Here is a 112,500-nt window from a genome sequence, read left to right as displayed (position 1 = left end):
AATCTACACCAGAATTTATAGATCAAAGGGCTATAAGTTCTATAGTCCTAATCATGGCACCAAAATTATTGAGTTCATTATGGAGAAATTTCTTTCTTGTACTTGGTACTAGTGGGAGTTCTGTATTAAAGAAAACTTTTACAGAACCGAGTCAAGTTGTGGTTTCAATTTTCGTTGTACAAGAAAGAGTTATTTTTCAGCTGATTGCCACAGTTCATGAAGAACGTAAGCATCAAGAAGAGCCTCACGTTCCTCCTCAAACAGTGGTTGAGTTAGTTTTTTGAACCACAGGTTAGGAGACCACAAAAAAAAAAAAAAGAAAGAATGTCTGCCCTGCCTAATGACTATATTTTCTATTTACTAGCGAGTGATTTTAATATTGGGCGTAACATTAATTCCGTCCCTTTTAAAGAAGCATTAACAAGACCTGACTCAAATAAATAGCTGAATGCCATAGAAGATGAAATATTTTCTATGAAGAGAAATAGAGTTTGGAAACTTGTTGGGCTTCTACCACATGTTAACACCATAGGTTGCAAATAGGTTTACAAATTCAAGTTAGACTTAAAAGGAAAATTTGGTGTGTAAGTTGAACAAATCTATATATGGGCTCAAGCAAACATTCCGACAATGATATTTGAAATTTGATGAAGTTGTGACTTCTTTTGGTTTTATTGAAAATACAGTGGACCAATGCATTTATCTCAAGATCAGTGGGAGAAAATTCATTTTTTCTCGTTTTGTATGTGGATGATATTTTACTTGCTAGTAGTGACTTAGGGTTACTTCATGAGACAAGGAAAATATCATTGCTAATTTTGAAAAGAAAGATCTTGGGGAAGCTTCTTTTGTACTATAAATTGAGATACATCGTGATAGAGATCATGGCTTGTTGGGACTTTCGCAAAAGATATACATACGACGCATCCTAGAGAGGTTCAATATGCAAAACTGTGCACCTGGTGATGTACCTATAGTAAAAGGGGATAAGTTCAGCAAAGCCCAGTGTCCAAGAAATAAACTTGAAAGAGAATCTTTGAAGAACATACTCTATGCAAGAGCTGTAGGGAGCCTGATGTATGCTCAAGTTTGCACTAGAGCAGACATAGCCTATGCAGTGAGTGTCTTTTGTAGATTTTAATCGAATCCAGGACAAGAGCATTAGAAAGCAACTAAGAAAGTTTTGAGATTATTGAAAACGACTGAAGGTTATATGCTTACCTTTCAGCGTACAGATCATCTTGAGGTGGTAGGCTACTCAGATTTTGATTTTGTAGGATGTCAAGATAATCTGAAGTCAACTTCAGGTTATATTTTTATAATGACTAGTGGTGCTATTTTTGGGAAAGGTATTAAGCAAACTCTAGTGGCTTCTTCTAACATGCAGGCTGAATTTGTGGCATGTTATGGAGCTACAGTCCAAGCCATTTGGTTGAGAAATTTTATTTCAGGACGAAAAGTTGTTGATTCCATCTCGAGACCAATTACCATCTATTGTGATAATAGTGTAGCGGTATTCTTTTCAAAGAATAACAAGAGTTCTGGTGGCTCTAAGCATATAGACATCAAGTACTTGGTGGTCAAAGATAAAGTTAAAGAAGGGCAGACAAAAAAAAATAGAGCATATAAATACAAAAGCAATGATTGCAGATCCATTAACTAAGGGACTCGCAACGAAAGTCTTTAAGACACATATTGCTAATATGGGCATTGTGGAAACCTTTGATGTTTTTGGTTAGTGGGAGTTATTTATGTAAGAGAACTATATTTTGGCTTGATCCTTTTTACAGGGTATGTAGGCAACCCATATGCTTCGGGTACAGCCTCTTCCAATTATAAAAAAAAAAAAAAAATTTATCTTCCTATTTATAATTCTGTATTTTGTGCACAGAAATTATAATTATGTTTGAGCATGCATTGCACATATGTCTTTTATTATGATATCATTTTGATCTCGAGATATAATGCATAAAGACATGATGTGAGTCTCTTTTGAGACATGTGGCTTCTTTTGAAGCATTTATGAGGACCAATATGAATTAGCACACCTTTGATCACATTTTGGTGCTAAGTTCATACTACATACTACCACATTGGTTGGAGGATGGGGATCCATGTCGATAAGGATGTTAGCATTTGTAGCTGTGGAGTGGTCTTACATCGATTAAATGGTGTAACGACTTCCATGTTCAATGTTGATGTTCTTGTTGGACCGGATCATGTATCCAAGGTGATTATCATTTGAGCTATATGTGTGGCCACTTTTGTAGTCTAACCCGAGAGTCGTTTTCAAAACAAAGTTTTTAAATTAATATGACAATCCGTGTTCGCCCAAGTGGGAGAATGTTAGAATAATTTCAAAATATGGGCTTACACTGATTGCGTATTTTTGTTTTATAAAATGGGTTAGACGTATGGCTCAGAATGGTACTATGATTAAGCCCAATATGATGTGTGATCATTTTGTTTTATGGGCTTTGGTGCACCTTGGATGTATAGGATTGAGTCCTATTTATTGTGGTACTTTTGGTATGTAGGCCAGGAAACCCAATTAGGGTTTTGGAGCCTTTAATGGGAAGGCTCCTCTATGTTTCCTATATATAGGCTAGGTCCCCCTCTCCTCTCCATATGGTTGATAGCTTGCCCCATTGACGGCTATCTTTTGTGAGGAGCAAGGAAGGGAAGATCCAGCCGCTATTATTCCAGGTGATTGAGGAACGTATTCAATATGTCTTCCGCAGGTATATCTCTTAAACTTGAATACGGTATTATTTGTGATTCTAAATCTTAGCATGTTATAATTTATTACTAACATTGTAAAGTTGAGGGAGAGAGTAGATGTATGCATGCATGCATGCAGAGGCGTACAGAATTATATGCACTACCATATGTAAACCTATTTAATTAGTGATGGCTTTCATTGTCCTCCCGCGTTATCTTGGATAATCAAATCTATATCCATTTTAAATTATATAGTACAGTGCAAATCCGAGGCAAACTAGTTTCGTATTTAATTCGGAACACCTCTTATTTTTTTCTCCTTGGTGCAAACCAGTAGTGGCACTAAATGCTGCAATATGATCAACCGGGGCCTTCTCGTCTCCAAATGAGCGCAATTCACAAGAGTGTGTTAATACAATTCTAGTTCAATTGCATATATGACCAAAAAGAAAACATAGAAAGGTTCACGAGCGTAGGGTAATTTCGCGGAAAGCTTTACATATTCTAAAACAGTTTCAATTCATAGACATGACTGCTTTTTTTTTCAAAAAAAAGTAAAAATAAAAAAGTAAGAAAAGAAAAATGAAGCCTCTGAAAGGAATATATATCTAACTTACCACATCCGGAGTAAGGTACTTAAGAAACAAGAGCATGGACTCAAGTTTAGTGCAATGGTGTTTGCTTTCTTGGTTAATTTGCATCAGTCCATGAAAGATTGGTTGCATGCATGACATGCTGGGGGTCACAATTTGAGACTTTTTCAAATAAGTTAACCAAAGCACACTTTGTAGCTGGGAGTAGTAGAAACTGGGCAATGAAAGAAAAGTAGAGGTGGGACATAAGAGTCTGTGATTTGTTTGCTCCAGGAGAGCAGAGGTGGCATGAGACCCTCGTTAGGCGGATGTTTGGGGAGTAGCTCGCTGAGCGGATCCTATCTTTGCAGATCCCTGTAGGAGAGATAGTGGACAGGAGAGTCTGGAGTATGACCGGAAGGTCTGTGGTACGAGCCCGAGATTTATGTCAAGGACCTCCGCAAGCGGCGCCGCCAGGACGCCAAGCCGTGAGAGGACCATGCGCCAATCGGAGGCCAAAGTGCCAATTGATGTGCCTTGTGGCCGGCTGACCCTTAGCCGACCAAGAGGATCATCGACGACATCAGCATCGCGTGCGATCAGCCCGCACGCCAGACCTCCCCAACCCAACAGGCGCTCGACCGAGAGGATCAAGCCGCACGGATAGCCGCGCACATAGGACCGCGCGCATGGCACTGCCAAGGCGGGTGCAACACCAGCGCACCCGCCCAGCAGCATGCCCACACACGCGCGGGCTGCAGGCGGGCGGCCTGCGTGCCCACACACGCGCGGGCTGCAGGCGGGCGGCCTGCGTGCCCACACACACCCGCGCGCGCAGGGCCGTGTGTGCCCGGCGGACCGCGCACGCCCATGCGCACAGGCAACTGGCGGGCACCCGCGCCCAGCCCAGTCCCACCCGGATTGGGACTCTTCCAGCCAGGTCGCACGACCCGATCAACCGGGACACGCATCCCGTGCATTCGGGATGCGCGTCCTATGCAGACGCGAGAGGAAGACTTGGAGGTATTCTAGGACTCCTCCAAGCCGTTGATCTCATACAAATCAAGGGTGGAGAAGCCTTGCACACGGCTACATCAACAAGGATCTATGGGGAGGTTTTTTTTCATGTTTATCTTAGCCTTTTGTTTAGGAATTCAAGTTTATCTTGGTCTTTCATTGTAACTAGAAGTCCTAGGGTTTTGAGTCTATAAAAGGGGTTGTAGGGAGCCATTGTGGGCATCCCAGATTTGAGTTGATTTTAGTTCTCTTGTGAAGGAGTCGACCGAAAGGCTTGGCAGTATTGTGCCGATTTTGGTTCTTAGATCTTGTATTCTAGGACTTGGGCTAGTGGTTGATATATCAATCTTCACTAGATTGGGCTAGGAAGAAATTCTCTCGATCCTTTGCTAGATTTCTTTTGTTTGCTTATGATTATTCTTGTTTGTTCTTCAATTAGAGTGGAATAAAATTCAGTTTAGTTTTATTGTTGATCTTTATATTAAGTTGTTCTACCGGCGTTACCTACAATCGGTCTATAATCAACGGCTTCTTCAAGGGCGCATGCTAAGGAGCAAGGCTAAGGGGCTTGGTGCAGGGCTTTGGACCGTGAGCCCCCATCACGGTCCTATCTTTGCAGCTCGCTGAGCGGGTCCCGTCTTTGCAGATCCCCGTAGGAGAGACAATGGATATGAGAGTTTGGAGTATGATCAGGAGGTCTGTGGTGCAAGCCTGGAACTTATCTGTGATGGTCGGAAGGCCTCTGGCTTGGCAAATTAATGGAGGATGGATTTGGAGGATGCACATCCATCCCCGTGTAGCCCTGTTCCTCTGAAAGGTGGCTTTGGGGTGTTTGCTTACTAGAAGTGTATTGGTGCGGCGGGGAGTGAGGATCCCTTTAGTCTGTGCAGTCTACACGGATGTGGAGGAGTCTATCTACCATGTTCTCATCGAGTGTCCGTGGGTCAGTCAAATTTGGAGGTGTGCCTTGGCCCACCTCGACCCGCGGCAGGAGTGGACGTCCATTGAGGACTCCTTGTGCTTCCTGGGGACCTCGGTGTGGGAGCTCGGGCTTGAGAAGGGGGGGACACATACTGCCTACCTGGCCTACCACTGTTGGTTGGATAGGAATGCCCAGGTCTTCGAAGATGGTAGCTCTCATCTGAGGTGTGGTGGCGGATAGTGCTTTACTGCATGCAACGAAGATTCTCGGTATTACTGAGACATCGCTTGTTGGGTTGGTTAGAAAAATCTAGGGCTCTCATTCTGCTCTTGCAGCGTTCAAAATTGTGCTTGTTTCCTAGGTGCCCCCACCTCCTGGCTTTCTCAAGGTGAACTTTGACGATAGTGTGGGCGAGGGAGAGAACTGCGGAGGTGTGAGATTCGTTATCAAAGACCACGACACCAAACTGATGGCGGTGGGGGGTCGGTAGATCTTCGACACGTCTATTGTTTGCGCTGAGCTTAGAGCTACATAGAAGGGTATTATCTATGTGAGGCTAGTGCTGGGCGCGGATCGCATCCTCCTCGAAGGGGACTCGGCCATGGTGATCAAGTGAATTCGGAATTGGGGATACGCTGCTGGGGGAGGCTACTGCTCCACGACATTCGCAGACTTCTGAAAGAGTGCGGCTCTCATCAGGCTACATATATATACAGGAAGGTAAACGGTGCCATAGACGGGTTGCCTCCTTTGTAGCTCACCACTTTGGAGGTTTTATTTGGGCAAACCACACATCATTGCCTAAGCCTTTATGTAGTCTTTTGTTCTTTGATTGCATGTAAGCCGTTGTACCAAAAAAAATTTTTAAAGAAAACAACAAGAGAAATAAGGGAAAAAAGTATAGGATTAGACGAAAAGGAATCTCTCAAGGAGATGACGAGGAATAAAGAAAGAAAGTATACTTTCCACATTCCTCAAAAAAAAAAAAAGGTATACCTTCCACATATGTTATATTCCTGACTTCTAGCCAGTTCACTAATTTTAGCTTCGTACCTGCTCCTTTCTAGCCATACCTCCATATATTCTTCTAAGAGAAAGTTGGGCAACGTCGACATGGTGCATAGTAAAATACCTAGAAATATACCCCTCGATCGTCATTGGTCATGTCCGGGATAAAAATCATATGGCCGGTGGATTTCAGAATTTTTGCACAGGATTTCACGAGCATGTTTCCACAACTTGAAGAATCATTTTTCACTCACATTTCTTTTTTAAAAGGAATGAAATGGTCCCACGACCGTGGTGTATGGAGAACATACTAAATCTCATCCACCATCTCAATTCATCAGAGTAGGGGAAGAGAGTGAGAGTGAGAGTGAGAAGGAGAGGGACAAGGAGGGAGGGGGTGTTCTACTTGTACAGAATTCTCCGGTCACCATCCGAATACATGTCAATGTCAGGTATTAATGAATTTCATTACTGATATATTCTCCAAAAATAACCTAAAAAACCTAATAGCTAATATATGTAGTTTTTACCGACTTATGGTGGAGAGTGCCCATGTGCAGGCGACAGAGCTCAGTCACATCTTATCTGTCGAAGAGACCTTGATAGCTAAGGACGTCTAGGGTTCTCATTCTGCTTCGACAGCATCCCGTATGGTATTTTTCACCTGAGAGTCCCCTCCTCCGAATTTCCTTAAAGTCAACTTTGATGAGTCTGTCTGGAACGGAGGTATGAAAGGCGGCGCGAATTTTGTTATTGGGGACCTGTCGGCCAAGGTCGTGGCTGCAGGAGGCAGTCAACTCTTCGACATATCGGTTCCGGAAGCAGAGCTGAGGGCCGCTTGGGCGGGCCTTTGTCATGCCCGGTATGTTTTACGGGCCAGTTCCATTATCCTGGAAGGGGATTCGGCCACGATTATCAGTTGGGTCCGTGGAAGCCTAAGAGGTAATGGTTGCGTCCATCCTTTGCTCCGAGATATCTGGACAATGGTGGGGGCTGGAGGGGCCTTCCAGGCCAAGCATGTTTTCCGTGAAGCTAATGGGGCTGCGGACTGGGTGACTGCTTATGTAGCCAGTCACTCTGGTAGTACCCTATGGGCTGAAGATGGGGAGTTGCCTCTGGCACTTCTAGTATTTTGTTTTTCGATTTTATTAGATGTATCCGTATTTGTCAGATACGATCCATCCGCCTTAAAAAAAAAAAGAAAAAACATATGTAGTTTTTTTGTTATTTATATCTACATCAGTTTTGTTGCGCATGAGTAAAAAATAGCAATCGAGTTTCCTAAGGATTATGTAGAAAATGATCTAATGATGGATTGTAGTTAGCATAAAATTTTTTATAGGAGGCTAGGAGTGGCAATCGACTAGACATAGCCATTCAAGGCATTGACATAGCCATTCAAGGAATCGACTCGTCCATATTAGATAAAGGATTAAGAATAGGGTAGTATGTTCACATAGGGTGAGTGTTATCTTTTCTTGTATACTCAATCGGATGGTTTGGACTCGAGGATTAAAAAAGTTGTACCCCAGGCATCACGTAGGTTATAAGCTTGTTATTGTCTGAAACACATGTACTAGCCCATGCCCATGCAAGGGATGCAAGTAATTACGACTTTAATTTTTTCTTTTCTTTTTCAAAATAATTTCTTAATGCCAATACTAACCAAGATCCAAGATGAAAACCTTGCTTTGGAAGTAGGATATTTATTCTAACAAGTAGTTACATTGTCTAAGTAATGCTAGCAAGGAGTATCGATTATACATTAGTTCATATTGTTTTTCTTATCAAAGTTATAATTGTAATACAAAAATAAATTTCTTGCTTAGTTTTAATATAATATACATGGGCAAGGGGTGAAACATGTAAAAATCAGGGGAAAGAGCAGGGAAGCTAAAAAATCTTGGGCAAATCTTGCAGTATAACTTACCACCCTTAAATTAATGGATCTAATTGCCAAATCAGCTACAAATATTTTGAATTAATGACTTTTAATGTAAGATTTTTTTTTTTTATCTAAATTGAATTTAAGCATTGACAGGAGAGTACACTAGCATTTCACAAGTGGAGATGAATTTTGGGAAAGCCAAGCAATTATGAATTTTGGGAAAGCCAAGCAATTAAAGAGTCATATTCCTTCTTTCTAACATATCTTTGTTTGATAATCCTGAATTAGGATGGAGATAAGATTTAACTATTTATTCTTGTTATTCCTTCTTTCTAATAAATACCTTCTAATTACTTTGTTGAATTGTGGATTTAATCAGACTTCAGAATTCTAGGATCGACTGATATTTAAAAGTATAGTCTTGTAAGCTTATAAAGAGTAACTTTTATTCAATATCACTAAAATACACATAAAAAATTCATATAATATATGGTAAAATATTTTCTTCAATGTGACAAAGTAATAAGACTAGATTTTTCATCATTTCAATTTAGATAGTTATATTTATTATACATATTATGCCCTCCTCCCTCCTCCATCCCAACAAAATATCTTTGCTCCACCCCAGTGGATGGGCTTCATAAATTAGAAGAAATTATTTTGTTACTAAAAAATATTTGTAACATCATCACCTACCTACGTGACATCTGTTCTACTACATAACACGACTTTCATGGTGTACATGGAGCATGTCTGTTCTTCTACATTTCTTTTTCATGCTTTTTCTTGCCTCATACATTCCCTCGCCTCTTCCCTACTTTACATTCTATCCACAAGAATAAAGAAAAGAATCCTTCATCTAATATTTATTTATGTATTTTTTATTAAAAACAAAATTTTAAAAAAATCAATGTTTCAAAATCCTTGTTTTAGTATTTATTTAATTATTCATTTGTATCAAATTTATTTTAATCAAAAATAAAATAATAACTGCATATGCCATATTCTAGTAATAATACTCAAACTCCAAAGGGCTCCTTGCAGCATGGGTTGACGAGAGGGATACTGATCTTGGTGCTCTATCCAAGCTATTTATACAAATTCAAACATGAAGGTCTAGAACTATCTTGGTAAATTAGTAAGATAATTGAATAAAAAGTCAATTTTTCCTAATCCTAAGGCCAAAAGCAGATGAGATACCAATATATCCATATATGTACTTATTTTATTTGATGAATACAAATATAGATATAGATGTTAATCAGATACAAAATTTATATTGATATTTATTTTAAACGAATATGGATACATATCTGATCCTAGAAGTATTGACAAAAATATAGATATAAGTTGTATAATTAAACTTTGTGATCACATAATCAAAAAAATTACTAAATAGCAGATAAATCATGCTAATAGCATGTTCATATGATCATTTATTGTTCTTGAAAATTTATGAGTGCTATATAAAATTAAATAGGATTATAAATAAAATCGGATATTCGAATATGTAGTTGTCTATCGTTATCCATATCTATATTTTTTTGCTGAATATGGATACAAATATGGATATTAATCGAATACTTAAAGTTTTATCCATATCCGGATAGATTCGAATGCAAAAATAGATTTTAATGGATATTATCTGGTCCATTTTCATTCTTACTGGATACCCTGCTATGCATAGAAGATATGAAGGTATAAAGTGTAGAAGACAAAATATTGTCCTTCTCAAATAAAGTCTGATAGATAAGCAAGACGCGATAATATGCAAATCCTTAGAACATGTTTGGATAGCGTGAACAGAAGAGGAAAGTGTGGTTAATAGAAAAATGAATAAATGTCACGTGAATAAAGAAGAAAGATGAGAAAGTAACTTTTTTATAGGAATAAGATCTGATAAGGAAAAAATCAATTGCCACCCACTAGGAGTAACTTTTTTTTAAAAATATTCTTAAGCTTTTAGATAGAATATATTTTTTATTATTAAGAACATAATAAATATTTTATATATTTTTTTAAAAAATAAATACCTAATCAAATATAAACTAAAATGTGCCTCTCTTTTTTTCAATCAACCATGCAAAAATTATTATTTTATATATCATGTTTTCAAATATCAATTTTATATATATATATATATATATATATATATATATATATATATATAAATAAAAAAAATTCACAAACCAAAGGAGCCCTCGTTCTTTGTATTGATAATTTGAAAACCTATCCATATGCCCTAAAAAAGTTCTGAACCATCTGCTGTGAAATTCTCTTGGGTAAAGACAATAGTTTAATAGTAATACAATATCTTTAGCTACGGAAGAAGCCTCCTTTTAAGGCCGGCAACTAATTAATAAGGATAGCCAAAGGTTAAGCAGTAAACAAATAATAAAAAATTAAGGAAGCAGCGCCTTCCCCAAACCTCGGCTACGATCTTGTAGTCTCCGTGGCGACGACGCACGCCTTCTCCACCGTCTTCATCTCGTTGGAGGTCTTGGTTCTCTGAGAGACTGAGAGCGAGCCCAGCTCTTCGAGATCCGAGGAGAAGGAAGAGGAGGCGGAGGAGAGCCTCGAGATCTGAGGAAGGATGTCGTACGCTTACCTCTTTAAGTACATCATAATCGGAGATACGGGTATTCTTTTGATTCTGATCTCTAGGTTTCGCTTTGCGATTTGACGGGTTGTGGGTGTTGGGCACCGAATTATGATTAAATTGAATGGAATGGAGGTTTCTAGGGTTGATCTGTTTGGAGTTTGGGAAAGGGGATTGGATTTTAAGTAGGGATTGATTGCTCTGATTTATTTATATGTTGAATTATTTGCAGTTTACTCATCTTTTTGATTTTTAGGGAATTGCTTTGTCACGTTTCTTTATGAGTTAATTGGAAAACGATGAGAATCTGGATGTGTTGGATGATTTTTTTTTTTATTTGTTTCTTTTGATTCTTAATGAAACTTGGAATGCATCTGATTTCCATTAATCACTTGTTAACTCGAAAAAAGATTTCTATTAATCATATGACCTTGGACCCGTTTTCTTGGGGAGATCTTGATTGGATTCCTGGGTTTGGGCTTTTACGAGAATAATCAGTGTTTGTTCTTTTGCTGCATTGGTGATTACTGATATAGCGTGGATAATAAAAAAATTATTATTATTTGGATCTGTACAAGTTCTTGTTCTGGTTCATGTTCCTGTTGCTTCTCCGTCTGATGTTCTTTGCTTCTCCCTCTGATGTTATTTTATTCTCCTTCTTGTCCTTTCCATTTTATTCTCCTTCTTGTCCTTTCCGTCTGTTTTCTTTTGATTTCTAAGTAATTAAACACGCTGTTTTGTATTTTCTTTGTCTTTTTGCACTTCAAATTTTGGTGATTGATGTGCTAAATATGGTCTTCATTTACAAATCTTTAAGTAATGCCATGTTTTTCTTACTTTCTTCTTGTCTTCTTTTGGAATTTGGCAAGTTTAATTTGGAAGTAATTAGTTAGGCATCGTTATTAACAGCATGATAACAATAAAAGGACCTGGAGGCAATTAAAAGAAACAGAAAAGAAGTAAAAGGGTGTCTGAAATAGTATGCCACCACAGACAAGACCCGGATTGATGTGTCTGCACCCATTCTTCATCCAGTTGCCTTTTGTTGAAGATGTTTCTCTTTTCCTAAATTTCCCACCCATTGGCAATGCCTGGGTCCCAGGATATTGTCACTGAACCTACACCATAAAATTCAAAAGATAGCACATTGGAGCAGCAGATGTGGGACTCTTCCTCCACACAGCACAAAGCGGCTTTTCTATAGAACTTGCAACCCCTATGGGGATGGTTCTCCCTAGTTGGACCGGACAGTAGACAATTATCCCAAAAAAAGCTTCTTTGTCCATAAAGAATTACATTAAATATATTAAGCTCTTTCAGATTATGAAATACTTAAATATTAATTGGACTTATATACAAGAACCCGATTGCTTTAAGTTGCCTGAAAATAGAAGCCTTCTTCCATCTGTTCTTATCCATGCCAAAGAGTTCGTACAAAAATTTACCTTTAACCATAATATATTTTCAAAACAGATAAGGGGGAAATTGGATTTCACTAGTTATAATAACTGTGACAAACTAGGACGAATTGTCATAAATTTGATGTGGATCTGATTTCACATCTCTGAAATCCTTCAACTCATTCTCTTCCTCTTCTTAGACCTTTTTGTCTGAAAATCTCTAGCAATTAAAAAGAAGGGGTGAACTGGGGCATCTTCACTGAAAATCTTTGGAATTTAAAAATATTTAAGAGTTCCATTATCTCACGATGAAAAACCTCGTTATCAATGTCAGTTAGAGACTCAAAGATAAAGGAGAAGAAATTTAATTTACCAGATTACAAAGATTATTTTCAGAAAACAGCAAAATACCATTGAACATTTTGCAGAAGTATTTTATTGATTCCTGATTTACATAAGATCTGAATCTTCATTTGAGCCTCCCTCATTTCTTGTCTTAACATGGCGAATATCTTCACCCTAAGTAAACATAAGGCTGATATGGGGTTTGCTTGGAGAAGACTTTGGATGAATCAGAAGTCATTTATTAGGTCAATGGACTAAGACGAAGAAATTCACTATCTTGATACGGCAGTTTTGTATCAAAATAATCCTTTTTTTTGCACTATATATTATAGAAGATGTAGTTCAAATTGCTCCATCCTTTGCCTCTTCAATGTCTGCTTCATACAAGTTACAAGTACTTCCTGTACCATTTATGATTCTTACTCTGGCACCTTCACACCTTATGTTGTTTTTGTAACATTGGGATCTCCTTGATAGAAAAGTCTTGGATTGAGGCGATGATCTGCACTATTGAGGTTGTTTGATTGCCTGGACTTTATGAATGGTTTCAAGTTTTACTAAAAGGCAGGATTCTATATTTCACAGACTTTTCCAAATTGATTATATGGAACCACTTTGTAGTATTCTTGTGAATCCTATTTATTGTTATGTTTTGCCATTTGCTATATTAATTTCTTGTCCTATAACATTGAGTTCTCTAGAGTATTCTTTTTGTTATTTTTTATAGCAAATTTATGTTTATTGATCTTTATGATGTGCTTTTGCTATGTTTGCACTTTGCTTTTCATGCAGGGGTTGGAAAATCATGCCTGCTATTGCAGTTCACTGACAAGCGCTTCCAACCTGTGCACGACTTGACGATTGGTGTTGAGTTTGGAGCCAGGATGATTACAATTGACAACAAGCCCATAAAGTTGCAGATATGGGATACGGTTGGTTTTTATGTTCTTGCTGTGCTCAAGTGCCTTTATTAGGGATATGGATTAAATTTTTTTATAGTATTAACTGTTTTAGTATAGTTATTGTTTATGAATGACTGTTTATTTAATTGTCTTTTCTTGATATGTTTGATAGGAAATTTTTAGTAGAAATGCTGTTTATTTCAGAAAAATTATTTAAAGCAACCTTTTTTTTCTTTCCCGCATGTTACCCAACTTATGCTGACTTGCCATGGACTCTGGTGCTTTATTATGCTTCTGTGCTTCCATCGTTTTAATATAATAGTACAATAACTTAAATAACCTAAATGATATGTAGAATTGGTGAAACTAATATCTTAGCTTTCAAGATGTGCGAAATATCAAATATAGTCTGATAACAGCCAAGATCAAATGGAATATGATGTTTAAATAAAAGACTAGGTTTATATAACTAGGCTTGCAATAGCTTCAATTTCAGTTATGTATTCTATAATCCTCTTCTCTTTCTTCATCTTCTTCTCCTTGTATGTTGTTACACTATTGTTTCAAATACTCAATTTCAACCATTGCTCATGAATCTCATAACAAAAATCTATCATGTTACAGGCAGGCCAAGAATCCTTCAGATCAATTACAAGGTCCTACTATAGGGGGGCTGCTGGTGCACTGCTAGTTTATGACATTACCAGGTGTTTCTGCTGTTCAAGTTTCTCTAAAATGGGTGACTTTGGTGCAAATCGAATATTTCTTTCTTGTTCTTTTTTTTTTCTTTCCTGATTTAAGGAGTTCAAGTAGGTCCTTAACTTTTTCCCAATATTAATTTCAGGAGGGAAACATTTAATCATCTTGCAAACTGGCTGGAAGATGCAAGGCAACATGCAAATGCTAATATGACAATAATGCTTATTGGGAACAAATGTGATCTGTCTCACAGAAGAGCTGTCAGCACGGAGGAAGGGGAGCAGTTTGCCAAGGAGCATGGATTGGTCTTTATGGAAGCCTCTGCAAAAACTGCACAAAATGTTGAGGAGGTTTGGCACATTGTTACAAATTTTATGCCAAATCATGTGCAGTATTATTATCTTGTTTTGACTTTCTAACCCTTCTGATACCTAAAACCATCCAGGCATTTATTAGCACAGCAGCAACAATCTACAAGAAAATCCAGGATGGGGTCTTTGATGTATCAAATGAGGTTGGCTTTCTTCCTTCTATCTTTTGAATTTTCTGCTTGAACTGGATCATCATATCATAAGTCATGACAACAATTTTTTGAACTTATATGAACGAGAAAGGAAATAAACTTATTTTACAGACAGTTTTGTTTTTTGAAATGTTATACATATGGTAGTATTACCACGTGAAACTAACTGGATCCAAGAAAAGAAATGATTGCACGTATTGCCAACAAAAAGACCTTGTCTTCCTATGTGGTCATTGGCTTGAGAATCGCCAAACATCGACATTTTTCCTAAGTACATGGTTAATGAAAGTTGGACCACCTAAAACAACACGGTGAATCCTTAAAAAATGGAGCCTAGCCTTTTGCAGACCAAGTTTCCAAGGAGGCGTTCAACATTTCTTGTCGCATGTTTGTTGTGGACCTTAGGAGTTCGGCATTCAATTGTCAGCCACATCCTCTATCAGAATAATTACCCAAGTCCTCTTTTAACCATGATATTTATTCAGCCTCCATGTTACAGAGTCAAAAAAAAAAAAGAGTTTCATGTTATAAGCTATACACAATCATATAGATTAACTAAATATATGGTTCCCAGTTCCAATATTATTATGCTTATAAAGCATTGACTTCATATGTATTTTATCTTACTTTAAATATATTTCTTTTTTCAATTTTAATAAAGATCTGTATGCCCCTCCTCCAAAAAAAAAACAAAAAACAAAAAACAAACTAACTCCCCAATAGTTTTGTTGGTATGTCAGAGAAGACATCCTTGGTACAATGTCATTTATTTTCCATTAATTTTTTGAGAAATTTTGCATGTACCTGATGGTCATGGTTTTCTGTGGTTTATACATCTAGAATTTTACATTTCTCCTCCGTGAAGCATGTTCATTTAATTTACTGCTTCTTTGTGTAACCATTGACCTTTTTGTCATACTTATTCCAGTCCTATGGTATCAAAGTTGGATATGGTGGAATTCCTGGCCCATCAGGAGGGAGAGATGGCACCTCTTCTCAAGCTGGTGGCTGCTGCAGTTGAACACCTGCCCCAGAATAAGATCCCATTACTAAAAAGGATCCTCTTCTGTGGCTGTCTGGATTCAGTCTCTTTGTGGTCTCCTGCTGTTCCATTTACATTTGTAACCTGGACTTCTGTAATGTGCATGAGCAAAATGAAAAATGTTGTATAGTCTCCTCTCTCCTATCACTTTTGTACATCCATTTGCAACTGTTCAAATATCATTCAGTCATCCATATGTAATTGAGAGGCATTTTGATTAGATTTGACCGGCATAGCTTGTGTTTTGTCTACCGTTCTCTTTCTCCTATCTTCAAGACAGATGTCTGCTTCGGATGATCGATTAATTTTTCATGGCAGATTGTAGGAAGGCGACTTACGACACTAGCATGCTATAATATGCATGGAAAGTGGAATTGCCAAGGGTCCTCCTGAAAGTCTTGCAGAAGAACAGGTTTGGCAGAAGAATGGAGTTTGTAGCTCGATCAACGCCACCTATATTTTTAGCGGGTTGACCCTAGCAGCAAAGGAACGAGATTGGGACCTAAAGTCTCTTCCTCACCAGAATAGAGATTGGGATCTAAAATATTTGGCTCAGATTAAAACTGGGTGTAGTTTGGGCCGGTGCTTCGTGACCCCTTTTGCTCGATATTCTTTACTACGTATGCATATCAGATATTTGTATTTCCTTACATTTCTATTCTATCTGCATTTTAGTATTCATTATTGTCCTCCTTAAAAACTTGTCATCGCGCTTTGCAGGATTTAGGTCGTCATCATTAGAAAAAATTTACGTTGTTGTCTCTAAAATTTTTGCATCATTGGCTATCAAATTGATAAGAGAAAGCACATTATAATCTCTCAAATGGAAGAGAGAGACAGCAAATCCTATTCCATTGCTCCTAACCTGAAGCCATTCCAATCTCGGGCCATCCAGAAGGGTTTCTCATATAACTTTCTTCCCTTTTTATCCCAAATCTTTCCCTTAAAGTCGTTCTGGAGGGATTCTTTGTTTTCTCCGGTTGGAAATTGGTTGCCTGTTGATTTCGTGCGACCAATGACCAACTTCGGAATGGCTGCAACAGAAAGTTCAGAGAGGGAGAGAGAGAGAGAGGGAGCGAGGGAACACAGAAAAATTAAAGGTTTATTCTCTTATCCTACGTCTCCTTGTCGATTCCGTGCAAGATCTTGCTCCATAACCAACAGATTTACGCATTTCATATTGTCAAACTAAATCATATCATGCCATATAGCACAAAATTTCTCAACATGCCCCCCCCCCTTTTTTTTTGGAACAGCATGATCAGAAAGTAATTCAGAGATGAGTATATCATATGCTTTTGATGTTCTGTTAACTGTAATATCCGCATAGATGGGGTCTGAATAATTTGCTCCGCTGCATACTTTTGATGTTCTGTTAACTGTATCCTCTCGTCGCCAAGTAGCTGATTGATTTTAGGCCTTTCTAAGCTGTTTTATTTCGGGGGTGTGTGCTGATCTATCTTGGAATTCATTATGTCATTTAGTAGATTATTTGGAATTCATTATGTCATTTGGTAGATTATTTGGTAAGAAGCTGCCATCTTCGTATTGAATATTACGATGACCTCGGTTTCGATCTTGTGGTCTCCGTGGCGACGACGCACGTCTTCTCCACCGTCTTCGTCTTGTTGGAGGTCTGGGTCTCTGAGAGCGAGCCCAGCTCTTCGAGATCCGAGCACGAGGGAGAGGAGGTGGAGGAGAGCCACGAGATCTGAAGAAGGATGTCGTACGCTTACCTCTTTAAGTACATCATAATCGGAGATACGGGTTTTCTTTTGATTCTGCTCTCTAGGTTTCTCTTTACGATTTGACTGGTTGTGGGTGTTGGGCACCGAAATTATGATTGAATTGAAGGGAATGAAGGTTTCTAGGGTCGATCTGTTTGGAGTTTGGGAAAGGGGGTAGGATTTTAAGTAGGGATTGATTGCTCTGATTTATTTATATGCTGAATTATTTGCAGTTTACTCATCTTTTTGATTTTTAGGGAATTGCTTTGTCATGCTTTTTTATGTGTTAATTGGAAAAAGATGAGAATCTGGATGAGAACTGGTAGCTACTTTTTTTCTCATGAATTCATTGGATTTGGGGTTTGACATAATCTCAATGGATGCCTATACTTCTAATGGTAATGCGAAAAACGAACACTTCTTACATTTTTTTCTATAAAAAAAAACAGAAGAAGGTATATAATTGGACTTTGTTTCAAGACCTTGGTTCTATTTATCAGAAGGCATTTCCTTCACGACCCAAGCAGACTGTACGCATGCTTGTATGGTCCAAGTACAAGTACATTGACATTTTCTTGTTTTGATTCATTGATGTGATCGTGCAAATGTTTTTTGTTGTTTGATATGCTGCATCTTTTTCTTTTTTCTTGTTTTTTTATGGTCCGGAAGTGAACTTATAATGCTGATCATGGTGGGCAAGATGATATTTCTCAAAAATTGTGGTTAAGATGATGGTAGAGCATCGTTGGCAACAATCATGAGTGAATTGTTTACAAAGAACTGTGAAAGTGATCAAGCCGTTCCCTTCACGAGGTTCATTTAATATGCTCTTATCATGGATTCTTAAGTCTGCCTATTTTATATTCAAATATATCTTTTTTGAAGATTTTGTTTGGGTTTGATGTAAAATGTCAAGTGAGCTATGGCCTCCGAGCCCTGACAATGATCCTATGCGAGTTTCTTACCACCTTAACTCTATTTTCTTCTTTTTTTTTTCAATAAAGATCTTGCTGTCAGATATGTCGAGTCCTCCATGTTATGCACCCCACAAAAATATAGCAAAATTCATTTAAACATGATATGCCCAGCTCATTCAGTAAACTTGTCACGATCTCACAAGAATATTGTGCTTGCATGTCTATTTTGCTTATAAATCTGATGCTTCATTTATATGTTTTTAATAGTGAACAAACCCAGAATTGTCTAATGGACTGCGATATGGAGGAAATGAGTGCAGATAATGTGAAAACTTCACCTGCAGACCACCTCCAACAATGGAGCCAGTGGCAACTACTAGATTCCATTCTTCCTACAGGCGGTTTTGCTCATTCTTCTGGTCTTGAGGCTGCTGTCCAAGCTCGCTTTGTAGTGGGCCCTGAAGATTTGAAGTTCTACATTATCCAAGTCTTGGAGAACACCGGCAGCCTACTTCTTCCATATGTATATTGTGCAAGCAAGTTTCCTGACGTTGAATCCTGGTTTAAACTAGATAGATTGCTTGAGGCAACACTGACTAATGAAGTTAGTAGAAAAGCATCAGCATCTCAAGGATCAGCACTTTTGAGAGTGGCTGCATCTATATATGTGGAGATTCCATCTCTTAAACAGATGCGGGATACTTACCTGGGTTCAGGGGCGGCTTCTTTCCACCATGCACCGATTTTTGGGCTCATATGTGGTCTTCTTGGTTTTGATAGCAGTACTTCGCAGCGGGCCTACATGTTCATAACAATGAGAGATGTTGTTTCTGCTGCAACAAGGTTGAATCTGATAGGGCCCCTTGGTGCATCAGTATTGCAGCACCAAATTGCTCATGTTGCGGAACAGATGACGAAGAAATGGATGGATCGCCCGGTTGAGGAAGCAAGCCAGACTTCTCCTTTGGTTGATATTGTGCAGGGCTGCCATGGATACCTGTTTTCAAGATTATTCTGCTCTTGATAAGTTGGCACGGTTGTCTATTTGTGTTTTGTTCATTCATAAAGGCTTTCCCTGCTTTCTTTTTATTACCTTACTTTTCTTCTAAGGTGGGAAGTTTTCATGTAAGCCCAGCTAGGGTTGTGTGTTTTCTGGAACATGGTAAATTTTATTAGTTTCCATAAGGCATATTAAGATGCATTCATCTTGCTGAGGGAGCAAATCTGATACTTGGCTCCATCCAAATGTTCTAGGCTAAACAAAGATGACTTGATTCATATGCTTATCATATTTGAATACCTTAAAGTGGGTCAATGCAAAACCACATATAATTCTAAAGACAATGATTTAGTTAATGCATTTATTTCTCATCAAAATTTGGCCTCCTAAGTTGCACTTATTGCATTATTTTGCTTGTTCCGTATCATGCAATGACAGATGATTCTTTTCCTTGGAAAATTAATAGAATTTATTTGCAAATGCTGACAACGAGAGTTATTTGCTAACTTTTAAGTACGAGGACACAGGCTTTAGTACCATATCAATGCATATGAAGTCTTGAGATAAACTTGTCCTATGATAGATATGGATGAATTTGCTAGATATGGAAGAAAACAACACACGTGTGTTAAGGAGGCATTCCTAGATATTTTGGTGGCTTCAGTGTCTATTCATCTTGTATCTACGGTCCTCTTGAATTCTATGATGACTTTCGTGCCGGAAATCTCTTTAATGACTGTTAAAAAGCTGACTTGCTGTGAAATTTCCTAACTGCTGCACTTTGTGTTTTGTCAAGAATACATTATAATCTAATGGTGACATGAATTTTTGTTATGTTTGTCCTAGCTATGGTTTAAAGTTCGTGTCTGCCGATATAACTAATGCACAAACACATTGTTTTTGAAGCTCTCTCCTTTGCAGGTTACTAAGCATCATGGAGTATTTGGTCAAGAAGAGAGATGATTTGGTAAGTTGTTTCACATTTAAGTGCAATGCTAAACAGCTCTACCAACAGATTGTAATTGTACATTTTATCCCTTTTAGTGCTTACTTTCAGATGCTGGAAGGGTCACTTTGCTGCCGGTTACACATTGGCTTCTTTGAAGCCCAAAAGAAATGTTTTACTATGCTGTTGGAAATAGTAATTGAAATTTGAATTCGGATGTTTAAGTGTTAGTTTTGTGTTTGTTTGAGTTCAGCGAGTAATGGACGGTAGACTCTTGTAATGGGTACCGGATGAGCAGCATAAGAATGAATTATAGCCAGTAAATTGGTCCACTTGGAAGTCTCTGGAAGAGCTCGAACTTGAGAGGGGAAAAAAAAGAACTCAACTATAAGGCAGCGAGTTGATACCTGTGGTAGAGACTGGTGAGAGGTATATCTGGCCACTACGGTAGAGACTGATGAGAGGTTGTATATCTTATCCACTACAACATTATGAGAAATAGGGTTGGTATGATTATAATCTATAAGTATGAACGAGCCAGGCTCGCTATCAGTGGCGCCGGAAGAATATAGGCTAATTTTTTTTAGGTAGAAGTACCGTCCAAGACTCGTGAAAATGCCATTGTACACACCTAGCTGTCAAGTGTCATGAGAATAGAAAATTAAGGTTGTAAACATATAGATTTTTTAAAAAATATGATGCAGATGTTGCCCACATCAAAGTTTGATTTCTCCAATGCAGAAAAAAATGCCAATAAATTGATCTTAGGTTGGTTGATCAGATTTCAAATATACAGCTTCAAAATTCTAGGCAACACATTTATTGTCTAATATATATCAAAAATATGCGATGGCTGTTTAAATGCCTAGATTTCTTATCTCCAGATAACATGTGCATGCACATCAAACAAACCTGAAATATTAGGATTCTCTATCACTTCTAAAATATGATTTTTACTATCTTCCTTTAGGTAAGTGCTCTTGAGCCCTCTTATATTCTTATGCTGCCATTTGATACTTTCATAATATCTCCGTTGTTTTTTGGGAGTATGTCTGATCTAGATATTGAAGGATCTTTTGTTGAATCCTCTTCGACAAGAGACTTTCTTATCTTTATTATTTCAAGTCGGATTGTGAGCACATCTCTTCTTTTTAGCATCATCTTAAGAGCAACTAAAATTGGAGCCATCGCCGCCCGAGCATAGTGACTACCATATCATCAGCCCGGTCTTAGCAATCGATTGTTCGAGCATTTTAATAGCTAGGTGAACTCAACATTTTGATTTGGGCTAATTCCCAAAGGTAACATAAATGATTTTTAAGATATAGCAATTTGAGAGATGGAAGGTCTCCCAATCAAGAAAAAAACACTCTCAACCCTGCTTAACTATTGTATCTAATACATGCAAAAGGCCTATTTGGAAGTGCGGATAAATTACTCAAAATAAACGTCTCATGAAGGGCAGCGTCAAATGAGAAAAGTCTTAAATAACCAAGGGAGAAGCATTCCATTATGGTTAAAATATATCTTATTGACCGATAATATTCTCCGGCATCCGAACAGAGGGCTTGGCATGCTTTATGCATGACTTGTGGGTCCAGCTCATTTACGGCATGGAAGCGTATTCCGGAGTCGAGGTTTAAAACCCGCGCCCAGGGATCCAAGGTCAAGCCCTTATTCTTGCCCTATCTTTCGTCGGAATCGTTCGCCTTCTCGTCTTTCTTAGCCTGTTTCTTGGGAAGAGATGGCCTGGAGATCGCTCCATCTCTTTCGAGATCTTTATAGGAGCCGTGATGCCTTCCCTAAACCCTTCCTCCAAAGCCCTATCGCTACCCTTCTCCACCCAGCGCTCTCTTCAGCTCTTCTTCAGAGGAGATCTCACGCGGATGCGGCTCCTCCACCGTCTGCGGTTCAAAACCCCAAGGCGAGCAACGCCAGTGGAGACGAAAACAAATCGCCTCCCTTCCGTTCCTCCTTGAATGAAGCCGAGGTTGCTAAGTTTGCCGCCATTGCTGAAACCTGGTCATCTCTCTTTCTCTCTCTCGTCTTTCAGTTGGAAAATACATGTGGTTTTCGATTAGTTTGAGAAATTTGAAGATTTCTTGAAACATGTAATTTGAAATCGGATCAAGATTGTCTCTGTCATGCCTTTGGCTAAGTTTGCAGCACGTTTTCTTGATTAAAGATTGATTTCAGTTCCAGTAATGCCAAAAAGAAGACTTATAATGAAAAAACAAAGACAGTCAGGCTGCTGGATGTGGAGATTACAAGAATTCGTTAAAAGAAACTCCAAATCACATCTTTACTTTCCTTTTTCTTCCAAGAATCTCCCTTGATAAAGTATACGATGCAAAGGGAGATTTTTAATTCTTTTTTAGGCTAGTTCTGCGTCATCTCATGTTTATATTAGTGTAACAAATGAAATTAAGCGTAGGCAAGTTTACAGGTTTTTATGTTGGAACCATCCTATTGAACTATGAAGGAAATTTGACGTATTTGCACTCATTAATGAAGGACATTGTAGATTCCATGAAGCTGTATTGGATGATTATTGTAGAAAAACTAATTAATTCTATGAAAGTACCAAAAGAACATTGCTAGTTCAACTGGGTTTTGCCAGTGTAGGAAAGGAAGGTGGATAATACTCTACGAGAGATGAGAAAACCATGATTACCACTTGGTCAAAGGACTGAAAGGCCATTTCAAAGAAAAAAAATGTTAAGAGGTTTCTTTAAGTAAATACCTCTTTTATCTTCACTGCTGCTACCTTTTTTTTTTTAAAAAAAATCTTTCTGTGCTACTTAATTACACGGTCCTACTCTCCTGCCTGTACAAGATGGAGAACTATTTCTATAGCATTACCATCTTTTAAGTTGCAAATAGACAGACAGTTCCTTTTGTTGTTTCAGAATGATTGTCACATATGCATGCTACTCAAAAGGTACCTATTAAATTTCACTGAATATTGAATAATCATTTACAACTTGCTAATAGAATAAAGAAATAAACACTCTTTTCATCTAGACATAGTACAGTGATTGTATGACATTTTATTGTTTTGTGTATGCAATTGCACAATGACTTATGTGTTGTTATTGTAACTGCTATTCAAATTTGTTAAGTTCATGTGCCTAGTTTTTCAATAAAAGGTTCTTTGATGAAATTTCTTCAACTTTGGCCTGGGTTTTTAAATTGTAATTCCATTGCCCAATGAACCCTCTTCTTTATCTTGTATTGCTGACTTTCATTCTGGACATTAGTATACTCCAAATCTGAATCTGCTTTAAATTCTCACTGTCAAACATTTCAGTTTTAAATATCAAGAAGCACTAGACATTTGAGGAAGTCACAGGAAGTCATTGTCACTAGGATTTGATAATAAGAGAATTTAGAGTGGGCATGCTACATGCATGCACAATACATGATCATAGATACAATTACTGCGTGCATTTTACAATATCACTTGCCTCACACTCTCTAAATTTTGTGCATGATAAGAATTCTTTGTCTATATAAAAATGTGCATGTGTACGTACATTTGTGCATATGTGCATGTCTGTGCATATACACTCATTTATAATTAGAAAGTTAAACATCTCATGTTTTACTGAATGTTGTTTGTCACTCTTGCATATTATTTTTCTAAATGATTCTTATTTACATCTTAAGCATCCTTTTGTCTATAAGATCATGTTATATTGACCTCCCTTTTCTCAATGATTTTGTGCAAATGGATAACTCAAACATCTTTTTCTTGCTTTTTATTCATTTTTAACTGCTTTCTTGCTTCCACATTTGAAATTGCTACCACTTATATACCTAGTTGTGCAGCTGAGCTTTGTGATCCATACCAGCTAATTAGCTTATGGTTAAATCTTCTTTCAGTCATTATCTTGTCTTCTTTTTTTCTCTGGATTTTTTTTCTTTGTAGTCATACTTATAGTAATCAGAGAACCAACTAAAAGGTTCTCTGATAACATAGAATTTAACTATAGGGTTGGGGTCAGGTTTCAGAGCATAGCATGTGAGTATTTCAATGCGCTCATAGCATGTGTATATTTCAATGCACTACCTCTCTACTGTATGCTAATGAAAGATCAGTCACTCGCAACTTTGTGATGTTTTTCTTAATCTGCTTTTCTTTAATATGCATGTTGAAACCTGTCTTAGAGATGTCTGACATTGTTAATTTAAATGTAAGCAAGCCTAGTTGTGTTGCTGACTCAGACTATTTTGTGTTATATGTTATAGGAAACTTGATTTTTTGGTGATGGATATTAGATTCAAGAGTTTATGATAAAGCTTCATATATCATGCTTTTAGATGCATACTGACTGGAATTTATGCACATGGAATATGCAGGTGGGACTTTGAAGGTCCCTTCAAACCATTGCATTTGATGAATCCTACTCGAGTATCATTCATTCGCTCCACACTTTGCCGACATTTTAAGTATGTTGCATACATACTTTTATTTCCAAATGTTACTATATAAGTTTTAGCATTTGAAAATGCTTATGCCTTGGATAAGATCTTTATTACTTCTTGTCTAAACAAATTACCTATGATGTGTTTTATGAATTTTAACTAGAGTTTCATACTTTGGTAATATCTGTCAATTAGAAACCTGTGTTATTGAAAGAGTCTTTACTTCTTATTGTTGTGAATGCTAATGGAGAATTTATATCTTAATTCATAGGCAAAATAACCGTGTAACATTATTAACTATGATGAATTAGAATAAAACTTATTTCTAATTCTACTAACATTTTACCTCTTTTCTCATAGCTGTGACTCCATGCTACTTCATTGGGTCTGTCATCTGTGTCACCATCTTTGTCATGGATTATTGAGTGTTATTGTTGGAGATGTGAAAAGGGATTTAAGCTATGTGATGCTGCTGACTAAAGAACTCATGCTATCAGACATTATAATTTTATCGAGTTTAACATGCGGCCTTTCATTGTAAATCACATTAGAAAATATTAATTCAAATAGGATATGGGGACTGGGATGATACTGTGACTCAACTCAACTAAGACTTAATCCCAAACTAGTTGGGTTTGGCGTGGGGGAGATGGAGGCAATAAATAAATTCGATTATTTGCTATTTGCTATCATATAGGATGAGTTTAATATAATTGTGGTCTACATCAATGAACTCGGGATGTGTTATCATTGCAAAGTAAGCAGATGATTTTGGAGCACCAGCTTACATGGTGTTTTTTCTTACACTAAATTGAGTATACCAGGATTCTGTAGGTACTAAACTAAATTTGGGGCTTGCTCAAATTTATTTTGAGTTCTAAAGAATTTATAGTTTCTTGTTGACAATTTTTATAAATGTGATTAGTCTCCTTTTGCTCTCCAACTATCTTAGCTAGTAACTCTTCTGTACATCAAATGTCTTAGTTTAGTTTTTTTAGCTCAAGCTTCTCATTGGTATATATTGCTTGTATAACACTCTATTGCATCTCTACCTTATCAGCCATATTAAATGACACCAGATTTCTTAACTTTTCGATATTTGTGGTCTAACTGTTCTCTTGTTTTCTTTGGTACTTACTGATCATCTAGCAGTGCATATGATATTTACATATTTAGCTCTGCAAAGGCATTTAATGGCATTATAAATCTCTCTGCTTCTTCTATAGTAACAGTTCCAATATCTGAAAACAAAGATGGAGGTTGATATTTGACCAACAACTAATTGTAGAAAAGAGGTCAAATCCTAAAATTAATTTCAATTCATTTTTTGGACATGAAGAAAACCAATGAAAAAAAATGTAACTAATATTTAGAGCTAAAAGTTGAATTACTATAGACCAGAAACTATACTAATTAAAAGATTTTGCTCCTACATTTGTCTCATACAATATCTTTTTTGAGTTTGTGCTTCATTGTGTTGATTGTCCATGCTTGCCAACTTCAGCAATATTTTAAATCTCAATACATGTCTATGATATATGAGTGATGAATGGATGTATGTGTGCATGTGTGCATGTGTGCGGAATCTCAGAGAGAACACAATAGGCTTCTTAGTTTTGCATACTAGGACCAAATCTAGGGACTTCAAATGTGGCATTCAAGAATGTGGCATGTAGGCCTGGTCGGGCCTGACCAACACCTTTCCTGAGCCTAGCCCAAAATCGTTTTCATGGAGTCCAGCCTGAAGCCCAAATGGACCCAAATCCATCCTAGCCTGATCTAGCCTGAATGGATTAAGGGCTTTCCTTTTCATTTTTGATGGCCAAAGCCCCTTAGGTCAGCCCAAGCTCATTTCCAGCCCTAGCAGTAGGTAAATATATGACTTCAGTTCTAGTAGATACTAGTTTCACTAACTGGGAAGAATTCATGTAGATGGCTTATTGCATGCACGGTGCAAGAAACAAACCTTTTCTTGTAAGACTCTTTATAGCTAGGCACAGCTCTAAAGCCACAAATATCAACTGCATTAGAGGAGCCTCATTGAAGTAGTCACTTACGAGATCAGCAGGTGAAAAGGCAAAAAGCCCCTAGGCTCCATGAATGCACACATTGGATTAACTTATACTCCCTAGGAGGAGAAAAGGCAAAAAAATTATTGTGGCATGTTCATAGATTGTTGGCTAAAGCCTAGACACATTGAGGAGCATATGAATGCAGCTTCGGCAAAAAGAAAAACTCGAAGAAAAAGAGAATGTGCTTATTGGGTAGATCTAGGTATTTGCTGTGAGAGATAGGGAAAAGTAGGCAAAGGAGAAGGATGGGGGTGTATGCTAGTCTTTATCGTGAAAACTGAAAGTAATAGTGCCTTATGCTTGGACATCTTTTAAACAAACCAACAACCTTCTCAACCTTGTTCATTATTTGCTTCTTGTTTTGGTAAGGATGTGTATCCCTCGACTCAGATGAAGAATTTACCAAGTTGCAAAGAGTGCTGGTCCACTTAGACCTTGTTGCTTGCTTAAGAGCAAAAACCCCTGCATTGCTTGATGGATCTAGTTCTTCGAAAACATTTTAGTGCTTAGACTTTACAGGATACATCAACAATTTCAGTTCGTAAGTCTGGATCCAATTTCAAATACATACAGCCAGTGTTAGTCAGTCACTTATTATATAGCTATCAAATTGTCTATTTACTGACTTTGCCTGCAAAATGTGTCTGGTGGGGGCTGTCGAAAATTCCTCAGATACAGAAGGATCATGCTTAAAGATAATTACCTTATATTTATGTCGTGCAGAACAGTTCCCATCCATATTGTTGGCAAAAGCTGTAGTTTGATAGTGTTTCTCTTCCAAAATTGCAGAAATGCAGACAATATTGTGGACCTTAGTTTTTTGGAATCATGTGCTGCATGTCTTTCCTTCTGTCTGCTCTTTACGTACTTTGCCTTTTGTGTTTCTTTTCCTTTTCTTTTCCCTTCCGTAGATGTTGCATAATGCTCCTACTCACCTCACACCACGCTTTTCCGCCCCACCTGACCTCACCTCAAAGAATGGTAAATATTTATCAGTGTGGGAGAATAAGGGTGCTGAAGGTCCAAGATTACAGGAGCATGTTTATCAGATGGATGTGATGAAAAACAAAGGGATAGTTCTGTTGAAGATCCCATCAATTTGGGCAATCAATAGGAAAGCATGATAGTCAAAGATCCTCAAATGGAAATTCCTTGGTTTTGGACTGTTGAGGGGCATTTAACTTTATCATTCAAGTTGGCCTTTCTTGCTTGGAGTTGCATAAACAACTTTTTTGAGGATAGTTGCATAAACAACTTTACTTTCTGATTTATGCAATTAGAATTTCATAAGCATGCATGTTATTCAGGTGATGATAATTTACTGTTATTTGAGATTAGGGGTTGGTTGGTCAAAGCTATTGACATGCTCATGATGTTGTTTTTATTTTTTGCATGCTACCATTCTTTGTAGGAAAGATCCATATTGCGCTAGGCCTTTTCAAGGATTACAAATTATTGACGTTGGATGTGGAGGTGGCATTCTCTCGGAGGTATTATCTGATTGAAACAGGACAAACTTCTTAATTTTTATTTGTGAAGTAAAACCCTATCTTTCTTTGCTGCATAGTGTCGAAAATTTCTTTGTCATATTTGATAGAAGGTACAAACAGCTGGAGTCATTTAATTCAACAGGGTCATGGACCTCTGAAGTGTCTTCTAGTTTCTTGCAATGATGTTCCTTTTTAGATGCGCTTTCTTGTCATTTTATTTATTTATATTTGTAGTTTCTTCTACTAATTAGGTCTCTTTTCTAGAAGTGTTTCCATGTCACTTGACTTAGATCACCTCTAACTTGCATTGTCTTAGGATCATGGAGTGCCTCTTCACTATAGAGTGGATCAACTTGTTGTATGAATGGTTATGCATTACTTAAAAAAAAGTTATCGGTGCCAGCCAAACAAAAAAAAGTTAAGCACTTCATGAAGATTGATGGTTTCCTTAGGGGCAGTAAAGAGCAGCCACGAGCATTCACAAATAAAATAGTATTATTGATTTAAGCCAATGTGAACTTTTAATCATATTGCTGCATGTCATGTTGGACAATCAATTTTCCTTCTGTTAGAAAGAGGCCTAGGCAGCAGGCTAAAACATGGGTAGCCTTACCCAGATACTCCTGACCTCAAAAACCCTAGTGAAGGCGGAATCTAACTACAGCTCTTTGTACAACCACAAGAGACTTTAACAGCAAAGTTAGTTGGCAACCTGTGTCCTATTAGAAAATTCTGTTAGGTCACCAATTGAGAGTTAGGTAACAACAGTCAGGAACATCCTCGTCCTAAGAGGCTTGCCTTTTGACATGATATTCAGAATGAGAATATTTGTGTAATAATTTCAACCAAGGTATGCCGGACTAGTATTGGGCTCATACCGGCTGGTGACTGATTCGGTATTATACGGGTTCGTGTCATGCTATGCAGGGGTGTACTAAAACAGGGAGAGGGAGGGGGAGAGGGAAGGCGGGAGGGAGTGGGAGAGAGAGAGAGAGAGAGGGAGGGGGAGAGAAAGGGGGAGGTTTATTGGTGACAACGTCATGATGCTGAAGGGGGGGCAGTGTGCGGCATTCGGTGGAGAGAGAAAGTGGGATGGGGAGAGAGGGGGGAGGCTTAGTGGTGACGGCTTCGTGGCGACGGCTTCGCAACATCGAAGAGGGGGGAGAGAGTGAGCATTTGACGGAGAGAGAGAGGGGGGAGGCTTACTGGCGATGACCTTACAACATTGAAGAGAGGGAGTGAGCAATGTCCCACAGAGTGGGAGAGTGGAGGAGAGAGCCCCCGAAGGCTCTTGAATCATCAAACTAGGAAGGAGGAGGGATTTTATAACTGAACTAACCTGATCTACCGAATTGTCTCAATTTGGCATTGATTCGATTCAATACGGGCCGAATTGGCAGTTCAGATGGATTGGGCAATCGTTGATTTCAACTACCTCTATTATTCTGAAGTTGCTTCTTAAAAATGCTTAAATCAACTTACTATTCCCCTCAAATCCCAGGTGAAAAATAAAGCTTTTTCTAGCTAGTTATGCAAAAGCACTTTCTATCAGACAAAAATTTCACCAATATCTAAACATAATAAAAAAAGACTGACATGGATGTAGAGATGGGCCGTTCCCTACCATTTCCGGTGTCGTGAAAGGCAAAAGGATATGTGCGTGTGGGAATGGTAGGGAGTATACTATGGTGCCTTTTGATTTCTAGAGTTCTTGCGCATATACAGGAATTGTTTCCAAGTACAAGCTTAGAAGTCAAGGCTAGAACTATGTAGGGATTTCCTAAGAGGACTTACCATTTGGTTGATATCCAAAGTCAGTTGTTTTTCTAAAAAATTTCTTAACCTAGGAGGAAGCACCAATATGCTTTCTTGATTTATCCTTCTATGATTCAAATGATGAAACTTAACACTAGCATATCATCTTTAATCCAACTTTTAAACAACCTCATACTCATACTTTAAAATAATATTGTGTTTTCTATGGACAAAATCTTCTTATCCATTGTATAGTCATTATGTGGTATTTTTTTTCCATTCTGCATCTTCAAGTTTTATATATTGATGATGTTGTTGGTGATGAATTTTTATTTCTTGTTGATCAATTTGTTTGATAACAAGCTGCTGTTATAGTGAGGAAGCATGTAGCCTGCATTTTCTTGAGTCTCATGTGGAGCCTGCATTTTCTTGAGTCTCATGTGACTGTCTATCTTCAAATTCTCTCCAAGAAGCCCATAATATAGAGGAAAAGTGTATTGGCTATATTGTAAGTATTGCTAATGGGTTTTGTTGCTGGAAATTGGACCCGGGGGCCACCGTGAAGCCGGGGAAGGAGGAGCTCCGCTGCTGCAGGGGCGGACGGCGGTGCGCCGGCTGGCTGCGTCCTCCGCTGCGGGGGGGTGTGCAAGTCCTGCAAAGAAAACCGGTGGCCGGGCTCCCCGGCGCCGGCCCTCCGATGCCTAAGTCAGAGGGGGCAAGTATGTGGAGAGAGCAGGGGAGAGAGTATGTGGAGAAGACAAAGAGAATCTCGTGTTCAATTGTGTCTGTGCTGTTTTCTTCCTTTTTTCCCCGGTCTAGGAGGGTTCTCTCCAGCTCCGGATTTTTTCTCTGGTTTTTGGTCCTCTCTCCCTTTTCCCTCCAGGTTTCCTTTTATAGGAGGATTTTTATTACCTGGGAGGTGACAGGAGGTTTGTCCTGTTTTGTAATAATTGGGCACGATTCGGCCCATTAATGGCGTAATGGAGAACGGGACCGGATCAGACCGGAATCAGGGAGTTGTCACGGTCGATCGGACCTGTTGGAGTGGTTGAACCGCCGGCTGTGGTGGGCCTGGGGTCCGTGGATGGTAAGTGCATTTATTACCGAATGAACCGGCGGTCAGGGAGAGCCATACGTTCTGATGGTTCAGTGATCCGGAGATCGTCTTGGGCCGTGTTCATTAAATGCCTGAGTGCATCGGAGACTTGAGGGAGTCTCATGCATTAATGGCAGGTCGTGCCGAACGCCTGAGGAGATCTTATGCCTTGATGGCTTGGAGATAGTGGCAGGTCGCAAGCCGTAGGAGTTGTCAAGTCCCTTGGACTTTAGGCGGAGGTTGAACATTTGGTTAAGGCATCGGCTCGGCAAGGGTGCCGAGCCGAGCTAATCGCCCAATGGGGCGCCCTGTGGCGGGGCTGCTTTGAGTACTCCTGGTCGGCGCCCTTTAGGCGAGCACCTTCTAGCAGAGCGCCTCGGCGCTGTCTTTGGTCGGCACTTTCTAACCGAGCAGCTTATTTTGGTTGGGCACCTCTTGGCGCGCACTCTGGTCGGCGCCTTCTAGTCGAGCGCCTTCCTGGTCGGCGCCTTCTAGCCGAGCAGCTTTCTGGTCGGCGATCTTTGGCCGAGCAGCTCTCCGTTCGACACTCTTTGGCCGAGCAACTTTCCGGCTGGCGCTCTTCGGCCGAGCAGCTCTCTGGTCGGCACTCTCTGACCGAGCAGCTTTCCGGTCGGCGCTCTTTGGCTGAGCGCCTCCGTGGATGTATGACTTGGGGTTTTTCCCCCAACAGGTTTAAACTTGGGAAGGAAAGACTGTGCATGTAGATTGCCAACTTGCACTCTTTCATGTTATCATTGGCTGATGAGAAAGGACATATTCTGGCACAGACCCTTTGGTCAACGGGAAAAATCTGAGGTATTACATATAAAATTATGAAGAAACTTGTCTGCTGTAAATGAAACAATTAGGTGTGTTTTTCTTTTGATGACTCCTGAGATTTAAATGAATTATCGATAGGTTTCTGATTAGGTCTTTTTGATTCATTGATGCAAGTGTAGTATTTCATTTTATGGTAGAATACAGTGATTCATGTCAGTTCATGTCTCTTATTATAAGAGATTTTACTTGAGCAGAAAATTTTTATGCATCATTTCTTATATACCATGTGCAATGCATCATGCTCATGTTTTCTTTTCTTTATCAACAGCCGCTTGCTCGGATGGGAGCTACTGTTACAGGCATTGATGCTGTGGAAAAGAATATCAAGATTGCTCGCATTCATGCTGTATGGTCAATCTCGCCTTACAACAAAAATGTATTTTGTATTTATAAATCAACCATTCAAGCCATATCTTTAGTCAAATTATCATTTGTGACATCTTCTGTTGGTAATAAGTTCAAGGAATTTCTATCAAGCATTTGAAAATTTTGTGCCTGTATACATTTTTTGTATGGGCATTATTCAAACTTTATACACATTATACTTTCTGATTTCTACTTATGTGAATCATAATAATAAATATTCATGTTTAGCGAACTCAGAACAAACATGAGATGCAACAAATAATGTTTGCAAAACTTTTGCAATCCTGTATCTGCTGCATACACTAGGGCTTGGACAAATCCAAGGTTGTGTGAACCTGATTTCTTGACATCATAGCCAGCCTGTCAGTTTGAGTAACATAGTCCTGTAAAATATCAAGACATCACATACTTTTGATGTCCAAATTGGAAAATAAGCACAGATATATTTCTCAACCCCAGGTTTAGTAAAGCAATCAGCTAGTTGATCCTTGTCTAACCTTGTGAGGTTATGAGAGCAGTGTAAAGAATTGTGTAAACAAGATAGAGACAGTAGTGGCCTTGTAAAAGAGATTTATAAATTGACACCATGGTTCTCATAGGCAGCCACCTAAGCACCTAGGGCGACCTTCCTTGGTGCTTGGACAACCCAAATGCCTAGGCACTTGGAACTTTCAAGCCTTTAGGCGAGGAGGCCATCAATCACCTAGGTAGGCACTTGGCTGCCCAGGAGCTGCCTTTGTCTTAGGTAGGCACCTAGTTTGTTGATTTATTGAAGGTTTTTTTTTTTTTAACTAATCCTTTCTTCAACTAAAAAATATTTACTTCAAGAGAAAACTCTATGTTTAGTCCATTTATGATTTCTCTTAGAAATTAATTGATGCTTGAACATCAAAACATCTTATGTTTCTTAGAAGCTTTAATCAATCAATTAATTAATTAATAAATAAAAAATATGAAATAAAACTAAAATAATTAAATCAAAGATTTTAATATTGCATAACTTATGTAGTTGGCAACCTTATTGTTTATCAGTATGATGGCCTTTGATGTGCTTTTTATGAACTGTAATGATTCCATATATGAAAACATACAATTTCGTTGTTTTCTAGGATGGGAGAGTCTCTTTAGGGCTTGCTGATTTCTTTTAGGTATATGGTCAAATTGAGGGTTGGATACATGCTGTAGAAGAGATAAAGGATGAGGAAGTAAAAAAAATAGAAAAATGTACTGCGTCCAAGATCAGAACGAGCTTGCCGGCGGACCACTGCCGTCCCATTCTTTAGTGAGCTGGAGCGCAGCCATCTCCCTTCGCATGCTTCTAAGGCCCATCTCTTCGATTGCTTTCTAGCTTGCTTGACTCTCCATCCCCTCTTTGCTTTCTGGCATATTCTACTGAGCTACCCCTTTCCACTCTGGATAAGGAAAGGCTTTCGGGTCAGCACATTTAGTGTACTTAGTCTTTCACCTCACGGAATTTCATCAAGCTATTCGCCTGCCCCTCTGACTTCTGGTGCCGTCAGCAGATACAGACCTAGCCTATAGCGGACACCAACGCCTTCTAGCTCGTAGCAGCAATAATGCTCCTATTTATTCCTCTTCTGCTTTAGAAAGAGGGTTAGCCCTGGCTAAAGCTTAGCGGAATTGACTTCTCACTGAAAAAAAAGGATAATCATCAACTTCTAATACCCCAAGAAAATGAAAGAGGCAGATAGAAAGGAAAAAGAAGAGGAGAGATAGTAAGAACAGATAGAGGGAAGGACAAAAGGTTTGTATTAAACTTATATTTATCTTCCAACTGAGCTTTTGTATTCCAATAACCACCGACCTTTCCCATTAATTCTTAGAAGAAAGTCATAATTTCAATGCTGGATTCCCAATAATAATTCTAAAGATATTTCAGAAGAAAGACTTCTGTTGGAAGTATGCCCGTATTTTGAACTTGCAGCATTCTTATTATCTACAAAGAGAGAAGTTTCAGTGGCCAGCTAGTGGTTGTTGCTATATAATCTCATTAAACTAACCCAATCCACATCATGTGACATTGTTCCTTGTAGTCACAAATGATATGAACCTTGTAGTCACAAACATGTCCAAGACTGATCAAATGAATCCCGTCTTATTGTAAACTTTTGCACTAGTTGCATCATTTGCTTCTGTTTTGCATAGCTGATACCTGAATTGAATAACACGATCGTTCTGTTTTCACTCATCCTTGATATGGTCCTGTAATTTCTTCTTGATGGGAATTTGTCTTCATGAAAGTCAAAGATGAAGATTAAAATACTAGGTGCTGCACTTATATCAATCATGCGCTAGCATGGTATGGAACTGTACCATGCCATGTTATGCCTGTCATGTGCATGGTCTTGTGCCAAGGCACATAGTGCAAAAAAAGGAGATATGTGCAGGTTCACATCGACAGATCGAGACGTGTGATATTAGGGCAGATGCCTCATACTCATACATTACAAGCACTCTACAATCTACATACTATTCCATATCGCAGCATGGACCAGCATGTTGTAGCACTAAGTCATCAGATGAAAGTAGCTGAAGGAGTACAAGTTTTAAATCAAAAGTTTGCACTTGGCATGCTTGAGTTGACTTCTCTCTATGCTTCATCAGATGAATCATATGATCTCTGACTTACATGGTGTGTCTCTTTCTTGAATTTATTCTATTGCTTTATGATTGCGTATCCTTCTAAATAAACTAATTGCAACCTGGGGTAGCATCACATTCTAACAAGCACCTTTGTGTGAGCCTTGCATTGCTGTCTTATCTAGCCATTTGACTAAATATTTGGTTCATATTTTATCTAAAGTAAATTTCGATGAGATGATATTTAGTGAACTATTACATCGAAATAATGATATTCCTCTGCATGGGTAACAGTGGCATTGATTATGTTCAGGAACTCAATCGATTACATTTGAAAATTCAGTGTTTCTCCCTTTGTAACACTCTGTAACAATGTTTTTGATTTTTTGATCTTTTCAAATATGCGACTGTTTTATGCAATATTGATATTGTCATCCTCATAAGGCATTCTAGTAAAGCAGGCATTGACATATAGCTACATGTTCTTATTTTGGGGCTTTCTTCTATTTTTTTTTGTATATGTTGAGTTATCTTGCTCCCCTATTATCACCCATGTATCATCAAAACAGGAGTAACTAGAAAATACCTTTTATGTATAAGTTTTGTATTATTTGATCAGATAAAGGATTCTAAATATTATGTTTGTTGTTTGTTTTCATCAATATTTTTGTGGAACACTTGATAAGCTAAGAAGTCGTCTAAAGTGTAAAGGATACATGATTTGTTTTGACTTATTTCATTGATTGCATTTTTGCTTGCACAGGCATCGGATCCTGTAACTTCATCTATTGAATATTGTTGCACGACAGCTGGTAAATTCTCTTTCTTTGATCATACTCATTAACTATATTATCAGTCATAATGTGCCATTTCAAGAGTCTTTTCTGAGCCATGTTTGAGTTGTCACATCTATCCACTGTGGATATTGTCAATCCCTCTTGTTCACTTCACTGTAAAATTATGATGTTTGTGGAGGTGGTAAAGAAATTTTGCTGCACTATATTTTATAAGATTGACATTTTCTGTTGCTGATTGAAGATCTGTGATTTGGGAAACTTGTTGGCTTATTACTTATCATTTCCCTTAATCTTATCTAGGGTAAATCATGTTCTATGCTTACTTCTAGAATTGATTGTGTTGATGTCTCAATCCATGTCATGTCAAGCAAGTATTATCATTCTTGCTTTGAATTGCTAGTCTGTGTTCCATAAATTTCATGCTAGCTAGATCCCTGTGTATAAAGGGCATTATGCAGGCTGTCAAGTCTCTGCCTGATTCATTTTTGTATAATTATATTCCTACCATAGCTGGATACCAACAAGTACATGGTCAGGGTACATAGCTGGATACCAGCAAGTACATGCTCTCTAATATTATATAGATAAAAAATATCCACTCCCCAAAAAAGTACTTTGTTATAGTTGTATTATGAATCATGTTGAATCTTATTATTTTGCACTCATAAATTACAAAAAGTATGTAAAATTTAAGAACTTCCTGATATTAAATTTCTAACTTCACATGCCTTAGACTTTTACCTGCAGCCTCAATCAACCTATTAGTCTCCTTACAATATATTTTACACATTTCTGAAAGTGGTGTTGACAAAAATAGAAAATAGAAGTTATGCTTTTTTTTGGGTCAAACCATTGAGAATTTAGTATTTTGTCCATTTTTTGTTTTCTAATTTGAGTCTATCTGATTACATACTGAATTTCATCATCCAATCTCAGCCCATTGTTTATTCAAGATCATATTTTTTTCAATATAATTTACACTAAATTCTATCATTCCAATATGAGCTTAGTTTGATGTTTTCATGAGTAGATTTGCTTAGCTTTGATCAAACCGCATTGTTTTAATAATTATTGAACTATTTCATTTTCAAGATGTAGATTGCTGCAATTTTTGTTGTATTTCATGCATATGATACAAAAGGTTACATGAATACTTAATGTGTCTCAGAGGAACTGGTTAAAGTGAATAAGAAGTTTGATGCTGTGATTGCCCTTGAGGTATGTTGTTGGTAGGGTAAGCAACTTATCTTGAGTCTTTAAGTTCATAAGCAAGACCTTAACTTTGATCAATTTCCATAAAGTCTGTACATCTTTTGTTTCTGTTAAAGCATATCGAGTAAATATGTTGTCACTGTACGAGTAATTAGTGAGTGTAACTTGAAGAGCAAGTGCTGGAAAGCTACAGTAGTCTAATGAAATTACTATACCACTTACAGTAATGCAGCTTTTTTTCCTAAATCAAACTGTTGAATCAGGTCAGCATGATACCAATGGGGGAAGGTAGGGTGCACCAGATGTCAGAGTACAAGCGATCTGGTCATAGTTTAGTTAAAAATACTAATCTGTTCATTAGGAAAACTATTTCTTTAGGAAGGTTTAGTATCAGCAATCTTTTTTTTTTTTGGTTTGAAGGTTCCCAGGGGTAATTTTTTTTGGTTCTTTCCTACAATTTCTCTTTTTCCATTTTTATAATGTCATGTGAAGTGGAAACAGGGAAGCATGCAAACCTAGCTGGTTGGTGCATGTTGTCCTTTTCAAACTAGAAGTCATTCCAGTGAACTTTTAGTTAATAGACATTTTGGGGGCTTCTCCTAAAATAATTTAGGAGTCCTGCTCAATAGGTGTTTTATGTTTTATCAATGACTAGAGTCCCATTTTAATCAAATCGATGTTAAAATTCCAGACCTTTTCATATTTGGGGCTGTATAGGTTAGGCTGAGTCATTGACCTATACAGGTTAGTCATAAAAATAAAAGATAAAAAATCAAAAAAATCCCTATGCCTCGGTCCTTTTTTTCCCCATCTCTCCTTTATGTCTTGCTTGCTTAGGGAAGATATTATTTGCCATCTGCAAGACACGTAAGTTTTGATGAATCTCGGACAAGCTGTCATAGGAGGTGACTTGTAGCCAAAAGAGGTGATTCATGGGTGAGCCTATAAGGGAGGCAATCTAAAAGATTCCACAGGAGGTATGATGGCGAGTCCTTTGGTGGATGCAATCCACAAGGTTTGATAGAGACTGGAGGCTGCTGTCGTTACATAAGGAGATCCTCATGTTTGGCAAGGTGAAGCAAGGTTAATGGTGAAAAGGAAGTCATACTGCTACCAATGGAGAGAAAAAGCAAAATCGAGGTTGTTGAACATGGGATGGTAAAACTTGAGTCGTACTCAAGGCAAATAAGTTGTATCACAACCATCAAGGATTTAAATCACGTGGGATGGGGCCATCCTGATTTTTCCGTGGAACAGGATGTGCTGTCATCCTGCTCATACTGAACTAAGCCCCTCTCGATATGAGGGTACACAATGATATTAGACAATTGAGACCCCATTGATTAATGTAAATTGATTTTATATAGTAGAATAGCTAGAACAATTTTAAAATGAACACAACAAGCCATCTTTAATAGTTGCATCATTATCAATAATAAGATAATAGTCTATCATTTGCCACTGATTATTGTAAATTACAAAGTTTCTCTCTTTGTTCATTGTTCAAATGATTAGTGCTATTTCTAGACTTCTGTCAGATACATTAATCCACTAGTATTAATTGTTGGTAGCGCTTCGTATACTGAATCTATGATTTTTAGAAACCTAATTGCTTTTCAAATGGTGATCTTAACATCTGTATGTTTTACATGCATTTTAAAGTCGAAGTTCTATGACTTAGGTTAAATATGTATGTTTCTTATTGCAGCATGCACAAGAAACTATGGCTATACTTGCACTTGCGAAAGCATAACACTAAGGAAAAAACATGATCAAGGATATGAAACCAGAATTTGGAAGCCCCAAAATGACGTTCTAGGGTGTTCGCGGTGTATTTATGCATACATATTGATACCTTTGTCAACACAATTATTGATATGCCATGTGCTATGTCCACAGTCTCTATAGGGGTTCGATCTCTGGTATTTTGAACTTTGCCATCAAGCCATGACCGTAGCACCGTAGTAAGTTTCAAGAAATTACAGCAAAGAGATTTAAATTATGTTTAAGTTTATTGACTATCCAAATTTTGGGTTTAAGTCTATTTATATGCCTATCTTTTAGTTTGTTAATTGTTGGTTATTTCCAAAGTTTGAAATATTGAGGATCAAACCCGTATTGGCCAATGGTGGGTATGACACATGTCGTATCCAGAATCATGCCCTGACACCCATTCGTAAGGCATTTTTGGGTTTCCAAATTTCGGTTTTACATGGTTTATCATGTTTTTTTGCTATGCTTTTGCAAGAGAGAAGATAGGTATATTGAGTAACTCCCCTAGTCATGGTTTCCTATGCATGTTGAAATTAGAAATATGCATATTCAATATAAATCACAACTTGGAATCTAATATGCATGTAAAGTATGTAGATGTTAAGATTAGCTTATAAAAAGCAGTCAGGTTACTGAAATTCATAGATTAAGTATACAAGGGGCTAAGACATTTACAACTAGTGGATTGATATATTTTAAAGAAGTCTATAAGTAGCACAAATCATTTGACTAGCACGAACAAAGAAAGAAACGGATTAACTTACAATAAGCAGTGGTAAAGGATATGACTTTTTGACATTGTTGCTGATGTTGGTGTTACTGTTAAGGTGATAACTTTATTCAGTTTAAAGTTCTAGTTGTTCCACTATAAAGAATCAGTTTACAATTATTAATGGGGTCTCAATTGTCTAGTATCATTTTGCTATTTAAAATACCAACATTGACAAGGTTTTAGGACAATACTATCATTACTAAATTTTTGCTTCTTGACTAACAAGAATATACAAACTATTGTTACTTATATTTTGCTTTTATCCAATCATGGAAGATGTTACTTGTATCATGCTTTAGTCAAATGATTGGAGATGTCTATCTTGTTTCAAAGTGTGAATAAATTCTTTTATTCTGAAATTATACTAGGAACTGAAACTTTAACACATCACTTGTTTAAGGGTTTTTTATCTTTTTACATGTGCTGAACTCATTGTTGGAATATGCGAACCTTACTGATTTGTGACATTCTTTACCAGTCTCATTCTCTGTGATATTGAATCTTGCCTTCTAGGTCTTGGTTTTATCTCTCTCTCCCCCCAACTCTTGGCAACAAATTGATTTCAAGATTTTTTATAATATTAATTTAATTTCTAGATTTTTTCCTTTTTCTTAATCTTCAAGAAAACTTGTATCTATTACTACAATATCATTCAACTAACAGTAATAATATCTTTGATTTGATTCTTCGTTTTAAATGTTTGACTAATTGAGCATTTCAATGGATTTAAGACCGTTTCGAAGTCTTTATAATCAATGTATTGACATTTACCTTCCTCCTCTTGTTTCCACCTTCAAATAGTGGACAATGAGTAAGAAACATGGTAAAAAGGGCAAATCCTAAATGGCACCTAAGTGTGCTGCTCTACTTGAGAGCAATTTGAGTATAATCAAGGAAAAATTATGCACCTGAACCACTCAATCCAGGTCGGTTTGAGTGGTTTAGGTGTGGTTCAGGTGGTTGATGCCTGTATCAAGCCTCATTGTACTAAGAGGGGCTTGGTTATGTATGAACCAAGGGGTACGCTGTAACGAACTGAGCAGTTCGTTAATCCTTGGTTATTTCTTTCAAATACGCATGTACCATGTATCCCATTACATATAATGCTTTGCCTATATCAAGCTTGTCCAACGTGTCTTGTCTATGTTAGGTCAGCTTAGTGGATCAAGGTTTGATCCATAAAGTTTGAGAATGTTCCATTGTGAGCTATGAACCTAACATGAAACCCTAAACTGTTGCCATGATCCTGATTAATGAAACTTTGGCAACAGGTGGGCCTATTATAAACTTAGAAGACCAACCGGTGAGTTGGATGCTTGCTGTACTAGTTACATAATATATGTTTATTCAACTAGGGAGCCACTCTTCAAGCTTCTCTAGGCTTGGAAAGTCTCTAAGGTAGGAAAGAAGGAAAGTTAGATAGAAGGAATTGCTTTAGTCTAGAGGACACACATTATAAGTCAGGGCATAGGATTGAAATCCGTTAATAGAACTTTCTTGTAAACACACCTTAATGGTATATAAATGCACAAAAAATTATAGGAAGTCAAAACAAGAAACCTTTATATGCAATCTTATATTGATACCTTGGGGTACCATGCTTCTGAAACAAATTTCATTTTCATATTTATTGCAAATCAATAATGTTTATGGAACTTAATTATTATTGTTTGCTCAAATTTGAGTCAAAAAAATGTTTGCTGGTGTATGGTTGTGTCATGAGGGGGCATAGATAAGCAACATAATTGTCTTCATTGTTTTGCCTATATTGAAAATGGATTCAGATTAGTACTGAGGAAGAGCAAATAAGCTCCGGAATTTTTTAGTTTTGCCCTCAATTCTGATTTTTGGCACTGCAAAAATTATATAAGGCAATGACAAGGTGGTAGATAAATTTGCCTTGAATGACCTCACTGCATGTTGATGTTGAAATCAGAATCTCACCACTCACACTTTATTAATCGAGTCTCAGCTTCCACCAAAGTTTGGGCATCCGATCCGACATCGTTATACTTATGCAGAAACACCTGCCTTATCATTAAAATTCTGTAAGAAGCTTTTTAGAATACTTGCAGACAAACGTTTATGATCTCCGAAGTTGGTACAAAGTACTAACCTATATAGAGTCTTTTCTAGTATTGCAGCATGAATTTTGTGTGTGTGTGTGTGTGTGAGAGAGAGAGAGAGAGAGAGAGAGCCTAATGCAAACCTTTCTTAGTTTATAGATGAGAAATAACTAGCAGAGAGGTCACTTACAGGAGCCTCGTACTATGTGTCAAAACTTATTTCCAAAGGAAAGCTGATCTAATGCATTGATTATAGAATATACCATTGTCCAATCCCATGGACGCCCACACTGACCTGATTGAGGTGACACATATTGGCTCATGTTTAAGTGTTATTAGCAAGATCTGGAAAACAGACAGGATAAATATTTTCTAGGTGTCCCCCTAATTGAGGGATGAGAAGAAAATAACAGGGTGATCTACATGCTTGGTAGGTGGCACACCTATGTAGCAGAACCTCTTAAAGGAAATAAAGTATCATGCAGGACAGTGGGTGTGGGGGATGGGAGGCATTGGTTGGATTCAGAGAGACAGCTGATAAGTTGAGACCTCTTGTGCCACCTCATCCTTTATCTCTTTTGACGATGCTCTAGTACTCTTTGGGCTGAAAATGTAGTTCGTCACCGATAGAATTCTGGTGCTCCAGGGTGATCCTGAAGCACTGTAAGATACAAAATAGGGCCTTATGCCCCCCTTTAACTATTATACATCTCTTTAGTAAACCCCTTCTTGCAAATTCTTTCATTTAGTCACTTCAGTGCGAGAGCATTGAAGATGAAGTGGGTCCAAGGGTGAGATTCCAAAGTATGGGCATCCCAGGTAGATAATTCCAGCTTCTACAATGTTGTGCTCCAGCCACGAATGTTCTTGTACGGTCAGCTTTCTTGGCTTTACCAATAGTTTCTAGGAAGTCCCTTTGTGTGCTCACTGACAAACCACTGATTCGAACTAGGTACAGCTATGCATTCTAGTATGGTTTGATAGGAGAGCAGACTTCAATGAGTGAGGGGTTCTTCCAAATGATGGTGCCACATGCTGGCTTGCCTGGTTGATTCTTTCATCTTCGGATCAGAGTTGATATCAATTCATTATGAAGTTACTTTCTGTTTTTCTTCTGATATCTTCTGTGAAATATCATTTTTTGATAGGTCATCTACTGTGATTCAGAAATAAGGATAATATTTTAGAGAAATAACTGAACTGCATGCTTGATGAATCTATAATATATAGGTTGTTTTACACGTAAGTTTTGATTAACAGGTAATCGAGCATGTTGCAGATCCCTTGGAGTTCTGCAAATCCCTGGCAGCATTAACGGCTCCTGCTGGTGCTACTGTGATCTCTACCATTAACCGCTCTGTGAGATCATATGCTACTGCCATAATTGCTGCCGAATACCTTCTCAACTGGGTATGTTGCTACTGTGACAATGTTGCTAAATTTTACTAAACTTTTCTTAAACAACAAATTTGAGAGATAAATGACATTTTCCCCCAATTTTATATATCTGTTGTGAAGATTTGTTGTGCACATTATTTCCACTCGTGTTATCCTGAGGAGCTCATGTTATTCACGCATTAGTTTTTCGAATGAAGTGCAGATGTTGTGAACATAATGTTGGAAAATGTTTGAATTTTAAAGTCTGGATTAATTATAGTGTGCTGGATATATTTTTGCACAAACAGAAGCATGCAAAAAGTTCTCTCCACACTTTGCATGTGGTCTGTGTCGTTCAAATGAATGATCACATGTTTGACATTCAAAAAGGGCTTTTATGACTTTTAAAGCAAGAAAACACTTTCTAAAAAAGATTAGTGCTTGGTAACATCATCTGAAAAGTGCTTCTACAGGCAGAAAAGTCAAAAAAGTGCTTTTAGGAGAAGCTACAAAACCTAGCTTCTGCCTTTTTCTTCTTATAAAGCAGAAGTAACAGCAAATATGCACTAGAAATCTTTCCACAAACAGAAGCATGCAAAAAGTTCTCTCCACACTTGCATCTGGTCTGTGTCGTTCAAATGAATGATCACATGTTTGACATTAAAAAAGGGCTTTTATGACTTTTAAAGAAAACACTTTCTAAAAAAGATTAGTGCTTGGTAACATCATCTGAAAAGTGCTTCTACAGGCAGAAAATATAGAAAAGTGCTTTTAGGAGAAGCTACAAAACCTAGCTTCTGCCTTTTTCTTCTTATAAGGCAGAAGTAACAGCAAATATGCACTAGAAATCTTTCAGAATAAACCGTCTAGAAATTTATTGTGCAGTAGTCCATGAAGTACACGCTGTAGAACGAAGGTGCTCCACATGCGGTACAAAGAAAGGTGCAATAATTTATTAAGTTATATTGAAGAAAGCTAAGGTTCATAATACTGTCAGAATTTATCCTTCTGAAAATTATGTGCATGTGCTAGTATATGTATATTTTTAGAAGGGACTAATTAGGATCTCGCCCCTTTTAGTCGCACCATGCTTGGAGCATGCATTAGAAAGGAATGGAATAGGGTCAGCAATTTCTGTTAACCTGCATGATTTCTGGTGTATAAAGTTTGGATAGTTTCTGAACATGTTTATGTAGTGGAGAGCCATGAGAGAGTCCATTTTGGTGAGGATTTGTTTTATATAATTGTACAGATTTAAGCATCTTGTTATAATTCTGATCCACTGAATATCTGAGGGGCTCCTGCACAAAGGGGTAATTTAATCTTTGTGGAACAGTTTGGGAAGAGGTTGACCAAAAAAAAAAGAAAAAGAAAGAGGGCTATTGGATAAGGGGGGGAAGGATTTATTAGTACACTTGAAAGATAACCTAGAAAATAGAAAGAACAGTTTGATAATTGGTTTATATGGATCCTGTACGGTTGAGACCAAAAGTGAAAATAATATTGCCAAAAATTGACAAGGTAACATTTCCAAGCTAACATGTATGGAATGTGAGAAAAGACAAGAAAGCTTGAAGTAGCAGACTAAATAAGAAGGCACATAGCTGGTAGTAAGCTTGATAATTATGATTATGGTTATGGTAGCTTCATTCAAAGTGGAAAATCATTCCATATTCCATTGATTGTACGACATACTCTGCCTTGTATTTTGCAGCTACCAAAAGGTACCCATCAGTGGTCAAGATTTCTCACTTCCGAGGAACTAGTGTTGATCTTGCAAAGGGCTTCGATCTCTGTAATTTTTTACTCCCCTTCATCAGCCAGGAATGCACCAATATTTTATTGCATGTATTATACTCCAGGTGGGCCTGAAGCTTGTTAATTTTATGGACTTTTTTATGGTCAGGTACAGGAAATGGCAGGGTTCGTTTACAATCCATTGACCGGAGAGTGGTCTCTATCAGATGATACAAGTGTAAACTTCATTGCATTTGGTACCAAGGGGAGTGAGTGTGACTCGTGAAGTATGTATCTCTTCAAATTACAGCCAACCGCTGGTCCATCTCCACTAGTCCTGCTAGAGAGCATGGGTTTTGTTCAATGTTTGTCAAAGGAGCATTACTGAACAGCAGCTGGTTTAGATTTTTTTTCCCCCGTCTAATCTGGTATGTCATTCCTGCAGAATTGAAGTAACAAGGGTCTATCAGCCTCAGGATGGCTGCTTCATCTGATCAATGGAACAAAGCAGCTTACAGATAAACCCTTGTAGTATGAACTTCATGGTCTCTTGACTCAAGGCATCTAGGGATCTTCTTCTTTTATTTTGTTTTCCAAATATTTATAGCTTTTTCTCACCTGTAGGCAATTGGTGTAGATGGTTGATTCATTTAAAAAAGTATTTTAAAAGCTACAACTTTTGTCAAGATTTACGCTAGGAGGGTCAATTTCAGATAATAAATGATACTGTATATTTCTTAATCAGTATCAAGACATGATTGGTTATATGTGTACCTTTTATATTGAGAAGTAACATTGTTACATGAGAACTAGTGGTTTATTTTTTCAGGAATGCCTTGATATGAATACGTTGTGGGCAACTTAGCAGGGACATAAAATTCAGTTGTAAAGAACCCTAAAAAATGCTACAAGCTGCTTGCATCTCTAGGACAGAGCGCGTTCAAGTCACCTCAGCTATACGCACGTCAGTGAGAGGTGGAATATGTGGTACTACTGTTGCTTATTTAAGAGCGTTCTTGCAAGTGGCTTGTGAGGTGAGCAGTCAATGTTCCAGCCATGCTTCTCAACTGGTTCATTATTGGATGCGAGTGCCGATTCGTGACAAGATTTAAGTTGCATTTACCATCAGTTTCACCCTTTTCCTATTTATAAAAATAAAAAATAAAAAAAATATTTTTTCTTTGACATTTCAAAGGTTTTTTTTTAAAAAAACAAAAAACAAAGAAAGCCGACCTCTTATCTGATCTCTACGGCTGCGGCAACGGTGCTGAGCGCCGCTGCCAAGAATCGTGGTGAAGTTGGTTTGATATATATATATATATATTGAGGGTATGCCGTGCTATATAGTAGCAGCATCACATTTTTCTTGGATTTTATTTTTTTAAAAAAAATATAACGGCGAAAAGAAAATATGATGCCGATTATACAATGATGATTACAATGAATGGCACATGTCCTCCAAAGCATATACTGATAATTATTAATTAATTTTTATGAATCTAGATGGATGCATGTCGACAACTGAATTTAGGATAGCATCCTCAAAACACGACCTGGATGGCGTGGAACGCATGCCCATGGTTCTCTTACGCTAGAGCAATTCAACATAAAAAAAGTTTATCCTTCACCCTTAAAATCATCAATATGTTCGGTGAACACTCGTGACATCGCGGAGCGACCGTTGCGATGCACGTGCATAAGCCATCTCAACAGAGCAGACCCTCAATCAGCAGTTACTTGCATCACATTCTTGCATTCTATTATTAAACAATCACCCGAGGACATTTCACGCGTTCATACAACTCAGAACAAAACCGAGCAGATCTTCAAGCAGTAGTTATATCGCATCCTGGCATTCCACTATGAAACAAGCACCAGAGAACAATTCACTCATTCATACAGCTGCAATATCCTTGCACTCGTACTTTCAAGAGCCACAAAAAACGAGTTGCAAGTTTTTGATTAAAATGTTCCAGGAATATCAGATGCTATGGTCAGAGTAGCTTTTACCCACTTCACTCACCCATTTCATATTCGCTAACTAGGCAGCATCATCTTCAAGGTTGTTGACACGTTCGCATTCATCTATCCATTCACTATATCTGTGACAGAGATTTTTTTTAGTCAGAAGAATCCCCTTTCATAGCCATTAAACAACTATCAGAAGAACTAATATATCACAGGATAATCAGTTTACATGTCAATTGGCTAGTCAGTGCCGCGAAGAGGAAAGAGGGGAAAATAAAGAAAAAAAGAATTAGTGGCCATATTCCGCTAACCATCTCTAGCATCGAATAACCTTTTGAGATTGAATTTGTTCCATCTAAATAGTCTTGGGCTTGTTCAATACTGAATATATATGGTTAACAAAGTGATGGCACCAGTTTTATATCCATCAAAGTTACCAACTACTTTTGCTCCTCGTTTCTTCTTTTAATGAGGAGAAAATGATTTTTTGGTTCCCCCACGCGGAGAGGCGGAGGAGGAAACAAGTCCCGGAGTGTAACAACTCAAATTTTGGGCTCGTAGGCAGGCTTAGAGTGGCCAGGCCTAGCTCGACCCATAGCAGCTCAGTCCCGTGGGCTTGTGGGCCGATTCGAAAAGGCCAGGCTCAAGCCCGACCGTTCCTTGTAGCACGATGCAAGTAGAGAAGAAGACTCCTATGCCCTGTGGCACGATGCAGGTGGAAATCGGAGTTATTTGGGGCAATCTGAGTTCGATTCGAACTCTAGGATTACACCTATTTAACTCTCCTCCTCTAATTTCCACTACCAGAATCACCGGGAATTGCTTCTTCAAATCTCCTCCTTTGATTCCTTGCCAGAACGTCGCCGAATTTTTGCTGGACCGAGGTAAGAGTCCTTTTTCTTCTTCTAACCATGTTTTGGTATTCATTTGCTTCAATTTGAGCCGGCATTCGCCAAAGTTGCATCCGAAATAGAGTACCCCGGTTTCGGTCTTCTTTCACTGAACTTTGCCACCACCGGTCACTGGTTCGGCCAGAGCTGCATGGCCCTGCCACCCCTTGGCCCTGCACGGGAAGGGGGGAAGGAAAAGGAAAAAGAGAGGACGAGCCTCCTCATTCGTGAAGAGAGGAGAGAGAGGGGGTTTCTCTCTCTTCTCTCCCTCTTTCTCTCACCTCTCTTTAGTTTCTCTCGCTTTCTTATTTCTCTTTCTCTCTTGGTGTCTTTCTCTCTCTAGTTGAACCGGGTAGGTGGTGACGGGGACTCTCGAGACCAGGTGATGGACCCTTGGTAGATGCCAATAGGCGGTTCAGGATACTAGTCTACTGTTTGATTTTCTTTTGATAATTGAGTTTGATTATGTAGAGGAAGAATCATTTGCGCAAAAAGGTGCTGATCGGAGTACTCTGTACTTCAGCTCGTAGGCTGTGAAGCAGGATAGCTATCATTGTGTTTAGTCAATCTTCGGTAGAGATAAGAATATTTGTATTTGAATCACCATATATATATATATATATATATATATGTTTATTGGTTTGTATCGCTGAATTTGCATCATGAGATTTATATCGATTTGGCATGTGACGATATGCTTTTATATAATTTTCGGTACAAATATATTTATATGGTTATTATACATATCAGATGCTGAGAATATGATCATGTAAATAAAGATACCTTGAAGTTGAGATAAATTCATTGTATATGTGATAATTGATTTGATAATAATAACAGATAAATCAGACGAATATGATATGATTTGGACTGACCTTGTTATAGCGCCCATAGGGCGGACACATGAAAAGCCTCCATGAGCTTATGTGTGGGAAGCCCCCACGGCTATAACGTGGGCCGAAGAACCGCCACGGGTTTCATTGGTGGAAGTCTGTTAAGAAAGGGGGTCATCTTAACTACTGATGGATTTGTGCATAATAGAAGGTGTACAATGCTTTTAAGATAATTTTTTTTTGTGACTCAGAAATAGAACCTTTTGAAACTTATAGAATAGTACCTGCTGATAGATGTATAAGATGTGGTCATAGAAGTAAAATAATGAAATTTTATGACTGTTATGTATTTCAGATGACACCAAGGGAAGGAAGTTCTGGAGCTGTGGCATGATGCTTTCAACAGAGGGACCATAATCAAAATGAAGCTTGATGTTCATAAGAATAGCTACTATTGATCACAAATTAGATAGATTTCTCATTTTCTGATTTAAAATGAAAATAGATAGGTGCGAAATTAGTGTTGCTTGGGAAATTTGTGCTGCACATCATTTGATACGTAGCCTTCTACATTTGTTTTGTAGACAAATATTTGATAGAAAATCTAGAATCAAATTAAGATAGGTGGCTTTTTATTCTTTAAGACTGGGTACTTTATAGAGAGATGCATTAATTCATACTGGTGGAAAATGCATTTGTTTATGGTTCAGTCGGAGGACTAATCTTGACCACCTTTTCGAAGGGAAAACTGATATTTTGGTGGTGCAGTTAATAACATGGAAACATTTTAGCATGCTATCATGTTAAAAAGTTGCTTACTGTCTGCAATAAGATAGTAGTGCTGGCAATTATTGACTTAAAGCACAATATGATAGTTGCTGGAATGATAATGTGAAACTATATTGTTTCTTTTAAAGTTCTCAACTCTAAGTCCCTTTTCATCTCATGTCACCTCACCTCATCTCCCTGCCTCGGTGGGGGTGGGTTTTTATTTTATTTTATTTTATTTTTTGGGAGGGTGGGGTCTTGATGTTATATTTTGTTAACCATTCCTGATTAGTTCTAATCATAGACCACATAACACGAAAACCACTAAATTAAATGCACCAACAACATATTGCTATATGAAAATGAAACTATCTGATGGTGGTTGTTTCTGCTTTTATTGCAGTCATATTGCACATATGATGACTTTCATATCGTTATAGTGACCATGCTATTTGGTTGTATACATGTTATAGCAATAGCAACTGTTGTAACAATCAAAAAGACCATGGATGCAGCATGCACCAGTTTCATGTCTTCCACCTTCATCTTGAATTTTCAGAAATTTTCAATTAAATTCGTTATGTAACTACGGACCTCCTCTCTCAAAAAACACCTGTCAGTGAAACCATCTTGAATATCATGACAAATTTATGCATAGTTATTAGGACATTCAAGATGCTTCACTGATTTTTTGACTGGAAACATGTTATAACATAGAGACCATTATAATGGCCATTATGATGTTATACTGGTTGTTATAAAAAAAAGCATTGGTTGCCCTGCTGAAGTGATGGGGACCAGCTAAGCTTCAATTTTCAGTGCCTATCTCGAATATGAGAGAAGCCCAAAGCTCATGCTTGTCATTATCCGTTTGCATCTCTCCCCGGATGCTTTCATCTTCTATCTTTGGTGGGAACCCTGTAAACAGATAAGCACTTGTTCTTTGGTAAATGAATTACTTTGATATATCAAATGAATGCACTTTGTCTCTAATATCTTGCCTCTTCGCACCTTGGTTTTTACTGGTGTATGGATCCGGCATTATACACCGGCCTGTCAGAGAGCGATTGGCGTCAAATGAGGCTGACAGGCCCGGTCAGGTGGCAGTTTCAAATGCAACAAGGCGGCAGTTGGCAGGATCTGGTGTCTAATTAACTTGGCCTAGACCGATTGCAAATGCTTTAATGAGGCGAACAAGCAACCTTCTCGCTGTAGTAGCTTAATAATGCCAGGACTGAAGCTCAAAAATGTTTTAGCCTGAATAACCGAGCAATTATTGTTCTTGGTCACCAGGAGGCCAGGATAATGTGAGCAAAATGAATATTAATAAAAATTTAGAGTTTTTGCAATGTTACAGATGCAAACTGTTCTCTCTTCCTCAACCCTTTTCGAATTCCTTTTTCTGACGTGCATTTGTTACATACATGCATACATATATACATACATACATACATACGTGCATGCATACTGACATACATACATAGATATTCAACATGTGGTATGATGTGTGATGTATCATACGGTGTTTGGAATTTGATAGATATATACAGCATTTGCATACCTTCTGTGGCGTGGTGTCAGGCATGCTGCTGCCATTGGCCTCTTGAGTGGAGGGTGCTCGTGTTAACCCGTGTGCTATGCATGGCTGCTTGCAACCCCATGCAAAGCCCCTCTAGGCCAATGGCTGCGTGCGCAGAGAGCGGACTCATGCTTGAAGATGGCAATCTTTTTTCGTGCTAGGGTTGAAATTGGATATTAATATTTCATATCGATATTTATTTTGTTTGATAAATATAGAGACATATGTTAGTCCGATGAAAAAATTTATATATTTATTTGTTTTAAATGGATATGAATATAAATCGGATGCTAAAAGTATAAATATAAATATGAATATAAATTAGATAATAAATTTTATAGTCATAGATATTAGTAAGTTGATGATAAATCAAGCTAATACCAAATTAATATGGTCATTTATTTTTTACAAAAAATATAAGTGCCATATAAAATTAAAATATAGTTATAAATGAAATCGAATACTCAGATAGCAGACCCAACGGATCATTTGGATCGGGTTGGATCCCTCGCCTCAGTCCTTTTTCCTTGCCACCCTCTCCAAAGCCCGGTCCGACCGCCGCTGCCGCCGGGGCTAGAGTCGGGAAGGGTTGACGATGCTGTACTTGCTGATGGCCATAGCGTGGAGCTTGATGTCCTCGAAGATACACTTGGGTTTGCCCGATTGGAGGTCGAAGCAGAGGGATCGGGTGGGCGAGGCGAAAAGAGAGGCCAACGCCACACGGAGACCCATCGATCCTCCTCCTCTAATTTCTGGCCCTATCTCATCCTGATTCACAGAAGGACAAAAAGAAAAAGATTGGACGCTTTCCTTTCTTTTCTTTTCTCATTCTCCACTCCTATGGTCGGATGGGATAAGGAGGTGGTGGGTATTGGGGCAGAGGAGATCGGAGAGGAGATGTGAAAACCGGTTGAAGATTGCGACGCCGCTGAAAACATGAGCTCTGGACGCCAGCGGAAAATAAATATGCCGCTGGCTCCTGCGACGCGAACCCATAGCCATAAATGCTCTGGCTGATCTACGTGATGAAATGAAATGGGCATTTAATGTAATATTATGTGGCTGGTTGATCTACCTCACTAGTCAAATGGGAATTTAATGTAACATTACGTGTGGAAAACCAGCATAGAGTCTCAAACGGATTTTTGGCCAAATTATTTATTATTTATGTTAATTTTTAATTATTTTATATATGGGTCGCTCGGGTCTGAATTTGGTAAATAGAACGGTCCAATTTTAAGACCCGATCCGACTCCGCAGGTCTTCCAATTCAGATCCGAGTTGGGTCTAACCGGGGCGGGGCGGGTTGGGTCATGGGTAAACCCGACCCATTTGCAGCCTTAGATACAATTGAGAATCAGACATCAAAGCAATGGTCGACAATTTCAACTCACTATGGGACTCATCAGTAATTTTTCTCATATAATGACCTCACATGGTTCTACACCTCTACGGCTGTGATTGGAGAACTTTTGCGTAATCAAGGATTTTGTAAGAATCTTAAAAGCAATTTAGCTTCAACTTTATTATTATATTGAATAAAATTGGCTCCTCCGTCCTTGATTTACCTTTCGTTGAAACCAACCCAACCCTCTGGTTTGCCAACCCAACCCTTTTCCCCCTCCCTATTCTTATTTTCACTTGTTTTAAACAGGATTCCTCCCATCTTTATAGATAAAAAAACTGTTTAAGTTGAGCAAGACCTTTCCTTGATTTGAAATATTCCCCGATACTTCATAACAATATGGGTCGCAAGGGATCTGAGAATTGTTCCAAATTCCACTACCAGAGCTCTATTCATAGAAAGCGAGAGACGTTTAAGAAAGCATATAGTTACAAATAGTCTCCTTCCATGGGGAAACTTGCATCACACGCTATTGCAGAGAGAGTCTCTTTCTGTATACATTGATAGGAGGAGGAAAAGGAAATGGCTACAATAGTGTTTCTTTGCCTAGAACTAGACGTTTTAGTTGGAGTTGCTCCTGCCGAAGCTTTTAAGGAATGAGGTGCTCTTGGTGATCTCGCGCAGGGGCTTGTTGGTGAAGCGGATGAGGTTGTAGGCCCATGCTCCTGCAACTGCGCCACAGATAGGCCCAACTATGTACAACCAAATACCCCGGTACCGGTTACCCACAATTGCTGGGCCTAGGCTCCTCGCTGGGTTCATCGATGCTCCTGATATTGGGCTGTCACCCAAAAAAAAAAAGAAAAGGGAAACTAGATTCGTGCAACTTTCGAACAAGAGAAAAGGTTTCCAAACAAGAATTGTGACCCAAACATGCTACATCATGCACCAAAAAACCTTAAAAAAGAAAAAGAATAAGTTTTTTCATTATAGATTTGAATGGCTGGTTATGTTTGAATACCCGGCAATTAGCACATTTAGTAGGACGGTAGCTCCAACTGCTATCCCTGCCAATTCTCCAATCTGGACAATAGAAACGGGCAAATAAAATAAGATCGCCATTATGAACAAGAGAAAGCTAAGAAGTTTAATCAACTCCCGTGCAGTTCAAAATGGGACCAGAGTACGTTTCGAGCATATAAAAATTTGGATGAAACTTCTCCAAGAAAGTAGTTTTGCATTTCATCCTTATCCTGCATCTCATCCTCATCCCACAATTGATGTATATATATAGCCTTGTAACATATGGTGTAATATACGAAAAAAAAAAATCTTTCTTTTCTTCCTCAAATATTCTACTTGTTTGATATGTTATCAGAGCAGAGGTCTTGAGTTCGAACCTGCACTCTTTAACTTTATTATTAAAAATTTTACATGTTGGATTCACTTATTAAAAAAATAATATAAAATATATAAATAAATCTATCTCATCCTACCGGCTTTAACGCTTACCGCTCTGTTGTCGGTGGCCACACCAGATATCACAAACATGAGTAAGAAGGAGATGATGAACTCGAGCACCAGGGACTGCACATCCGAGCCAGTCGGAATTGTTCCTGCAAAGAGCTCACGTTTCCCTCCAAACAGCAGCCGCAGCGTACCGCTTGCAAGGATGGCTCCCAACAACTGAGCTGATACGTATACCGGCACCTGCGCGTAGGCAATATATATAGGTGGAAACAAGAACTTGAGATAACAATGGTCGTATCGAAAGCATAGAATTCTCGAACATGGAAGCAATGAAGCTCCGAACCTGCTTCCATGGAAACCTCCGGCATGTAGCGAAGGCAATGGTGACGGCAGGATTGAAATGAGCACCGGAGATGTGACCGACGGAGTACACCATGACCATGACCACCAGCCCCCACACAATGCATACGCCAGGGAATGTAACACTGCCCTTGCTTAGATTCACCGTCACTGAGCCACAGCCGGCGAATATCACGAAGTAGGTCGAAAACACTTCAGCCATGATCTAAAGATAAATTGGGGTGGGGGAGGAGAAAAACAGTCATCATCTCTATTGAGTAATCAGGGTGTTGGCCAACTACTTACAGCCGCAGCTTTAAAAGGCCGACCCCTTGCATCAGAAAAGGAACTGGATTTTATCTATATGTTTGGAAACCCCCTTATTTACTTCTTTTTGAGAGAACATGCCAGTAAAAGTCGTACCTAACAAATTGGTAACAATTTATATATGTATATATATATAAAGAATATTGATCTTGGTGGGTCTTGCTTTCTTTTACGTTTAATAAAAATGATGTTGGGGTTTAGAATCAAATCCAATTAACTGATCAAAGATTGAAAGTAAGAATGGTCGAACTGCCCAACGCTCTCCAAGCACGATGTATTTTTATTGAAACAAAGACAGAAATCGCAACAATATATATAGATGTATTGGAGAACTGCAACTAAATTTGATTCCTTCTCGGAGAAAAACGAAAAATTCCGAACACAGACTTCGATCCATTGGAAATACAAATCTCGAACAAACTCAGGCTAAGATAGAAAAACTATATTGAAGTATTCGTTTAATCCACCTCCGAAAAATGCGGACAGGAGAATAAGAAAGAAAGAACAAGGAATGGGATTATAAGATATGGGAGGAGGAAGTTTGACCTTTTGGAAGAAAGGAACAGAGAGACCAAAGGCACAGCCTTCGTCAGAATTTCCACAGCCGGGGTGTGGAATAGAACGCTCCTCGTCTCTCGGAAACCCAGTGTTTCCCTCCTCCATAGATCTCCCCTGCATCCCATCAGCAGTCGAATTCTCTCCACTCCCTCCCATCTCTCTCTCTCTCTCTCTCTCTCTCTCTCTCCAACCCCAAGAGAGGCACTGAGAGCAACTCCAAGGACAAGGGAGAAACCTTCGACTTGGGCTTCTATTTATCGTCAGTTGGAGGCCCGGAAAGGGGGGAGTAGGAGAATACCTAGTTGACCGGTAGAACTCGTATTCTTGGCCGAAGTCACGGGTATGAGCGGTGGAGTGAAGGAATGATGGGAAAGAGGTCTAACCGGGGAATGGTTTGGAAGGTGTGAAGGCCTGACTCTGGCTTCGGACACAGGCGGAAAAAACCAGGATGGGGAAGGGTGAGAGCATTAAAAGCTGCCCCATCGACCCGCCCCCCTTCAATGCGTTTAAACAAAATGTCAAATTTCTACAAGGTGATTTTTATTTACCTTGCTTTCCTGCAAACAGTGTTTGGGAGGAGGTGGGGACACTCATGAAAGCTACAAACACAAAATACAATAAATTATAAGCCCTAGTATTGTTTCTGCCTAAAATCTGATCAGACCGAGTTAGGTAATTTGGCAATAGGTGATTGATCGGCTCAGAGGGAATTGGTCCAAGTAGTTTAGGATCCGACCTGTAAATAAAAAAAATCAATCAGGGATTGCCGGAACATATTCAATTGGGATCCTTCTGCTTAGGTCAAGTGGAGTTTTAGTCAAAGAGAAGAGATTTGAGAGTACGAGCAATGAGCTAAAAGCAAGATGAAAGTCCTCTTACTTAGGGTTCCTTGGTCTAATTTATACAGAGAAGAGGGTGAAAGTCCGTTGTGATTTAATTGCATGATTCTCACCCTCTTCCTTATCTGTTGCCTTAGGCGTTGATGCCTTTTTTTATCCGATACCCTGATTTTGCACTAAATTGTAACTACCCCACTATCCCTCCGAAGATTCGCTCGACCGTTGATTGCGTGCGCCATATGTTGCTCAGCCATTGATTAGCCAAGCTGGCAGCCGTAATTTTAGTGGACATCGAGTCCCGGCCGTATCAAGAATGTTATATAATGATAGTGGATATTTAAATCTGTTAATATGATTATCTGAAAATGGTGGTTAATCTCAATTTTATTATCTTGGCTTAGACTTCGAATATATTGATGATAATATAGTGACAAATGTTTTGTGATATTTCAATACTTCTAGATTCCTCTATCCCTCAATCTTGACATATAATTTCATCTCAATAGCACTCTTTCAATTAATATAGTAGATTGGGGTTTTTCTCACTATTGCAGGCCTCTACTTAGCATTGGGAGGTTTGAATCACCCTTTAGATGGTTCATCTCCAACAATTTTGATAGCTCTTTTATCATCATTCGGAAAAAAAATGCATATGTCTTAATATATATATATATATATATATATATATATATATATATATATATATATATATATAGATAGATAGATATAGATATATATACCTCTTAATTTTTTTCTTGAACTTTATATATTTAGTTTGTTTGTAATACTTAAAAATGCTTTAGGGTCCAAACCTGATACCAAATAAAAGTTGTGCTACCATGTCCCACAAGAAGATTTGATGCTTCATACAACAATCCGGCGAACTAATCTCCTTATACCACATGGCATTCTACAAGAGTATTGCCTTTCTTGATACGAAGTTTGGCCCCTGTGGCATCATAGTTAATTTTTAAGCAAAAGAATGTCTATGTAATTAAAAACAAATATTTTTAAGTTGAGAGTAGATCAATTCATAAAAAAATGGTAAATTGCTAGGATCTTACACAAACTCTAGACCAAATACATGCAGCAATCCAAGCACTAGTGTTGCTAATGATAAGAATCTTGATATATATATATATATATATATATATATATATATATTCACTCTCTGGCCTCTAGTTATTTGTAGCAATTCATACTTATTTGTATCATTGTCTTCAGTTCATACTGTGTTGTGTAGGATTCTACACATCTGGAGTCCATCTGCCTAATCCATCATCTAGATGGTTACAAAAACTAAATTCCATCATCTCTTCTTTATTGCTAACTTTTCAATGACTTCTCCTCCTCTTCTCTCTCCTATACACTTGTTTTTGTACATAAACTTCTCATCAATAATTTTGGGGGAATTATTTCATTTCCTACATTACAAGTTTTTTTTTTAAAAAAAAGGCAATGCATTGTTTGTCATGCCATAAAAAGGTGAAAATATAAAATATTAATAATACTGATTGTGGTCCATTGTAATAAATTGTTTTTAAATTTTTTAAAGAATGGTAGCTGGGCAAGCTAGGATTAATTTCTCTATTTATTCGAAATCACGGCATGCTTACGAACTGATGATATAATAAAAAAAGAGAAGGGAAAGTGCATATAATACACGGTCCCATGCCCTCACTTGCATACTTTTTAGCAATCAACGGACTTCCGTCCCATGGAGAATTAATTTTCGCAACCTAACAATACGACATCTTAATGATGCGACGCATTTCCCGTTGGGCAGCTAACTAAATTATAGGCTTTAAATTGTGACCGCGGGGCAGTTGCACTTGATGGTAAACGTACATGAATCATGGACAAGCAACAAAAGCAATACGTATGTCTTAAATTCATTTTGAGATTATTTATATTTTTATAATTTCTAGAATGGTAATTTACTCTACCCTATTCTGTATCCATCTGACCATTCAAGCCTTATGAGGCTGATTTTATCTGACCAATGTGGATCCAAAGTGGATCGAGATAATGGTAAAACCCATCCAAATTGAATCTGAATATATATAAATTTCCATCATATTCTTTATCTTAACGGCCCCATTCGTGATAAAATTAAATATATTAAAAGTTAAATGCCATGATACCTAATTATTTATTTTTTTAGTTGATTGCTTTCTAGTTTAAAAAATATTTGGCTAAAAATATTTTTACTTTTGTTGAAAATTTAATTTTTTATATTTTATATTTTTGACTCTTATTTTATTTAATATTTTATAAATAAATTTTTTTATTTTTATTTGTTTGATTTGTATATGAATTATAGTTTTATTTGATCTAATCTAGGACGGATATGAAGTTGGTATGAGTTGGGTACGGATAACAGTCTTGTATAACTGACTCATTAATATTCATATCTTTTCCATCGCCAAATGGTTTTCGAATTTGGACAGGTACATTGAGTTAAACCTTTGGTTCAGCTTACTTTTCGGCACTTAAACATATATATATTTATATAAGGTATGAAGTGACAACGTGATGTGTTGCTTCATATAATCGCATCACAAAAAAACCAATCAATGCAGCTTATTCCGGCCGGAAGCAATCCAGGTTTTAAGTTAAAAACAAGCCTGTCTTATCAAATTGAAAACTAATCCTAACTCACCTCTTGAATGATGATGCTGAAGTTCCTGCAGTGACTAGATAAGTGGAACCTACCAGTCGTGACATCGTCAAAGCTTCGGCCCTAGTCGTAGATGGACCTGGCGGGATGTTAGATCATGCCATGCCACACTTTATATCGTATAATTTACTGTAGAAATGGGTTAGTTGATGTCATCAAGTCACATTTTTTACCATCTCGTTTACCTTGGAGGTTGATGGGTCTAGTCTTCTAATTTGGTTTATCCTCCTCCTTTGTTTCATGCCATGCTTAACCCCTGATTCAAATGCATGATAAGCCCAAACTTGATTGAATCCCCCCACTCTAATCCACCAGCCTCCACTATGCAGTGAAAGCATTGTCCGTCCTAATTATTATATGTAGCACAAAAATCTTATTGGCAAGTCCACCTACATGCATGTATCTTAACATAATTTTGGTGTCGGACACGGCGAGCAGAATCAAACCTACATTCCTAATGCCTCGCAAAGCCAATAAATTTCCACATCGAGTAATTGTTGTACATGGACTTTTAAACCATCAATTGTATATGTCAAACTTTGGCCTAGTCAATTGTAATTGACAACCTTGTCTTGCATCTGATTACGGAGCATTATTCTTGCGTAATTAACTCATAGCACCAACTTTTCTCCTAGCATTCACACCATATATTTCTCGTCGTGCTCTCCTACTTAATTATTGAATAGCTAACCATGCGACTTAGCCAATTGGAGGACCCCCACTATTTGAGATGGTTGACGAATGATCTCCCACCATTCACGCTCGCCACCCTCCTTTGTCTCGTCGCACCCCTTTTTATCTCCTCTTTTGGACTGTTCTCTCCTCTTTTACTCACTTTGTGATAGGTTTCAAAGACGGAACCTCCCACGTGTCTTCACGGGATTCTGATGCAGTCTTTTGTTCCTTATCTCTCACTCACATGTTGCTACTGAGGCTGACGCAAGGATTACGTTGCCTTCTGCATCACTCATATATATACCGTGAACTATTTGATTGTTTTAGTATTTTTTTTAAAAAAAAGCTATAATGTTATTTTTTTCTTTCTTATATCATTTTTTACTTTTTAAAAAATATTTGTGTTAGAACTAAATATAATGTCTTTTTTTCCTTATCTCTCACTCACATGTTGCTACTGAGGCTGACGAAAGGATTACGTTGCCTTATGAATCACTCATATATACCGTGAACTAGTTGATTGTTTTAGTATTTTTTTTTTATAAAAAAGCTATAATGTTATTTTTTTTTCTTTCTTATATTATTTTTATTTTTTAAAATATATTTGTGTTAAAACTATATATAATATGAGGATTCGTGCGGTTGTGTGTTTATTCTCATATCAGTTATTCGTTGAGTAGATCTTGGGTACTTATACAGAATCAAAAAACTCAAATAATATCTTCCGACTAGTCATTTTAGGTAAGGTCGTAGGTTGTTACAAATGATATCAGAGCGGATCCAGCCCATAATCTATTAAAATTGGAGGACACTGCAGCATGGATCCATTAGGGCTAACCACGGACCGATCGTGGTGTTTGTGATTAGATTTGAATCCTTAGCCTAACGAGGATGTTAGAGCTTGAATGGAAAGAGTATGTAAGGATTCGTGCGGGCGTGTGTTTAGTCCCACATCGATTATTCGTTGGATATATCTTGGGTACTTATATAAGATAAACGAACCCAAATAATACCTTTCGGTTAGTTATTTTGGATGAGATCCTGAGTTATTATATATAAACTATCTACTTTATAAAATAAATAAAAAAACTTTTACTTTTACCTCCCACACGGGCAGTAAATGGAGCACTTCAATCACATGATATTTTTATTCACAGCAAAAAAGTCACCACTTTTCTAGAAGGGGAATGTTCAGCGGTTTACCATGGGGACATGGATTAGTCAAAGCATGAGCTTTCCGATTCTTGTGACCCCTCGGCGTGACAAATCTATGCTTTAGACAACGTCATGGTGTGAAATGGATAAAATTTCAGCTCGATCTGGATAAAGAGAATTGCAATAAAGAAGAATTAGATCTTTTACCAAAAAGAAAAAGGTAGATTTAGATCCAAAACCTTTTCTTTAAAAAATAAGAATAATAAAAGAGCATTGACAAAAACGAAAGTTGAGACGACGTAATCTTGGTCATAGGCGGCCGAAATTAAGCCAAAGAACGTGCAAATTTTTAAACTTTGTCATACCACATAATATGTTGATTGTGTCAAACTGTGTATGCATGTGTATTGCATGGGACCGAGTGTGAACCATAATAAACCATGTTGCTTGAACCAAATTACTAGCTTCAACACTTGGCTTGCTTGGGCCGATTTGCCATGCTAATCCATACTAGCCTAATCCATCCCCCGAAGGAACTAGACATGATAATATTTCATCATCCGGCTCGAGTGGCAGTCTAGTCTGGAACTGAACCCGCTAAAAAATAAGATCCACTGCATAACCTGTACGAACACAGCAAATTGACTCGCAGCTCCGAAAACAGGAAAGTTTCTCTATAGCCTCTTCGTTTTGAGACATTATGGCTTTGGAACTTCTTGGCATTGTGCAAACAAATTAAAACCGCTAACCGATAACGGCGCTGACACGCACGCTTTCAAATTCTCTTAGACCCACTATTTAAATAACTAGAAAAAAAACTTTCTGCGCCTTTTGAATATGAGTAGGCGACTTGCTTGTGTTAAACATGTAGCGGCGGTTGGTTCGCCTCGTTAGGGAAAAAAGATGCGCATGAAGAAGCGGTTCTTTGATAAAGCAGATGCGGATGCGCTAAGGATGGAAGAAAGATGGATATTTTTTTGCTCATTATCAGACAATTACTTATTCACATACCGCTTTTATGAGTTTCCATTGATCTCTCCAACGAAGTTGCGGAAGCTATTTATGAATAAGCATTGATATGAACAAGAGGCTTCGAGAAAACTAGTGTTTTCTAAATTATATGAAGCCTTATAGATTTACAGAATCAAAGGAAACTGGAAGAACGTATCCAACAACTACTTGAAAGAGTTCTAAAAAAGATTTTGGCCATCTGCACCCGATAGTGCTGTAGCGAAACTGATTGCAAAAGAGGGTAAATCGGCCACATTAAGATTACCATCTGGGGATCCAGCACAATATTACCTGTGCATGACCCAGGAAGAGCTCGGAGGGATTCAAAGGCAGCACCTCCTCTACATAACAATCAACGTTGTGACTATCAACAAGCATAGATGGGATATGCTCGGCTGATTAGCTTCCAAGTTCGTAGACCAGCGTGAACTAATAATTTTTTTTTCTTCCAAACTTGTCAAAATTATCTTGAGATGAATGAATAGTGAGATGAAATGAATAATAATTTCTAATGCATCTATTGCACAAATCATTGTTTTAGCATCAATCATACACTTGGGTGGCATCAACATCCAGAGAAGCAAACTCATAATTATCTTTTCTAGCAGGGCTCTCCTCAAAAGAAGGAAGAAAAAGTGCCACATTGGCTATCGTGTATCAGGGTGCAGTTTTGCTAGCACCAGTGGCTTATTCACTTGCGATTCGTTGGATCATAAAGGGGCACGAGTTGACACCTTTGACCACCAGACATAAAGGTTATCACAACGTTCAAATGTACAAAACGGCCAATTCTTCTCTATATTTCCGGAGGCCAGCTTATGCCAGTAAGTAATTTCCAGAAATGCGATAAAATGGGGGGCGTGTTTTCTCCCGACCGTTGCAACCAAGCGAAATTCAAATTTCCGAACCCTCCATGACCGTTGCGTCCATCTCCCCTCAAAACGAGTAATAGTGCCAATCTCCTCCTCTCCCCCCCCCCCCCGGGCACCCCATTTCTCCCTCGAAGAAGAACAAGTTTCGAGAATGGTCTCCAAAACCCCCACGAAATTCTCCGAGTCCACCACCCCCAAATCCGCCCGCCGCCGCCTCCGCAAGAAGCCCTCCCCCCTGAAGTCCCTCATCGCCACCCCCTCGGCCGTGGCCGCGTCGATCGACCGCTCCCTCCGCTCCTGCCGCCGCCGCCTCATCAAGATCTTCTCCTGCTTGGGCATCCTTGGAACCCCCAAATCCCGCAAGCACGGCTTCCGCCGCCTAAAGACCGTCCCCCACGACGACCCGACACCTCCCGCCGCCCCTATACCCCTTCCCCCGCCCTCCTGCCCGGGAAGAAAGACGGTCATTCTGGACCTCGACGAGACCCTGGTCCATGCCAAGACCGACCCCCCTCCCGAGAGGTACGACTTCACCGTCCACCCCGTAATCGATGGCCAGGTCCTCACCTTCTACGTTTTGAAGCGCCCGGGGGTTGACGAGCTGCTCGAAGAGGCCGCCAAGGCCTTCGAGGTCGTCGTCTTCACCGCGGGGCTCAGGGAGTACGCCTCCCTCGTGCTCGACCACCTCGACCCCGGAGGGCAGATCATATCCCACCGCCTGTACAGGGATTCCTGCAAGGAAATGGAGGGGAAGTTTGTGAAGGATCTGTCGGTGATGGGGAGAGATTTGGATCGGGTGGTCATTGTGGATGATAACCCGAATGCCTATGCGTTCCACCCGGAGAATGCAGTCCCGGTGGCCCCTTTCATCAATGATCTTGGGGATAGGGAGCTTCGGAAGGTGATGAAGTTCTTGGAGGTCGCTCCTGTTTTCGAGGATACGCGGGATGCCATCTTACACATCTCTCAGATAGTGGGAATCAGAAATCCCAGATTTGAGTTGGGTCTTCTTCACTTCTGCTTCATGATATTTACGGATTGATTGACTTCAAGATAGCGGGCACCGAGTTATCATCGAAAAGGGGTTCTTGGAGTAGCTGGAAGCCAAGAATTTCCTCCAGAAAAGAGGAGATCGTAGCGGTCTTCAGGATCCTCCTGAATGTCTTGCTCCATCTGAGGTGGAATGCTGATGCAGGCTATGGATTCTCTGTGATGGCAGTAAGGAAAAGTAGTTGCATCTTAGATTCTCTGACATCGTAAATTTTATTGTTATCAAAGTTTAATTCTTTCAATTCTGAAATTTAAGTTGCCTGATAGGCCCGTTCGTGACATTTGTATTGACTATTCTTTGGTCATTCACCACCATTCTATACACCTCTTGGCCAAGCTGATTTGGTGAAATGTTGGGTGCAAAGTGTCCGACTTTTGTTCCTGATCGGGTCCCACTATCCTTCCAAAGTTACAAGGAATTTGAGATCTAATTTTAAGTTTAAAGCTTGTGTCCAGCTATCTGGAGAAATATGCTCGATGAATTTTTTAGAACTCCATTCGGGTCCTACATACCAGTTTTTGTTTCATTTTTCTGGATGATCGCTTTGATCTCGAAATACCTGCAGCTTGCTCGATGAGTCTTGTAAAAATTAGGCGCGTTATTTACTCATTTTGCGCAGCATAAGAAATGGAGAGACCTTTGGCATCCTTTTCATGTCATAGTAATCTTTCACCAGTATTGGCTCAAATTTTTCCAAGAAGGAGAATCAAACAGGTAAGAAAGTAGAGAGCCTTCATTATCATGCCATGATACATCATCCATCGGAATAGGACTGAATAAGTATTCATGATTCTCTTCTTTATTGCAATCCATTCAAATCAGACAGGCTGCAACTGACAAGTTCAGACTGCTTTATTTCTCCTCTGACAGCCAGATAAGTTGATAAACTTGTGTTTCAGTTTCCCCTGCATGCAATAATGCCATTATTGGATGTTGTTGGTGGTTGGAGAAATAATGTTTCCATCTATGCAACGATAGTTACTTCTCATGAGTAAAATTATCGATGATCACTCTCACAGTCTACAATTACAAACTAGCACAACCCAACAAGATGAAGGATAAGCCAAAAGTAATGTATCATATAATTGTTTATTATCAGAACACTCTGAAATTTTTATCTTTACATAGAACTGGATCATCTTCCATACTATTAATCTTTAAAATTCCAAAAATGATGATAATTCTAATATAGTATGGCCACTCGATCTTTACATTAGTCATAACTTATACAAAACCACTCTTATGATTCTTATTAATAGTTGTCTCAAAAGAACAATTTTTATCAGTAACTTAAACTGCACGTTTAATTGCTTAGAAATATTTATGTTTTGTTTCTTTCTAATTGTTTTCTTCTTGGAAATGCGTTGAAGGACTACTTTTTAAGTATTCAAAAGAAATATTCAACAACTTATAAACTATCCAAAAAAATAAGAAACTATTGTAATATAATAACAAAGAGGATATAATTCTGGCATAAAATACTATATCTTCAACTTTTATGGTGATTGTTTCATAAAGTTTATGGTTTATTAGGATTATTGTAATACTCAGGCCTTTTAAGCCTGAAACCAAATCAGGCCAGCTCCATTTGATCGGCCCAGAACTATGTTTCGGCCCCCAAAAAAAAGAAAAAAGAAAGGGGACCATGCGTGCCCAACACATGTGACGAGAGTTTTCTTCCTCCCGACCTCATCAGAAGGAATCCAACTAAGGGCCAGATTCCAGCTTTTCTCCACCTATATTTAGAGCTGCTCCTCCCTCTTTGAGTCCATCCAAGGTTGAGGCTCCGAACCCCAACTCATCTTCAGTTCTTCTTCTTCTTCCTTGACTTGTCGCCGGAGAGAGAGAGAGCTGTCAAAACCTCACCAGACTAAGGTATGGTGCTCCTCTCTTCTCCTTTTCCCTCTCATGATGTGGAAGTTTGTTTGCCTCGCTTTGGGTCGACAAATTGTAGAAATTGCCAAAATAGGGGAGCCCTATTTCGGCCATTTTCGCTCACCGTCAACCCATGTTCACCGCCATAAGATGCCGAGGTTGGTCGAGCCTACCTTGCCACCTCCTGCCGCCATTGGGGTTGGCCGCCGCGGCCGCCCCTGGATCCGATCGACGAGAAGGAGGGGGACGGATCCCCTATTTTGGGGAAAAAGAAGTGAGCAGTCTCTCTCTTCTTTCTCTCTCCTCTCTCTTCTCTCTCCTTCTTTCTTATTTTTTGCCTTTTTTTTCTTTCTACAAAGTTTCTCTCTTTTGATTTATGATTAGACATGTTAATTCATCCAGGTTGATTGTGCATTGACAACCAAACCTAGACCCCTGATTGAACTCGAATTGAGATTCTCTCTCTACTGAATTTTTTCTTCCTACTCTCTCTCTAGGGTAGTTGGATCCAATAGGGACTCTTCACAGTGATTTTGAATTGACCTTGAGGAAGGGTTCTGATCTAAGGTTGTCGGGCAACATGTCAACCCCACCTCGGCCCCTGCCAAATACTGTTAGATTTGCCCCGATTTTTGTTGAACCATCTGTGTCCTAGTCCGAGTATGATTTGATAAATTGCACTTTGATCGAACCGATCAGGATGTCGGTACTCCCGCTTGGTCTGTCCTATAAAGGTGTTGGAATTTAAAGTTTTTATAATTGTGATGAAAATTTAATGAAAAATATAATTTTTGGATATTAGGCTCTAAGAAGGATCTTCGAAATTAATTGGATATGTTAGTCGGATTGCGTTTGCAAGGTAAGTAATGTATCACTTTTTCTAAATTTATTAGTGTTACGGGGGAACTTGGCCGCCATGCCCCACGTGACCGGCACGCGCACCCAGGAAGACTACGGCAGTCCCTAGATCCAGCTGTCCGACCCCGAGTCGGATATCTTCGGCTCCGCAGCCCGACCCCGAGTCGGCTGCCCCTTGATCCAGCAATCCGACCCCGAGTCGGACATCTTCGGCTCCGCAGCCCGACCCCGAGTCGGACATCTCTCGACAACGACAGGCTATTCCCCAGAGGCACGCCGCAGCCTCCTGCTCCACTACTCCCTGCAACGGTTGTATCTGGCGCTGCTCCACGATCCCCTGTAACAGCCGTACAAGGCGGAGCTCCACTACGCCCTGTTATGGCCGTACCCAGCGCTGCCCCACGACGCCCTGTAACGGCCGTGTCAGTGGCAGCTCCATCGTGCCCCACGATGACGAACCCCCCTGAAAGACCCCCCAGCCTGGTATATATGGGCTGGGGGGAGAAGGGGGGGTAAGCAAGAACTTCCAGAGCATTCTCCTACTTGCTACTATTATCTCTCCTTCTCCTCCAATCTCCTCTGACTTGATCGTCGGAGGGCCCCCACTACTCCAGTGGTGGTGCGAGGCTTGCTTGCAGGTTTCCCGGTGGAAGGTGGAGCGCAATCAACACCAACCAAGGCAACTCAGACGGAATTCCGTTCACACCGCTGTGCCAATCGTTCTCGGTTTGGACCACCAGCAACAGTTGGCGCTAGAGGAAGGGACGAATCTCAGAGCGATCGTAATGGCACGGCGAGGTGGTCGTGGAGCTTCCAATGCCTCCGGTCGCGGGGCCTCTCGCGCCTCCGGCCGGGAGGCCGCTGCGTCTCCAACACATTCTCAGCAACACTCCACCGCTCTACCTCCCATTCAGATGGTCGAAGCCGCTCAGTTCGACCAGTTAGCCCAGCAGGTTCGCACCCTCGCGGAGGCAGTGCAGAACCTGCAGGGTGTGATGTCTCGGGCGCCGCAGCGGGCCCAGGAGCCGCTGCTCCCTGAGCGCTCACCTGTCCTCCTCAACCCGCACTCCTTCCTCTCCCATGGGGAGGAGCGCCGGCGCGAGGAAGATTCTCGAGCACGGTCCATTCTGCCGGGACCTTCCCATCGGAGCTGCGCGGGGTACGAGAGGCGGGCCCGGGCGCGTTCCCAGACCCCCCAGTCCTCAAGGAACCCGCGCTCCAGTCGGTCCCCCTCTCGGTGCTCCTTGTCTCCCACCCATCGGTCGCGCTCCCTGGACCGGCGGGTGGACGATCTCCATCGACAACTCCAGGTCCTGAAGGGCCACTCCAAAGATCCCTTCGCCGACTTGGAGATCTCCTCCCAGCCGGCGCTTGCCTCGAGGATCCTGCGGACCCCGAATCCGCCGGGGTTTAAAATGCCGGCGATCGAGCCCTATGACGGGGCGGCGGACCCGCGGGATCACGTCGAGAGTTTCAGGACCCTTATGCTCCTCCACGGAGCATCAGATCCTCTCCTCTGCAAGGCCTTCCCGGCGACCCTCCGTGGCCCGGCAAGGGCGTGGTTCGCCGGCTTGGAGGCTAACTCAATCCAGTCCTTCGACCAGTTTACTCGCCTCTTCATCACCCATTTCGCCGTCAGTAGCCGGCGGCGACTGGTCTCCGACTCCCTCTTTGATGTCCGGCAAAACGAGGGAGAAAGCTTGCGGGATTATCTTACCCGCTTCAACAAGGCTACGCTGGAAGTCCGGAACCTGAGCCAGGAGGTGGCTCTTTCAGCCCTGAAGCGTGGCTTCCGAAAGGGCAGACTCACCTTCTCCCTGGACAAACGCCTGCCGCGGAGCTTCCCGGAGCTGTTGTCCCGGGCGAACCAGTATGCGGACGCCGAGGAGGCGGCCGCCCACCGGAGCAAGGAGGCCGCCGAGATCCCTCCAAAGCTCGGGAAGAAAAGGCGAAAAGAGGCATGCCAGAGGAGGAGCCCGACGCCTCAACGTCGGCGCAGAAGCCTGTCGCCGGCGAGGAACCACGACGCCCTACGCCCTCGTTCTCCGCCCCGACGTTTCAACCGGTACACTCCTCTCCTGACTCCCCGGGCCCAGATCCTCATGGAAATCAAGGGGCGGGAGGACCTCCCGGTCCCGAGACAGATGAAGAAGATTCCTGGGAGGAGGCCCTCTCGGGCGTACTGTGAGTACCACCGAGACCATGGCCACGACACCGAAGACTACTTCCAGCTTCGGAACGAGATCGAGGCTCTCATCCGCCGGGGGCGTCTCGGTCGATATGTGAACGACTGACGTCCCCCGCAGACTCGCGTCCGGCCGACCCGGCCCCTCCGGAGCCTCGGGAGCAGAATCGACCCGTCGCGGGCGTGATCCACACCATCACTGGGGGCTGCCCCCGACCCGAGAGGAATGCAGGGGGCTCGACTGAGGCGTCCGGAGCAACAGTCGTCGCAAAGAGGCAGAGGGTCGGTAATGTAATCACCTTTTCTGATGAGGATGTAAAGGGGGTTCAGACTCCCCACGATGACGCCATGGTGATCTCCCTCACTATGGCAAACTATGATGTAAGGCGTGTTCTTGTTGATAGTGGAAGCTCAGCTGATATTTTGTTTTACGAGGCCCCCCGGTCGTTCCGATGCGGGTGGCTCCAATAAAGGCGGGCGCACCGAATCCGGAGCCGTTCCGGCTCTCGAGGCGTATCCTCCCACGATCTCCTAAGCGTCGTTCTCCTTAATTGCATTCTTTGTGCAGGACACTCCGGGCGCCATGTATCCCTCGGTCCACGTATCTCCGCTCGCGCCCAGGCCGCATCCGCCTCGAAGAACGCGCGTATCGCGGCCGCTTAACTGACACTCCTTGCAAGCAGCAACTGGCGGTCCGATTTCCCAGGTAACGCTTCAATTAGCATTTAATGCCCTTCTGGTGTTCCTCAGGCGACGCTGGGAGAGGAGGAGAAACACGATCGCAGCTGGCCACGGAGAAATCCCGTCGGGCGGCAAGCGACAGGCGCACGACCAGCGAGCGGAATTTTCCGAGGCTCGGCCCTCGGATGCCAGGCTAACCCGATGATCATCCCGGGAGCAGACTAGCCTGAAGCCCCGACCGGTCGCCTCGGCTTGCGCCAGCCTTGGCCGACCAACGAGCGGAATTTCCCGAGGCTCGGCCCTCGGATGCCAGGCTAACCCGATGATCATCCCGGGAGCAGACTAGCCTGAAGCCCCGACCGGTCGCCTCGGCTTGCGCCAGCCTTGGCCGACCAACGAGCGGAATTTTCCGAGGCTCGGCCCTCGGATGCCAGGCTAACCCGATGATCATCCCGGGAGCAGACTAGCCTGAAGCCCCGACCGGTCGCCTCGGCTTGCGCTAGCCTTGGCCGACCAACGAGCGGAATTTCCCGAGGCTCGGCCCTCGGATGCCAGGCTAACCCGATGATCATCCCGGGAGCAGACTAGCCTGAAGCCCCGACCGGTCGCCTCGGCTTGCGCCAGCCTTGGCCGACCAACGAGCGGAATTTCCCGAGGCTCGGCCCTCGGATGCCAGGCTAACCCGATGATCATCCCGGGAGCAGACTAGCCTGAAGCCCCGACCGGTCGCCTCGGCTTGCGCCAGCCTTGGCCGACCAACGAGCGGAATTTCCCGAGGCTCGGTCCTCGGATGCCAGGCTAACCCGATGATCATCCCGGGAGCAGATTAGCCTGAAGCTCCGACCGGTCGCCTCGGCTTGCGCCAGCCTTGGCCGACCAACGAGTGGAATTTCCCGAGGCTCGGCCCTCGGATGCCAGGCTAACCCGATGATCATCCCGGGAGCAGACTAGCCTGAAGCCCCGACCGGTCGCCTCGGCTTGCGCCAGCCTTGGCCGACCAACGAGCGGAATTCCCTGAGGCCTAACAACCCTCAGATGCCAGGCTAACCCGATGATCATCCCGGGAGCAGACTAGCCTGAAGCCCCGACCGGTCGCCTCGGCTTGCGCCAGCCTTGGCCGACCAACGAGCGGAATTTCCCGAGGCTCGGCCCTCGGATGCCAGGCTAACCCGATGATCATCCCGGGAGCAGACTAGCCTGAAGCCCCGACCGGTCGCCTCGGCTTGCGCCAGCCTTGGCTGACCAACGAGCGGAATTTCCTGAGGCCTAACCCTCGGATGCTTGGCTTAGCGCCGGAAGAATTTCCTGAGGCCTAACCCTCGGATGCCTGGCCTAGCGCCGGAAGAATTTCCTGAGGCCTAACCCTCGGATGCCGGGCCTAGCGCCGGAAGAATTTTCTGAGGCCTAACCCTCGGATGCCGGGCCTAGCGCCGGAAGAATTTCCTGAGGCCTAACCCTCGGATGCCGGGCTTAGCGCCGGAAGAATTTCCTGAGGCCTAACCCTCGGATGCCTGGCTTAGCGCCGGAAGAATTTCCTGAGGCCTAACCCTCGGATGCCTGGCTTAGCGCCGGAAGAATTTCCTGAGGCCTAACCCTCGGATGCCTGGCTTAGCGCCGGAAGAATCTCCTGGGGCCTAACCCTCGGATGCCTGGCTTAACGCCGGAAGAATTTCCTGAGGCCTAACCCTCGGATGCCTGGCCTGGCGCCGGAAGAACTTCGAGAGTCAGGAGTCGGCGAGACGTTACCAAGAGTTAAAAAGAGGAAGGATGTCCGCCGAAATCCGCAGACTGCCAGATCAGCGACAACCGCTATATGCCATAAAGGAGGCGGGGAGCTCGAAGCGCGCGCGCCTTTCCGAGGGATGGCGGCAATCTCGAAGCATCACTCCCTTCACCCGTTCCCCTCCTGGTTCCAGGCTCGGAAGTGGGGGGCTACTGTTACGGGGGAACTTAGCCGCCATGCCCCACGTGACCGGCACGCGCACCCAGGAAGACTACGGCAGTCCCTAGATCCAGCTGTCCGACCCCGAGTCGGATATCTTCGGCTCCGCAGCCCGACCCCGAGTCGGCTGCCCCTTGATCCAGCAATCCGACCCCGAGTCGGACATCTTCGGCTCCGCAGCCCGACCCCGAGTCGGACATCTCTCGACAACGACAGGCTATTCCCCAGAGGCACGCCGCAGCCTCCTGCTCCACTACTCCCTGCAACGGTTGTATCTGGCGCTGCTCCACGATCCCCTGTAACAGCCGTACAAGGCGGAGCTCCACTATGCCCTGTTATGGCCGTACCCAGCGCTGCCCCACGACGCCCTGTAACGGCCGTGTCAGTGGCAGCTCCATCGTGCCCCACGATGACGAACCCCCCTGAAAGACCCCCCAGCCTGGTATATATGGGCTGGGGGGAGAAGGAAGGGGGTAAGCAAGAACTTCCAGAGCATTCTCCTACTTGCTACTATTATCTCTCCTTCTCCTCCAATCTCCTCTGACTTGATCGTCGGAGGGCCCCCACTACCCCAGTGGTGGTGCGAGGCTTGCTTGCAGGTTTCCCGGTGGAAGGTGGAGCGCAATCAACACCAACCAAGGCAACTCAGACGGAATCCCGTTCACACCGCTGTGCCAATCGTTCTCGGTTTGGACCACCAGCAACAGTTGGCGCTAGAGGAAGGGCAGCCTCCTCTCTCTATTGACTACCCTCCAGGACTGTGGGGGCCCGTTGGGGTAAAACCTGGCCGGAACCTTCCCGCTGGGGGGGCTATGTTGTGGGAGGGGAGGGGGCCTTGAATTTAGTCCCACATCGGCGAGAGCGGAAAGGTTCCGTGCCTTATAATGAGGAGGGCGAAGCCTTTTCCTCACGAGGGCCCTTTTGTGGGACAAAACCGTGAGGGCAATCCCCCTGTCAGCGCTGGACGCGCGGGCCGGAAACGTCTCCCTCCGTCAGCGCTGGACGCGCGGACCGGAGCGCCCAAAGCGGACAATACCTCGTGGGGGACGCGGTCTCTTTCTGCTCGGCTCGGTTGGGACTAAGGCTGTTGCCGGGGTGAAAATCCCGCAACAATTAGTAATCATTAAATTATTATATTCATGACTTTTGAGTGGTATTATTCATGATGTATGAATTTGATGTATAGTATATTATTATGTAATATATTATTTTGGAAGGTTATGACGATATATAATCTTATTCTGGATTTGATCGATTGATTTTAACACCTCATAATTTTAGAACTGGAATATGAAATCTAGAACTATATGAATTTTGACCTCGCTATGTTGAGGATCCCACCAATGGGGCCTAATGCATTGGCATATGATTTATCCTGAAGGTCATGTTTAAAATGATTAGTGACATACCACCAACAGATCAGCGATCCTAAAAGACTTTGCTGCAAAATGATGCGCAGCTCACGCAAGATGATTAGTCAGTGTTATGACCCTGCAATAGGATGATGTAGTCATAGCTGAGGATTGATAAGATAAATTGAGTATTTAAAACAATATGAATTCATGAACGGATTTTGAGAAAGAGGGTTTGGAAACAGCCTTTGCTGGCTAAAATAAATGAACGACTGATCATTAAAGCAATTTGCTGCTGTCATTTGCTTAATGAAATGCAGGCTTTTCTTTTCTTTCCGTTTCACAGTGAAATCAAATTTGAATACATTTTAAATTGAAATGTTTTAAGCTTCTAAGCTGAAGTGAAAGGTCACATGGCTTGTTCGACAGACATCTGAACAGAACACTGATTTTTGAGAAGTAAATTGGGCAGAACCCAATCACAATTCATTAAGATAATGAAATAAATTACATATAAAGGGGAGAGAGAAGAAAACGTGCTTACCTGAAAGAGGAGCTCAAAAGAGGAAAGAAAGAGCAGAAAACCTCCAGGAAACTTCCAACAAATTAATCCCACAAAGGCTAATATAGAACACTGATTGAGTAAAAGTTTCTATCGGAGGCTACGATGCAGCTCGGCATAATCTTTTGGTTTCTAATTACCTAACAAGATATATTCTGGTTGATCGATGAAGTTTGATTGAAGCTGGAGTTTCTTGCCGAGCCGAGCTCATTTTGATTTTGCTGGGCTATAAAATCTGTTTGAGTGCAGCTCATGTCCTCTCCGAATCTTGGTTTACATCCTTGAGCCAATCTTGTTAGTTCGGCTTTATAAGTCGACGGTCATAAATATAAGATCTCATTGTATTCACAACTTTTCAATTCTGGTTCTTGTATCCAAGAGATCTTATTACACATCATTCAAAAATATCCATGCTAAGAATTTTTCATTTGCTCGACTATGAAAGTGCCAGTGCTGTCCCTAATTAGTGTAGTATTTTTTGGACCGAACTTAATTGAAGTTTTCGGATCGGCTTTAAGCAGTTGCTGTAAATAGTTGGTTCGATTTTAATTTCTGATTCAGTTTTAGAAAACTAATTTAAATAGATTCGGTTTCGGATTTAATTACAAACCGGCTCGGCCCGGCCCGTGCACATCCCCAGCTACCTATTGGTATATCTTAAACAAAGTACACCATCAAACAACATCAAAAAGCTGGAAATCAGTAACACACAACAATGTGGTAAATAACACACCCTAACTTGCCTAAAGTGGTTTTGGTCTACGATTGACCTATTTACTCCATAGGGTCCGGTTCAGGGATTTGGTTGGTTCACCTACCAGAGCTCCAACCTGCAGAAATTTCTAAGGAGTTACTAGGGCTGGCTTGAAGGCCATCAGGCCAGGTCAACTTTAGGTCGGGCCACGGGCTAGACCTGAAAAATTCTAGGCTGAGTTTGGGTTTAATTACGAAGCCCATTTATTTTTCGGGCCGAGCTTGGGTAGATATTGGCTCGGCCTGAGCCCGGCCCAAGCTCGAGCCTGAATTCAGGTCGGAATCTAGCCCAGTTCGATTATTTAGGCTCATTCCAAAATGGGCCTGTTCACTACTCCAAGTCTCCAATAGGTTCATTGGGCTACTCCAAGTCTCCAATAGGTTCATTGGGCTAGTGGATTAATGAGCTCCAGAGTATGGTTGATTGGTTGGATATTTCATTTGTTTTATATTAACCTTAAGTTGGCAGCAGAATATTGAACTATAACTAATTTATTTTAGGTGTCACTCAAACGGTTTTTGGAAGGTTTAGAGCAGCCTAGTTTTCGGCCTAAATAGGTAATTCGGTCTGGCCCAATTGAGTTTGGATCGGGCTCACATTCAAAAAATTTAATTATTTTTGGATCTAAGTCCGATCCAAAGTCTAAAAAAAAGTTCGAGCCGGCTCGGATAGAGATGTCGCCCGGCTCAACCTGGTCTGTTTCCAGCTGGGCGACGAGCGCCGTAGGCAAGCGTACCTCGAAACGGGTTTCTTGGCGGGTCCCTTGCCGGACTCAACTCTCCAAGGTTGGCGGCTCCTTGAAGCCTTTGGACGCGTGGGGTTTGATATTTTTGCTATTTCTTCTATCGTTCATTTCTTTTAGCGATTGGCGTCCCCGTTTGGCTTCGTCTAGTTTTCTTCGGCAGCCGGAACTCTTCTGGATTCCCCTCGCTACCGGAATCCCCTTCGAATTCCGTGTTATCTTCTCTCTCCCCCGTCCATGGCCGATCTCCTTTGAGGGAGGAGCTCTCGATCTTCGAATAGCGTCGCGGCCCGATGGCGGAGACCAAGAAGCTCTACCCCGTGATCGAGAGCGATGAGCCTGGGGCGTCGGAGATCGACGGGTTTCTTGAGCCGTCGGAAGCGACGGAGTCTAGGGTTTCTGTTCTTCCTGGACGAGGGTTGGAGAATCCCCCTTCGTCCCCCCAGGTGATGATGCCTTTCCCTTCATATGGATTACTCTTTCTATTTATTTATGGAACTATATTGTATTTTGGTCGTTGCTCTGAATTTTAATTCCTTTGGTAGTTATTTATTCAGTTCTTGGAAAGATTGAATCTTTTGTATTGGAAATCAAATCTCGTAGTCTAAAGGTTAGATCTTTTATTAGTTTTCCGTCGATTGCACCTCAGGAAGTTTTAGGGCTTCTCCAATTTATTGTCCGTATTGAGATGGAAGATACTTGTGCTGGCAAATATTATGGTTGACTCATGGATATATCCTCTTTTTTCCCTCAATTGCTGATTTCATTTTTTCCTAATTGAACACTCTCCACTTTTTCAGAAGATTCTTGGAAAACTAAATTACCTGTTGGTGCTGTCAATTGCAACCGGTGTACATTTTTTTGGTGCTTAGTTGCGGCAGTTCTCAATACCGCTTGCCTGCTTCCATCCAAAATAATGTCCAATTAAAAACAACTACCTATAAAAATTTTCAAGGTTCATCTCTTCACATATTTTCCACAAAATTTGCAGTTAGTGATTAAGAAGTTCTTGTGATCTCTAGGAGTTTAGGGATTAGCCAGCTGGAGAGAAAAATCTCAGTAACTATGAGAAGCTCAATCCCCAGAATCGTTTATTAAATTTCATTATCCTTAACACATTCATTTTTCACTTTTACACAAACTAGTATTGTAGTTACCAAGCAAAGTATTCCCTACTTATGTCATGACGAATGATTGATGGAATTAGAAATATCTTAATACTTACTTGAAAAGGATTTTCTGCTATGGTTTCAGAATTAAAATTTCAAACAAGCTTCACTTGTTATTTATGACTTGGGTTTTAACCTTATGGATGTTAAAATTAGATTCCTGGTTCAATGGAGCATGGCAACAGTAATTTGCCTCCAATGTGCGACAAACCCCAGAGTCCAGAACTGGTTCAAGATTCTAATTGTAGTACTGATGCTACTAGAGATCCTGTAGACCAGAAATCAGGCAAATACTTCTATTATGAGTCCCCACTTTATGAAGAAACTGGCATTTGGATACCTGTTTCTGTCCCACCCATGTCAGAAAGTGACCATGAGGAATGGCATAGGGGTTTCAGTTCCAACGGTGGATACTTCCCTGAAGGGGAAATCAGTTGGGACCAGTTTATCACAGAAGACAAGGAGATGACCTTGTGGGATGTGGTTTCGGAGATGCTTCTTGTGGCCCAGGGCAAACTGAGAACACTCAACCCAGGTGAGCTACAGAATTGCAGGATGTCTTGGTTATCAACGCACCTCCTTGAAGATGCTTGGAAAGAAATGGCCCACACTCTCACAGAGGCCAATTTTGGGAGTGCACAGGAACTTCTTGAAAGAGAACCTCCTAAGTGGTTGGCTGACAGTGTTGCAACCGCATGCATGCTTTGTAACATACGTTTTCATCCGATCATGTGTTCTCGGCATCATTGCCGGTTTTGTGGTGGGATATTTTGCAGTGAATGTTCAAAAGGCAGGAGCTTGTTGCCTCCAAAGTTTAGAACTGCAGAACCCCAACGTGTCTGTGATGTCTGTTGTGTCCGGCTAGAGTCTGTTCAGCCTTACTTAATGGATCAGGTGAGTCGTGCTTCACAGCTTCCAACCCATGACTTGACAGATCTCAGCACACTGAGATCGTGGTTAAATTTCCCATGGGGGCGTACAATGGAGTATGAGATTTACAAGGCAGCTAATACAATTCGTGGCTATAGCAAGGTAAACCTTACTTTCTCATGTCACTGCACCATTTATGATTTTATTTGCTTAAGCACCCATCCTATATTGCTTAGCTTGTGGAAATTGCCATTTGCCTCATGGGAGTACCCAGACACCTGTTTCCTTTTTGGATACTTTGCCTTTTTACATTTAAGAGGTGGCCACGTGAATTGTTACTCAGCACATGGAGCATGGCTCATTGACTTCCACCTATAATCCCCCATCATCCCCTAAATTCTAGTATCTTTGGCTTCTCAAGTTAACAATAGAATATGATGTACTTTTACATGTTATTTTTTCAAACACTGCCAAATGCTACCCATTGGCTCAACAATTGAGTTGCCTCAGGATCATCGCACTACTCAATCCAGCTTCATCTCTGATTTCAGTCCATCTTACTGCCCAGAAAATTTAATTAAGTTAAGAGACAGAAAGCATGTTGCAGCATCTCTAATTCATGGCCATCACAAGAAGAATGTCATGTCATTTTAAACGTGAGTTTTCATGACATCATCTTCCTCTCCTGCAAGCTCTCGCAGTGTTATTGGAAAACCAAGTCCTTCACAATATGCTCCTCTTCCATGTTTTAGAGCTCTTGGAAATGGATTGTCTTTCTGTGACATCTACTAGAAATTAAGCATCATACAGACTACTCTTGTGGAAATGTATCACCACCTTATGGCTTCAAAAGAAAACTTACAAGATGTAATATGTTATTGCTCAGGTGGGTTCACTGAGGCCTGAGAAGTCCATCCCAGATGCTATTCTAAATCAAGCAAAAGGCCTTGCAATACTTACTATCGTAAAGGTTGGATTAATGGTCACTTACAAGATTGGGACTGGGCTGGTCATTGCTCGAAGAGAGGATGGTTCCTGGTCTCCTCCCTCTGCTATTTCTTCATTTGGTGTTGGATGGGGAGCTCAGGTTTTTATAATCTCTGCTTATCTGTATAATGATATGTGAAATATATTATTGATGCTAACAAGGACCATCTATGATATGCTTGTGCTATGATTGTTTCACAGGCAGGGGGGGAGTTAACTGACTTCATAATTGTGCTGAGGACCAAAGATGCTGTTAAAACCTTTAGTGGAAATACACATTTGTCAGTAGGGGCTGGCATCAGTGCAGCTGCTGGCATTGTTGGACGGACAGCTGAGGCTGATTTACGTGCAGGTGATGGTGGTTATGCTGCATGCTACACGTACAGCTGCAGTAAGGGTATGCCTTCATCCAAACAAATATTTACTTTTAAAATAATATAAGATAATATCATTATCCTTGATTTCATTATATTTCTTCCACTGACATGAGATTAAATCCATGAAAGTACGAGTCACTTTATGTAGCTGCTTAATTGTTCTCGCACTTGCCTTAAGCATCCACACTTTTGGACTAGTAAGTACTGTGTCGAATGATGTATTGAGAAAATGATCTCAATGAATTAAATATGGTGAAACTTAGATGTTATCTAGGTGTTATATTCTTCTATAAAATTCCTAAAGGCTATAATCATGATCATTGTTAACAATCTCTCGATGTTCTTTCCTGTAAATATATTTAATATAGATATTAGTTGTTATTGCATGTACTTTGCTGGAAGGCAAACAGACCACCAAAAAAAGAGAGAAAATTAATGACATCTAGTGATTCATTTTGAGATATATTTCAAATAAGTTATTAATGTGGGCTGCATTTATTGGTACATTATCACATATTCTGAAAGAGCTGATGTAATATTTGGAGTACGTGCTTGTGAACTTGTGAACTGGGACATAAATTGTTTGAAGTTCGTTGGTATTATGGAATGGTGAGAGTACCATAAAAAAGAGAGAAAATGAATGACGTCTAGTGATTAATTTTGAGATATGTTTCTAATAAGTTAGTAATGTAGGCTGCACTTATTGGTACATTATCACATATTCTGAAAAGGCTGATGTAATATTTGGAGTACGTGCTTGTGAAGTGGGACATAAATTCTTTGAAGTTCATTAGTATTATGGAATGGTGAGAGGTATCCCTGTTGTGATGATGGGAGGTGTGAAAAAAAATTGAGCATTATATGGGGTGGTGAAATGATGATTAACCCTTATTCATAAGCATTTAGGTAAACTTAAGTCAATTGAGCTTTGGCATGTAAACACCACTCTATGTAGTGTGAAATGTACTAAGTTTATCATTGTTCATCTGCATTAAGACTATATTGGTTGGGAAATAAGGGTGCAATGGCCCCTGTTCTAGCTTAATCATTTGCCAATTCTGGGTTATTCTGAGATTGGCTTTTCTAGTCAAAGGGCTTTATCCCATGAAAATGGGGATAAACTATTCTTCAAGGAGGGTGTGGTGGGGTGGCGGTGTTTGGGGTTGAATGGTTATTCCTGAAGAGAGTGGGGGAATTTAATTCACCTGATTTTTCATTGCTGACTTATTCCATCATAAGGTAATCAAACAGAATTCAGGATCATTGATGAGAAGGCTTTGGAATAGGAATAGCTATCCCACGTTTTGCCGTCCTGCAACCAAATACAAACAAAAGCAATAGCTTACAAGGAAAGACATGGGCAATAGATATTTTTGGGCATATATTTTATGGTTGTTCTGATGTTTGATGTTTTTAATGATAACCTGATTGTATTGGAGAAAGCTTATTGGGTATGGTTTTATTAAAATAGCCAAGTTATACTTTGAGTTTAACCATCTAGCTAATCAGGATCATGTTACTACAAGTAGCATTTTTTGGCAACAATTTTAATGTACTGATATATTATAATGATACTCTTTTATGAATCAATCAAGCATTGTACAAATGTCTTTTATTTATTGAGGTGCTGTATGTGTGGGTCTTCACGATATAAACTGCACTAGGCAACACCTGTGATGAGGTACTGTCTAGTGCATCCAGCAAGAGCAGCAAGTAACCGAATGCAATCATCGTTGTCACGATTTTAATGAAAAAAGACTTTGTAGCATTTGATGCTTCAATTATATAACCACATTTATCATGTTTCAGGTGCAAAAATGGGGCTGTTTAGTTATAGTTTATTTTGAATACCTAAAACTTCTTGTCAAGAAAAATTAATGAGCTTGTAAAAGAAGTCATTCAGGAAATTTCTGAAGATCGAGATGGGATCAAGCATGACAAAAGCTCAGTCATGGTAATTTGGCTGTGATTTGGTGGGACTCAGATGTATTCACCAAAGATAGGGGGAACTGATGACTTATGTAATTTTGACAGCCAGATCAAGTTCTGTGCAAGAGCGTACACGAGCATTTGTAGCAGTAGTATCATGAACATTGGTTCACAGAGCAGATTTATCAGCTTGTTTAAACATGGAGAAGTAATCAAAGCAGTCTTGCACTGGGGGATTTATGGTGCATCATAATTGAAGAAACTTAATGCTTGTAATTTTCTTCTTCTTTGGGGTGTGAAGGGTTGTCAAAACATTTTGTAGGATTATATTTGTCCTATGACTAGTAGTTGAATAGGACTGCTAATGGGCCTAAGCCCGACTTAAACTCAAGGACCAAAGTTATTTCATGCCCAGCCTATCTAGAGCTTGGCCCTGCCTTTTTTTCCTCCACCTTGTCTCTGTCACCCTGCAAGCAGACAAACCCTAGCTGGGCAAGTAGTTCACTCTCCTCTTCCCTCTGTTGTCTATCTGTCCTACTCCACCTTTTTGATTGTCTGCCTTCTTGCCCTCATGCATGGCCCTGATGCTACGCCTCCATTCTCATCTTCCGTGCCCTACCCCAAAAAAAAAAAGAAGAAGAAGAAGAAAAGCAACCCTTGTACAGACAAACCCAGTTTGGCAACCCATTGTTGCTGCAGCTTCCAATTGGTCCAGCTGTTCACTCTGCTCTCCCTCACTCTCTTTATGTCTTACTCTGTCTTACACCCTCTTCTTGACTGTTAATCCCTTTTGATGGTTTGGTAGCTTACATCTAGTTTCAGCCAAAAGGAAAATGACAAATATATGAAAGAAGCTTGGAAAATGAAGGATAAAATATAGATGAGTTTAGGAAACAAAATCGGTGAGGGTGGGCCTTGGTGAAATGGTAAGATTGCTCCATTGTGGCGTGGTTGTCATGAGTCTGAAACAAGAAACGGTCTCTGTATGCGAGGATAAAGCTGTGTACATCTGAGCCTCCTTAGACTCTGTAGTGGCAAGAGCCTCATTTCAAAATAGGTTACATTTCAAAGTATATTGTATTGTTCAGGGCCATTGAGTATTATGGTATTGTATGTCTATATGAGATGTATGTGTACACATGTATGTACATATTCAGAACATAAATCAATATTCATGTTTAATTTTAGTGTTACATTGTTTGACAAGAAGTTAACAAATAAGAATTTAAAGGTCTATGTGGTTTAAGCCGTAGATAGCTAAAGACTATGGCAGGAAGTTCACTTATCTAGGTTTTTTGGATCCCAACATCCCAATGCTTTTAAATATTTGAAAAACTAGCAATATTCAAGCTTAGTCTTGAGAAAATTTTTCTTCGAAGCAATGGCACCATATGCCTAATAATTTCAGCTTGAAAACAAGTTTGTGCCAAAACTCCAACATCGGCCTTTGAGTCGATAGGGAAACCAAAAAGTTCCAGTTTTGGTTGTGGAGTTATGGATGAAGCTTTAAACTATGATCATATTGCTAGATAGCTAGGTGTTCCCTCTGCAGATGCCACTAACCTGCAAATTACAAGCATTCTACTGTTAATCTGGCTCTTTTTTTCTCATCAAAAAGGACACTTGTAAAGTTACACAAACAAATGCCACTTTATTCGTTACCCTTTTATGAGAATTGCATTTGGTTTTGTACTGTTGGTGGTAATAAGATATGGCATCTCATACTGCCAAGCATGTAGTACCATCACCGGCACCACCTCTGCCACTTTATTATAATTGTTGATATTCTGGCTTTTCCTTGCATGACCTTCAAGATAAATGTATTGCAGGTGCATTTGTAGGTTGTGCGCTCAATGGAAACATAGTCACTACACGAACTTCTGAAAATTCCCGTTTTTATGGTGGTTCAGTCAAGGCATCAGATATCCTTCTTGGATCTATGCCAAGGCCACCTGCAGCAGCTCTTCTCTATCGTGCTCTATCTGATCTATACCAGAATCTGGAGAAATAAGGATCCAAGAATTGACTTGAGCATAGTTTTATGCTTCAAATTGATGATTACTTCTGGTTCTCAGAGTTGTGTACTGGGTTTTTGCTGCATGCTTTCTATCTGAGGTCCATTGGCTTTATGTACTGCTCATAGCAACAAACAATTGTACAGTTGGACTGCTCTAACATGTTCATTCATTTATATATGTGGATAAATTTGTGGTACTCAGGTAAAATACACGGAACCATGATGTATCTGATGAACACAGACTTCAGCTGCATTAGTTTCAATATATGGCGAGGAAATTCAATTAGTTCAATTGCTCCTTGCACAAATAATGATAATTTGATGCTTTTCAACCTCCTACTGGATGCATGCATGACTTCAACAAGTATTTTTGTTTTCTTTTCCTTTTTGTTCTCTCATGAATCTCAAGAAATACAATGGAAGAGTCTGAATGTAGCAACTTGGCCAAAAAAAAGTGGGGACCAATGAGAGCATGCAAGAGCATGGATTGTCATTCAAGATCAATTCAGAATTTGAAGATGCTCTGCACGGATGGAGTTCAGATAGAAAATGTGATCCAAATTAGAAACTCGTAATGGTGCTGGGGCCTGCGCCACTAGTGTCAAACAAGGACGAATAATCTCAGTAAGCATGTTCACTGAGATGGCTTTTAAAAACTGAAAGGTTTTTTACAGTACTCATGCCTTCAGAGGGGCTCTGGAACCTATATTCTTTATCCACTTTAGTTCTACTTGTTTGGGGGATGGATGATGCAGAAATCACTCTAGATCCGTAGTAACATGTCCTCACCTGGGGCTGTTCATCACTCTCTTATAACCTGTTTTTACTTGAGCAATAAAGAAATGCTTTCTTATAGAAGCAGTGCGAGTCACTCGAGCTCCCGAGGTTCCAAAGTTTTTCCTCTATGAAGCTCCAAATTCAGCTTCCCTTCATGTATCTTATAGTGCAGAATGTATGTAGCATTCCCTATAGATTAGCAGAATTTCATGACGAGAACTGATGTGCCACCTTGCATCGGAGTGTAGCTTATCAGTTACCACATTGATGAAATCTCATGAGAACTGAAACACATGAGAATAGTGCAAACCATTTTTTTTTTTTTGGTAGAGATAAATGGGTAGGAACGCCAAAACAAAGGAACATCTTGAGCATCAGCAGAGGTAAGAAGAGAAAGCTGATAAGGAAAACGCGAAAACCAAACATGAGTTCCCTGTAAGAGTTCCAGAACAAGCAAGATAGCCGCCTGGTTGGCCTCCCTGAGACTTTGAAGTGACCGGGTATAAGCCTTAAGCTCTCCAAGTGAAGGGTGGCATATTCTGCTTGAGCCTGAACTAATCCAAGAAACAACAGCTCAAGCATCTCAGCTTCCTTGAGACCTTCATTTGCTGCAGTAAGTTCAGCTAGTGGCACGATAAAATCTTTTAGGGACCCCGCTGTATTTGATCATCTTCTGAACCAACACTGCTGAAGTGTTTTGAAGAATCCTGTCAGGCACGATCAGACTTCCGTTTAAGAGATTTCATGTATGCTCCCTTCCTATTTGGTGCTGAGTGACTCAGAATTTCCTTCAAAGCAGCTGATAGGAGAGCCAATTCCTGTCATCTGAGTAAAGATATTCCATACCTCCTTCAAAGTAGAGCAAGAAAACAGGACATGGTCAAATTGTGCCTGATTTAAAGTGGAGCAAGAAACAAGCGAAGTGCTAAGCCTTCACCATAAAGAACTGAAGCACAAGGAATTTGTCTCCAATTTAATCTCCAGGCGAACAGTTTGATTCTTGTATGTACTTAAGCTTCCAAATCCAAACAAATATATACTTTCATCTTGAATTGATAGCTTCGGAGATCTGAAGACTCCTTAACATTAATTTTGTTCCTAAATCCATCGCCCATCCTTTAATATCTTATTGCTGTATAACAGCCTGAGGGAGTTCACTAATTTTCACAAATAATTGTGGAGGGAAACATTGTGAAAGTAGTCCATGATTCCATTCACCAGACCTAAGAAAGAGATGCTTCACCAAATTTAACTCGTCCAAGGTCTCCGTGTTAATAGGAACAGGCATTCCAGAAAAAAAGGCAGATTGTCCGAGGTACAATATCGAACCAAGGTTCCGTAAAGATATTAATAGCTTCTCCATTCCCAACGGACCACTTAAATTCTGCATGTAAGCGAGTCCCTGCACAGCTGACTTCCAAATTCTTGAGCGTATACTTCTTTGGAGGATGATAGCCCAGCCATTGGCCATGGAGTTTATGCTTGCTCCTCATTGTTCCAGACCAAATAGGAGCAGGCTGCAATACATCTTTCCTGCCTGCTTAGTAGAGATTTGCGGCGGTCAGTAAAATCGGAAAATTTGGTCCTCCATCCTCTGATCAAATTTAGTAGATAACACCTCCCACAAGATCAAATTTAGTTCTCCGAGCAGTGCATCCATGCTCATTAACACAGAAACGAACCCCACTGCATATCATACCTGTTTGTTTTAACTGCTTTATCAGCAGGAGATAACAGCAATAAAATCCATGCATGTTCATCTGACAATGAACACAAACGATGCATCCCGGGCCATTAACTAAAATATAATGATATGAAGAGGAAAAAAAAAAAGAAGGATGCAACAATAATTGCAGACTCTCACATCAAATTTTTTTTTTCTTAACCCTTCAATTTTCATCTGGCATTCTCAAGACGCCCTTCCAATAATCTTGCCACAATATTTTCCAAAGGGTTTCCTGGTTTCAACACTCACCACAACAAATAAAATCTCAGTTACCTAAAAGAGGATGGAGGCTATGTGCAAGAAACCATGGGCAGGTCTCTCGATCCCTCTCTATCTCTCTATAAACATCATGATAAACTAAAAAGTAAAAACAACAAGTAAAGAACCTATTAAGATGATGCTTCTCCATGATGTTGATCAGGCATCAGCTCTGGTCCTCGAGCTCCCAAGAGTGAGCTCCAGCTCATCTGATCCACACTCCTCATGGATCCTCTCTCCCTCCCATGCCTTCACCAATCCTGGTGGTGGATGATTGCCGTTGCTGCTGCTGCCAAATGCAAACTCATCGGACATGCCATCCGACATCTGAACATCTACATGGCCAGCCCCACCTGGCATGACTGGGGAACATGTGCCGCTCTGCCCTGGTGTCATCATTCTTGAAGATCCCCCACCTGCAATCACCTCCTTGAAGAAGCCGAATGGATTTGATGAGACAAGGCTGAAAGTGGGCGATGATGGACCTCCGGTTGGAAGGTGGATTCCCGCAAGCCAGGCAGGATCAGGAATAACCTGACGGCCAGGGCTTGGTGGAGTGGAATTTGGTATGAACATGTAACTTGCACTGGCCCAAGGTGGCTGGGCAGCTGAATCATCCCAGTCAGTCTTAATGCGAGGCGTACGAGCAGTCGGAGAACTCAAAGGAGGGGTCACTGGAGCACTGATGGAACCACCATGCATATAGAGATGGTGCTGTGGGAAGTTGCCATCAGCAACATTGACAGCATTGTTGGCATTTGTTATGTAGGATGAGGATGCAGGGCTCGGGAAAGATGACGAGGCAGGGCTAGGGTTATACGAGGCGCATGGGCTTGGAGAAACAGAGCACCCTACTACATCCATGCGCTCTGCCGGTGGTGGCTTGTATCCCTGTCAAAAAATACATATGTAGTTTATAAGTTATTAAGGCAGTTTATATGCCTTCCAAGCAGGAAAATATGCAAACAATTTTAGTGAAAAACTCGAATTTAACTGCCAGAAGGATACAGACAGTTGTAGAATGGCAGTAAGCTTAGGAAAAAATTTATTTCAATGACAACTTGAACATCTTTATGAGTCCATGCATTGATTAGGTTGCATTTCTACACGAGGAATTGATACATAAAAGCAATATGTGAAATTATGGATGTCTCCAATGGGTGAAAATTTATGATCAATCATTTCACCAGATATCTATGTTGTGCAATTTACAACCACGACAATAAATAGACAGTTAAAAATAGAATACTCTGCACCCAGAATGTTAGTGCATGCATGCTTGTTCGAGAACTAGATTGAGAGAGAGAGAGGTGGTTTTGAATTCAGTTGTTTCTTTCTTTGGCAAGGGCAAAAGTACTTATTTGAATTAACGATTACAGTTTACCTAGAACAAAATTTATGCACCTAAAACATTAAAAAATAATAATATTGTAATTGTTCCCATGAAAAAGATCGCAACCCCCTCTCCCTCCCAGAAGGAAAAAAACAAAGGTGGCAATGTTACATGCTTGAGTTTTTAAGAATTTTAAAGTGCCGACACTCCTACAAACTGTGACATGACATGTTGCAACACTGTATGACATATTAATAGTATAAAATGAGTGTCATATCCATGAAATTCATTTACTTCGCTTGACTTTTTGTGTTGTCTAGTGAGAAAATATATCACTAGGAGCAAACAATGTTCCATCACTTATGGTCAGTCAAATGTAAGACTGAGACAGCTTTCTTTTTTCACAAACGTACATATCAAAATGTGATTGTTTTTTTAACAAAAAACACCGCCAAATTGGACTATTTTTTATTTGTTAACATATAGATAACCTTTTAGAGGCTGGAGTATTGACTACTTTGTGGACGCCTAGAGTCCTATTTAAACGTGCAAAACTCTGCTTGTATTTCATGGATAAGTAATCCCCATATGGAAGCATATTAAAAAAATGCAAGGTACATCAATAAGATGTATGATAACAAAGGAGAGGTCATATTCATCTACTCTTTTAGAAGATAAAGAGGGAAGATGAGGGGAATTTGAATACGAGATTGGGAGAAAAATGTACATCCCAACTCCAACGCTGTGTCTATCTCACAAATATTGACCGAGCTACACAGTGCCTAGAGTCTAGACCTCTACAACAAAAAAAATCTGACACCCTCCAGTTCACCACACCAACACCCCTGATTTCTCCTCTAAATTATACAAAAATACAATTCATAAATCATGTTCTACTCCTAAATGCACCAACGATGCTATCCAAATGATTCCAATTTTGGTGAAACCAAATTGAATACATTTTCACCAAGTATTTATTCATATCTAAGTCCTTTTTTCCCCCAAAAAACCTGACCAAGAAAGAAGGTGGGCGAAGGAAAAACGCTACAAACTAAACAAACTTTTAGCAGCATTTGCTCCACTCTCTACTCCTAAATTATACTTTCCATACCGGTGCTTTCGCGTGCCCACCCAACCCTCCTTTCACTTTCCGAACGGTTCAAAGAATGGAGACCAGTTCATACTACAGAGAACCCTCGAAGAAAGGCCAGCTCCAATCAAAAGTCCCAAGTCCTGTCTTCCATCTCTAGAATCTCGCGTGGGAGAATCTGAAACCGTTCAAAAAGCGAGCCCCAACACCGGCCGGTCCAGCCGATCGGTTTGACGAGAATCATTCGTATTCCAAAACGGAACTATAAATTGATAAACGGCCGGCGCCATCGAGAAGGACGGCAGTCTCGTCAAAGTTCGAAGCCAGAGCTAATCATATCGCGCACCGGCGGGAACGCGTGGGTCGCGTGACACCAGGGAGGCAACTAACGAGGCCAGCAGTTACATCAGTGTTAAAATTACCAAACTGTCCCCATGGAACAACAAATGGAAGGCCACCGTGGAGGGAATCGGTGTAAAAGCACAAGAAAATCATAGCGCAGAGGGGTCCGGTCACCGCGTCTGCAGGCGGCACGGCATCCAGAATATTCCGGATAAAATATTGGATTTAGGAGAAAAAAAGGAAAAAAAAATTGACGAACGTGCACACACGACCGTCTGAAGAACCAGCTCAAGCAATCACAGCCGTTCATTTCAGACGAAAAGGAACCCAACACCGGCCCCGCAATCCGCGGGCTTCTACCCGGAGGCCGACGTGCGCATGCTGTTAGTGACGCTAACATGCGCCGGTCGGAGAAAATTTTCTCCTTTTTTTTTTTAAAAAAAAGGTGCCTTTCAGCAGGGCAGGAGCAATGCGGTTACATGCTTCACCTCCGGTGCAAATTAATGGCTTTATGGAATTCGTGGCTACCATGCGCCTTTATTATTTCTATTTTTCTGTTCGAGTTTAACCACGAAAAAAAAGGAAAGAGAAGAAAAAAAAAAGCACAAGCAAGGAAAGCAAGGGAAGAAGGGGCAGGGGGTGGTAACGATACCTTGCGGTAGGTGGTGCCGTCGGGCTCGACGATCCAGCCGGCCTCGTTGCAGAGGGCCTTGAGGACCTCGTTGTTGTCGCAGTGCTTTGGCAGCTTATAGTTGCCGTACATCCGGAGCCCCGTGTAGATCTTCGCGGCGATCGCCCGGCGCCTCCTCTCCCTCCGCTTGTTGTTCTCCCTCTCCTTCCATGTCGGAAGCCTCGTCCCAGACGTCATCGCTCTTCTAGATCAAAAAGAGGACCTTAATCGATCGCTACTTCAAACCCTAAAAATCTCCCAAAACCCACATCCAAGAGCAGGAGACAAGAGGAGCTGTCCCGAAATCCTCCAAAATTGATTTCGGCAGGAGGAAAGATGAGAAAGTTCTAAATCTGAAGACAGAAGCAACGGATCCCGGCGTTTAAGAGGGAGGGCGGTATAGATCGGAGATAAGGGGTGGTGGTGGAGGCGTTCCTCTAAAAAAAGCGAGGCGGAGACGAAAAATCCTACGGGCGCAGTTAAGACCTGAACCAGTCCGATAAGAAGACGACTTAAAATAAAAGAAGGGGTAAGGTGGGATGGGCCGACGCTCGATGGGGAGCCTAATAAATGTGGCATCTCTGTCAGAGTGTCAGATGCCCATGGAAACAACAGAAGCTACGAATATGCCATCGCTCGTTTTACCTTTCATTGTAGCGGCTAGAGAGACGGAAAAAAAAGACGGTGATGAAAGTGTAAAAAAAGGGCAGAAGTGAGGGTAGGAAAGGAAATGGGGTCCGAAGCTTACTACGGTAATCGCACGAGCCGATGCAAGCATGAGCTCGCCGGACATAGCAGGCGACGGGACATCGTTGCTCTCCCCGAACCAGATGTTTCGCAGCGTCGCAGTCAAAAAGGACGAAACTTGCCCATCCGAGACTTGTCAAATCAAATGTCCATTGATGGAAAGCAAGCATCAACCCGGGAGTGGGAAGGCGATCGGACCGGTTCGGCCGAACTGAACCGGGAAGGCACGAGAGGTAGGACCGTGAGGTACGATAGTACTTGAACGCGAAGCGCCCGAGCCGGGTGGGAAACACGGGGGACAGTTGTGGGAGAGAGCCACCTTTTACGGCGAGTCATTTCTTTTATGTCACCTTTCGCCGCTTCCAGTGCCAAACCTTTCGCTGTTTCGTCTCAAACAGCAAAGCAGACCGCTCTACGGTCAACACGTCACCTAAATAGAATCATGGTTTCCGTTGGGTCCTTCGGAGCGAGGGCAGGGTAAAGAGGGGGGAGGTGTAATAATAATTAATAAAATAGGGGAGCAGGGGGGCCTGGCAAGCGGGGGCACGTGTACGGCCGAGGAGGCCCCGGTTGACCCGGCGAGGGGCGGCCAGCAGTGTGATGGGAGTTGGAGGCGGGGGCCGGCGCTGTGAAAGGGACGGGTGGCGCACGCAATGATGGGTTAGGAGGCCCAGCCGGCCTGTTCCATGTGATGGTGGGGCCCACTTGGAGCACGTGCGGAGCGGACGCGCAATGCGTGTGAGGGACTCGGTGGGGAGTTCGATCCAGGGTTCACGTTTCCACGACGGTTCATGGTCGGGTTGGGCGGGGAGCCGGGAGAAGGGGGGACCACGGAGCACGAGGCGAGAACGAGCGGCGGGGTCACATGCAGAACGATGAGCCCACCACAGACGAGGCGGAGCACTTGCGGTCGGAACGGCCGGAGGCAAAAAGTTCGGAAAGAAATAAAAATATACAACAAAGAGATTAGTAGCCCTCCATGGTATCATTTTAATTTTTTATTTCTAAAAATAATCTTACAAAATTAAGATAAAAAAATATATCTGGTACTACTATTTTTATTTTTAAAATTATTTTTATTATTTAAAAAAAATAAAAAGAAGATATTTTTACTTCTAGTATTTTTTTAAATTAAGAATTTATATCTCCATAGCCGCCACTATTGCCATGCCACCATTGTCACAGGAGCTATCATCTTTGCCACCACAGTAACTGCCATTATACCATCGCTGCTATATTCACCATATTTACTATATTGCCACCACCTCCACCATCTTATTAACAAACTTTTGAGAAAGAAATATAATACTTTTCCTTAGAGATGACGCCCTATGTTTTGATCAGTAAAACTTTTAACCATAGTACTTTTATTGACCATCTAACGACAAAATATTATTGTGATCAAATTTTTTTCACTAAAAATTTGAATTTATATAATACTATCACTACCATCACCACCTCCACAACACCACCATCCCCATAGTTATCACCTCCATCACATCATTGGTGTTCTTGCCACCACTATAGTCGTTGCTATTACTACAACCATTGTCTGGCTTCCAATATATCACCGTGGCTCCCGTTGCCATCTCCATTATTCTACCATCATACTTGGCACCAACATCATTGTCATCTGCACTGCATCTGTTGCAACTACCAATGTGTCTATCGCTCTCTATATATTTATGTAAAAATACAGGACCTCACACAAAATGGCTAACTGGAAAATATTATTTGGATTCCTTGATCCTGTATAAATATCCAAGATCTACCCAGCAAATAACCGATATGGGATTAAACACACGTCTGCACGGACCCTCACATACTTCTTCCGTTCAAGCCCTGATATCCTCGTCAGGCTAAGAGTTCAAATCCATTTAAATCTAATCACAAACACCATGATCGACTCGTGGTCAGCCCAATGGATCCGTGCTACAGTGTCCCCTGGTCTACATTGGTTACGGGCCAGGTCCGCCCAAAATGGCCAGTCGTAAGGTATTATTTGGGTTCCTGGATGCTGTATAAGTACCCAAGATCTCTATTTAATAGAGCCTCTGGACTAGATAGCATTCAATCATAGGTAGATGGAAGATGCGAAGACAAATTCTTGCAAGGAGGCAAGAGGAAAATGATGATATCATCATCAAAATCTTTTCTACCTCTTTAACTTTATAGTGAGATGCTAAATATCCTGAAGGTTTGCTGTCTGCATGTATTTTTCGATTGGGGTGAGAAACAGTATCTAGTTTGAGAAAAGAAAGTTCTGTTTGCAATCATCTTCTAACAACACTGCAATTATGTGGTGGGCATAGGATGTTATCATCTCAAATTGTCATGTATATTGATGTTTAAATACATGAAACATGCATCTAGATAAAAATATCATATATATTCTTTTGGTCGTCATCAACATAAATGGTATTATATTTCTGCATTCATAAACATTGACAACTCTCCTTATAATGATTACAATTTCAGAACAACTAATAAAGCTAGAGATGACGGTAACAAATACATCGATCTGTTTGAGTCGCATCCTTTCAACTATCCTTCCCTTGGATAGTATAAGAGGCATAGAAGCTATTTCTTTTTTATCCATTAATTTGTCATGTAGAACTCATTACATTTCCATGGGAAAACAAAACTGTATATGCATCAAAACTTTTGTCATTAATAACACAAATATTGAGCCAGCTCATAGTTTCATTATCTTGCATCTGTCGCTATACAACAATTCCACTACAAAAACATAGCCACTGTAAGTGTTCAACTGAGATTGAATACTTCCTTCAGCAATTTGACGACAAAAAATTTTAGGTCATTGGGAATGAATAGTTGTTGAGGAACAGAATGCAATACAAGTAAAGCAGAAATTCTAATCACGTCTATGAGGATCCGTGCGGGCGTATATATGGTCCCACATCAATTATTTGTTGGGTACATCTTAGATACTTATACAGAATCAAGGAATCCAAATAAAACCTTCCGACTAGCCATTTTGGGTGAGATTCTAGATTATTATAAATAGTATCAGAGCGAACCCCTCCCATAACCTATATGGACTAGAAGACACTGCAGCACAGATCCATTGAGGCTGACCACGGGCCGATCGTGGTGTTTGTAATTAGAATTGAATGGATTTGAACTCTTAGCCTGATGAGGACGTTGGAACTTATACGAGAAAGTATGTGAGGATCCGTGCGGGCATATGTTTAGTCTCACATCAGTTATTCGCTGGGTAGATCTTGGGCACTTATATAGGATCAAGAAATCCAAATAATACATTTTGGCTAGTCATTTTGGGTAAGATCCTGATTCTTACAACATCAGCTAGGATCATCTTTTCCTCCCTGCCTACTCTTTTGTTCAGATATTTGCATGAGCTTCTAAGCTTGCATCCTTGACATATCTGGAAGGATTTGAAAAAAGAGAATCATCTTCAAGTTTGAAAAAATATTTAGTTAGTTTAGTTTGCACTAAGAGCTATGAAACCACTTACGGCATCCTCCTGAATGCTGAAGAAAAAGCGCAATCTTTTAGTTGTGAAAACTGTTCTTCTGTCTATAGATAGATAACAAAAGGGAGCAAGCTTTGTTAAATCACTTCCAGACACCACCTGCTATTCATATATTCAAACTTAAGGTTTTGCACCATGTGGCAACTAAAAGAAAGTTAAAATCAGGTTCTAAATCAAGCAGCAAGCATCCTCTATCTTGTTGTCTATTGTACACCTTCAACTACTGAAAGTTTCAGCCAATGATGACCTATTGGCAAATATAAGTAGGGATGCATATCTAAAATGACTATTTCAAGGTAATGAAAAGCAATAAAATAGTGGTAGAATTTGAACCAAGTAGCATGGATACAGAAAGGTTTTTTGTACCCACAATAACAATGCACAACACAGAATTAAAAACTTATTCAATATTCACAGAACGTACATTAGAGCACCTATGTGAAAAAATATATCTATGATCATCATAGGAGTAATTGATTTAAACACTGGAGGCAATGAAATATTGGAATGAAGAAGACATGATTGCGCATTAGAGTGGACACTCGCAGGGCACAAATTTGTGGTCAGATGACGAATAAGAAAGAACCAACAAAAACTTCTCATTCATCAGCAAGAAGAAATCTTGCTTGACGCACTCTTTGAACTGAAGATGCCAATGAAGGTGAATTCATTAGCTAATACATTAAGCCAGTCCCATCAACTAATAACATAAAGAGGAAAATGATGGTCTGTTACCAAGTCAAAAAACCGGAATTGGTAATGTGAGATAAAATCATGGTAAATTCAAGACTGCTTCAAAATTACAGTGCCCTTTCACTAACTCAATATGCATGCTATGAGCTTAAGATTAGGATAAACAAGGATTGTATGCTGAAAAAAAGAAAAGAGCATTCGTATAGCAAGGCAGCTGCAAACAAAGCTGTTGCCTAAGCAGCACAAACGAAAGAGTTTATCATAACTATCCAAACCATCAAATAAAAGATCTTCTACAGTTACTTGAATGCACACCTGGTAACTACCACAGGCTTCTCCGCTCATAATTGCCAGTAAGAAACAAGTTCTCAAGGGCACACCAAAAATATGAATTTTTGCAATGATCCCTAGAGGCTATGAGCTTGAATGTAATCAAGACAATCAAATGAACTGTATTAACAAACTGTTGTCAATACCTTTTGACTCAATCAAATTCAATCAATTCACTGATAGATGCTTCATGAAAAAGACAGAAGAAAATAGAAGGGTGGCGAAAAAGAAGTTATTATCACTGGTAGGAGCACTAAATTTTCAAGTCACTTTGTATTCCTATAGCATGTATTAACTCTTCAGGGAGCTACCTCAAGATAAATGAAGCTTCATCTATAAACCTCCTTCCTAGTGGTTCAAATGAAAATTATGATTATTTTCTAGTGTGTTGAGACAGGTTAAAAAGTATGGACACCTAGTCATAATAAGCCTCACAAGTGGCATTCAGTCTTAGGCAACCCTAGTGAATTGTTCAAGATGAGCAAGAATTGCGAGTGCAGCAGGTGACAGGAAGATGCCTTCATGGATGCTTATATTGAGCAGCGTAAACTTGCCATGTTACAAGCCCAAGAAGGCATTAGATACTTTATAAAAAGAAGCAAGAAGGGGGGCACTGACCCAAGCTTGCCTGATGGATCTGAACTTATATACACATGCCCATTCACCAGATTGGCATCAATGAAAACCATCAAGAGGTTTATATCCCACCAATCTTGCACAAGATAATAAAGGGAACAGTTTTCTCAAATCTGCTTGTTATGGGAAGATATAAAAACTTCACAAACTGATGCTGCCACAATAACAAAAAGAAGGGGAAAAAAACATCATGCACATTTATACAAGAGTCACACTTCAAGCTTATGGATGCAAAGTTAATAGCTTTCTACAAAATCATTAAGTGAAAGAGTAGGCATGCCTAAAATGACAGGATTGGAACATCTTGACATTTGAGAACAAAATGCAATTGAATCAGCTTCCAAGAAACAAATATGGTGACATGCATTTGGTGACATGTCACTGAGAAAAAAAACAAGATGGAAGCATATCAGATCTAAATATCTAGAATAATAAACTAATTTTCAAGACTGATGCATCAACATAGAGATTCAAGGAGAATAAGTAAGAAAAGTGATGGGAAGCACTCAGGATCGAGGTCATTTAAACAACCAAAGTAAAGCTCAACAGTGTTGATGCAACTAAACCATGAAACCAAAGTTATTCACAAAATCAATTTCCCATAATATTTATAGACATATTCACATTATTGTCAATGTTTTATTGGTTAGAAATTTTAATATCATTATATCCTCAGAAACGTCAAAACTAATCTCATTAGAGATTTCTAGGAACTCTATGATACCCAATATGCTTTTGTGTACAGGTTCATATGAGACTGGAGATTTCACATGACCTAGAAGGCAACAACAAGATAAAGGTCAAACACACAGATTGTGCCTACATAGCATTTCCAAGTAATATTTACATTGTAATGAAATAGAACGACCGAATATGTGAGCTCATCATCTTTGAATCAACTCCAAGCCAACAAAAATAAAAATTGAAAGGGAAAGCAAAATAGCAATGCCAATTTTTGTATTTCTTAAAAATAATAAACTAATGTATACCATAAAAGTGCAGCCCAAGATTTTCTATAACATGGTTTTCCACTGCTTTAGACCTGGCTGAAATATTATCTTTTTTATTTCTCCATGAAATAAGCTGGAAAGAATATATTCTTATCTTCCATAATATCAAATTTTCTAACCTTGTCTTAATCTAAACAATGTAGTTTATTTAACTGCACCATATCACGGGCTTATGATTTTCACACTGTCCAAAGTCCATGCGACCCCAAAACTACCTCCATGTAGCCGAATCAGGCTCTCCCCCGTTGCTAATATCTTAGTTAGGCTAGTACTCCTCCCTTCACAACTAAGAACCCAACCAATAGAACTTGACCAAGTAGGAGAGCAAGAGAGCGAAGGAGAAGTTGGAGCCACTTCCTGGTAACTTGGAATCCAATCCCTCAAACTTAGGCATGTAGTAGAATAAGAGAGCTAGGTAAGTAGGAGAGTAAAAGAGCGAGAAAGCAAGGAAGATAAATAGTACTCAGGCATTCACTGTATAAGCGGAGAGTCCAACTCTAGAGGGGTCGGTTTACATGAGAACCTCTCCCCTGCTTAGAAAGCCGGGCTATGCGCAAAGATGCCGTTTGTTATTCATCTAACAGTTAAAAGATTACCGATACAAGATATATATCGGAAATATCTAGAGAAACAACTAAAGTAGTAAAGAACTCTAGATTTCTCCTATTCTCTTGGGAAAAAAATAAAAAAAATAAAAAAGCCTACTCTCTTGAGTCATACTAGTTGATTCAGGGAAATTGGTAACAGTCGGGAAATAAACATACCACTCGAAGAAAGAACACACCGCAAAGATTGTTCGCATTGCAATTTCTTGACGATCTTGGCCGAACTTTTCCGGGGTCTGATTTCAAGAAATGGCGGCAACATAAGGTGGCAGGGATTTCTTTGGGATCCGTCGGGCCGTCTCGAGAGAAATTTGCGTCTTGCAAGCGGCTCACAAGTGATAGCACCTCGGGGCTGGGGACTGCTCTTCGGGGAATTCCTTCTATTCCATCGGCCGATACCTAGAAGAGCCAGACACGGGCACCCCCTTCTTATCCTTACCGATGTCATCAGGTAAAGGTGGAGGCTTTTTGACCCCGTGAAACCACGGAGGGCTTCTCGAAGATCAAACAAAGGCTTCTGGGCTTCGATTCAAGGTCCTTGGATTCGGCGGTCTGGGGATTGGAGTAGAGATTGGGGGAATCTGAGGCAATTTCTTGGGCCGCGATAGAGGAGAGTGTTCTTTGAGGGGAGAATGATCGGGGAGGACTGAGGATGCTACAAAAATAATAGATGAAAAGAAGAAAGAACTTATCCGTTGAGGCGTGATTTCACTATTCTTAGGAATAGATCGCGTCCCTCGGAGAATGAATCTCGGTGTAGTATGTAATAGCGGCCTATCCTTCAGGATACAACAACTAGATCACTCCAAGCGTACACTTGCAGATGCAGTGACTCTATCGAACAGTTCAGAACCGCTCAGGAAGGGAGAACAGAGATGCCAATCTGGTGAATGGGCATGTGTATAAACCTAGCGTTGTAACGGGCGTGCCGGTTTAATTTGGACTTATCTGCAGTAGCTACATCATTCAGGGGCTTGAAAGAAAAAAACGACTTTTACCAACAAAAAAAGAACAAAAACGATCAACAAATTTGAACTAACATCGGGCCTAATTAAAACGTATACGTTATTCCTGACATAAGAGTGGTACAAATAAAATTTTTTTTCTTAAGTTTGAATTGGGACAGTCCGTTTCAAACTGAACCTGTCGAGGCACCAAGGGTGAAAGATGGGGAACTAGTCCTGACTTGGGTTTCGGAAATCCTGCTAAAACTTTTTGAAAACGTTTTCGAGAAATCTCTATTTCAGGATCGAAGTGGTGAGGGCGTTCATAATTGACAAGACTTCACACAATATTATATAATACCATGGTTATATGCAATATATAGAATGGTCACAAGATCGCAGAGGATATTGATCATCGAAACCTTAGATTGTTCCAATCTTTTTGTCCTCGGCCTTAACCGAAATGAATGATCTTGATATGTCACTGCTTGCAACCCATATATAGAGATGGCTAGAAAACCCTCATGCAAGTATTTTTAAGCTTTCTTTTTTTTTTAGAGCCCTCGTTCACAGTCAATTTTTTTCTTTTCTACTATTCCAGCAAGTGAACTTCTTTTGTAAGCCAATCTTGCCTTCCTCCTTGATTTCAACCGATCTCAGCATAGCTCAGGCGGGACCAACTTAAATCTAGGTTATCTCTCTCTAATTAAATATTTAATTAAAGAGGATCTAAACTATTTACCCGTTATATTGCTCATTTAATAATCAGTGGATTGAGTGCCGAGTGTTGACCAGGGACAGCACTTGATCAAACTCATCAAACGTGACAGTGTTAGCTCATTCTAAAATGGTTCGTAACCACTTCGAGGCGCAGATGTGGACACCAAAGTATAGCCTACTATATAATTAGGTTGACTTAGCTTTGCTTCGTAGGGTAGATGGTCACAAACAATTTTTAACTAATAAATCTATCTGAGGTATGCTATTACTTATTTATATAATTTCTATTATTTTATAATGTTGACTTTCTAGTAAGATCTCTTACACAAAATGGAACATAGTTGTTTAACAAAAAAAAAAAAAAAAGATCACGCATATAAGCAAAATACAATACTATTGCCAATGATCAATGCAATAAGTGAAAAAACCATGAGATACTATCAATATTTGCTTGAGCAGAGTATGCCCAAGTTGGGCCAAGTCTAGACATGTATGATGGCTCGTACGGAAGTGCATTTAGTCGTACATTGGTTATTCGCTATATAGATCTTAGATATTTATATAGGATCAACAAACTCAAATAATACCTTCCGACTGGTTTTTTTTTTTTTATTGAAAACAGCATTTCATATAGCTCTAACTTGAGTATATCCAGCCATATCAAAAGAAAGTAAAGAGTACAGGATAGGAGGAATATCTCCTACAGATGTCCATGTGACCTCCCCGGAGTACCGGGCAACAAAAGAGGCAACCCAGTCTGCTGTACTGTTTGCCTCCCGAAAACTTATAAAGCCCAGAAATCGCTCGACTTCTGCGCCAGTCTCCGAATCTCACAGATGAGAAGATGACCATCACCATATTTGTCCGCTCCCCGAATCCCTTCGATCACCACATAGGAGTCTCCCTCAAGGCATATATGCTCGGCACGGAGTATCCGCCTCGCATAGGATATCCCCTCCCAGGCTGCCCGCATCTCCGCACCGACTGCAGTAAGTCCCGACGCGCGGCGGCCACCAGTTACTATCAAACTACCCAGATGGTCTCCGATGACAAAGCCAACTCCTCCTGACACCCCGTCCACCAACATACTACCATCGAATCAAATCCTAGGCCTCCGCATGGACACTCTCAACCATTGAATCAAATCCTGTGTCGACTCGACTGAATGGGGCAACAAAGATGGTGATCGGCTCCAACTAGTCTTTTTAGATGGGCTTCTAAATTGTTACAAATGGTATGAGAGTGTACTCAACACATAACCTATATAAACTAGGGAACACAGCAACACAAGTATATTTGAGTTGACCACGAGCTAATTATGGTATTTATGATTAGATTTGAATAGATTTAGATCTTTATTCTAACGAGAACGTCAAAGCTTAAATAGGAGGAGTTTATGATAACCCCGTGCAGACGTGTGTTTAGGCCCACATTAGTTATTCACTGAGTAGATCTTGGGTACAATACTTTCCAGCTGCTCTTTTTGGATGAGGTCCTAGGTTGTTGCAATATGTTTGTTATCAATATCTAAATTCAAATTTTGACTTTACATGATCTCCTCTAAGTCTATCTCATTGCCTCCGGTCCAACAATACCAAAGGAATTTCTAAAAACCTCATGCGATGCCGAACTTATTCTATCTCTCCGGAAAAAAAAAAGGCAAGCACAAACTCTAATGCTATGGTCACGGATTCTACCATCACAGTATAGAGCCACCTTATAGTTTATGACTTTATGTTGTCTAGCCTCATGCAAATAAGAACTGTAAAAAATTTGTTGGGCTTTATACAAGTAACAAACATGGAGGGCGAATCAAGCATTTTAGCAGACAAGACACGTTTCAATAGAATAACATAACAGAGGCCTACGTTTATTAAAAATGGAAGAAAAAGAGCAAGGCTATTTTCAAAACTATATAGTAACGTGGATATGTATGCCTTGTTTTTTAGCCCATGTAAAAAAGATAAGCTACATGCCGATTTTTTCAGGTATTCAAAGATCACAAGTTCCATTATATTGAATTTACTTTATTAGCTCAAAATAAAATGCGACAATTTTTCCCACCATAATGAATCCATTTAATTGATTTAGACAACATTTAATTTATCATTTTGATATTTAAGGATTAATTAGCTAGCAAGGTATGGCTCTTTGACCATGCCAGTTATGTAAATTGAAGTATATATTTGATACCTAATTAACTTTTGAGATCAATCTTACATGATGCTAGAATGCTAGGCAATTAATAGCTCCATGATGGCATTGCTCATGGTCGAGCAAGTACCATGGTCAAATCCTCAAGAATTCTCTTAGGATATCTATGCTAGCAATATGGCATGGGACTGTCTAATTGAACAAAGTGTTGATGTGATTTTGTAAAATTCATGAAAGTTGATAGAAAGTCAAGTGCAATCTAGCAAGAGTTAGACTACATATATAGAGCATGTATTCATACAATATTGAATGACTGTCTCTCAATACTTTTTCCAAACCCTAAGGAAAAAAGATTAACCAAACTTTTACTCATTTTCTTAAAAGCACAAAACTATAAATCGAGGTTTATAGGTGTGCCAAATTTAGAAATGAAAGTGGATCGGATAATATCTGTTCGGATCTATTTTCGTATCCGAATATATCTGGACATGGATAAAAATTTGTGCATCTAATTAATATCCATATTCATATTCATATCCATCAAAAAAATGGATATGAAAATGAATAAACAATTATCTGATCCATATCCGAATATCTGATTCTATTTGTAACTCTATTTACTTTTATATAACACTTATTAATTTTTTAAAAAATAATAATAATAACATATTATTAACTTGATTGATCATCCATTTAGTAATATTTTTGATTTTATGGTCATAAAGTTCAATTATCCACTTTAATTATCTAATTTATATCCTTATTTATATTTATACTTTTGGTATCCGATTTGTATTCGTAACTATTTAAAACAAATATGAATATGAATTTTTGCATCTGACTAACGTCCGTATCCGTATTTTTATCCGTTAAATAAAATAAATATATAGATATAGAAATGCTAGTATCTCATCCATATCTAATTCGATTTCAGTCCGAGCCAAATCCATCAATGTCTTAAAAATGGATCCAAAGAGGGTATAAATATTGCAATACAAGGAAGCATGGAGAGGACATAATAAATCACAAATAAAGAAACACGAATGACATCTTATGTAAATAACAAGTAACCAAATATTTTTCTTTCAAGTGTCATGTACAAATATGTGAGTAAATTTGGATCCATTTTATATTTTTGACCATTTACTATAATTAGTCAATTTGATCAATTAATTATGGAATGGAAATATAACTATTTACATAATTGACCAAAATCGCAAGAAGAAGGTGAAACTATACAATGTGATCCGACACTATGCGGACGATCCGTTGGTCATCCCGCTCGAGAATGAAACGCAGGAGAACAACTGTCTCCGAGCTCGGACTCGGACTCGGACTCGGACCCGAAGCGCTCCCGAATCAAGTCGAGCCAGACCTGGCGGAACACCTTGACGATGACGTCGTGGTGCTGGTCCGAGTTGACGTACAGGTAGCAGGCCAGCAACCCTTCCAGCTCCTCCGCCTGCCGCATCCCCTTCTCCGCGATCATCTCCATCATCGACTCCCTGAAATCCCTTTGCGGATCCCGCGAGCACTTCAACACCGCGAAGCTCTCCAACTCCCTCCTCCCCTTCTCCGCGTCTTTCCCTCTCACCCTCGCCGCCGACGCCTTCGTTCTCCCCATCTCCGCCCGAGGGGAGTAAACCCTAACCCTTGCTCTGCGGCGAATCTTTCCGGCGATGGATTTCCGATCCGGATCTGGACCGTGCATCAATCTTCGAGGAGGATCGATTCCGGCGTTCTCGATCGGTTTTGGAAGACGAGGAGGCGTGGATCTTGTTGTCGGATCCGGACTTCCCTCTGTTTCCTCTGTCGCCGGTCCTTTTAACCTGCGATCCCCCAAAGGTCTCCTTCGAGGCGTCTCCGATCCATCGATCGGTTTCCACCAACGCTGATTCCGTCGCCGGAGCCTGCGATCGGCCCCAGACCGCTCGATCTCCGTGGGGATCTCAAGAGCCCGCGGCGTTTCTGGGGAACTCCCGGCGAGTCGGAAGTCCGATCTACGACAACGAATCGGCCTCAGTTCGAGATCAGTCAACGAACTGGGCCGAGTTGGGCGACTCGTCCTGGATCGGACGAGAAGTCTCTCATCATCCACGGATGGCGGGAAGCGGGCGGCGATCCGGCGGAGGACGTCGTCGACAGGTGAGGAGGGGAGACGGTGGGCAGCGGAACGGTGGTGGTATGGGCTGGGAGTGACGCCGGCGGTGGAGGAGGAGGAGGAGGCGGGGGAGGAGTGGGAGATGGGTTTGGGTGCGGTGCTTCGCTTGGGCTTGTGCGGCCGGGAATTAAGTTTGGTGGCGAGGCGCTTTAGCTTCGAGATCAAAGAGGGAGGAAGGACCCGCGTAAAGGAAAAGCTCGTGGAGGACCTGGACGTGGAGGACAAATGCTTCTTCTTCTTCTTCTTCTTCCTTTTCGTCTGCTCTTGCTGCTCCCGCCGCCTCGTCCATTGCATCCCGATCTCTTCTCTTACTCAGGTACGTTCTAATTCCGCCCTCTCTTCAAGTTCGTTTCTTCTTTGAATTAGCTTTGTTTGGTTCTGCATATATAGTTTTATGGGTTTGGGGTTTGAAATGGAAACGTGGGATGATAGAGAGAAGAAGCGGTTGGGAAATGGCGGTTAGTTAGGCTGTCTTCGGGAACGTGGGTTTCTTCGAGTTCAGGGGCACAACAGAGTTGAGTGTTACATGGAACACACGAAGACACTCGCAATCGCGGAGTGTTCAGTCTTTCATCATCGGGGTGGTAAGTGGGTGGAGATGTGGGTGTGATTAGGAGGAGATCTTTTCTGCATTTCCGGAATTTAAAAGAAGTTCGCGTCCTGAGACGTTGTGACGGTAGGGATCCCTTTCTCTTTCTTTCTCCCCACGTTCTGGAAAGTGTAACCGCCCACACGAGAGTCAAGTTTCTCGCTTTGGAAAAAATTTTGAACGTGGCCCCACCATTTTGCATTGCTGTTTGGTCTCCTTGTAGGCGTATAACTACAAGATGTATAACTAGGGATGAAAGCCGGCCGAATCTATTTTTTATTTGAATCTATTTAGATGTAGATAAAAATTTGAGCATTCCATTAATATTCATATTCGTATCTATATTTGTTAAAGAAAAATGGATATAGATATGAATAGACAACTATCCGATACGTATCTAAATATCCGATTTTATTTATAATCCTATTTAATTTTATATAACACTCATAAAATTTTTAAAAAAATTGACCATATTAACCTGATTCATCATCCACTTAGTACTATCTTTGATTCAGTGGTTATAAAGTTTAATTATCCTATTTATTTTCATATTTATATCTATACTTTCGATATTCGATTTATATCCATATCTGTTTAGAACAAATATGGACGAATTTTTGCATCCGACTAATATCTGTATCCGTATATACATTAGTCAAATAAAATAAATCTAGATATAGATATGCTAGTATTCGATCCGTATCCGATCGATTTCAGCCCCACGTGTAAACCATCAAATAGTTTATCCATCCTATGCTATATGGTAGTATGTTTCCTAACTTTCTAAACTATATGGTTTGCACTTCTGAAGAAGAGTCTAAATTTGATGACCAAAAGAATAAGTTAGGGCCTGATCTTCTCATATTTGCTCTATATCCAATTCAAGATATCAATTGGTTGGTGAACCCTTAACTGAAAATAAAGATGGGATATGCTTAGGGATCAAGGATTAAAGAGGCTTTCGGATGGATTTGGGGAAGGGTTTCCGTAATACTTAATGCTATAGGACTTTTGACAATTTCCTGTACCAAATTTTGGTCAATTTTGATAGGATTTTTTGTGTTTAATGAGTAGATCAATTTTAGTCAGAGGACTCTGAAAAAGTCCCAGACTATGGTAGTAAAAAATGTTATTGTTTTAACGAGGAAAAGTAAGAGGGGTAGATGAATAGCTTGATGAACTTTCTAGAGGTGAAAGACTAAGTACACTAAATATGCCGTCCTAAAAGCCTTTTCTTCGTACGATATAAAAAGCAGCTAACTTGTGGTTCCCAATGCTACTATCCATGGTGGCCCTAGTTTCCTGTTTCGCCGTAGTATCTTTGTTGGCAAACGGGTGTATTAGAGCGAGCGCCAGCAGAACATAATGCTGATCAAACAACCTAGGATAGCAGCCTAGCCCAGCATTCATTCATAAATTCAGTAGTGAGATTGAGACTGCTCAACTTCATAAGCTAATTCGCGTATCTACCATTGACTGTCTATTCATTGATACGTTGGCTCGCTCTCTCCCTCTACTGAATGATTCGAGTGACAAATGAGAGGCTGCAACCGGAATAGCATAGATGATCCAGATTACAGTTTGTTTGCCCCTCTTAGTTCGGGCCTCACTAGGTTTCGTTTCTCATGCATTCAAAATCAAATGCTAGATAAAAATTATTTTGGATCTTTTTTGTTTTATTGAAACTTAGTTGACTGAACCTGATGGTAATTTGATTCGGCTGGACAACTGCTCCGGAAATGCAGAACTTGACTATTGGTTCAAGTGAACAGTCTAGCTTATTCATAGGGCTCGTTTGGTTCGTGGAAAAAGAAGGGGGAAAAGTGTGGTCAACGGAAAAGTAATGAGATGCTTCATGTTTGGTTAGAGTTTTCAAAGGAGAGAGACAGAAAAGTTGTATTTCCATAAAAATATGATTTCCACATTTCATGAGAAAGTCTTTCCCATGAGGCGGGAATCACTCTATTTTTGCTTTTTTTCCAAATTGGCTCTTTAGCATTAAAGACCTAAGTTTTATTAAGGGCATAATAGAAATTATACATAACTTTCCTAGAAAAATGGATGACCAACCAAACATAAGCACTTTGGAAATTTGTCACTTTCTCATGATCAACCAAACATGCCAAAAGTACGTTCCTAGGCATCCTCTTCCTAGAAATTTGTTTTCCAGAAATCATATTCCTAGGAGGAAAAATGCTTCCCGCGAACCAAACGAGCCAATAAAGACACGATTCAAAACAAGTGGAGCATTCTATGAATCCTTTGTCGTCGGTGTTAAAACAATGATCTCTAAATTTGTTCTGATTCATTGTCAAGTCTGGATATACTTAAGATTTGATTAAAAAAAACTGTCAACCAATCAAAAGTGAAACCAAATGGATTTTTTTTTCGATTTTTGAACTTCCTTGACAAATAAAACTTCAATTCTTGCTTCTAGTATACCAATATACGTAACAAATGTACCATGTGCAACACTTTCTTGGTGTTGTTTTAGTTTATAGATTTGAGTAACCAAGTCATCTATAATCATGAAACCTGATTTTACATTTAACATGACCAGCAGGTTGGGTTTTTCTTATGAAGATCTAAAATACAATCTCACCATAGAGATCCAATAAAAAAAAGGAAAAAAAAAATCCTCACAAACTAATTTCTAGATGTTTACACTAGCATTTGTTTCCAAAATGATATCAAAAGCAATCAAGTAAATCTTCTCCTAATTTTTTCTTCTTTAATTTCTTACAATCCTGTTCTTGGGAAATCTGTGAATCAAATATATTTGGACCTTGAGGTCCTGCTACTCCCTAGTTTGCAAAAATAAATGAAATATATCCCTTTTACTACTCTCGTATCTTAGATTCCGAAAATTTTTCAAAATAAAGTGGTGAAATTTTAGGTTCACCATCCTGCAGGCCATGAACCCCTCCTTTTATGCGCAGAAGAATGGGGCTTACCAATGAGACTTAGAACAAACCCTGCATTTAGTACAAACAAGAAATTCAAATTCTTTATTTATGTTTAAGACAGGTTTCTTTGTTTTATTAAAAAACATGGTTATAGTTGATGCAAACTGTTGTATAAATTCCTTCTTTGTTCATTAATCTTGTCGCAATAATACGACTCTATTATTTTTGAACCCAAGTGGGCTTCATATGATTTCAACCAGAGGCCCATCATGGTTCAGTCCAAATCTGCCAGTCAATATTTCAGTCCATTATAAATCTCTAACATTTATAGCAGCACTTTAAATGAACCTTCTCAAGGGTGTCTTGTGCACCAAGATGTATAAAGTTAGTCTTGATATTGTAGGATAACCAGCATCAAATATGTTCGCTAGAAACGTAAAAGGAAAACTACCAGCTTCTCTTCACGGGTTTGGTTTAGCATGCTCTGTAAGTAGAATCGAGTTTTTGCTTCAGACCAGCCTGCATAAAGTGATCTACAGTGCATTAAAACATTATCTTAGAGTTTCACATGAATTTCAAAATCTAAATGTCTTGCAAGTGAACTCCAAGCCAAAACTCACTTTTCACTTTGCATGGGACGTAAACTTCGTCCATGGTTTGCAATGACATTTCCAAGAAACAAGGAGCAAAACATGGCTTCCTATATTAGGGGAGTATAAAAGGATTGATGGATCCATACCTCTCGTGATTGAGCTTATATTACCGAATTGCTTGGCAATCATTGTCCCCTTCTCTCTCTCTCTCTCTCTCTTTTTCCCCCTCCTATTGAATATTGAGATAATTGTAGAACATCTCGTCTTGGATTGCAAGGTGAGAATAGAAAAGAGGGTCTGAATGGTGGGGAAGAGTGGGCAGATGGAGAAAGTGAGGGTAGATAGACGCAGCATGAAAAGCAGAGTCTCTTGATATGAGAGAATAGATCGATTTGTATCTTTCTCTTTGGATCAATCACTGCATAAAATATTTAAAATGACTGATTGTCATGGAGCTTTTTTTTTTGGGGTTCAATTGTTTTTGTTTTAATCTTCTGTATACCATTAGATGCTTTAAAAGAAACATTCCTCTAGTAAAACTTTTATTTCCATAGCTCTCCCTGATCCATGCAGGGATGGGTGAGGAAGCAGATAGTCTCTAAATAAAATAAAAAACTAGAAGAAAAAAGAATAGGAAACATATGCAAAGTGGCTGCAGGAGTGGCTTTCTAAGATATTTTGAAGCATGCATGACACTCCTAATAGAAATTTCCTATTATTCTCATCGTCTCGACGAGCAAAGAGAACCTTATTACGGAACTAACATTATCAAATTGTAAACCAACTTGGGCCAGCACGAATCAAGAATTTGACACATTTTTCCCCAATCATGCGAGCTCATTTGCTTTGCACCAGGTGAGGATTAAATTTGGGGTTCAACTCCGATAAATGACTAATTTGCCTTTAACATATTATCCAGTGCATTTAAGAATTCTTTGTTTCATTTTGAGATATCAACACTTTTAATGATTTTACAGAAACTTTTGGTAATTATAAAATTTTTAATGCTTAGTACCTTATCCCACCCCTTGAGATCAAATTCCAATAATAATCCACCTCTTTGCCCCTTTATGCCATACAAACAAGTACCTGGTGATTTAGTATATGTAACACTATTAACACATACTTCAGTCATCATATGCCCATAAACCTATCATATTATCACTATCTTTTTATGAGGTATTTTACGTAATATTAGAGAGAATGCGGAACCTGGGCCAGCATTAAACGTGCTCTCGATTTGCAAATCGGGTCCACAGAGCTCAAGCGTCTCAACAACGACAAACTTTCCTTTTTCTTTTTCCTGCCATTGTTCTGTGACCCTTCTTCCTTTTCTTCCCGAGTGCTCGTGTGAAACCTATGCACGCGGCCTTGCAGCTATCGCATAAGGTCTCCGCCACGTGTGGCCTCACTGCGGAAGTCCAGATCCGAGATCAGATAGCTGTGACTTGTCGCACGCCTATCTTCCCGAACATGCGCATAGACCTTTCTATGCGGGATCTCGATCTGCCGCCGGTTTAGCCATCCAAACATATCCCGTCAGTTCATATACGAGACCAGTAGGTAGAAGAACTATGAGCGGTAGATCCAATGGTTGCACAAAGCTCTCCGCGGGGTCTACCAACACGTGGATTGTTCTGTCTTTAGCTCACGTCGAGTCAGTCGGTGGACCAGCAGGGACTCACGGATGCATCATCATCATCATCCCTCTTATGCCCTACCCAACGTGGGGTAGGTCAACTTGGGAGATTAGCCGCTGAGGTTGAGTATAACTTGCAAACTTGTAAATCCTTTATACTTTTGGATGTTGGTAGGTAGTGGGGAGAAAAGAAAAAAAAAATTGAACAGAAATTTTTTTAGAAATATTTATTTTTCTAGAGAAACAGATAAGATAAGTATTAGAGGAGTACTTACATCAGAAATTCTTCTTTATTAGCCACTTCATCCCGCAAATAAGGTCACAATCTAATCTTCCCAAGCATGTATCTGATTGACATTACATCCACATTGATTTATCCTTGCATTCTTTCTATGAGGTTGGCGTGTGTGTATTCTCTTGCCTAGTGATAAAAACTTTTGGTAAGTGATTGGTTTGGTGGCTGATTGCTGAATGGCCAATACTAGCTTCGAACCTTCATATGGTCTTTACAAGCCGGACCAGATGTCAATAGATAGGTTGGGACTGTATAGAAAATTGGGAAGCGACGGTGTCTCCAACCAGCTTAAAGAAGTGAAGTTTACGTAGAAGAATATTGCTCCCAAACACCCGCTAGGTCACCTCAGGTTCACCGGATTGATGTGGCAGTCGAGGCTGTTATGGTACACAACGGGGTTGGTGGCATGCGTAAGTGCTTGCCGACCACCCAGCCAATTACTGACTTCCACGTCAGATCGGTAAATTCACTAGTCATCTGGTGAGAGATCTCTACCTTTTTCCTCCGTTGAAGCCATTTCATGACCATGCCGCGTAAAAAACTAGAAGAGATACCGTGAAAAACCAACATTGTGTTCGTATAAATTTTTGAAGAAAATCTTTTATAGAGCGTTGGTGACATGGAGACATTGCTGAAAGATCTACCGTGCTTGAGAAATGGGTCTAGTAATTTGTTTTCGTGCTACGAAGAAATTGTGGAGGAATATATAAATGCTATGGAACATGTTCTGCTAAATTAATCCGAATTAATTTTTGGAGCTCTAATTTAGTGGATAAGCATGATATATGGTGAAGTGCTTTGGTTCCGTGTGGTTGGTGATGATGGTATGTCAAATTCACAAGACATGACCCTTGGCTTTCTTCAATATCTCTTGTCGATGTCAGCTTAAATAGACTATATACGGTCGTACATATGTCAACAAATTTAATTCATATCTTTTCGAGCCAGGGCAGTCTCTTTGGGTTATGGAGTTTGTGCATGGGCAGGACGGTGAATGACCGCAAAATTGGATAAAGTATTTTTTTTTTTTCTTCTTGCATAGTGAGAGTGCTTTTGCTTATAAGCCAGTTGTTTGGTTGTTTTTTTTTTCCGCTTCTGTTTGAGAAGCAATAAGGAACAAAGAAAGGTACAAATTGAAAGAAATAATTTTTCTAGATTTCTTAGAGAATAGATTCCTCAAAATAAAAATCTAGATACTTAATAGGCCCAGAACGTTCATGTAAAACTGATTTTCGGAATTATGTCGACGTCTTTGTTTGCTAGGCGTAGAAATTATTTAAGAGGCTTCTATCAGATTCAGAATGGTATTCTTGGACGAGTTTGAGTCGCATTTTTTGCCCCACTTCTTCATCCAAGCCATCCACATACAAGCTTAGTGAGATTGGAGCCTACTTAGAAGACCCAAATGGATCTAAGCAATAGTTTAAAATAACCTCATAAAGGTCGCAGTATCAATTAGATAAATATGTTAGGGCCTTGACCAAATTCCAAATCTGAATGTAACTTGAGTTTAACTAGCCTTTAATTGGGCGTGGACTGAACCCGCTAGCATCCTTACTTTGGCGGCGGGGAGGGGGTGAGAGATGGTTTGCCATCCGCTTATAGTTTAGTCTTTTGATCGGATAGTAGGAAGGAAATAATAATAGGTCTCGTTAGGAGTCCTTGCTAACCAACACTAGTTATATTTTACGGAATTCTAAAGACAAGGAGATTCTTTAGCAGTGCTCTCAATCTGGTAGCCAATCTGATGTTAGTTATGATGGGTTGGGAAGGTTATAATTCAAATCCACCTGATAGGTGCTGTAAGAAGAGAGTTTGAAAAATCTATTGGAGGAGAAAGAGTTTTAAAGATGTATTTGGTTCAAGATAGAAATCAAAATAAAAATGGATTGAACCGAAAATCAGAATGGCCATATCTTTCAACATATTTGGATCGTGACTGAAATTGGAAAGAAATTTTAATACTAGGAGAGAGCATAATTGGATTTTGGAGGATTGGGGCCTATTCTTGTTCCCCTTGAAATTGGAATGGAAATTGACCTTTCCTAACCAAATGGCTAGTTTGAGAGTTGCCCATCGTTATTCCTATTCCAAATCTCAACTCTTTCTAACCAAACATGTCCAAACATATCTCTAAAAATTAAAAATTAATAAACAAGCTAATTTTTTATAAGCCACTTCTCTCTATTGTAATTTTAGCGGTGAAGCATTTCTGGAATACACGAGGTTTCTATTGTATTATAACTACTAAATTGAAGGATATGTTACATACATAGCGTATACACATCTAAATGATATTTGTATATAGTATACGAGTGGCATGCGTTGCGCATCCACAAGAAGACACTCAAAAGCCTTATAGAACTGCAAATTACTAATTAGTTAATAGTTAGCAGATGTCATCTATCATTAACTATTAAATCATGAAATCAAGGGAATTTTTTTTTTAATTATTAGTACTTTTTTAATCAATTAAGAAAGAATTCACTGTAGTTGCTTGAATTAAAATCCTCTACGGATGCACCCCACCCATCCGGAGGTCAAGCTTGTTGCCGTGAAGGGAGAGAACATCTTGACTAGAAAGTGCGGAGAGCAAAATGTCCTTGGGCGCTTGCAGGACAAACCGCACGTCAGGAGAAAGACTTCGTGCACCCCCCCGCGGACCCTGCCCTTCTCCTTTCAATCCATGACTCAGATTTCATGGCCAGTTTTCCTTTCAAACCTCAAAAGAACCGCACGTCAGGAGTAAGACTTCGTGCACCCCCCCAGCAGACCCTGCCCTTCTCCTTTCAACTATGGCTCAGATTTCATGGCCAGTTTGCCTTTCAAACCTCAATAGTCGCACGAACATCACATTTCATATCCAAGTCCATCCTCCCGTCCCTTCTTCTCCCTTTCCTCGGACCTTTCAAACTTCAAAATACCTCCTAGTTTCGTTCCTCCGGGGGGCGGCGATGTGGTGGCTACAGTGTCCATCTTTGACTCCTTAGCCGCAGATCATTTATTTAGGCTGAATCAGCCGATTACTTTCTAAGACCACCACCAGCAAATGGACCCTACTTCAGTTATATTGGCCTTGGGTCAAAGGAAACACTTGCCCTGAATTGTGGGTGTCGTTCACGCTCAAACAACCCCGCCCCACAAGCTGTTTTCAGGCCTCAGTCTATCAAATCCAGGCTTTGGTTCGTGCAAATAGCCAACAAATGCAAGCACTAGCTATTTGGTAAGAGCAAGGACTTCCTTGGAAGGAAGAACCACTTATCGGTTGCTTTTCGCAAACAAAAACCAGATACTCCATTCTTAGTGGTGGCGACTGTGTCACCTTTCTCAAAAAATAGTGAAGAGCAACAGCCAAACTTTAATTCTTATTCTAACTTAATTATAAAGAGCCACAAGTACAACTGGTCCATAAGATACTTATTAACTATAGAGAACTTATTTGTCAAATTTAATACTATGATATTGGAGGGCTTAGGAGATTCCAAAATTTGAAGACTTTCGGTGTGCACATGCATAGTGTCAAAAGAGTTCTGGTGGAGCAAGAATCGGGTAAATAGTTATGCTGCACTATAGTTAGAGTTTTCGGACGAAGAATTGAGTCATGGCCCAATAGTTGCACGCACCATTGATATGGGAGGAGTTTGTGGGTTGGATCCTTGAAAGAAAGTTCCTCCTGTTTTAACCAAGGTAATTTAACAGTTAACTTCACCACAATTATTGTCCAAAATAGAAGAAGATGGCGTTTCAAAATAAAATAGTTGAAATAATGTGTTCTCGATAGCTTTAAGAGCTTACTCCAAAATAGACCGTGGAAAAAAAGAGAGAGAGAATCCAACAATTTCACTAGGTTCAACGCGTCCAAAGCCGCCTCGACCGAACCGGAGACGAATTCAAGTGATGCTGACGGTGGGGTGGAGAGAAGGTGCGAGGAAATAAGGTGCCGGCGGCTTTTTATTTATTAGCCTCGCACCCGCCCTCCTCATGCTTCCACGCGGCAATGTCCTAGATTTTACTTGCCAAGAAAGACCTCTGTTTCTCTTGCAACAAAAACCAGAAGATGACACACCAAAATCGGAAAAGAATTGAGAGAAATATATATGATACATATGCAACATAAAATACTCATACATGATTCATCTCTCTCTCTCTCTCTCTCTCTCTCTCTCTGTTTTCTTCTTTTTTTTTTGAAGGAAAAAGCATACATCTATTTGACCACTATGCCACTTAACTTCATCCCCACGCTTCTTGCTCTCTCGCCTCCCTGCCCTTGCTCTTCGGTCTATTCCACTTAGCACGCGGAGAGGAGTAGAGCCCACCATCCCTCCTCCCGCTTATAAGGCCTCCACATCCCCTCCAAACCTTCCCGAATCCATCACACACATTCCATTCCCCTTACTCCTTCCAGACCCTGAACACCTCGCCCCAGACTCAACTGTTTTCCTCTTTCTCCATGGCCTCGGATAACAGGAGAGTGCCGCTTGTCCTATTTATCTCTCTTCTGTTCCTCGCACCCTCTCTGCAAGCCAGGAAGCTCCGGAGTGAAGCAGAAGTGAAGGTTCCATCCTTCGAAGCTGGCTTGCTGCTAAGTGCCCTCCCCAAGGGAAGCTCGCCACCTTCTTCTCCTAGCAAAGGTGGCCACAAGACTGTCACAGCCGGCACATCCAAGGGCAACACTCAGCGGCTGTTGGGATCGGTTCCGAGCCCTGGGGTTGGCCATTAATTACTTCTTCCCCTAGCCCCAGATGAGTTTGGCTTCATTATATTAGGAATTTTTGTTGGTCAGGATTCACAATTTTTACCTATTGTTAACTTTCTCCTTTTTCTTCGTTATCATTGGTTTGGCTTGCTGTACCGAGTACATACATAGACAAGAATGAGAAGAAGTGTATATAAGATAAATAAATATTGGAGAGGGAATCCATCATCACTTCTGTATTCTTGTGTCCCTTCAATTATATAGACAGAATTTTTACAATATAGTGTTGAGCATATATAAGCCGAGCTTCATGCGGTTGCTTCCGATTCCTAAATTTACTATATTGCGTGCTCGTAATGTAAAAGCAGTAGCAACGACGGAGCATGCGATACGAATTTGCACGTCATGGTACTACGTGCTCCATCTCGGGATGATAAGATGTAATATGATCGCCTTTAATTTATTGATGGGATTGATTTTTTTTTAAAATGCGAGCTGAACCTGCTGCAAAGCCTTGTGGGTAAGAATATAATTTAATCTTTTCTTCAAGAGTTACATCAGGTGTCGTCAATCAAAATTAAAAAGAAAAATGATGCAAGAATTATCTGTGTTCAATCTCTAGGAGACACCTTTCAGAGCCCAAAGTTGAAAGGAGCCTTCTCTGTCAATAGGCTATGCTAGCTTGTTGACGACTGTATATATATATATATATATATTCAACATGAACCAAATATAATACAATTCTCGATAATGCTAAACCTCCTGTGCCGCCACGCATTTCACATATCTCAAGAGACTG

General features: G+C 40.3%; 8 protein-coding genes and 1 long non-coding RNA gene across 23 annotated transcripts; 5 read left to right on the top strand and 4 right to left on the bottom strand.

The window, feature by feature from the left end:
• Positions 1–10,492: 10,492 nt before the first annotated feature.
• On the top strand, positions 10,493–15,884 carry LOC103708722 (ras-related protein RABB1c-like). Its single transcript, XM_008793781.4, has 6 exons — positions 10,493–10,767; positions 13,265–13,404; positions 13,999–14,081; positions 14,219–14,423; positions 14,519–14,587; positions 15,525–15,884. Exons 1-6 carry the CDS (start codon positions 10,722–10,724, stop codon positions 15,615–15,617), a joined length of 636 nt encoding a protein of 211 aa, XP_008792003.1. The 5' UTR covers positions 10,493–10,721; the 3' UTR covers positions 15,618–15,884.
• A 424-nt stretch (positions 15,885–16,308) lies between these two features.
• LOC103708733 (urease accessory protein F) lies at positions 16,309–19,619 on the top strand. Of its 6 annotated transcripts, none has more exons than XM_039129213.1 (3): positions 16,309–16,738; positions 18,035–18,178; positions 18,550–19,619. In XM_039129213.1, the coding sequence occupies exons 2-3, from the start codon at positions 18,123–18,125 to the stop codon at positions 19,304–19,306; spliced, it is 813 nt and encodes a 270-aa protein (XP_038985141.1). In that variant the 5' UTR covers positions 16,309–16,738; positions 18,035–18,122; the 3' UTR covers positions 19,307–19,619. The 6 variants fall into 6 exon arrangements, with proteins under 6 accessions (XP_038985141.1, XP_038985140.1, XP_038985143.1 ...); XM_039129212.1 differs by having other exon boundaries at positions 18,027–18,178; XM_039129215.1 differs by lacking the exon at positions 18,035–18,178 and having other exon boundaries at positions 16,319–16,738.
• Positions 19,620–21,844: 2,225 nt separating this feature from the next.
• Positions 21,845–45,438, top strand: LOC103711036 (ubiquinone biosynthesis O-methyltransferase, mitochondrial). 7 transcript variants are annotated; one of them, XM_039129207.1, is made up of 10 exons: positions 21,846–22,250; positions 24,591–24,680; positions 28,140–28,218; positions 32,178–32,285; positions 35,640–35,688; positions 36,842–36,891; positions 42,757–42,906; positions 44,588–44,668; positions 44,780–44,897; positions 45,056–45,438. In XM_039129207.1, the coding sequence occupies exons 1-9, from the start codon at positions 21,973–21,975 to the stop codon at positions 44,894–44,896; spliced, it is 1,002 nt and encodes a 333-aa protein (XP_038985135.1). In that variant the 5' UTR covers positions 21,846–21,972; the 3' UTR covers position 44,897; positions 45,056–45,438. The 7 variants fall into 7 exon arrangements, 6 of the variants coding, with proteins under 6 accessions (XP_038985136.1, XP_038985135.1, XP_038985138.1 ...); XR_005512963.1 differs by having other exon boundaries at positions 21,847–22,250; positions 44,780–44,975; XM_039129208.1 differs by having other exon boundaries at positions 21,845–22,250; positions 44,786–45,438.
• Positions 45,439–49,532: 4,094 nt separating this feature from the next.
• On the bottom strand, positions 49,533–51,671 carry LOC120111789. Its single transcript, XR_005513189.1, has 3 exons — positions 51,126–51,671; positions 50,081–50,326; positions 49,533–49,987 (listed from the first exon to the last, which is right to left on the bottom strand). It is a non-coding gene; the product is annotated as an uncharacterized LOC120111789 (long non-coding RNA).
• A 744-nt stretch (positions 51,672–52,415) lies between these two features.
• On the bottom strand, positions 52,416–54,934 carry LOC103707376 (aquaporin NIP1-1-like). The gene is made up of 5 exons (XM_008791831.4): positions 54,676–54,934; positions 53,807–54,028; positions 53,506–53,703; positions 53,015–53,076; positions 52,416–52,834 (listed from the first exon to the last, which is right to left on the bottom strand). Exons 1-5 carry the CDS (start codon positions 54,841–54,843, stop codon positions 52,615–52,617), a joined length of 870 nt encoding a protein of 289 aa, XP_008790053.1. The 5' UTR covers positions 54,844–54,934; the 3' UTR covers positions 52,416–52,614.
• A 6,825-nt stretch (positions 54,935–61,759) lies between these two features.
• Positions 61,760–63,291, top strand: LOC103707394 (CTD small phosphatase-like protein). Its single transcript, XM_008791854.3, has one exon. It carries the CDS (start codon positions 62,071–62,073, stop codon positions 62,959–62,961), a length of 891 nt encoding a protein of 296 aa, XP_008790076.2. The 5' UTR covers positions 61,760–62,070; the 3' UTR covers positions 62,962–63,291.
• Positions 63,292–64,741: 1,450 nt separating this feature from the next.
• On the top strand, positions 64,742–81,562 carry LOC103707375 (lateral signaling target protein 2 homolog). Of its 4 annotated transcripts, XR_005512962.1 has the most exons (6): positions 73,939–74,367; positions 75,247–76,122; positions 76,847–77,047; positions 77,149–77,344; positions 79,134–79,278; positions 79,359–79,639. XR_005512962.1 is itself a non-coding variant. In XM_039129205.1 (5 exons), exons 2-5 carry the CDS (start codon positions 75,259–75,261, stop codon positions 81,262–81,264), a joined length of 1,443 nt encoding a protein of 480 aa, XP_038985133.1. In that variant the 5' UTR covers positions 64,742–64,845; positions 75,247–75,258; the 3' UTR covers positions 81,265–81,562. The 4 variants fall into 4 exon arrangements, 3 of the variants coding, with proteins under 3 accessions (XP_038985133.1, XP_038985132.1, XP_008790050.1); XM_039129205.1 differs by lacking the exons at positions 73,939–74,367; positions 79,134–79,278; positions 79,359–79,639 and adding exons at positions 64,742–64,845; positions 81,083–81,562; XM_039129204.1 differs by having other exon boundaries at positions 79,134–79,639.
• Positions 81,563–83,897: 2,335 nt separating this feature from the next.
• On the bottom strand, positions 83,898–89,172 carry LOC103707374 (protein BZR1 homolog 3-like). Its single transcript, XM_008791827.4, has 2 exons — positions 87,449–89,172; positions 83,898–84,922 (listed from the first exon to the last, which is right to left on the bottom strand). Exons 1-2 carry the CDS (start codon positions 87,662–87,664, stop codon positions 84,191–84,193), a joined length of 948 nt encoding a protein of 315 aa, XP_008790049.1. The 5' UTR covers positions 87,665–89,172; the 3' UTR covers positions 83,898–84,190.
• A 10,923-nt stretch (positions 89,173–100,095) lies between these two features.
• LOC103707393 (transcription repressor OFP5-like) lies at positions 100,096–101,277 on the bottom strand. Its single transcript, XM_008791852.4, has one exon. The coding sequence runs from the start codon at positions 101,275–101,277 to the stop codon at positions 100,096–100,098; it is 1,182 nt and encodes a 393-aa protein (XP_008790074.2).
• Between the last annotated feature and the right edge of the window lie 11,223 nt (positions 101,278–112,500).

The sequence above is a fragment of the Phoenix dactylifera genome, chromosome 8 (assembly GCF_009389715.1).
Source record: "Phoenix dactylifera cultivar Barhee BC4 chromosome 8, palm_55x_up_171113_PBpolish2nd_filt_p, whole genome shotgun sequence".
NCBI lineage: Eukaryota > Viridiplantae > Streptophyta > Magnoliopsida > Arecales > Arecaceae > Phoenix > Phoenix dactylifera.
The sequence above is the reverse complement of the archived record's forward strand: the minus strand, read 5'-3'. Positions and strand labels throughout refer to the sequence as shown.

Coding starts and splice junctions, on each gene's coding strand:
- LOC103708722 (XM_008793781.4), top strand. CDS start 10,722: ATGTCGTACGCTTACCTCTTTAAGTACATCATAATCGGAGATACGG. Junction 13,405..13,998: donor AGTTGCAGATATGGGATACG/GTTGGTTTTTAT, acceptor ATCATGTTACAG/GCAGGCCAAGAATCCTTCAG. Junction 14,588..15,524: donor TCTTTGATGTATCAAATGAG/GTTGGCTTTCTT, acceptor TACTTATTCCAG/TCCTATGGTATCAAAGTTGG.
- LOC103708733 (XM_039129213.1), top strand. CDS start 18,123: ATGAGTGAATTGTTTACAAAGAACTGTGAAAGTGATCAAGCCGTTCCC. Junction 18,179..18,549: donor CAAGCCGTTCCCTTCACGAG/GTTCATTTAATA, acceptor TGTTTTTAATAG/TGAACAAACCCAGAATTGTC.
- LOC103711036 (XM_039129207.1), top strand. CDS start 21,973: ATGGCCTGGAGATCGCTCCATCTCTTTCGAGATCTTTATAGGAGCCGT. Junction 28,219..32,177: donor GAGGTGGCATTCTCTCGGAG/GTATTATCTGAT, acceptor CTTTATCAACAG/CCGCTTGCTCGGATGGGAGC. Junction 32,286..35,639: donor TCTCGCCTTACAACAAAAAT/GTATTTTGTATT, acceptor TTGCTTGCACAG/GCATCGGATCCTGTAACTTC.
- LOC103707376 (XM_008791831.4), bottom strand. CDS start 54,843: ATGGGAGGGAGTGGAGAGAATTCGACTGCTGATGGGATGCAGGGGAGA. Junction 53,704..53,806: donor GGAGGTTTCCATGGAAGCAG/GTTCGGAGCTTC, acceptor GCCTACGCGCAG/GTGCCGGTATACGTATCAGC. Junction 53,077..53,505: donor TGGCCACCGACAACAGAGCG/GTAAGCGTTAAA, acceptor TCTATTGTCCAG/ATTGGAGAATTGGCAGGGAT.
- LOC103707394 (XM_008791854.3), top strand. CDS start 62,071: ATGGTCTCCAAAACCCCCACGAAATTCTCCGAGTCCACCACCCCCAAA.
- LOC103707375 (XM_008791828.3), top strand. CDS start 74,215: ATGGCGGAGACCAAGAAGCTCTACCCCGTGATCGAGAGCGATGAGCCT. Junction 74,368..75,246: donor ATCCCCCTTCGTCCCCCCAG/GTGATGATGCCT, acceptor TGTTAAAATTAG/ATTCCTGGTTCAATGGAGCA. Junction 77,345..81,082: donor CACGTACAGCTGCAGTAAGG/GTATGCCTTCAT, acceptor AATGTATTGCAG/GTGCATTTGTAGGTTGTGCG.
- LOC103707374 (XM_008791827.4), bottom strand. CDS start 87,664: ATGACGTCTGGGACGAGGCTTCCGACATGGAAGGAGAGGGAGAACAAC. Junction 84,923..87,448: donor ACGGCACCACCTACCGCAAG/GTATCGTTACCA, acceptor ATTTTTTGACAG/GGATACAAGCCACCACCGGC.
- LOC103707393 (XM_008791852.4), bottom strand. CDS start 101,277: ATGCAATGGACGAGGCGGCGGGAGCAGCAAGAGCAGACGAAAAGGAAG.